The sequence below is a fragment of the Leptosomus discolor genome, chromosome 3 (assembly GCF_034619465.1).
Source record: "Leptosomus discolor isolate bLepDis1 chromosome 3, bLepDis1.hap2, whole genome shotgun sequence".
NCBI classification, from domain to species: Eukaryota; Metazoa; Chordata; class Aves; order Leptosomiformes; family Leptosomidae; genus Leptosomus; species Leptosomus discolor.
The window spans coordinates 25,326,957-25,468,237 of NC_141393.1; the positions used below are offsets into that span (position 1 = coordinate 25,326,957).

The 141,281-nt window shown below is 44.6% G+C and overlaps 4 protein-coding genes across 4 annotated transcripts in view; 3 read left to right on the forward strand and 1 right to left on the reverse strand.

Moving 5' to 3' along the window:
- Positions 1–10,148: 10,148 nt before the first annotated feature.
- Positions 10,149–86,682, forward strand: SPTLC2 (serine palmitoyltransferase long chain base subunit 2). The gene is made up of 12 exons (XM_086462413.1): positions 10,149–10,274; positions 22,569–22,763; positions 30,956–31,110; positions 32,141–32,289; positions 33,640–33,764; positions 38,308–38,401; positions 41,084–41,189; positions 41,994–42,213; positions 44,012–44,138; positions 78,573–78,708; positions 80,789–80,918; positions 85,870–86,682. The coding sequence occupies exons 1-12, from the start codon at positions 10,149–10,151 to the stop codon at positions 85,987–85,989; spliced, it is 1,683 nt and encodes a 560-aa protein (XP_086318539.1). The 3' UTR covers positions 85,990–86,682.
- A 7,667-nt stretch (positions 86,683–94,349) lies between these two features.
- On the forward strand, positions 94,350–112,665 carry ISM2 (isthmin 2). The gene is made up of 6 exons (XM_086463305.1): positions 94,350–94,487; positions 109,000–109,260; positions 109,751–110,111; positions 110,959–111,099; positions 111,592–111,669; positions 112,148–112,665. Exons 1-6 carry the CDS (start codon positions 94,350–94,352, stop codon positions 112,663–112,665), a joined length of 1,497 nt encoding a protein of 498 aa, XP_086319431.1.
- A 12,776-nt stretch (positions 112,666–125,441) lies between these two features.
- Positions 125,442–131,746, reverse strand: AHSA1 (activator of HSP90 ATPase activity 1). The gene is made up of 9 exons (XM_086462039.1): positions 131,627–131,746; positions 131,006–131,196; positions 130,729–130,811; positions 129,945–130,062; positions 128,256–128,344; positions 127,797–127,931; positions 126,903–127,004; positions 126,287–126,338; positions 125,442–125,851 (listed from the first exon to the last, which is right to left on the reverse strand). The coding sequence occupies exons 1-9, from the start codon at positions 131,704–131,706 to the stop codon at positions 125,679–125,681; spliced, it is 1,023 nt and encodes a 340-aa protein (XP_086318165.1). The 5' UTR covers positions 131,707–131,746; the 3' UTR covers positions 125,442–125,678.
- A 460-nt stretch (positions 131,747–132,206) lies between these two features.
- The window catches only part of VIPAS39 (VPS33B interacting protein, apical-basolateral polarity regulator, spe-39 homolog), a 13,832-nt gene continuing 4,757 nt past the window's right edge, over positions 132,207–141,281 (forward strand). The window contains exons 1-12 of the mRNA XM_086463641.1: positions 132,207–132,220; positions 132,341–132,433; positions 132,921–133,032; positions 134,315–134,458; positions 135,461–135,499; positions 135,841–135,905; positions 138,483–138,539; positions 139,457–139,549; positions 140,223–140,256; positions 140,683–140,785; positions 140,874–140,901; positions 141,087–141,160. Coding sequence (XP_086319767.1) covers positions 132,341–132,433; positions 132,921–133,032; positions 134,315–134,458; positions 135,461–135,499; positions 135,841–135,905; positions 138,483–138,539; positions 139,457–139,549; positions 140,223–140,256; positions 140,683–140,785; positions 140,874–140,901; positions 141,087–141,160 — 842 coding nt within the window. The 5' untranslated portion in view covers positions 132,207–132,220. The remainder of the gene's footprint in view (positions 132,221–132,340; positions 132,434–132,920; positions 133,033–134,314; positions 134,459–135,460; positions 135,500–135,840; positions 135,906–138,482; positions 138,540–139,456; positions 139,550–140,222; positions 140,257–140,682; positions 140,786–140,873; positions 140,902–141,086; positions 141,161–141,281) is intronic.

Below are 141,281 nucleotides of genomic sequence, written 5' to 3' on the forward strand. Positions count from 1 at the left end.
CACATCTGCCCTGCACAGAGCACAGCAGCATGCTGCCCACATCCCCTGCTGTGCAACACCCTTGCCCATATACGATACACAACATGTATGTGCTGAGCAATATACATTCCTTCAGCTCTCTCCCACTTCTATCACCTATACCTCTAGGTAACCAGCCCGGCTTACAGTCCCTGCTCCCACAACTACAGGTCCCTCTGCTGCACAGGCATAAGATGCTTCAGAAGTACAAGATCAACACACGCTCAGCCAGCCACCAAAAGATGCACCCGCCCTATCCCTCCCAGCCTTGCCACAACACCTGCCTACAGCTCTTGCATAGTTTATTCTTGGATGTGTTTTGTTTTCACGCTGTGGCATGAACAAGGAATAAATTCAGCTCTGTCTCACTTGTTTTCCTCTGTTTCTGCCTCTGAGGGAAAAATGTCCCTGAGAAGCAGCTCTACAACGCGAAGACTGTGTGCCTGTCTGCAGTGCCAACTCACGGGAAGCTGGTGGTCAGATCATTTGGTGCTCCTGACTGGACCCTGCTACTCACATTTCATGGCAGGTAACTATAGGAAATCAATCTCCGTTCCATTTCTCCTCAAAGCACCCTGTGGGTCCCTGCAGGAGGGCTCAGTTCCCTGCTGATAGCAGGGAAACAGAAGTCCAGAATAGCAGCATCTGATTTTATAGCATAGCAGGAGCATGGTAGATAAGAGCCATAAGCTGAGTCCCTAACTTTGCTACACAGCAGCCAGGTATCACCCCATATCAAAAGATGAAACTCAGCTCCCACTTACACCACCAGACACAGCCTGGGGATCTCTCCCAAGCTACCACTGTCACATCAGGCCCCCTCAGTTTTTCCAGAAGGTGCTGGTGTGATTAGAGCTTGGGCAGTGTTTCTAGGGTGGGCAGAGACCTGCCCTCAGCCAGGCCAGGTGGCAAGTAGAAACTCCTCAGCCATATGTGCGTGGCAACTCCAGCTAGCAAGGCCCACAGGAGCCAACAGGCACAGATTTGGTGGAGCCTCAAGCTCCCATATTGCACGGTGCAAGCGTCCTTTTCTGCCTTGTGCTGTGGTGAGTTTCAACAAGCACGTAACAAAGGCAGACCGTTGGAGATGGCCCATATCATGAGTGTGATGGTCACCTGAGTCTGACAGGGTTGCTAACAACCAAGTCCCACTCGTTACTGATATATAGCTTGTGTGCTCTATACATGTGGCCTACAAAATGCTCTGAGAAGTGCTTCAGGCAAAAGAGAGCTGGCAGGGATGCCTGCCCATATCTTTTTGGACCCACCCTCCTCTTTGTAAACCTTTCAAGCTCACCCTGCTGACTTCACCTCTCTTTCTCTTGAGGTCCCCTACCCCTCCTAAAAGAACCTCAACATCATCATCCTTGAGCCTGAATGCCCTAGCCTGAGTATGATCCAGCTAATACAACTAGTGATCTTATGTACATGTGTGAAGACCCAACTGAAATGACATTTCCCCACCTGGCTGCCCAGCATCTCTGTTCAAGGCAGCCCCAGTTTTCCCAGGACTGGTCAGGGTTGCACATCTCATCCTCCCCCACCTCCACGAAGTGACAGGCACCTGCACATGACAATTCACCTTCCGGCCCCTGGTCCCCTCTCTCCCCATCCTCATCATCGCTACCTGGACGCCTGGCTGTGGCTGAGCTCAGGTGCCTCCGGAAGCACCGGCCCTGCTTGTAGCCCCGCACAGCAGGTGGGACCCAGGCAGAGTCCACGCTGCTTGCAGAGCCCACAACCAACCCAGATGGGATTGCTCCAGCCCGGAGAAAGACACCTAATGCCTGAGCACACACTTCCCTCTTATGGCCATGCCCGACACAGCAGCCACTCAGGCTTGCAGCATCTTCACTGGAGATGGGATTTTCCTGTGAATATTGGCATTCCCCACAGTTGCCTCTTACGCTTGTCAGACACAGACGTGTCTCCTCTGCACTTGGGGGCAAGCGCAGAGCCAGCCTTGCCGCCCTGTTTGGCTGATGCTGATCAACACACACACTTGGGCGGTGCGAGCAGGAAAGACACCTCGAGTGCTCAGTGCGTGTCCTGCCTGCAGCATCACACTCTCCCTAATTGAAGCCCATGTACCCATCCCTGGTCCCGCGGCAGATTTCCCCTATGATAGGGAACAGCCTCCAACATTTTTCCTTTCCTCAAGTTAAGCATAGCTTTTATTTACTTTGATTTTGAAGGGAAAGTTTTTAAATACTTAGTTATAGGTAGTTAAGGATTCTGTTCAATTTCTCCCTTACCCCACTGCACTGTTTGGCAAAGCCTCTCTCTCCTCTATCTGAATAATAATACCCTTGCCAAAAGGAGAGGCAGCAGCCTTCTGTTGTCCTGTACTGGCCTTTTTCTCTGGACTGAGCTTCAGGTACCTGGTTCTTTCTGTGCTCCCATCACCCCTAATACCCGATTTGTAATTCAAGAGCGATTGGCTGCACAGAAGGGGTTGTTTCCCCTTGCATCTAATCTGTGGCCACCTTCCCCCAGCCATCAAGTCCGTTCAGCTCACTGACCTGAAGGAAAAATAGTCAATTTTCCATGGGATAATTTTCTGTTGGATCAGCGAGTTGAACTTATTCACCCTGCAGGTAGAAAGCCGAGCATTAAAGAAAGCTCCTTTAGCCATGTCTTTTATCAAGTTCTCTAGCTCCCTTCATCCAGTTTTTCTAAAAAGGAGAGGTGGGAGAATGAGAACCTGCAAACCGTGCTTGGTACCTGAAAGGGGACAAACACTCCTTCCTTCCTTCTCCAAGCTAAGGTTTGGTCACTGCTCAGGTGCTGGAGTACTGTCCTCACCATCTCTCCTCTTCTCTACAGTATGCTGCCTTCTCATGTGCCACCTTTGTAATAACATCAGCGAGGGATGGAACAAAAACTATCAACAAAGACACATTTTCAGCGGAACACTGTTTTCAGCGGAACACTGTCTTCAGCTCTGTTCTTCACACAGGACCAGGTGAATAAGGAAGAACCTGTCCAGTCTCCTCCACTACCAAGAATGTTGTCAGAAGCAGCAGCAGCAGAAGCAGTTGTGGTCCTCCCTGAAGTTAGCCATTGCAGCCTGATTGCGCTCTGTTGGGCTCAGTGCCCTTTACCAGAGTTTCTCAGAGCAGTCTGCAGCCATTGATAACGTGAGACCACGTGTGCTCTGAACCTGTTCACCAGGGTACTGATGGGAGGGGAGCTTGGGGTCACTTCCATGGTGCCAAAAGTGGTAGGCCTAGATCCTCAAAAGTATTTAAGCACCTAAAAAGAAGTTACGAATTAAAATATCATGGGGCTCTGGGTCCTAATGAGGATGCAGTTATATCGGTATTCAATGTTTTTGCTGATACAGCTGATAGCACTTGGAAAAGTTCTGCTCAAAAAAGAGCCCTATTCCGCTGACATAAGCTGCCTGCACACAAGGAGGGCTTCACTGGTACAACTCTGCTGCTACAGCGATATCACATGCATTTACATGTAAATTAGGGCTTTGTTTATACCACACAGATGCAGCCTTTCACTTCATCCTGGATTGGGGGGGGGGGAGAGAGGGTAATGGTCTCACTACTCTCATTTTATGGATTAAGAAAGCAAGGCACAAACAAAATTAACTCATTGGCTCAATAATACCCAGCAGGGGTGGCAGAAAAGGCAGAGACCTTGGTTATAGGTTACAGCCACATGACTGTCTTCACTGCTAGAAACAGGGAGACGGATGAGCGAGTCATTAAATAGGGGCCCCATCACATCAGCTACGCGAGGTCAAATCCCAATGTGTTTGAGATAGAGGAGCTAGTAATGAATGCACTAGGGAGCCCTGAACCTCGGGGACCGAGGCCTGTTTACATGCACGGAGCACTGTCAGAGTTCAGTAACTGAACCTGAGACCTAAAGAAAGCTTCTACTATGCTGCTCTGCCACTCGCCAACCTGAGTGGCAACCGGCATGACTGACAACAAATGTCCACGGAGGGTGGACATGAAAGCTGAAGCAGTATGGGTGACTAACAACATGTCACAGGAACCAAATAGAAGATCAGAAGCTACTGAGATTACCTTGCTTCTGACCACTGCTGCCCAAGTAAATATGCACTGAATGCACCTCCATGCTGCTAACACTCCTGTATCTTGACCACAGATTCTGCCAGGCCATATTTCCATTTACAAAAGCCAACATGAGCCAAGAATAATAAAATAACTGATGCCATCTCAGTCATTCATTCCCAAATCTGCCTCTCCTGCTCTGCTAAACCACATAACTAACACAGATACAAGGTGAATTGCATGGTAGGACCAAACTCATCATTTTTGTTAGAAAAGTTTTAACCCCTATCAGCTTCTCTCAGTGGCAAGTACCAGTGTTCCTGGGGCTACAGCCTTTGTTGGTCCCACAGTGCTAGTAAGTGACCTGTGAACACACATCACCACACAGTTCCACTGCAATGGCATAAAGAAAGATCCAAAACTCAGGCTCCAGAAACAGCTGGTGTTGCTGTGGGTTGCGTGAAACATAGGATACAGTCTCACTCCATTGCAGAGAAACAGCAGTCTCCATTCCAAAACACTGTGCAAATCACTGTCCAAAGGAGAGGTAAATGTCCAGAAATTCGAACTGGGAGGGGGATGGGGATGGACAGAGACGTGACTTTCTGAGTTCTGTTTTGCACAGGAGTCTTGGGGACAGGAGGAAAAGCAGATAAAATATAGAGAAGGTGGCTCCTAATGAAGCTAGGATAACCTTGGTAGTCAGCCCTGACTGAAACCTAGAGAAAGACAGCTCTTCAGTACTGGCTGAAAGAAGCCTGGAGCCATGAGCAAGGAGATAGTGTCCTGCTGCTTGGTTCCCTCACACCCTTGGAAACACAACCTTATACATACTTTGTAACTTGAAAAAAAGGAAAAAAAAGGTAAATAGAGTTATCTGCTTCCCTCCTAACTGAAGGATTAAACTTGGCTAGATGTATCAAAAGGAGTAACAACTGCAGGGGGTTAAGTCAGTCTGTCGTTAATCCCCTCTGCCACACTGGATTCCTTTCCATGTCCTGCTCTGCTGGCCAACACTCTGATCCTACACATATCATCCCACCCCCTCTTACATCTCTGTTTTCTTGTGGCTCATCAGACCCGTATTAATACATATCTTCCAGTCCCTGGTATAGCCTCTCAGGCCTCTTGCATCTCTGATCACAAATCTCCTGTCCTGACTCCTTTCCCATTTCACCACAAAAGAGTTATCCAAGCCTGGCTGGTTTCAGGCAAACATGCTGAGCAGCAAACAGTTCATCACGTTTACAAATTCTGTCCCAAATCAGTGCCTAGAGATAGGTTCAGTCAACGTTTCATTGCAAAAAAAAGAGGGAGAAATAGTCTGAACAGAGATTTTTAGCATTGTATAGCTTTAGAGGTTAAGTTATTTCCAGAATAATATTATTCTCTGAGACAGCAAAACAGAAACTGTGATGAGCCTAGAACTGTAGCATTCACAGCACAAAGTGTTAAGGACAAGGAGGGTCTCTCCTGGAGCAGAAACACAGTTCTCAGCTAAATTTAAACCAACCCACTCCATTGTTTAGAAAGGTGTACCTGCCTCCCCTTGCCTCCACCAGAAGGAAGCAATCTGCGGTGGGCATTCACAGTTTACCTACTTATCAAGATACGCTGAGGACAAATGATGGTCATTCCTATACCAGGCTAGCCAACCTTCCAAGCATCGCTTCCTCTTACAAGCTACACCAAGGCCTCTCCAGCTTTCCATGAAGTTTAGCTCATGGCTTGACAAATTCTCCTGGGGCACCCTCATAGCTATCAGCTTTCCCTGAGGGGTACGAGCAAGAGCTTCCCACACTTCTGCTAATTCTTCTCCTATGCTTCAGGCAGGCATTCTGCCATTCAGACCCAAGCTAAAAACCAAGGTTCACTGCTCCCCTGGAGCAATTTCCCAGCACAGTCCCTGCAGTTTCAGTGCTAGCTTGCTGTAACTGTGAAAGAAAACCAGGAAACAGAATATTAATCTCAGCACTGCATTGGTCTGCCCAAATTGCAGCCTTTTCAATTGCACCTTCAGCACTCATTTCGTGCTTGCTTCAGCCTGCACCTGGAGACTGAAGATGAAAAGGCACCTGAAAAACATAGACTGTTCTCTCTCAGAGCAGCCTGCCTGCTAGCAACTGCCTTGAATGCAATGGCTGAGCCACTGCTTATTCTGTCTCTGCATTGCAGACATAAAAGTCAAAGGCTCAGGTTTATTTCTGACTACAGCCACCCTGAGACCTTCCATCAAGACTCTCTGCATAGCTGGCATCATTCACGTACCCAATTTTGTCTCAGTTATCAACTCACTCCTTTCTCAAAGGAAATTCTTCTCCCCAGTCACATTTCAGTGACGAGTTCTGATTACCTCTTATCAGTGGAGAAGGCCCTTGTTCTCTCTAGGATGTTGAAAGTGGAAATTTTTTCTGCTATTTTTCCCTGTCCCAGTGGTTACTGAATTGTTCCTTCATGAATTTGCCCTTCTGCTGTCTCCAAACTTCACAACTCTATGCTGTGATCCCCAAACCTACAGAGGGTTAGGAACAGCACCCATTGACTCACATCAGTGATGTAAGCTCTCTGTTGGTATGAGCCTGCTGCACAGCAATCCCTGCCTGTCTGACTTGTTACTTATGGTCCACTCTTCCTTTTGACTCATTACAAATTTTTGATACGGTCCTTTGCTTCACTCAGTCGGCTGAGTAAGGCTGTTTGCTCTGCCAGCTCACAGGAACAGTATCCTTCAGACCTAAAAGGAAACTTAGAACTGGAATTTGCTGTTCCGAGTTTTATTTGCCTCCTCTGTTTTGCAACTGTGCAGTCCAGAGGCACAAGCTGCAGCCAGCTGTGTACCTGGGTGTCTCGCCTGTCACACGGAGCCATACCAGAGCTGCTCCAAGGTATGACTCCAGGAGCTCTGCACGACGTGATGGGTGCTGCCTGTGGCAGCAGCTGTGCCCTGGGAGGGCACCCCTACGCTGGGACTTGTCTCCATGGATATCCTGGACTCTTCTGTCCCTGCAGCCCTCCCCTGCCCCCTGCGCTGTGCCAGAATGATGCCCTTCAAACACCCAGTTATGCCGGCCCCATGCTAAGGGCAGGGTGGGTCCTGACAGCACAATGAGGTCCCATGTGCAGGGCAGTATTGCAGCCACTACGTGAGACTGCCCAGTCCTGCGCAAGTTAACCGCTAGGTCCCTTAATGGTTTTTCTTGCTCTGTTTCTAAACCAAAACTGAAACCACTGCCTTGTAAGGGTTTGGGCTAGTTGGGTTTAAGGACAGGTGAAGTAACCAGTCTGCCAGGTACCTCCATGTGGAAGGGGTTTGGGCTCTAACTGAACACATAACAGGGCAGTGAGGCCCAGCGCCTGGTGGGTGAGGCAGCTTATCCTCTCTAGAAATAAGGCATTAGCAGATGAAACTCCTCCGTACGCAGGTGGGCAGGAGGTGGAGGGCGCTGCCCCACACATGCCCTGTGAGCGTAGGCTGGTGGACCATCTGCACCGCATGGCACAAACTGGTCAGTAAAATTCAATCCATTCTGTTCAAAGGGAGAGGAGACAGGAGGAAAATGACAACAGGCAACTATGGCAATGCGGGAAAAGTTCCTACAAAAAAAAGTTCCACAGTGTGGGCCTCTAGTACACTTCTCTCTCACTTGCTCACTCATTTACTCTTTTCATTATAATATTTGTTCATTTCCTCATAGATCACTTCAACTCTGCAAAAGCCCTCCCCTCCTTGTCCAGAAAAAGCTCAGCAGCAAGAGGAGTCGCTGTGCCTCTTCCCCACCAGCACTCCTAACTGCACCTACACTGAACCAAATCCACTTGCACAAGCACCCGAATGCTCAACAGGGGTGTTTGCTGCTTTGATCACTGGGTCCTTCCTAAGAAGACCAGTCTCTCCCGTGCTCCCATCCTGCAACACAAGAGAGGGGACACAGCCCAGCCCATCTGAGCTGAGGGCTCTGTCTCACTGCATACCGAAACCAGGTGAAGAAAGAATCCTCCTTGGGCAAGTCCATACCTGTTTTCGTGGCAGTCAAGATACGGGAGTGGCCACAGCAAGAAAAGGAACAAGGTCTCACACCCAGCCTGTGCTTGTTCTCCTCATTACAAAAAGCCCTCTTGTCCAAAGGTGACCCAGCGATACAAAGTGTGCTGGGCACACACTGCTGCCTACCAACGCACTGAAATCAGGCCGTGAAGCTTTCCCAAGTCTTCTTGAGGGAAGAGAAATGACCATCTTTCACAAGAGCTAATTCACTTTTGTTAGGAACTCCATGTTCATTTGCAACGAGATCCATGACAGAGGCACCAAGATGTGGCTGTAATACAGAAAAATAAGTCTCAACAGTAGCAAATCAGAAAGAAAAGGATGAGACCATTCTCTCAAATTCATCTGCTTAAACCTGTTCACTTTCCATTGTGTCAACTGAGATTTGTTCTGATTGTTTCAAGTTACACTCTAAGAAACATCACAGCCCTTCCCTTTCAATTACACTGGAGAAATCAAAGGTCACACTCTTCCATCTCTTCAGTATGTGATTCAACATGTTAGGCTGTTTCCTTTCTACCAGTTAACACTCCTGCAACTCAGAAACGTCTGGACGCCTTCCCACCCCCTCACCAAGATGTACACAAATTGTGTAATAGTGCACAAATACAGGTGTCTTGTGGTTTGCAGAGCACCTTTCCTCTGGTGTTGTCTGTGTGATGTTTGGTAACCCAAACTTTACTAAGGTTGGTAATGCCTACCCTTGACCTAAATACAGGGTTTAGTTTACCTGGTCTTTGACTGCAGTATGCATTTCCAAATCCTGTCAGAAAATACTCAAATTCATAGCCAAATACATGTCGGTTTTTAAACACAGCCGCAGGCAGCGCTAACAGACTGGCAACTCCAGCTGTCAGGGATACAAGATCAGGAAGGCAGCCAAGCATACACCTATCTTTAAGCCCAAATTTAAATCGTATTGACTTAAGCTCTGTCTGGAACTTGTCTGCAGGGTTTCCTATCAGGTCCTTCATTACCCAGGTGGACGTGAGCCAAGATAAGCCTCTCGAAGTCGATTCTAGGCAGGAAAGGACATTCCAGTAACTCAGCCTGACCTCCTGAAAAGCCATTCAAAGCGTTTCACCCGGGGCTTCTCCCGCCGGGCTTGCGACGGGTTCCCTCAGCCCGGCTCGGCCCGGCCCGAGGCCTGTGTGTCCCGGGACAACCCCCCCGGGCTTGAAGGAACCGCTTCGCTCATCGGCTCCCTCGATTCAGAGCAGCCAGTACAGGTGAGGGGCTCCCCGGCTGCCTCTTCCCACCCTGGCCCTCTCCCCCCTCCGGCGCCCGGGGTGCCCCGAGGGAAGGGCCGCCGCCGGTAACGGAAGCGGTACCGGCGCGCGCACCCCGCGGCGCTGCCCCCTTCGCGCCAGGGAAAGCGCTGACGCCGCAGCGGGTCCCTCCCCGAGAGCAGGGCAGGGCAGGGCAGGGCAGGGCAGGGCAGGGCAGGGCAGGGCAGGGCAGCCCCCCTCGGGCCGGCGCCCCCACGGCCGCGCCTCCAGCCACCAGCTCTGGGCCCGCCCCGCGGCGCGGCCCTCGGCGAACCCCGCGCGCCGCCGCCTCACACCCTGCCCCGCCAGCCAGCTCCGGCGCCCGCCCATTGGCTGCTGCCTCAGCCACCGCCCTGCTCTTCCCTCCTGTCATTGGACGGACACCGATGTTCGCTCGTGCTCCTCCCTCCACCTCGCGCTGTGATTGGCTAGCTCATCTCCTTCTCTTCGTTCCCGGTTTCATCTCTGCCAAGTGATTGGACAACTTTCACGTTCTGACTCCACCTCCCTCCGAACTTTCGGCTTTGCGATTGGGCAGACTCCTTCCTTCGCCTCGCTCCCCTCCCACCTGATTGGCATGCGGGGCTCTCATTGGGCCCCATCGCTGGCCTTCGCCGATAGCGTCGTACGCGCGCTGATGTGTCGTTGCGGAGTCCCTCCCCGTGTGTGACGTTTCTGCCGGCGATTGGGGGAAGCGGCGGCTCGCGCTTCCGGTGCGGCGCGGCGCGACCGGGCGGGGGCGGCGGAGCGGGCGCGGCGCAGCGCAGCGGAGCCGGCGGGATGGAGGGACCCGAGCGGGCTGCGGCGGCGCCGGGTGCCCAGCTCCGCGCCAACGGCTGCAGCGGCGTGGCCCACGGCGAGCTCCGCAACGGCTACGTGCGCGGCCTGCCCGCGCCCGACACCCAGGTGTGCGCTGGGCGCCCTCCGCCGCCCGGGCGGGGCCGGCGCCGGGCCGGGGGGTGGCCAGTGATGGCCCGTCTCGGGGTCTTCGGTGGCGGGTGGGGCTGGCGGGGCTGCGAGAGGGCTGTCCTCGGCGATCTCCTGCAGGCGAGCGGTTCTGCGGGGCGCTGCCGGCCCCTCCGTGCGAGCCGCCGGTGCCCCCCGGGTGGGCTGGGGAGCCGGGGGAGCCTGCGGCCGCCCCCCACGCCGCGGCGGCAGGCGGGCTCCGGGAAGCCACCGAGGTGTGGCTGTTGGGGAGTTCGGCAAAACTCCGCCGGCCGGCGGGGTTCGGGTTTGTGCCCGCCGGCCCTCGCCTGGCGAGGGGGGAAGAGTGCCCCGGTCCGGGGCCTGCCTCGGAGGGCCGCGCCTGGCGGGCGTCTGTTCGCCAGGCTGGTGACGCCACGGGGCACAGCGGGCCCTCGAGTCATTGCCGTCGGTACCGCGAGGCTTTCGTGAGCAGCAGCGCTTTAAACTTAAACTTCGCTTTAACGTAATGGGTCTGTGCGTCAGAAGGAAAGACTTCAGCGCTGGTCTTCACCGCTGTTTTATTGTTACAGGTGTGATGCACAGGGCCACAGGTACAAGTAGCCTCGCGTAGGGACTTTCCTCTACGGAAGAGTTAAAGGTTGATGCAGCACTTCCCGTCTAGCTGTTTTAACGCCCTGTGATGCGAGCCTGTATTTGTGCTTTCAGACTTCCAGTTGTTTCTCTGCGAAACACTAAACTTTTGTGGTACAGTGTAAGGTACTTAATGTTTCCCTTTGAAGGCAGTCCCAGCAGTATGGAAAGCTGCTTGAGAAGTGGTGCAGGATAAAACAAAACTTTTATTTTTTTCCTGAGTTAACTTTAACCAAGGATACTTACTGTGTTTCTGTCCATGGATGGATACTCATAGTCTTGCCCTGTCACCTGGGAAGTGATAGCACAGTATTGGGAATGAACAAATGGAGGAAGAGGGTACAATACTTTTGGTTGTCACCGGTGTCAGCTTTTACTGGTTTGGGGAGCTGTGGCACTGGTGATCTTGCCTTGCAAACACCAAGCACTGCCGACTATAAAACTATAGGTGTACATTTTTGCACTAAGACCAAGCATGGTGGTGGTTCTTCTGTGAGCGGTTTTTTCCCCTCTCTGTGCTTTTTAAAGAAGAAGCTCTGATTACAACTATGTTCTGCTTCAGAAGAACAGAAAAGTCGGGTAAGGAGGGTTTTTCCTCAAGGATTTTGTTCAGCTGCGTATCTGGAAAACACAGGAGATGCAGCATGTGAATGGAAAAACCCTCAGTGTCAAACTGAGGAAGCTTAAAAACCTTGCTGTTTTATGAGGCGTTCTATTCAGTTAGTAGCCTACGTGTGATACTGTGTTCAAATATGCCTTGGAAGCCTCAGGCATTTGAGACAACAGTTTCTAAAGCGGGGTGGGGGGATGGCTTGCTGGAGGAGTGGTCATGAGAAATCTTAGCAAAAAGTCAAAGTGTAGCATCATTGTCAGAGGATGTAAGAAGAGTATAAGGAAGTTTTATATCTTTCTGGCAGCTGCTTGCTGGTCAAACAGAGATTTATAATGAGGAGTTTTGCATTCTTTTCTCTGTAATTTTATGTGGGCCAGATTGCTAACTTTCAAAATGAGGGTTTAAGTGTTAGAACCTGACTGGAAGGAGTGACCGTTTAGGGGTACTAGCCGTGTACAGCTTTCTCCAGTAGCATCAGTGATGGAAGTTCAGAGCCGCGAAAGGTATGGTCACTGATGTATCACAGATTTGGCTACCTGATTGTCCTTTTGGCTTTTGACTTTTGGTTGTTGGGCCTTTACACAGGAGAAGGGAAGCATGTTTTAATGCTTACCATGTGTTGAATATATTTGTCTCTGTATGTATATTTCTATACTATGTACGTACCACATGGAACACTTGAGAATCTGCAAGTGACAGAGATCTATGGAATGCAAAGTAATCAAGTACCAGAAAGGAGGCAGTTTACACGAGAGTGCAATTCCTACTTAGTAGAAAAACCAGAAAAGTAAGGATGAGATAAAAAAGGTGCTTTTGCAAGAAAGCCTATGACAGGGTCCTTGAGAGAAGTAAAAGGCAAGAAGGGATAGATAAAATTAATATATTGATGAGAAGAAGAGTGGGAAGGAAAGCCTTTGGTATAAAGAAGTGCATTGCTGGCAACTTGCCTGGAAAAACCTAGAGCTTGTGAGAGGAGAGCTTAGAGACAGGGTAGTACAGCACCATGCCCTCCTGTAGGGCGTGGTAGTGCAGGAAAGCCTTACCCATTTTTAATGATGTGAAAAAAGGAGTCTGCCCCTACCTAGGATATTTCTGCTGTGGTTACCTGAGTAAGTTTTGGGGTTGGTTTGGTTGGTTTTGTTGTGGGGTTTTTTTTCTTTTTTCCCCTAAAAAAAAAAAAGTTTAGATTCAATGGTATTATGACACAGATTTCAGGCTTTCCTTACAAGTCCCTTCACAGAGAGAGACTGGTACTTAACATAGTGTGGGCTCTTTACTGTTATTCCAGCATAAGCAGAAAAGGGTGAAATTGTTCACCTTAATTTTTAAATAGGTTGCATTACTTTGTCTCCTGCTGGGATCTGAACTGCTAATCCTTCCCCTTGGTAAGAGGAGAGAGGAACTTGCTGCCTGCTAAGACTGTGCAGTAACTGACTGTGGCTGCCTTGGAGATTAGTGAAATGTCATCAGTTTCAGCATATTAAAAAAAAACCCAAAACATTCAGTTGAAATACTAAGACAAATAACAGCTCTTTCTTTGGCTTTCCTGGGAAGTCCCGTGTTTAAATTACTTTGATTCTACTAACAGTTAATCTGTTTAGAGATTCAAATTCAATGCATGCGACAGTCTCTTTATAAGCACCTTGATTAAAAGAGACTGAAAAAATATCTAGCAATTGAAAATTGTGGGATATCAGAGAAAAGTAACTTAACTTATTTCTCACTGTGTGCTGTTAAGGGAGTGCATGGTTAGGAAGAACAGTAATCTACAGAAGGGTTCAAAACTGATTTAGATGCTTCAGTGTAATACTGCACTACGTAAGATGAAAGCCTGACATCTCGAAGGCTATGGTCATGATGTGAGGACAGGAACACAGCCAGGAGAAAGAAAGCAAGTCTAAATAAAAGAATAGTGAAGTTACCTCTTCAGGTTGTGCATGATTCTGCTTTTTATGTCCTTCTGATCTATTGGAGAGGGTATTAAGTGAGTGCAGTAGAAAAATGGTGTTTGGGAGCTATCAAGACACTTGTGGGAATAATAAACAGTGCAGGGAAAATTGCTTTTTCTTTGTGCGATGCAGTTTGAAACTGGAATGTATTTCTCCATTGCAGTGTTTTGCTTTGAAGCAAGTGGCTAATGGTTTTCTAATACTGCATCTGAAGAAAATTTTCTTGCTTAAAATAGGGAGATTGGGACATACTTAATGGGACGAGATGGCCTTTTTTTCCATAATAACTTACTAGAATCTACCTACTACTGTGATCAGATTTTTAGTAATGTATTTTTTTGGACTCTTTTATTGAGCTTCTCACCTTAGAATGGTTCCGTTATGCTGATGTTGAAGAAGAAATAATCTCAAACTAAAAAAATTAATTAGAATGTAGGTTTTAGATATCTAATTTCTAAATTTCTGTTGTGTGTGGTATCTCCAAGTCAGTTAGATAGGAGCTGGAATGATACAACCAAGTTTTAATTGCCCTGATGTTTCTAGAAGGTCTTCAAATGCCATACTCCAGCAATCTCCGGATAGCTTATTGCATACCTCCTTTTGTAAACAAGGTCTCGTACTACTTCCTCAGGAAGACGAGGAGTAGTTTGGTTGAAGAGAGTGGGAGGACTGTGGGATATGCATTCCTTTAAAACTATCAAAAGTCCTGAGTTCTTACAGCTATTAAAATGGGCAGCACAGATATTTTTTTTTTTTTTTTTCTAAAAGCTTTGGTGTGTACATGCTTAAAAACAGCTTCTGTGGTCCTGTGATTTGTGTTCGTTTTTTTTTAGAGAGACCAGTCATACTGCTTTTAGGCTTATCTCGTGAGATGCTTCAGGATGCAGGGGAATGATGGCTTCATCTTGATTTTATAGATATCTTTTCTGGAATTCAGGTTAGTGTAACTTCTCTGGGAGAAGACAGTACAAAGAGGAGTGCAAGAAATACTCCAAGTTTTTCTTGTTACAGTGAGTTAGTGGTGTCAGCGATGTGACTAAGGCCTTGTTTCGGATGAAGGTTACAATAACATAAAGATGTTAAATAGTTGCCTTATCCACTGGTATAAAAAGGAATTTGAGTACAGAATTGTGGTTTTTTTCACATCTGTGTGCAAATTTAAAATGCAAGTATTTCTGATTAAAAAAAAAAAAAAAAATCCTAAATAACTAAATCTCATTAACTTATTCACGAAGAAGTGATTGTTCCCACTTACCCAGCATTTGTGAGACTGCATCTTGAGTACTGTGTCCAGTTTTGAGCTCCCCAGAAAGATGCTGACATAGTCATGTGAATCTGTGAATCCAGCGGAGGGCCTCCAAGAAGCAGAAGAGGCTGGAGCACGTGAGGTACGAGGAGAGGCTGAGAGCTGGGTTTGCTCAGCCTTAGGAGAAGGCTCAACTAGCTGGCTGGAGGATATAGAGAAAAAGGAGCTAGACTCTTGGAAGTGTGTCACAATAGGATGAGAGGCAACTGATGTAATGTGGAAGAATGGGAAATTTTGATTACATATAAGGAAAATGATTTTTCCATTGGAGTGGTAAAATACTGGAAAAGTTGCTCAGAGAGGTTGTGGAACCTCCATCCTTGGAGGTGTTTAAGATGGGATTGGACATGCCCTTAGCAACCTGCTGTAATTAGACCTGCTTTGAGCTGGGGGTTGGACATGATAACCACTGGAGGTCCCTTCCATCTTTGGTTATTTCATGGTTACAGAGATAAACTCATGGATTGCAGGAGAGTTTGCCCAGGTTTAGATATTAGTGTTTAATCCTTGAACCCTTGTAAAAATGTGTCCCTTGGGGCTTGTAGCGTGTACTCTGAGGCTTGCCTCAGACCTTAGGAAAGAAATTACTTTCTGCCTCTTGCTTGGCTTTTTTAATTGACTGCATTTATTGTGTCAGTAATGTAAAACTGAAGTGAGGAGAAAATCGTCTGACCTAGAAAAGAGTGTGATCTCCTTCAGATCTTTTAATTGATAAGACTTTATTTCTGAAAAAGCATACCTGTGCGTGAGGATACTTTTCTAATACCAAATTCAGTTATAAAAGACTATAAGGCTTTGTGGAAGGAATAGCTACACAACATTTTTATGTGGCTAAATGAATATTTGAGGCTATCATATTAAATTAGTAGATGTAGTGCCAGTGTTGTACTTGTTGAGTATTTGTGTATCTGTACTAGTATGAAAACAAACGCCTATGGTAGCCGTTGATGTGACTGGCTCCTCTTAGGTTTGGGTATATATCCAAACTGAAGTCAGTTTGGATGAAATGTTAAAATCTTCCAGTTATATTGGGACTGCCATTTCAAATTTAGCTTGTGATAAGCACTAAATGGTATAATAAATTGTTACAAATGTATGCAAGTTCATTTTTTGTTATTGTAACTACTTGAGTGATATGTCGTGTTGTATTTTCCTGTCTTAATTGTACAGCAGAAACGTTGTTTTCCTGAATGTCATGCTTTCAATTTGTTGGGGAAAAAAAAGCTTTATCTTAATTATCTGTTGACTTCAGTTTCTCTAGGAGGAACATAAAACATTGGCCCAGCTTCAACAAGGCTTCCAATTTTTTTTGCCTTCATTAAGAAATCACTCCTAGAAAAACAACGATTTTTGACTGAGAAGTATAGTCTTGAAGATTACTTACAGTTGAGAAAGCAGGAGCTAAAATGTTGAAGTAATGGGGCTTAAGGTCTGTAAAAATAAATGAGAGCGAATTCTAGAGTACGTTAGGAATGTTTTCAGAGGTGCCAGAGAGCCTAGAGATTGATTGACTTGTTAGTGAACCACTACAGACTTGCCCTGTCTGGAAATCTTTATTGTAAAACACATTTAGAAATTAAGTGTGCAGTTAAGGAATTTTCTGTCAAAATGTTGTACACCCAAAATCTACTGAACATACTAGATAAAGTAATATATTAGGTTTAAGGTAATTTAAGGTAAACTGTTAGAAAAAATTCTCAGTGGGATTCAAGTTGTGCGACATATGTAGCCAGTAAAAAACCCTCAAACTTAATTGCATCATTCAATTGCTAAAAGGAAAAGAACCCTAACAACACTTAACAACATGAAGTTTGTGTAGATGTGGCGACTGCATCTTAACAAAGGAATGCCAAATTTGTTGGGAGTAACTGGTTGCAAATCAAAATATTTTGTAATATCTGCCAATGAGAACAAATATTTAACTTAACTTAAAGTCTCTTTTGTAAAACAAGTTTCCCTCCTGTGATTTTTTTTTTTTTTTAAGTTTAAAGTGTGATTCAAATCAATTAATTCTCATTTTGGTAGTAAATATTTGGTCTTTCTATTTATGCAACAATCTGAGATCTGAAGTCTAAAAACCAAAGCAGTGCAAGGAAAAGAGCTGGAGGTGACAGTAAAATTGCCACAGAATACCCTAACAGCTTAGAACAGAGTTCTTGCTTACTGCTGTAGTTTCTGTAGTGCTGATTCCCTTGATCCTTTATTTTAAATGTGACTGCATTTGAGACTGGAGGCACATCCTAGAGCAGAGGTGCATCCTCTATCTTTCCATTTTATTCCTTATAGTTGGCAGGAATCTTTGACAAAAAAGCAAGCAGCTCATAGAAGCAGTCTTCCGCATTATGAAAGAAGCTGCAAAGCTGCTAGTAAAGTTTCTGCAGTATGTGTGGTGTGTGGCAGTGAGAAGCTTCTGAATTCTAAGAATTTAGCCAAGTTGTGTTCCAGCTTAAATAATCCTTTTAAGGTGTTTACATAAAGGCTGCCAGGTTCATCTGGCTTTGTTCTTCCTGGCAGCATGAAGTGAAACAACCTCTTTAATACACAGTGTTAAGGTTTTCCTGGGGTAGCAGCATAACCAGTTATTGTGTAGTTCTCTTACTGTGTGCTGTGCCTGTTGCACTTGTAGCATATTCGCTCTCTAAAGTATATACCTGCCATGCATGCTATGTACCCAGATTCCTGTGATAAACACCGTGTGTTGTCTACAGTAGTGTCTACAAATGTTCCTCTCTTTAAGCATGGCTTTGTCTTCTTGCAAAACTTCTCTATAGCTTTTGCAAGTTAAGCGTGGTACTCTTCAGCTGAGGGTGTTTGGCTTCTTGTGTGCTCTGTTGCATCTACTGTTTTCTACCTTGCTGACTTTGTTTAGGCTGAGTTCTTACCCATGTTGTCTGCTGACAACAGGTATAGTCAATATACTGAAAACCCTTTTTCTATTGGTTTTGAGAAAGACGTTTTTAATGAAAAGACAGTCAGGCTCAGAATTATGCGTCTCGTACGCGACTTGTTTTGGGTGCTGGCAGTGAAAGCATAATTAACACTAAAATCTGTATCTATTTGCTAGTTTCATTTCTTCGTCTTTGTAAATCCATGACAGTGAGGTATGATGGTCTTTCTCTGAAGATCTGACTGTCCAAATTTAGAAAATGAAAAATGGTGAAGGATAGTAGTAAAAGCAAGTTTACTGCTGACTGCTGTTTATGAATTGCAGTTTTTTAGTTACTCTGATAAAGGAGTTATCTTCACATGTAGTAGGATAGTGGAGGTTGTAATCAATAAAACATGCAATTGGATACATTCTAGTGTGAATTTATGCTCAGTGGGGTGGCTTAAATGAGAACTACTTTTGTGTAGATTACACTATTCTGTCCCTAATGCCAGATGACCTGTAGTCATGCTGAGGAACTGCAAAAAGGGTATTATGTGAGATGTTTTCCATATATGTCACTAAAGAATCTGAGTAACTCAGGATAGGCAGAAATATCTTTTCTGTCTGTGGAGCTGGAGTCTCATTCTGATGGTATGTGACCTTAAGGCACTGCAAGATCTGATGCTATCTGGAGGCCAACATGATCTTTAAAGGATAACTTTGTGGTGTAGTTAGGTAAGAATATCAGCTTGGGTATGCTTGTGCTGCATGTGCATACATCCACAATCCCATCCTCTGCCTGTACTAGACATGCTATCGTGCTGCTTATAATGCTTCTAATTTGCAAGATGAACTAAATCCGAAGTCCATTTTGTAACGTAACATCTTGTGAATTGGAACTATTTGTTACCAGGTTGGGAGATGATTATAATCAGGCTCCCTGATGTGTTCTGCTTAGACCAATCAGTCCTTTCTAGCTGTAGCTGTATGATGATGCTGCACAGTAACTGTTAACAGTACTGTTTTATGTGATTTGTTTCCCCAAGAGCTTGGCCCAACACAGGCATTACCTGTGGCTGATTCGGAATGCCATCTCTTTGCTGCCCTCTGTAACCAGCTGGGTGCTGCTCTCTGATTTTTCTCCTGCAGTTGAGTTTCTTAATGCGATCGTGCTCTTCTGTGTACATGTGGCCTGGGCAGTACAGGAAAGAGAGGTGTAGGTGAGCATACACCTGCTTTTCTGAACCACACGCTTAGGTGAACCCTGACTTTTCTTTGTAGTTTTCACTTAGATATGCAGTATATTCTAGTTCAAAGGTCATGGCTCACTTTGTTATCATAGGACTTGTTGGAACCATAAAAGTCTTAATCTTGCACACTTTTTTTTTCTTCCCAGAAAAGGAAATGAATCACTAAGCTGTACCCACCTTCTTTCTTGGTCTCTGGAACTGAATTTACTGCTCTTTGGCAGCAGGCTTGGAGCTCGCAGCATGTCAGCCTTCATTTTAAGGCTAATGTGCAGATTCATAAGGCCTTCTTGGAAAAATGAATAGGCTTGTACCGAAAATGTAACTACAAATGTCTCTTCTATAGGCAGTTCTAGACTATTTAGAGTCATCATGTGCTTCATGAAAAGTCTGTGGAATTGCATTCAGAGTATTTCTTTAATGTTTAATTCAGATAGGATAGCATAGAAGCTTCTCAGCTTATGTGGTAGCTAACATGAGAGTGTAAGGATGTATGTATGAAGAACACTGGGAGGTGAAATTGATAGGTGTATGTGTTCGTTCAGTACAGGTATTCCCAAAAGGGCCTTTCTCAGTGAAATGTTTGGTTTGGTCATGTGGAATAACTGGTTAGTTTTAGCATTTGTCACAAGCAGAGGCACCTCAGAAGACCTGGAAAAAAAATGGTATGCCTTTATTCTGATTAAAATTGTGTATAGGTTTGGGTTAGTTGTTTGTTTGGTGTTTTCAATAGCTATTTTTTGGTATTAGGTAACCTCAGATATGTACCCTTAGGATGTAGCCTTTCATTTCTTCCAGATAAACTTCCAGTTACCTGGGAAAGACATTAAAAGCTTTGATGTGATCTCTATTTATTAGATGCTAGGTAATTTGCAAAGTAGTCGCTACCAGTTTTCTGTCTGCTTATCCAGAAATCAGCTACTGTAGACAGCTACAGGTAGAAGGTATGTTATGTGCATGCTCCTGAATAGCTGCTGTTGACAGCCTGATCTATCAGTATGAGGACACAAAATTCAACTTTAATTCATGAAGCTGTGAAACTGTAGTAGTTGGAGCTTTGGCACATGATCTTTCTCAGATCTGGATACAATAAGATTTTATGTTTTCATTAATTGAAGCTATAGTGATACAGTTAAGCAACCTTGAGAGTAAAATCATGAAAGCTTTCTCTTCTCTATTTCCGCTGCAGCGTTGGCTTACCGAGCCTGTTGATGGTTACGGTGCTGCTGGCCCTCCTCTCTCCCTGACAGCTGCTGGTTCTTGTTTGCTGAGATCTATCAGACGAGTTTGTGGAGTGGTGCTGTAAAGACTATTCAGGTCTAATAATCTCCTGCAAAACATCGTATTTCCAACCTGGATCAGTTCAGTGTTGGAAGGACACTGTGCTGAAAATCAGATTAACCTTAGTTGTGCAGGCTAGAGGGTGATGCAGATGGCTCAGAGTGGGAGTGAGTGGGGTAGGGGCAGTTCCCTTGGCTAGACTGTTCCTGAAAAAAACAGTGTATGAACCAATATCCTGTGTTAAAGCTTTAAATTGCCATCGTCTGAGCTGCAGTGTGGTAAGCAGATGTTCCTACACCTGTTCCAAAGCATGGTAATTTTCTAACTTAAGCCACCACTGTATGCAATATGTTTTTAAAACTATTTCAGTATTAAACCTGGCCTCAAAGTGCTGCAAGTTGGTTATCTGCATCTGGGGTAAGAGCTGCTGCTAAAAGACATCTACTGTGTCTTTGCTGTTTTATTTCCACACTTGTGCCAGTTCTAAAGTCCCCGCAGCTATTGTGACCGAATTGAGGATTTGCTCTGGTTAAAACTGTTCTGGATGTCCAAGTTGGCGAAAGGGAAGAGGTGGAAATGAGTATCGGGAGGAAGCTGCTGGTGCAGTTCATACTCAGTGACTGCATAGTTGTGTCCTAAGGGCAGACCCTTGCTTCTGAAAAATTTGCTTTCAAGATATTAATGCCAGGCTTGAAATACAGTCTTGCTCCAGCACCTGAGATGAGCAGGTGTTGCTTTCCAAATAATGCAGTGGCTGGTGAGGCCAGTGTGTATGTGCACCTTTATTGATTCAGCAGCTGTTACAGAGGTTAGGACAACTCTGACTTCCTTTCCCATGTGATAGTATGAGTGTCATGGGTGAATAACTGGTTTTATTCTGTCTGCTGGCCCCCATGCCTCATTAATTATTTGCTATTGTCCTTTTTTGATGTATTTAGGATCAACTTCTTTCCTCAGTGTTGATGTTTCTTTGATTAGAGTATTTTCTAAAATACATTTATTTTTATATCTGGCTGTCAGCTGGAATTTGAGTACAGTCCAGAGAAATGTGAGCAACATCCTTGATACATCCTTGTCTTATTATTATTAATATAGGCATTTATTGAAAGGTATTGCTTGTCTTCTAGCTGCTCCCATGCACATCTGGCAATGTTCTTCATAATATATTTGGATACCAGAGTGTTACAGAATTGTATGCCAATCTTAATCTGTTTAGATGACCTAATAGGTTGTAATTCTCCTAAGGCTAGGAGTACTGGCAAAAACAAATCTGTTCTGCAAGGCGTAAGACTTGTCACCTTTGATGCTACAGATAGGGGATTTATGTCCCTGAGAGTATTCTTTCACATGTAGCTATTCTATTATAGGGTAGATATTCCACAGCTTTTAGGAATACAGATGGCAATTTGCATCTAGTGGCTGGATTTCTATGTTTTGATACATTGACCTTTGAGATCTGATCTTAACTTAATTCTTTGAACAAGTAGTCTAGTTAAAACCATGATGGTTTTCCCCATAGTGTGGAGTGAGCCCTTGCCTTGTAGCTGTGAAGTTTTTCTGTAATAGTCACAAATGTTATGTATTAGAGTAATTGTACTTGAGGTGGACATACACATGTATTATACAACTAGTCAAGCTTTTATCTTCAGGAGATGGTATGTAAGTAGCCAGATGACTTTTAGTTTGGATTTTATGCAGAAAGCCTTGCTTTGTTCTGTGTGCTGACATATATGCGATGTTGAGACTGTGTATACAATGACTTTTTTTGTCTGTTGTGTCATGTCCACCTCATGGATGAGTACAGTGTTTATGTCACCATCTTTAGGCTAACAGCTATGGAGACACATAGATTATGCTTGTTTTGTTACAATAATATAGGCTTCCAAAGTTGAGTCTATGTTGATGTTTTCCAGTTACTTTTTAGTTCTCACAATCTTGAGAATACATTGTTTAGATTGATAAAACTATTCACTTCTATTTTGTTTTTGCCTGTAATGAGCCTGGGAATCCTCACTGTTCTATTATTTGTGCCTACCTAGTTCTTGGTGAAGGGGAAAGGCAGGTTTTTCATTTTGGTTGGTCTGGATGTAAGCAATGCTCTCTAACTTCTCAAGCTAAAGAGCTTTAATGAGATGTTAAACTGCACTAAATTGGTGACTGTGACTTTGGTTCTATCAGCAACTTAGCAACCTCCTATATGGAGACTGACAGTATTTATCAGTAACGGCTGAACCTAGCTGGAAGTGCTTTGAGCTGGGGGGAGGGAGGGGATGCAGAGGTTATATCTGATTAGAGGGCCAGAGACTACTCTGAAATGCCTATCTGTCATTTCTTGAATGAATATCTCACAACTACCTCTCTTGAAATTTTTGCTATAGATAAATCATATTGTGCACAATGGAGGATTATACAAAAGGCCTTTCAATGAAGCTTTTGAAGAAACACCGATGCTGGTTGCTGTGCTGACCTACGTAGGCTATGGTGTTCTCACTCTCTTTGGATATCTGCGAGATTTCATGCGGCAGTGGAAGATTGAGAAGTGTCAAAATGCAACAGAAAGAGAAGAACAAAAGGTAACCACTGGGAGGTAATGGTCAGTGGGAAATGACGTGGCTGAGGCTATAGCTTGGGCATTTCTTTAGGGAGCAGTGTTGTTCAGTTTTCTGCTGTTTTCCTTGTCTTCTGAGTGCCCCAAATACTGTGCTAGTACTATGTTGTTCTTAAATAAAATAATGTTTCCTTTAGTTGAGTTATTTTTGGGCAGAGCAGTTCCCTCGTCTGGTTCACTGCAAAGCTTCATCAACAGTTATATCAACGTGCTAAGAAATGTCTCTGCAGAAACAGGGGTTTGGGGGAGAGAGACTGCATATGCGAGCAGCTAAAGAAATGCTTATCAAAGGGTCTGGTTTGAGTTTAACAGCAGTGGGAGGCTTTCCGATGCTGCTCTGGTGGCTGTGTTTTGATTTGGAAGCACACTGTTAATTCTCTTTAGCCTAAGCAGTTACAAAGAAAAGCTTGTGGGTGAGAACTAGAGCGCAAGCTGGGTGACTTTAACTTCATCCGGAGTCCAGAACACTAGCAGGTTAGTGTTAATCTGAGGTGCTGACTCCTGACTCACTGATAGCAATTAAAAAGAATTAATTCGTCATAAGACCTACTCACAAAAGCTTCTGTTACTAGGTGGAAAGTCTGCCTGCTTCAGCAGTTAGTATGGAATAGATAATCCTGATCTTGAGTAGTTGTAAAATATTTTTACAGTCCTTTATTCGCCACAGGAATTAATTACTGTTAAGAAAGCTGCTATTTAAACTTGCAGTTCTCAAGCTATTTCCTGTTAACTGTTAGTGTGAGCCCTCTTAGTGCAGTGTGAATACCAGTGAGCTTTGCTCCAAAGGTGGAAGGAATTGGTTTACTCTTGCTGATTGAGGTTCTGTTTTTCTCAACTGCTTTGGGGAGCCAGTCTGGTTTACCACATGTTAAGGGAGTTTGTTTTCCAGTTGCTGGTTTCTGGTTCTCTGTGCAGCCACAGAAGCAGTCAGCCAGCAGAAAGTAGCAGGGGTGGGAAGGACATCTCACTAATGCAGACAAATAATCAAGGGTGGGAGGGAAGGGAAAAAAAAAAAGGAAGTCTTCTTTGGAGGCTTTTTTTTTTTTTTTTTGGAGACAGCACTGGAGTAAAATGCATGTCACCTTACCGTAGCTTAGCAAAAATGCAATAAACTAACTGGTGCCTAAAACTACTTCACAGTAGTTTCTTTGTGTGAGCATTGTGAGGTAGAATTAAGCTGATTCGTAGTAAGGCACTTAATTCCAAAATAGAAACATTCTCATGGGAGTTTAATGAGTAATAGCTCTTTCATGTTGATTAAAAGTACAGGAGTTTAAATTTACACTATTTCCAAAACTGACTTCTCGAATCTAGAAGTATAAAAATCTTGGATCCCTTTTAACAGTTACAATATTGGAATAAGGATTGTTGGCTAAATCTCAGCTTGAAACTGAATGTATTCATTGTCGTTTGAGCTACTCTGGTTTATGTCACCTGAGAACATGACAACCTTGTATTTTTCTGTGTATAAACTAGAAATTGATACTGAAGGGAACAGTCAAACAGTTGCAGAAATCTATCATGTCATTAGAATACAGGTTTAAATATTGGTCTGCACTCGTGGCACTTGATTATAAGGGGTAAGTGAAGTGTTGGTGCATTTATTCTATACTGTAGTTATATTTGTTGTATGGTTTCTGTGAAACTCTTGTTCTGTTACAAGTAAGGTGTGAGACTGCTTTTAGTAGTCACTTTCTGTGGAAGCAGTGATGACTCTTACATGAGAGTGTACAAAAGGAGGACCTCGGGCAGTAGGCCTGATTTGGGCATATTTATTGATACTAGGTTCTTGGTAAAGATTGTCATAGGGGATGCTGAAGCACAGAGTTTGTTAGCAAACAAACTGGATTATTCTAGTTCTAAAATAAATTTAGCCTTGAATTTTTTTATAAATTAACTTAGCATTGCATCTTACCCTGAAAGACATTTGCGTAACAAGTATACCTCCCAGACAGCTGAATTACTTGAAACCCTTTGAGTCTGTGTATTGGTCATGGCTTGCAGGGAAGAGAAGCATGTATTCTGGCTTTGTTTTGTACATAGGATGTCTGTGGGTGGAGCTGGTGAGAAGTGCCAATGAATATTGTGTAAGAATGAAAAATAGGAAATCCCGTTTGAAGAAGTTTTAGTGCTGAAGAAATCTCAGCCTGCTGTACTTCCCCAAATCACATTTCTAGTGCTTAGGTTGGAATAGCCGTTTCAGATATTGGACAAATAGAGAAGTGGTCATGTGAGGTCTAGAACGTACAGTACTTACCCTCACGCTTTGCTGCTTTACGCTTTGTTTGCCTGCAAATGAATTGATGAGAGCACATTGCAGCGTATCTAGTGTGGGAGCCAGGTTTTATTTTGATGGGGGGGGGAGGTGCTCAATGACTTGTTTTGAAATAGTTTCTCATGATTTTCAAATATTTTGAATCTCTCAAGCTGCTGGCTGACAGCCCAATCATCTTTTGGCATGGAAATGTAGATACTAGTGCACAGAAAAGGCTCAAAACTTGCGCTTTTTTATTAATGCATGCAAATTGGAGGAGCCCTACAGTAACCTGGGGTAGTCTGACACATTTGTGACCTCTGTGTAGGAGGCAATGCTTTTATTATTTAAGTTCTAAAGAGCCGACTAGATGATGATGATTTTCTTAAGTATCAAGCTTTAGCTTTTTGAAATAGTTCATAACTGCTTAGGTGAAAAGCTCAAAGCAAAGGCAGTGGGAGTAGCTGTGTAGCTGAACAGTCTGTGACAACCTGCTTTGTGAGCAAAACAAAATTATGTAGTGTGAGGAAGTATTTCATAAAGGGCTGAATGAACTTGGCCTGAAAGTCATGGAATTGAAGTATGTGTGTTTCCTGTGGTGTGTTTCTGAAGGTGATCACAGTTAAAAGCATAATGTAAACTTAGGTCTAAAAGGTAGTATTAAAAACAAACGCACAAAAAAGCCACTGTCAGTTCTTGTGTGTTTTGGGGGTCGATTTATTTCAGTAGAGCAAATCCTTCCTTAAATTGTCACTTAAGACTGTAATCTTAGTTTGTGAATCAGAACTAGAAACTGAAAGTAACCAAACTAATTTCAAGAGCAGGTTTTCCAACAGGTTTATATTGGGACTGTCTCTGACAGTGGTAGATTCCTGGGAATATATTAGAGCCTTGCACTGAAGTTAGTGATTCCGGGAAAACCTAATATTCCTTCACTGTTGCAACACAAAAGGGTGTAAGAGGGATGGGCTTTGCTAGTACTGATTTCCAGGAAATAGCCTGATGAGTTTTGGCTTTGTTTAAAATAGATCCAGCTGGGCCTTTCCTGGAAACCAGTGTTGTGTAGCACATCCTCTCTGAAGCATTATCAGTCTGTTTTAAGTATGGGTAAGCAGCAAGATTAACAATTTTCAATTACCCTGGAATCAGTGTATGCATACCCAATTTAATATAACGCCTGGTCATACAATGTAGTTAAGTCGCAAAATGCTTGTAGGATTCTATAGGCAGGATGAAATAACTTTTACCTTTCTTTTGTCTGAATTGCCTGTTGGATTACCTTGTATGTTTTGTGTACAGCAGCAACTGTACAAATGGGGCTGGTAACTCTCACATACCTCTTCATGCTCACTAGCTTGCCCAGTTAGAACATGTTTCTAGCATCTGGGCTTTTCAAACACTTGTTCACAGGAATCCAGCTGTAGAACTGTCTCAGGGGCAGTAAACTGGAATCTTGCTCAGTATTGTCTTAGCATCTTTATAGCTCATCAGAGGCCTCCTGATGGTATGAAGGCTACCCACAGTTATTGCTCCACTTTTTGTTGACTCATGTAGCATTGAGATGGAACTAGTCTTTCTGCTTCATTTTAGAAGCCTGAAATTTGATGCAATTGTCTACTTGATTTCCACTTGGAGTCAGTTTTGTATTATCAGGGAACAAATTATGTGAGTTGCAGATAAGCCTGGCTGGTGCTCATGGCACCATTTGTTAGCTTAACTGCAACACTGTGAAAACTTGGATCTGAAAGCAGCATAATCGCTGCATTTGCATGGCACTGTGCCCCAAGCTAATGGTTACAAAGCTGTTATTATGACCTTCACTTGTTGTAGTATTAATTGACAGTATGATGAAATCTTGGATTCCCAAATCACCTATGCTAAGGTGCTGCACTCCCAAGGGAGAGTTTTACTCTTCCCTTATTTCACTCCTTGAAATTGCTATGCCTTTCAGACTTCTGGGAGAGCACTAGTACTTAGGTTTCTTCATCAGGTATCACCTTACTAATAGAGGATGTGTTTGAGGCTTAAATTGACAGGAACGGAGCTGTTTAGGATTTCTCAGCTCCTTGTTCATATGAGTTCAAGTGGAAGAACATGCTGCTTTTGCTCCTTCCTTTGGAAACAGTATAACCTTTGTGGTTGTTTGACTGCTTACTCTGAAGATTGCTCAAAGAATCAACTACTCCTAGAACATTTTTCCTCCAAAAGAAGCTGTTCCATCTCAGGCTGATATTCTTAGTCTGTTATGGCTAGAAAGAGTGTTGGATCGGAAATAGGATGAGAACTTGATGGAAAAATAACAATAACCTCTGAAGACCATTTAAAGATGTCGGCGATTGCTTCCAGCAGTAGGACACTATCACAGCACAGCTCCGTGGCTGCATGTGCCAAAAATCTGAAATAGTATGGATTGGTAATTTTTGTGTCCCCTCCCTCCCCAAATGTTTTTTCTTGGTTCAAAGATTGAAAATGTTTCATTTCCATGAAGAATTCAAGTGGTCTTTTTGCTGCACTGTCCTCTCTACTCTCTATTTGAAATGCTACACTGTAGAAAGTGCAGGGGGGTGGGGAACAAACAAACAGAAAACCAACCCCCAAACCATCTGGTCCTGTATGCCAGCACCAAAAGAGGGCTCTCAAACTCCAAAAGACAGTACTAGTTTATAAAGGCGTGATATCCCTATCATTTCTCTTTTTTTTTTTTTTTTTTTATGTTCTCGGGTGATTGAGAACCTCTTGGTGGGGCTAGGATTACTGAAGAAGTAGACAGTCCTGTTTGAATTTATGCCAAAATAACACTTCTACCTCTCCTATTCCAAGGATTTTTTATTTTTTTTTTTTTGGTAGGGGGTGTGGGACAGACAACAAAGGGGCTGGCGTTAAGCTGATGCCTCACTTGAAGCCCTTTGCTATAACCTTACAGCTTGGTATCCCCAAAAACTAAGGTTAATGTCCTGTATTAGACCTTAATTGCCTTACCTGCAACTTGTTCCTTGAATTCTTGTTGGCTTTTAAGACACCTTTTTTTCTTCTTATAATCCATTAGGTTCAGAGACCTTCTCTACTTCACAATTAAATCACTTAATTGGCTTGTAAGAGCATACTTAAATTGTATGTATCTTGGTGGTGTCAATGAATTGTGGGTGATTGTCCTTATCTTAGCAGTTGCGCTTATTACTCCTGCTTTGTCATCTTGGGTTTAAAATAAAACATGCTCTAGCTGATCAGTAATCTGAGATGAGATAGGACTGTATGAGGCCAGGCATAGCTGCCTGAGTTGGTATACTGCCTCATTTCCAGCCTCTGCTCCTGGCCAAGAACCTTGGCTAGAATCTTAATTGTTTCCTAGGTCACATAGTGTGCTTGAATAATTACTGCAAAGCTGAATTCTCATGCAAAGATGGTTAAGAGGAGTTGCAAATGCTTAAAAGGATCTCAGTAGATTATAATTAGACATAACAAGTCCCTCAAGTATTGATCTTCTAATGTGCCAGAGTTTCTTTTTGATCTTCTCACTTCACCACACACCTCTACAAATGGTGTAGCAATGGGTTTCAGACATTTGTAGATAATTATTTTGATTTTGTCATGAATCACAGTCGTAGTATATTGCTACAGGTACTCTCATGCATATTGCCACTCTGTAATAGAGTACAGGAGCTGTGTAATTGTTCATATATGAAGGAAGTTCTTGAACACGTTTGTCAAGGTTAAGATGGTTTTCTCCATTGTAAAAGTGAGTAGTTTGTTAGTGATTCAGCCTTGAAAAACCCACTTTCTGCCTGGAACAGACACTAAAGTCAAGGAAGGATAGAGCTGTGTAGCTGCTTCAGAAAACTAATGATTTTCTAGGGGATTACAGCTTTGCATTAGCTGTCCCGCTACCCCAGTTAACATCGCTTGACAAAGAACCTTCAGAGAAGACCTGGCACATGTGAAATAATGCGAAACTATACTTAAATAGAGGAATGTGGAAGAAATAATTGCCCTTCCGAGCATCTTGGCTTGTGGAAATCTTGTTCCCGCTGTCTGTCTTTGCTGAGGAAGGACATTCTTGTGATTCAGTGGACGAGTGATCACTGGCTAAATTTGGTTTGTTTTTCCACAGTTGCAATGACAAAAACTAGTATCTTTAGGCCTTCCGAGCATGTCATGATGCACAGGTGAATCAGACAGGCTTAGGTGTAACTATGACTGCTTAGCAGTTGGCGCTTTTGGGATCTGTCTTTCCTGTGCAGCTGCTGGTAGGAGGATGCAAAGAGATGGACCTAGATGGTTCCTTTACTCCAAACTGAAAGGACAAAGTTGTTAAATCATTAAAATAGAAATGTAAAGAAAAAAGTACACTTCCTGCAGTTGAGCATTGTAAGTAAAAGCTTGTCAGTGCCCATTTGTTTGAGTTGTTATTAAAAAGCTGGCATAAATGTTCCCAGTTTTGCTCCAGTGATAGAAATGTCAGGCACCATAATATTTGGTCAAACAGATATTCTGTCTTGTCGTATCACTGAAAATAAAATGCCCCTTACCATGCTTGCATTTCCCTTGTGAAAAACAGGAAGAAATGCTGTGCTGGCTCTTAACTTTGTCATAAAGTCTACTTTTTCTGTTTGTACATTATTAAAAAGGCTTCTTTTTTTTTCTTTCAACACTAGCAAATGAATTATACATTCTTATAACTACTGAATGTCGAAATTCCTTTTAATTGAATAGTAATAAGGAAGTCCGTGACTTTGGAGCATTTTAAGTAGGCCAGAAATAAAATGCACTGGAGTGCTCGGATGTCCTTGCTGTCACAGTTAGTTTGACATTCTTGTGTGTTATCCATTCAACACAATGACTTACTTTTCCTGAAGAATGTTGGAAGGGAAGCTAGAATTCAGGAAATGCTAACGCAAAGAAATCCTGTAGGACTTAACTGCCGATAAACTGTGCAGAAGAGAGGTGCCCTAATGTAGCTTACCAGCTTGGATTCAGAATAAAAAATGGTGAAGAGTTCCAATGGTAACCTCTATAATAATGCTAGCACTGCTATATTAAATGCATTTCTTATGTACAGAATAAAATATGGCAGAGTATCTCAGTCTTCAAATTCTTCATGTATTCAGTAGAGCCATGCATACTGGTTGGTGCCAAAAAGCACCTGCATGTTCCCTTGCTCTGCTTAACTCTGCACAGTTGATCGGCACTTAGGTCGCATGTGTGCATTTGCATGCCCATGCAGTGCAATGCCCATGCATTTCACCAAGGGGGTTATTGTGTGTTTTGAGAGGGACACTCTCCTCAACTACTCAGCAAGAGCTGGAAAGAGCCAAGGTATTTCAAGTCCCATGTGAGTTCAGAGAACAAGACCTCAGTGTCATTAGGAGCTCCCGATTCAGCTTTTGTGTTGCTTTCAGCGCTCCCTCTCCTATACATTAGAATTCTTTGAGGCTTTCTAACCTGAAGCGTGACCATGATTGATTGTTTTGGGTTTTTTTTTTTCTGGTTGTGGTTGATGGCTTTTAGATTCTATGAGCTACTTAAGTTATATACAAATAAGCATCTACTGTTGAGGAAATCTTGAGGGCATGGTAGATTTGCAGGTTGAAAAAGTTTGGAAATCACACCTAGTAGATGGATTTTGCATTAGCAGATGAATCTCTTCAGTTTTGCTGCTCTCTTGCCTTCAAATAATTTTGCACTGGCATGGATTTCCAGAATTAAAACCACTCTGGGTAGAATTGGTTTCAGGGCTTGTGATGAAGAACTCTTTTTTTTTTTTTTTTTTTTTTTTTTCCTCTTGCATTTTCTTAATTTTTTTTTCATTTATAAATTGCCTCTGAATGACAAACATTTTATTTCTTTTCCTAGTTTGCTGTAATATATATTTTCCTTTTACTTTGAGTGCTTTTGATGCGTTTCAGGACTTTGTCCCATTGTACCAGGACTTTGAAAATTTCTACAACAGAAACCTCTACATGCGCATCCGGGACAGCTGGAACCGTCCAATCTGCAGTGTGCCAGGGGCTAAAGTGGACATGATGGAGAGAGTTTCCCATGACTACAACTGGACGTTCACGTGAGTCAAAATTGAAGAAAAGGCTTCCAACAGCTATTTTGAGTTAGAGGGTCTATAAAAGCAAGTTTGAGGTGGTGAGGTTAAAGGAGCACTGAATCGTGTTTGTTTTGAGCTTTCCAGCAGCTCAAATTGATGAATTTGCTCTTTTGAAACACATCTGGCCACCAAGGTAATTATTGCGTATAGTCTTTTTGCTACTTAATAAGGCTCCTGACTGTGTTAAGATTTCATGGGCATACGCCTGTAACAAAACCAATACTTTCGTGTGTGATGGCCACAACCCAGAGTAGACACTTTGAATCGCACTGCTACTTGTGTCTTTGTGTTGATTTAGAATCAGTCCTGACACTTGAAGTAAACATCTGAAACTGAATTTAACACAATTGTTTTGAGTCAGAACCATAGTCTGTAGAAACAAAATCAGAAATGCGAGGACAAGGATTTTTACAAATTGGAAATGACATATCACAAGTTTGATATGAAGATGTTTGCAGCAGAATACTTGGTAAAAGTAGTCATGTCTCCCCTTGGCTTTCAAGGGCAAAATAATTAAAACTTTTTTTTCCACTAAACTTCTTCCTTAATCTCCTTGTCACGTATTGTTAGTACCGCAGTGCCAGATGTGTTTCCTTTCTGTAGTTAGAGGATATCCTGCTGAGGGGCTGCCAAGTTAATTGATCTGGAGATCTTATTTTGTAATTGAAAAGAAAGTTGTGTGTTTCAGGGGTGGAAGGAGGACATGTCAGAAACAGCAAACTGTTTGAGAAGCCTCAAGCAATTTTAGATTCGATAGCAAATTCCCCTTTTAGTGTAAAATCTTTTGGAACTGGTTTGAGACAGTAAGATAGGGAAGGCGTCTTTTTCACTGATAATTTCAGTTTGATGATGAGGGGCAGTATTAAAATAATGGTTGGTTCTGCTGATTTTTAACATTTCAGTGTATGTTCTAGGAAATTGAAATAAGAATCTCCTGGTGTAGCTAATTTTTTTTTAATTGTGGGTGTCCTAACTCGTGGTGTTTTTAAAACAGGTACACGGGGAGAGTGATAAAGGACATTATTAATATGGGTTCCTACAACTACCTTGGATTTGCACAGAAGGCTGGGGCTTGCCAAGAAGCAGCCGCTAAAGTTCTGTCAGAGTATGGAGCTGGGGTGTGCAGTACGAGGCAGGAGATGGGTAAGTTGGAGCAAGATAGGATGTTCCCCGAACGCATGTTTCAAAGTCTATAATCTGATCGTAGGGGTTGGAAACATTACTTTTTCCAGCTTTTGGACTTAAGACTAATCAATAAAGAAGCTTTTACTTTACTGAAGATGAATTGGCTTACTGGGTTTAGTTTACATGGCACAGCAGTTGACTCACTTATGTTTTCATATGTATCTTTTTTCAGTGTTCTCTTATGGGCCTTTAAGAAAAACTGGTTGGATGGCTGAGTCCAGAGAGTTGTGGTCAATGGAGTTAAATCCAGTTGGTGGCCAGTCACAAATGGTGTCCCCCAGGGCTCAGTACTGGGGCCACTCCTGTTTAATGTCTTTATCAATGATTTGGACAAGGGGACGGAGCGCAGCCTTAGTAAGTTTGCAGATGACACCAAGCTGGATGGAAGTGTCGATCTGCTTGAGGGTAGGGAAGCTCTACAGAGGGATCTGGACAGGCCGGATCGCTGGGTCAAGGCCAATTCCATGAGTTTCAATAAAGCCAAGTGCTGGGTCCTGCACTTTGGCCACAAAACAACCCCCAGCAGCACTACATGCTTGGGGAGGAGTGGCTGGAGAGCTGCCAGGCAGAGAGGGACCTGGGAGTGTTGACTGACAGCCGGCTGAACATGAGCCAGCGGGGTGCTCAGGTGGCCGAGAAGGCCAATGGCATCATGTATCAGGAATACTGTTGTCAACAGGAGCAGGGAGGTGATCACTCCCCTGTACTTGACTTTGGTGAGGCCACCTCTCGAGTACTGTGTCCAGTTTTGGGCACCTCTGTACAAGAAGGACGGTGAGGTGCTGGAGAGGGTACAGAGGCGAGCTACCAAGCTAGTAAAGGATTTGGACCATGTCTCATAAGAGGAATGGCTGAGGGATCTGGGGCTGTTTAGCCTGGGGAAGAGAAGGCTGAGGGGAGACCTTATTGTGCTCTACAACTACCTGAAAGGAGGTTGTAGCAAGGCAGGGGTCGGTCTGTTCTCCCTCATAACAAGTGATAGAACAAGGGGAAATGGCCTTAAGTTGCACCAGGGGAGGTTCAGGCTGGATATTAGGAAGAATTTCTTTACTGAAAGGGTTGTCAGGCGTTGGAACAGCCTGCCCAGGGAGGTGGTGGAGTCACCATCCCTGGAGGTGTTTAAGAGATGGGTAGATGTTGTACTTAGGGACATGGTTTAGTGGCGTTGGTAGAGCTAGGACAAAGGTTGGACTCAAATCTTGAAGGTCTCTTCCAACCAAAACTGTTCTATGATTCTAAATTCTTCTCATAGAATATAGCAATATGGAAGGCTGCTCACTCTGAATTTCTCATCTGTTTTGTGTGCAGGAAACTTGGACAAACATGAGGAGCTGGAAAAGCTAGTTGCCAGGTTCCTAGGTGTGGAATCTGCGATGGCATATGGAATGGGGTTTGCAACCAATTCTATGAACATTCCTGCTTTAGTTGGCAAGGTATGGCTTAAGTCACTGACAGAAGCTCATCTAACAGATTTGTCTGGTTGGGTTTTCTAAAAGCTACTTGTTTGGTTTTGTTTTTCTTCAGTGTCAACCGCTACTGATAATTCTGTATGGAAACTGTAGGTCATGGGATGCATCTCTAACCTTTGCAGAAGTCTTTTTGGGAAACAGCATCCATGGGACCAGTAGCAAGGAGCAAAATCCTAGTAGAAAAGCTATTTAAGGGAAACAAGTTCAAATATAAAGACTGATGATGTCTACTGTGTGCCCCATAAAACAATACACAATGCAGCTTGAGTGTCCTGCATCTCAAACTTACATTTTTTTAGTTACTGGAAAATACGATGGAAGAGAGCAAAAATATATATTCTGTTAGCTCCTACTTAGAGTAAAATAGTGGAAGTACTGGAACTGTTTCCTCTTTTTGAAAGTGATTCACTATTAGCCTAGCACTACTAACCTATTGGAATTATTCGTCCCTGTGTGGTGAATTATTGTCCCTTTATTCCATTTATTGGTTTTCCTACTTCTTGAGATCACTTTGTGGTAGAATTTTGTAAATTCTTCCACTTGTGACATCTACAGAGTATAAAATTGCTGTCTTGTTCTTCCTGGCCCTGATGAATCTCTTCTTGACTAGCTGTAGTGTCTTCCTGCATGCTACTTTCATTTGTAACAGTGAAGCAGCACTGTCTACATAATGCCTCTTTTCTTCTGGTCTCTTAGGTTTTGCATATCAGATGCTTTCCACAATGAAAGATTTTTTTTTTTTTGAGTCTGGTGCCAGAGAGAAATGCAGTGCTTCAAATCTAGTCTTTCTGGAGTCAAAATACCTCTGCAGTGCTGTGATTTTTGAACAACATTTATTACTCTGAACATATCTTTTACTTCTGTTTTTCTGCTCTTTGTCTTCCCGCATCTCCCCAATTTTTCTTTTCAAAAGAAAAATGATTCATGATTTTTGAGACCTTTCGGATTCAGAACACACATGGTCAGATACATTTAAGTAGACTTCTGTCTGTTATGAGTCATTATGAATTGCCTATTACTGCAAAGTTACTCAATCTTTTTTCTGTGTATGTGGATCCCACTGTATATCTTTATCTTATACAAATACCCTTGAGACACCTTACTCAGCTCCTTAGTTTTCACATTTGAACTTTTAAGTTTTTGCAACCATTGAGAGCATCTGAACAGTAAATTTCAAGGCATGTAACATTCCTGTTTTCATGCACATAACTTGCACGGTTACTAAACAAACACTTTTCATAAATGGATACAGCAATGTGTACTGTCAGCAATGAGCACACTTAGGTTTTGTGCACTTTAAATAAATTGGTAAGAAGCTTATGCCTTACAGCACTAGAAGTGCCCTTATACTCAGGTGAATACTCGAAACAAACCTCTTCTGAAGAGAAGAGTTCTTGTCAGCTGAACCATTTCATAGTTCAGAACGTTCACTGAATGCTTTTTTTGGCTGCCTGAAGTTGCTTCTCACTGCACTGTCGATTTCTTCATTGTCTGCAAATAAGGACTCACATAAATCCTGAGTTCTGGCACCACCCACAATTGGCTGTGTGTGCACAGCCTGTCTGACAATGCTTTGACAGTCCTCTCTAAAGCCCAGAGAATCTCATGCTTGATTAAACTCTTGGGCTCTTGTTTTTTACTATTGTTTGTGTGTCTCTGCATGTCCTATGTACATTTTCAGATGCAGAGCTGCTTGGAACACAAATTTTTGGAGGTTTGGCAAATACAATCAGTAATGGCATCTACATTTGACCAGAAGGGGTTTCTTTGACAGTCACTGATAAGATTTGAAGCTAATAATTATTTACATTCTATTACAGTATCTGGGCATTAGCTTAAAACACAATCCACTGCAATAAAGTTACTCACGTATATGTAATACTGGACCACCTGTTATGTTTTTGCTCTGTGGAATCCTTAAGCACTTGGTTTATTTTGCTACTGAATCCCTTTTTAGTAGCAACAAATAGACTTGACTATCCTAGGGATCCAACTCTACCCCATAACCTGATCAGCAGTGGTCAGCAAAAGGAATTCGAAAGCTTCATTAATATTACCTAGTTAACATTTATTCACATGCCTTTTTAACATTTATTACTCTGAACATATCTTTTACTTCTGTTTTTCTGCTCTTTGAGCACGTTTCTTTCTCTAAGCAGGTACTTAAAACAGGTCTAGTTGGTGTACTCTGAAAGTTGTATTTCAGCACTGTTAAAACATAGCTTAAAAACAGGTCTTTCTGCACCTGGCAGTTTTCAGCAGGAGAGACCTGCTGTTGACAGCCAAGTTGTTGACTGCCTAGTACACTCACTGACAAGTATGCTGACTCTAGACCACAGGTACTGTGTGAGATTTGAGGATTACATAGTCAGAAATTGTTAGACCATTTGAGGCTAAGCTAGACTCTGAAAGTTGACTGTTTTGGAATAAGTGTTGTTAGTGTAGTTACTGTAACTAGCTAATAACAGTGCTCTCTATTGCCTTTAGTACAGAGTTTTTCATAGTAGCTCTGGACTAACAGAGGCTAAATAATGGAGTTAGAGCAATGGTGCTTGGAGGATCTTCTTTCGGTTGTAAGAGAACAGATTAATTTCCATGTATAGTTAGTTGGTGAAATTAAGTGCTCAGGACTGAATTACACAACTCATGTATGCAGCACTTTGTGGTAAAAATGTGGCATTTGCTTCAGTTTCTATATATGACTTGTAGGATGCATTGGTAAGTAATCTTCATTGGCATATGTTTTTCTTGAAACCGGTAGTATGATCTCCAATTAGTGTTAGTCTTCTCCTGGATACTCTCTCAAATGTAAGTTTGCTGATAAATGTGACTGGAAGTTTTATCATTGTAGTAGCAGCACTCAGTTTTACATATGGTCGTCAGTGATTGGTGTACTGTACCACTGGCTTCTTTGATCCTTTGCCCTCTCTCAGACAATACTAGACTCTTTACTTCACTTTCAGTTTTAATTTATTTTGTGTAATTGAATGTCCCCTACTGTTACAGGTGGGGGTGAAAAGAGGTTGCTCGTAGATTTGTTAAACCTTCTTTCTCTACCAAAAGTTCGTGCTTGTTTTTATGGAGAAGCTCCTTCTAGACAATTAATCTCTCCTTCCTCTTATTAATCTATCACTTTTCCTACTATCTGCCATTTAAGAAGGATTATTATATTCAGTTTTTGATACAGCAGTGTTTAACAGCAATGCTCTCTGACATAGTATACGTAGTATATGTACTCTTTCTCTGGTATAGTAGTTGCAAAGAGCAAACACTAATTGGAGATTTCCATGCTTCTTGTGCCAAAGTCTCTGAAATATGCATCGTGAATCCTTGTAGCAGCAATTTGAACACTGCTGGTTTAGTGCAGTTTCTGGGGAAAACCAGTCTCAAGCTTTCCCAGGATGTAGAATATTTCTAGGTACATTGCAGTTCTAGTGCAAAAGTTCCTTTATTGTGGAGAAAATACTCCTACTGCCTGTGACACCTTGTGTAACTGTAGGCAATGCTTTTCACAGTTCTAGTCTCTCTCATTGCAGAGAATAAATGTTCTTGGTTCTTCCCTCCATCAATCGTTACTAGAGAAACGTAGAGTGAGCACGTTTCGTATCAAATCTTCAGCATCTTGACACGCTTTCTGGATTTTTAACTTAAAGTCACTTCTAGAGTTGCAGCAGATTTACGTAGTAATTGGAGTGGGCCAAGATTCTGTAGAAATATTACTGTTCTTTTACAAACTAATCCCCCAATATGCATTCCTGTAGTCCACAGTGATCACACTGTGACTGAATGTTCACAGCATATATCAGCTGTTGACCTGTAATCATTGCTGCTCTCAAAACAGACATATCCTGTCTTGATATTTGTCCAAGGATTTATCTTCCGTTTTTTTGAAAAAGCAAGTGTAATGTTTAATGGCTTCAGAAGACTTTTCAATTTCACTCTCTAATTTTGTTTTCCACTTTCTGTCTCTTGTATGTTATCTTCATCTACAAAATACTTAATAGTTCTGTTCATTAAAGAAAATTAGCCGCTTTGGTACCACTGAGCACACATGGGTTTAGTCAGTGGTTACCTCCTAATGTAAGAAATAGTGCAACTTCAATAAAGTCTTCAATCTGGGACTTCAGTGGCCTGTTTCCTAGCACCACTGTAGGCTTGCTGAGTGAAGTGCAACAAGCTGCCAAGCTGCTCTGCTCTCTGGCTGCATAGGAGGATGAGTACTAATCATCATGAGATATTCAGGCAGGTTCCGCTGCAGGACTTCTGGGAAAAGGGAAACTTAAGTCGTTCTTTCAGTTAACAGCAGTTGTGTATTTGTAGTTGCCATACTAAGGCTGCAAATTGTTTCTTAGCAAGTCTTGCCTGGACTAGCTGCACTTAAGTTGGAAATTTTTTATTTTTTTTTTTCCTTAAATGGTTTCTAAGCAGTTCAGAGCTGGAAGGTGTTATATGCTTGGCTGTGAAACATAACCTTTTCAATATCTTCCTCTTTCCCCTTCTAATTCAGGGCTGTCTGATTTTGAGTGATGAACTGAATCATGCATCATTAGTGCTCGGAGCAAGACTATCAGGAGCAACTATTCGAATCTTTAAGCACAACAGTAAGTATCAGATGGTGGCCTCTGCTTTTCTGCAGATAGATCTGCTATAGATCAGATACAATCTCTTCTATCTTCTAATAGTTGGAAATCCAATTTCATGCAAGGAAATCAACTGCTGGTTACCTGAAAGGTCAGAAGAATGCTGCTACTGAGAATTTAATCATCCTGAATTGGATATTTTATTTTTTCTCATATGTTCAGTCTCAACTAATAACATTTTTATCCTGAAGCTGTTCTTGCTTAAACCTTCTGCATGTGAAGAGGAACATGCTGCCCTTCAGCATGTCTAGGGGCACTAGTGTTTTAACATGGCTTCTTGTTACTTGGATAGCTCAGCACGGTCAGACTATTCTAACAGTCTGTCACATAGTAGTGCTATCTTGTAGTGGTCTAGGTTACAATTTGGGGGATAAGAAAGTTTAATTTTAGGACCAGATGCTGACATGATCCTACAGTAACAAAAGCTTACTAATGCAGATGTCCTAGCTAAACTAGCCATGCATTGGTACAAAGTAGTACAAAAGGAATTTTTGAGATGTGAAGCATAGTTAATTTCATTGAGTTACTTGCTTTAAGTATCTGTTTCCAAAATACACAGAATTGTCACTTTGCTAGTTTCAGCTTCCTCCAAAGGAGGTGTTTAGAATAACTTTCAGATTAAAAATACTTAGGATTTCCTTCTCTTTTTCTCAGTGAAAGAGGTACCTGGTTGTCCTTGATTGGTAAAGCCACTATCTTCATTCTTCAGCTGCTCCTAATACTCTTTATAGTATTGATCTCTGAGATCACAACAGCTCTTACTCTCTTTGAAGTGTGTGGTGGTGACAGCAAAGCTTGGGTGACTGCAATTATTTTCCTTTCTTTGTCCTGCTTGATTTGATAGTGGATCCTCTGCTGTACGTATTGTTTCTTGTGTTCTCTCTTTCTTATTCTTTATCATTGGAATGATTTTCTTTACAGAAGTGTAAAGCTTACTGTAACATTCAGTGATGATTTTTTTTTTTTTTTTTTTTATTCTTGATAAATCTTGATTGCTGGGCAAGATCACAAAAGCTTTGCATTCAACTTGTGCATTTGTTTAGACATACTTCGGAACATGGCAACCAGCTCCAGAATTTCAGAGAATGCTGGTGACAAACATAGTTCTGGGTATGAGGAAAAGGACTTGGAAGCTCTGGTGTGATGAGGAAGAATAGATGATCTGTGGGAATGGGGTACAAACTAGCAGTGGTGAGACTAGGGATATTCTGGAAACCTTATAGGTGGTGGGGATCTGCAAAAGAGAATGGAGTGGCGATTTAGAATCAGAAGGCAAAATGCAAGTAATGATCTTGGCCTGTCAAGATAATGTTCAATTCATGGTTATGTTTGTGTTCTCAGTCCTGCTCTTGTTATATTCTGTGCTGCCTTAGTTAACTTCATTTTCTTGATGTTAATGGCTTCATTCATACTCTGCTTTTTAGAAATTATAGGAAAAAAATTTAAAATCTCCCTTAAAAAAATGAAACCCTTGAACAAGGATTTTATACCCTATTCTGTGGTTTGTCCTTTTCATTAAGGTCAGACCTAGTTCCCAGTCTTTCCCTCTTCCTTGAGAGATCAGAGCAGAAGCTTATGTTCCATTGTTCTCCCTAACTGAGCTAAACTAATCCTTTCTTCCTTGAGAGATTTGTTGGAGGCAGAGACTCCACTGTTGACTACTTCATCTTTGTCTTTTTCTGAACGTCAGCTATCTCTTAACAGTGTGTTAACTGACCTATTTTGCTGTATGAGTTCTAGTCTAGTTCAAGTTCACAAGCTCCTCTTACTGCTACAACTGCCTTACAACCATTCCCCTCTTCATGATTGCTGAGCTCTTTTTCATGCCTTAGTGTTTTATATTTGTGTTTTTCTCAGCACTTTAGCTTTTATTATTTGATTACTCCCACCTCCACGCCTTTGCTCAGTTGTTTGTTAGTTTGTTTTTCAGGACCAATTTCGTATGTATTTATTTGCTCACATTGGTCAGGTCTCCTAGGATCATGTCAAGTGTTAGTAGCGAAAGCTAGTAAGGTTACAGAATACATTGCTACTAACAGCTTCATCTGTCTAGTTCCTGATATGCTGGGCGCTGTCCTCTTTCCTGCGCTGGTAGTTCCTTTTTCTTCATTTTCTGTTTTTGATTTAGTAGCTTCCTTGTCCACACCTCCAGACTCTTCAATTTTAAACAAAGTAATAAAAAACTACACTTGCTCCCCTTCTTATCCTGCACTTTGGTCTATCTTCTGCTTATCTTTAGTTGATTATCCTTGAGCTTCCTTGTTCTTTTTTGAGTTATCTCTGTCCGCAAGGACAAGCTTACTACCTAAATTGCTTTCACTTTTTTTCCTTGCAATAAGATGCGTTCCTTTTTTTCTTTTTTTACACCCACACCCCCCACCTTCCTTGTTTACTGTTTATGCCTAATGCTTTAACTTGTGCTTTTAGCTTAGGATGATGAAATTCTTCCTTGGACTTCATGGTCACCCTTGAATCTCATCTGTGGGCCCATAGCTAGATAAAGCCCATGCTTGTTGACTTATGTATGGTCTGTCCTCCGCACTGGAGTAATTTGTGCATTTCTGGAGTATTGATATCTTTAGTCATGTCAAAGCTCAAGCTAGTAGCTGTTTTGGTACCATTTAACGGTAATTTCTGGTGCAGATATGCAAAGCCTGGAGAAGCTGCTCAAAGATGCTATTGTGCATGGGCAACCTCGTACACGGAGGCCCTGGAAAAAAATTCTTATCTTGGTGGAAGGAATATACAGGTACAAACTCTTCTTTATATTCCTAAGACCCTCCACATGAGATCTAGCTGCTTAGTATTTGGGTTCCTTTGCCAAATCAAACTGTGAATATTGTCACTTTGTAGTTGTTTCATTCATCTCATCTGTGAATTAAATTGAGCTATATATGTCTCACATCCTGGACTTTCTGTTGCTAATACTGTAGCTGCACCTAGTGTTCACACGATGCTTCCCACATCCTGATTAGATTGTAGAAATTAATTAGTCTAAACTGATAATTTACATCAGAGCTGAGGTCTTAAATTGTTCGTCCATTCCATTCTTTTCTGTACTCACTAGATGATGCTAGTGTGAATGGAATTGTGCAAATTGAATGTTTTGCTGAGAGTGAGGAGTGTGTAGTAGACTTGGCCGTGTTAGGCATTTAAAGCGTAGTGACTTTCGGTACAAGATGGGGTATTTTGGAGTGCTACTAATGAGACACCAGTCAGTTCTTAAACTTAAAAACAACCGGTAAGTAGATGTCAGATCAGAATACTGACATTAAGGTGGAAGTAAAAATGAGAATTCATTTATAGAAACTTAACTGTTGCTGCTACCACTTAGTCTGAGCATCACAGAGATGTTCAACGGGTAGAAAGTAGACACCTGGGCCCCAGGTGCAAGGAGGAGTTTTCTTTCATCTCTCTGCAGAACTCGATGTGTCTAGCAAATTTTATGTTCATAATTACTAAAAGTGAAGAAAAGAAAGCTTAGTGATCTTAAGCTCTGTAAGGAGGCCCCAACCATTAAGTCCACTTACACTGAATTTCTGTTTCTCGACAGTATGGAGGGATCCATAGTCCGTTTGCCTGAAGTGATTGCCCTTAAGAAGAAGTACAAATCCTATCTGTACCTTGATGAGGCTCATAGTATAGGTGCCCTGGGTCCCAGTGGCCGGGGTGTAGTGGAGTATTTTGGACTCAGTCCTGAAGATGTGGATGTTATGATGGGAACATTCACCAAAAGCTTTGGAGCTGCTGGAGGATACATTGGGGGCAAGAAGGTAAAAAGCTGGGAATATCATGTTGTTTCAGGCTGGTGTGGAGTCTACGACGCATTTCAAAGTTGGTCTGTTTCTCAAGTACCCTGACTGTCCATCTATTTCATAATTTTACATACTGTCTAGTACAGTGAAAGTCTGTGCAATGCAGAATAGTCTAGTAAAATACCTCGTAATTGTATAGTTCTCACATGGTCAGCAATGATCTCAGTTTGCAGAATGTACAGTAGTGGTGTAATATCTTTTTAGGAACTGCTAGGAGCCAGGAAGCAGGCATTTCTTAATACTACTTTTAATGAGACTTGCAGGAAAAATGCCAAAAGCTGAAGTTTTTCAGCCTGTTGGAAAGAAAATCCCCTTGGGTTAGTCTGGTAGAATTGATTGCCTCTGGACTCAAACAGTTTCCCTTTTTGGTAGTTGGTTGTTGTTTTGGTTTTTTGGCTACTGTCTGTCTTTTGTTGGACAGTACTGCTAGAAAGTGCTGCCCTTGCCAAACCCTTCCTTTTGGGAGGGATGGTGTGGGCAATTGCATGTGTCCCCTTTCTCATGTCCTCAAGTGTATCTCTCAGATCAGGCTTCTAAGCTTTATTTGAGAGTAAAATTCTGCCATTTTCCTACCAGGACAATAATTTTTTTAGCTACTAATAGTGACAATTACTTCAGCCCATCTAAATGTACATGGGACTTGCAGATGTGCCTCTTTGGGAGTTTACTGTGGTTGGATTGAAATTACTCTGACATCTTTCCCAGAAGAAAGCACCGTATTAATCTTTTTTTCCAAAGGTAGTGAGCTAGTGGAATTAACTCCCTTGGTATAAGGTGAAGCAGCTAAGAGTCCTTAACAACTGTGTTCTAGCTGCTGTTTGAGGGATTGCTTCAGATGATTTAAGGCCTCTTACCTAATTTGTTTCAAAGTCCCTTTACGACTTCCTTTCATTTAACTGACTACGGGCAGACAGCAACACAAAATTGAACACATCCACCTGTTTCTGTAATATGTTCCCACTTGTGCTATCTACATGGCCATCGTTATCGATTTTATGGTAGCAGAAGACAGAATCTGTCCTGGCATTCATGCTGGTCTTTATAATATTTTGCTGGAGTGGTCTGGGTATTTTAGAGTGGTTTTGTTACAGTTAACAAAAGCAGCCTAGATCTAGGATGTGTTGGTCCTTTGTTTCTATATGACCTGCTTTTGCCCTTTAACAACTGTAGCAGATATGTTCAACTGGGAAATGCAGGAGGGCTAGGTTGAAGTTCTTGCACTCTTAAATTACACCTGCTGCTTTATTTATATTGTGCTGATAAATGAGAGAAAATATTTTGTGACCTGTTCCCCTGTTTGGTGACTCTTGTGGGGAAACAGTTATATTGAGCATGATACATAAGCTCCTATGGATCCTGCTTCCCACTATTTCATTTGTTTTCTACTCCCACTGTTACAATAAATGCTTCTGAAACACAGCCTGTGCTCAGCTTGAGTAATGCAAACACCTTGTTGCAGTACAATGCTGGTGGTGTTGGCTGAACAAGTCTGTTGTAAGCATTTGGTTTTGATCAACACGCATTCTTGCCCTGTGACAGGCATATTTATGGGTTATAATGTCCCAAAAGCTGTTTGCTTTTCAACTGTCTATTAGTTGTACCATGAAACTAATCCTTGAGATACCTGTTCTCTTCCAGGACATTCTGAAAGAGGTTTCTTATGGTGGCCTGTTTTATTGTGTGATTAAGACACGACAATAAAGCATTTTTCTGAGTGCTGGCAAGGCAATGTCTGATGCCTCTTGTCTTTCGCTAGGAACTGATTGATTATCTCAGGACATCCTCTCACAGTGCTGTGTATGCAACATCACTGTCACCTCCTGTTGTGGAGCAAATCATCACCTCCATGAAGTGCATTATGGGTGAAGATGGTACAACTGTTGGTGAGTCCTAACAGTAAGCATGTAGAAGGGGGAGAAGCCAAGCAGAGCCTCTTTGTCACTTTGGCCAATAACTCATTCAGTGGGCACATTTGTAATTATCTGTCAGCACATGTAGACTTGGAATTTCTGGAGCAATAAATCAATTTACTGTCCTGCTTGGCAGATCAGCCTAATAACAGCATAAAGAATTTCCACCTGGAGGTAAGTCATCTTAGTCTTATCTAAGACACAGTATTGTCTTCTGTTGATTTTTTTGTTGTTGTTGTTCTGTGTCTAGCTTTTCTAGCCTCCTTTTTCTTCCCCATTGTCTGTCCTTTATTATTTTCCCACTTTGCTTTCAGAGTATTTTTGCTGTGTATCTTATACAGTCTTGTGTGCTGGTTACTGCAGGGACAATGGTTTTGATTTTAATCTCTAAGGTAATTTGATGTTTGCACCTCAGTTAAAGTAAATATGGGAATGTTTCCGAAATCCCTTTTCACTTGGGGAGCTAGAGGCAGTTTCCAAGAGCCATAGGCTTAATGTATCAGGAGAAGAAATTCAGCATATCTGTTTTTATGGTCTTAGTTTTCCTTTTTCATCATGAAAGTAAGAAAGGGGAAATTTGTACTTGTTTTGGTGCATTCAAAGTTGAAACCACAAATTCTTGTGTCTCATTTGCCTAGTAAGTAGCAGCTTCCTTGAGTTATAGCATGAAGTAAGTAGCTTGCACTTGTGTAAGCTGCCTTGAAAACTCAAATGGTACAGCACTTCACACGTAGGGTACTTTTTCCCACTTCACAGGTAGTTAAAAAGTTGTGAGCAGCTCGCACAGGATGACAGTGTCGTTAGCTGAGGGTCTGTCAGTGGTGTTCAGTTCAGAGGCACTTAGCATTCGAACTGTAGAATATATTCAGTTATGGGAGTTCCGGCATCTGGCCACGAGGTGGTGGTGTATGCTGAAGAACTGTATTTGCTTTTGAACACGGGTCATCTGACCAACTAACCTGACAGTTAACTTCTGCAGTGAAAAAGCTCGCTGAAGAAATGACTTGAGATTTTTTTCTGTTATAACAGGTTTATTTGGTTTGCTTACAGTATCTGAGAACAGAGTTAAGTGCCAGCAATTGGTGCTGGTGGTTGTTCAATAGAGAAGTCATCACTGAGGCAAGTACAGCCCAGCACCAGCCTCTATCTGTGCTAGCGTTGAGTGCTTCCAGGTGGTCCATGTGAGATACCTGTACCAGCCAAGAGTTATCCCCCATGCTGTTCTCTACAGGTATTAACGAAGCTTCAAACTGCATGAAAAGTTATGCAAAAGGACTGGGTCTTGCTGTCATCTTAAAGTGACTGAGCTATTTCTAGCTGATGATTTGCCAGCAGTCTGTGGTCTGCTCAGGCGTTGCTTGTTTTGGGTTTCTTCCAGTATCTGTTTTACTTAATGAAATGGAAAGCAAGGAATGTGTAACTGATTTCTGTTTGCAGTATTCAAACTGAGGCTTTCTTGACCCGTTCTAAGGCTACAGTGTGATATTCATTCAAGCCAGGAGACTGGAAGCAACTTCTACTCCAGACTGTTCTCCTGCCTTATACCAGTAAGATCCATCAGAGCTGAAAGGTGAACCAGATCAGGAACTAATTTGGTAAAAAAATAAACTCAAAAGGCTTTTTTTGTTGTTGCGTTGCTTAAAATGCATGTCAGGCTACATCCTGCTAATTTGGTGCTAAGGAGTACCAGAATTCCTAACTGCTCTTTCTGTTGAGAAAAGAAGCAGTTTTGGTGCTCGAAAGCTGTGTCATTTCAAAGAAGCCTCTGAATGTGTGATTTCTATGCTAAGTGCAGCACTCTTCAGAAGTGCTGGATACAACAGCTGGATAGCTAAAGTCCTGTCTGCTCATACTTGGAAAGAATTTCTCAGCTACAGGTCCCGTGAAAGTGTTACTAGCTTTCTAAGCATCTAAGTCAGCCTTCAGCCAGGATAAGCACCTCATAGGATGATCCCTGTATGAAAGTGCTTCTCTGTTCACTTTCTGCACGGTGCTTTTTCCTAGTTATGCATTTTTTTTTTTAATTACCTTAAGGCTTTAGAGATATTACTTTGTAGGCATTTTCTGTGGATGAAATTGGCAAAAGTTCGGTTAGGTGACCTGAGATGCTGCTTAATGATAGCATAGCAAAGTCTTTTCCTTGTTTAAGGGCTTTGGCTGAAAAACTTATGTTTGGATTCTGTAGAATTATGGGTGAGGCTCTGGAGGACAACTGCCTGCAGTTGGTTTGACTATGATGAGTAAATGTGGAGTAGAGTGGTGCTGGTAAGAGTTGTTAACTGTGGAAGACAAGTAGAGAAATAGTGTTAAACTGGGTTCCTGGAAAGTGCCTCTGAATTGACTGTGTATTACAAACATTTCACTGCTTTTAAATTAGAGAAAGCTGAACTAATGAATGAAGGACAACTGAGATAGGGCAGTGGTTTCACAAGGGCATAGGAGTTGGAGCTGGAATCAGAACAGTAGACGACTAGCTCCCAACCCTGGTTTTAGGGCCACATCTAAATCTTTTAATGGTTTCCAGAATGCTTTCTTGAAAAGAGCTTTTGCGGCTTCTTTGTCTGTCTGCTTCTGTTCACCACACATTATTTGTAAAAGCTGCTGTCCTCCACGGCATCAAACCTTTGTGGAAATTGTGATGTCAGATTGAGGTGGTCTGTAGCTGAGGAATAAGTAGTAGGAAACAACTAGTTCTTGAGGATGAAAGGGTTTTTTTATGTATTATTTTGCAAGAATAAGTTCATTCTTTCAAACTTCAGGTTGTTTCTAAATCTAATTAAACATCTGGAGGCTCTGAACTTACAATGTAAGGCATTGTAGTTAAAATATTTGAACTAAAACTTTATATAACCAAAAAAAAAAAAGTATTTCCTTTTATATCTTTCCAGCAAGCTGTCAGTGACTAAATAGGATATTAGTAGGAGGCAGCATAGACAAAATACAGATGCTATGAAAATTTGTATGGCTGCTTATAGAGAACATAAGATGGATGGCGTGCAAATGTGCTGCCTGAATTGGGACAGTAGTTTCTTGTGTCTTGATTTCTGTTCAAACTAATCTGTTAATTCCTTGTACTGTTTATGCATGTAAGTGACTAGCAAGCCTCAATCTCTCTGAAGACAGATATGGGAATATAATTATGTATGAATACTAGTATGTTACTTGCCCATTCATCCAGACTGCAAAAAATACTCCCAACAGCCAAAGCAATGGCAGAGCCATCTTATGGATTCTTGATAGTGGCACTTCCAGTACTGCATCTGAAACTCCTCTACATTATTACCTCAGTGCTGTATGTTGGTCCTGTTTTACTTTGCGTTACTTGTCTTGCACGTAATTGGCTAGAAGACCATCATGCAGTCTTAAACAAAACATACTTGATTTGTGATCACTTTGAGAATTTCTTCAAAGGAACAGTCGTCCTCGAGTGGTGAACATCTTGGGCACATAGAATGTCTTCAGAGAACTCCAGTGACAATGTACATGGGTATCTTGCATGTCATCATATTTGGCTTGATATGTAGTAGAGCAAGGTGAGTAAGAGAGATGGAGAAGACTTCTTTTCTGCAAAAGCAGATTTTTGGAGCAGGTTTTCCAATTCAGAGTCACTATGGTCAAAATCATTAATGAGCAAGTGTTGCAGATGCTTGTCAGCAGTTCAGTGGATGCTGCTCTTTCTCTCTGTTCAGCCACAAAGATGAATTAACTTCAGATAGTTTTGTAGATAAAGGGGCTTTTTAAAACAATAAAAAGACACAATAAACAGACTTTTTGGGGTCAGAGATGACAAATTGATTGCTGGAATGGAGTTCTGGAAACTTGTAGTGTAGAGCCACTTGATTCTTGTTGTTCATGTGGGTTTTGGGTTATTTAAATTGACTGTATGGAAAATGAGACTGCTTGGCGCTTGTCCTGGTAAATGAGACATCGTTGAGATTTGTAATGTTAAGTACTTCACCTGTCTTGGTGAATTTTTTCAGTGTCAATGGTTTAGTTTGAGTTGATAGCTGGATTTTTAGCCGTTACAATCTTGCTAGGACTGGGAATCCAGTCAGCTCCTTCCTGCCATTTACATAAGAGCCATGCATCTGGAGTTCTGTTAGCGCTGTTGGTGTTCAGGATGCAGCCTGTTTGTTGCCTTGATGACATCGCTGGGGGCAAGTGGGAAAAAGTAATTAAGTAACCTGACTGAGATGTGCGCAAATCAAAACATGCAAGGTGAAACCAGTCTAGGAACTGGTTAACCTCCTTCAAAGATGAAACTTAGTTTGCTCTCCTGTGTATTAAAAATGGAAGGTGAGCCTTATGTCCAGGAGTGTTTTTAAGTTTGAACTAAAGCTGGCCGTTTAATGGCTTGTAAAAGCGGTGAACTACTTCCTTCTATGGAGATTAATTCAATAATAGTAATTATACATATTGATGTTTATAACAAGTTTACTGTCTTCCATCTCAGTTTCAGGACACAAATATCCCACACCCAATCACAGCGTCATATGTAGCATGTATGAGAAGTTGTGAGTAGACCTTGCCCAAGATGGCACTTAAGTTTGGAATGAATGTTGTTTTGAGAACTGTATAGAAACCAAATATCATGGGTTAGTGCTGGGCTGGCCACTAACAAATGCCAGACACTCTCTATAACACCTCTCTCATCCCAGAAGGGGAAGAGAGAGAGAATAAGGGAGAGACACTTTCGGGTTTGGGAAAGAAAACTAGAACAGCCTTAATGAAACAGTAACAATAAAAATAAAAGATAATACTAATAAGAGAATAATGAAATGCATACAAATATGTACAAAACCAGTATTGAAACCAACCCCCCTGATGATATGTCACCTGTGACACTGCAGGGCTGGCACTGGGGAAATCTCAGGCTGGACTCAGCAGCAGTTGGGAACCAGGTTCAGGATCCAGATTTGGGAACTGGATTCAGAAATGTACAGATTGGTATTGCAGACAGAAGAATAGACTTGAAGAGGGCTTAACCCTTGTGATCCCTCAGCTTTATACTGAATATGATGTATATGGAATGGAATACTTTGGTCAGTTTTGGGTTACCTGTCCTGTCCACTCCTCCCTGCAGGTGTGACCTTTTTACTTCATTCTGACCTTTGTACTTTATGGCACTCTAACTTGTGGTACGCAATTTAGCTCTGTAGGAGTAAGTATAAGCAAGAGCCTTTCTGCCCAGCATTCCTTGGTAGTAACTATAAACATCAAACGCTGTCACTACTAGAAGGAGATGCTGTCTGGGAAAATATGCCATTAATATCAGAAAGTGCAGTTACTTAGAAGAGACTTAGCTGAAAAGTAAAATCATTGAAGAGAATTGGTTCTGTTCTAGCTCAAAGCAGGACAACAAGGATTGTTATCCTACATAGCTCTGATGTTGCAAGCAGTGGAGGTAGCAGTTGCGTAGGCTATCCTGGCTGCTAAACTATTGAAATGAGTAACCTTTGGAGGCTAGACAGCTAGCTGGGTGTAGTTTGGTATTTGTCTCATCTGAGCACCTCGGTTGTGAAGAGCTAGTAGTTGATTACATCTAGTCAAAGGAAACCTTAAAAAAAAAAAAAGGTATTTCTAGTCTTGCCGTTGCTGTGTGCAACAAACTTGACTGGGTTCAATGAGAAAAGGTAGTTAAACCAATTGCAGCCAAAGGGAATAAGAATGTACAGCTGTGTTGGCAGAGAACTGAGCCTAACTGAGCTGTTGAGAAGACAGGACCACTGCTATAATACTGTTAATATGAACAGGAAGAAGCATGCTGGAAACAAAACGATGCCTGGTCTGCTTCAATTTTGGGGGAGAAAAGATTGCAATTAGTGTTTTAACCTCCATGTGGTTAATTAGGCCCTCAAGTGAAGACGTGACCTCAGTAGTTCATTCAGCTGCCTGATCAGTAGGTTTCTTCAAGTGGGATGTTTTGTAAAATTCCTCTTTTCTTTCCAAAGACAAACCAGAAATATATGCAAATATAAAGTGTAAGCAGTAATGAAGGAATAGGCCACGTTAATCACTTGGAATGGAATTTTAAGTGGCTAATAGTATATTTATAAATGAAGTTTGTACCTTGCCGTTGCTAGCAGTAGATCCACAAATGGAGTCAGTGGTTGCTGTTATACTCTAAAGAGGAAATACACACTCCTTGTGCAGGCTGAGGTTGAAAACATTCAATTAGCATTAAAATCGGTTCATTTGAATTTCTTCCAATAATGCACTTGTTAATGAGGTGTTAAATTATCACCTTGGGAACCCGAGGACCAGTCAAAACTAATTTGAGCAAAGTGAAAACTTTTTTTGTTGTTGCCCTTGAGAGTCTCAAGCTGAGCTGGGAAACTGTTGAAAAAACAAATACTCTGGGGGTCATAAAGAGTTTCCTGCTTCTCTCCAGGGGACTAACAGTTTTAAACATCACTCTCTGTATTTGTGCTTCCAGCTGGGGATCTTTTAAATCCAGCTTGTTGCTGCATCCCTACCTCCGTCCCACAGAGCGTGGCAAGCCTCCAGAAAAATTGCTTTAACCTGGGCTGGACAGGAGAAGTCTTCCAGCCTTCAGTGCTTTGAAGAGTATTTACAGACATTAGTAGAGCTGTACCTTTTGTGTTGTGCATTGGAATGTGAGGACTCTTCAGTGCCTCTTCTTTTAGACTTTAATCCACGCTGTGGTGTGTGTACAAGAGCTCATAAACCTTCATAACTAACCGTACATCTGCTTTGTTCTCATAGCATTTTGGTTCTTGCTGTTTCTGTTCAGGTGTGAGCTATCACCCTATGTCTTTGTAGCCTAAACACTGATCTATCCTAGCAGAAATACAACTAGGAATGTGGCTTTGTTAAGTAATTTCATTTTTCTTCATTTCCTACACTACATTTGATTAAAACGTGTGGCTTGCTGTTTACTCTCAGTAGCACTTGGGGTGCCACATTTCTACCCAACGCTGGTGTGCTGCTCATACAGGGAAAGAAGAAAATACTGGGTAGCAGCTCACTAGTGTATATTGTTAGCAATAGTGAGACTAAAATGCTTGTAAGTCAGTACAGATGTTAAGGTGAAGCATTTGAACAGGAGTAATCACAAATGAGGTAATATGCCCTCTGTCTTTGGATTAGTGTGAAATAGACTTCATGGTTCCTGGTGTGATGCATGATTTACTAGAGTAGAGGGGTTTTTTTAAAATGTCTGAATGACCCACATGAGCACCACTTCCTATCATCAGCCCTCGCAACTGCAGCAATTTTCAACATAGAAAAATTACTGTTAGTACTACTATAGTGTCTGCAGTGTACAGACACATGGCAAAATTTCATTCTATGAAGTGCATATAATGTAAATGTTTCTGGCTTCTTTGGAAACAAGCAACAGCCTGTAACTGAAGCCCTTTCTGTGGGCTGTATGCAGGTGCATTAGGCTGTGTTGGACTCGCACACCAGTTGAGCCGCTGTCCTTGCGTAGTGTAGCAGGTTCTGATGTAAAATGTGATTGGCACCAGGTCAACTCATGTCATTTCACATCAGTACAGGAGATTGACCACAAATTACCAAGTGTGGACAATCTCGACAATCTACAGTGTGTACTTTAGTCCTACTAGTGTGCAGATGTTTGGTAATGTCCCAGAAGTAATAAACTTCCTTAGGTAGTGCAGATTTAATCTTTGAAGGAAGAAGCTGTCTGGAAAAACCTGCATGCCAATTAATGTGTTTTGTGTATGGCCAGTGGAGAGATTTGAGACAACTTTAAATGAGATTGTGCAGATTCTGTCACAGTCCAGTTTCAACAGCGGAGTTTAGCTCAAGTCAAATTGGCCTGTCAAGGACAGGATAAATCAACCTGTAGAGCTGCTTGCTGCCTTGGGTAAGCTTCTGTTAATGCTCAGGTTATCCCTTAATTGTTACGTAGCGGGAACATTGTGGTTACAAGGTTGTCTTTGTGGGGGAAAATGTATTTACAGAGTATGCACGCTTCTCAAGTTCACGTTGGCTAGCAGCTCCTAAGATTCCTTAATGGTTTGTCTATGGACATTGGGTTGTTTTGGTTTGGTTTGGTTTTTTTAAAAAAAGGAGATGGGGGCAAAAGCAAGCCAGTAAAATACTTCTGAAGCTTTTTAAGACTTTCAAGCTTGCCTTCCTACTGGTCTTTGTATTGTCTAAGTGTGTTGGCAAACTCTGGCCCTAAACAGGCAGTGGAGAACTCATTTGCTCTTCAACTAGCATCTCTAGAACTAAGTATTCTGCACAAACAGATGTGGTACTCCTACAGGATAACTGCCTGTACCAAGAGCTGGAAGCAGAATGTTTAGGACCTCCAATCTTTGCTGAAAATAGCTTGTCTTTTCAAGGGTTATTGCTATATTCCTGACAAGTAACTTTTTGTTCAGGACCTGGCATTGTAGAGACAATTGTGGGGTTTATATGCACAGCTTTGGTGTTTACAGGATCCTTGGAAAATAGAGCTGTGCAATAAAAACAAGTCTATAAAAGTCACAACAGAGACAAGGTCTCCAGGGTTTGGACCTTTTCAGTCACAAAGCCTCCTTTTCCACCTCACTGCAGTTCCAGGTGGCAGGCTACCAGGAGCTGCTTGCCAAATACAGCTTACTAACATGGGAAAGCTCAACACCTTTCGTGTTGAAATTCTTGCAGTTTTAGGGTAAATCTGAGAGCACGCTGGAGAAGGACAAGTATGGCTGCTGTAACAGATGTACAGGCAGATGTGGGTAGCTCTGACATGGTAGCAAGCTTGCAGGCTATAGCTTTTATCATGAGATGAACTTCTTGTCTATAAGCATCTTTGATGTCAGAGGAGAAACTTGAGATCTTGTACAGGACCTCTTGTGGGAATGGATCAAGGTCTTCACAAAAAGATGTATGAAGACTGCATTCTGTGAAAGATTCAGGTGCTTTCTCAGTGACTTCATACATAAACTTCCTAGTTAAAAAAAATCAAAACTAACAAAACCTAACCAGCTCCTCCAGAGTGGAAATTCTTAATTTTAGGACACATTAGTAAAGAGCACGCATGCACTTGCAGCATCCTGTCTGTCCCATTGCTCCTTGTGTTAGGTAGGTGAAATATCTAGTAATATTGGGAGGTATACCAAAGCCATGTTGAGGGACAAAAAGATCTTTGGAAACTACTGTGCTCCATTCCATAAGTCCCATTTAGTACCACTGAGGAAAAGTGGGTATTTAGGACTATTCTGTTCACTCTCCTTATCCCTTAAGGGGATCTTCCTACCAACAGACCGTTAGTAGAAGGTAGTCTATCTGCCAAGATTTTTTTCTGGATTTTCAGAGTAAATGCTAACACAAAGATGAAATACTTCTCATAGGACCTTACAGTATCAGTTGCTGGTCAAAGCTTACTTCTGTGTAGGATCTCTTTATTATCTCAAGCTCATGGAGCCTGCTTCGTAGTGGTCCTAGCATCGCTTCTCTATGGAGCTGACTTATCTTCAGCTTGGCCAGAAGATGGTACTCCAGTGTTTATGGCTGCTGTCTCTCAAAGTTTGCCAAAGAATAGGATAGCCAAACACATCCCACCCCTCAGTTTTGCTCACTATCCGGGTAAGAGAATGGATGGCCTAGCTCTGTTTGTCTATTTTCAGCCTAAGGTGATTACTGGCCACTTCTAACCAAAGGCAGACACTTCATAGCTGACTGGTATATCTCTTCCATTGAATATCAAGCCTTGCTGTGCTAGGACTTGCGCATTAGTGTAACTGCTTCAGGAGCAATGCTGTTAGAAACTTTTAATGTGTTGACATGGAGTGTGACCAGCCACCTGACTTTTGCTGAATTCTGATTCTTGCACTTATACACTTTCCATCTGATTTTGTAGTTAAGAACAGCACTTCAGTGGCTGATGCAGCTGTAGGGAATGCAGCTGTAGGGAATGAGGGTGAAGATCATTGCTAGTGCTCTGCAGTTAATCTGTGCTGTTTCTTATGGCTACTTCATTGCCTGTGGTGTCTGTGACCTACAAGCCCCTCTATTTGACTGAACTGGCTTTGAGTTTCAGAAGAATAGATTAAGGCCTGTGGATGTTGTATAACCTTGTACTTCTATAATGGTTCGATGTGAAATTCAAAAAACAATGCAGTCAAAATCTAATTTTGGCTAACAAGGGATCCCCAGGGAAGCTAGTATCTCAAAGACCAGTTCGCAGAGTTACTGAACGACTACTCTGAAGTTGAGTACTTGGATGTCTTGTCCAGTCTATGAATTGCAGCACGTGCTCCTAAGATGTGCCTAATGGCAGGATAAATATACTGACAGACTAAATGTTAATATTGGTGATAAACAATAACCTTTCCATAAAACTGCACGAACTATACTCCCCTATGAGTATTTCCTTGAAGACTATCCCCATGTTTGAGAATTTAAGATGGGAAAAGTTGCTTCACTTCTTCTCTGGACACAGCAGAGCTTAATTCTTCTTTTCCAAGTTTGATTTTGTGAGGGATTTCCTAGAGTTGTCAAAGGTAGCTCTTACACAGCTAAAATTGTCTTGGATCTTCTCTGATTTATAAAGATTTCCATTCTGCATGTGTAGCTAGAGGTGTTTCCACAGATGGGATTATTTAAGGAGGTCAAAACTGTGTTCAGGATTGTCTATTGCTGTTAAATCTTGGCAAAGAAAACAGTCATTGGTGGCTGCTTGGTACAAGGAATGCTTACTATGCGCCTTTGCTCCTACGCTGTTACACAAAACAAAAAGACTTTGAGTCATTAATTTGTTCATTTTGCAATGTCACTGCATCTCTTCCTGTTTTTTTCATTTTCTCAAGTATTACAAAGTCTTAGCTCAACAGAACCACCTGAGATGCCCGTAGTGTTCAGCTATGGTCATACTGCTTACAGAGGGGAAAAAAGTGTGTTTGAAAGATGGGAGGTACTGAAACTGTTTGCAAAAGAACAGTTTAGATTGGATTTGTAACTGGATAGGTGTAATAGATGAGCCACTTCAGTTACCTGTGTAAGTCCTTTCTAGTGTAATGTTGGAATTATCTTGTAGAAGCATCACACAGGTATTCCTGGAATAGCAAAGTTAATGTGTTGAATGGTGGCCAGCTCTTTCAGATGAAGCAACACTTGCAGTTTCTGTCCTGCAGGTCTTGAAAAGGTCGGAAGTTGATGAGTAACTGGTTTCTGTCCCAGCATCAACAGAGGCACTGTGAAGAATGTGTCTAAAAGGGGAAACAGATAGCAGCTGCTGAGAGGGAGGAGATTAGAGGGGAGAAACATATAGATAAAAAATTTTTTCGTATGTAAATCAACATACATAGAAACAGCAGACCTTGCAAATCATAATCAGTCTTACTTCTGCTTAAATATAAATTCTCCAGTTCATTTCCAGACAAACTTCAGACTGTTACAGTGGGTAATTGAATTATTTATTTATTTAAAAAAACCCGCCACCCCCATCCCTAAAACACACACACACAAACCAAGCTGCAAATAAAGACTAGTGGTTTTAAAGTTTAGAAATTGGTTTTGAATGCCTTTGCATTTAATATACTTTAGTGTAATTAAAAGTCCTCCTTAAGCATTATTTATTAGTTATCCTTGCCTTAGTTACAACTTTATGTAACAGGTTTTGTGTAATTCAGGCATGGAAAAGTGGTGAAAGATGATAAATAATACACCTGTAGTGGTACTATTGTAAGTTTAGGTATGTACATTCCCTATGGAAAAGTTTACTTTTGCCTTGACTAACTTGAACTGAAGTAGTATTCATTTTCACAGTCCTGAGGTTATTGGAACATCTGGAGTTAAATGTTGAGGGATTTTTTTAAAATTTAGAACATAGGAGTGGGTTTTTTCCAGACTCTTCATGGAAGCTCTGTAGATACCTCAAACTGGGGAATTACACTGTGTTCTGGGAAGTGTGTTTGTAGGATCCAGGGGTTCTGATAGTTCTGTTGTAACGGTATTTATTGGAGTGGTAGGAGAAACTAATGCTGCTCAGGCACAGTCTTAGATCCATATGGTCATGTACGTAAGATTGCTTGAGTTTTGGTTTTGATGTATTCAGTTAGATTGAAGGGTTGTTTGAAAGCTCGTATGGGGGACTTTGGGAAGATTTTTCATAGGAGGATTTTTTCCTAATACAGGTTGTAAATGTTCAGTGACTTCCCTTCAGGTTTGAGGGTAGTCTAGCATGTGGCCATGAGGGTTGTACAATCCATACGCATTTGGGTTTTTATAGTAATAATGTCTTGTGGAGTGTTTCAAGTGCATTTTTCTTTAAAGTGTTGGCTGTGTAGGTCAGACCTATTAAACTTGAGCATTGTGCTTTTTCTTGGAAAAGCTGGTGTGCACTGTAGCTTTTTTATATTCTGGGGAAAAAAATGTGGCTTACTACGCTATTTCTAGTGGTCTATATACGTAGAGAGCATCTATGCCATATAGTGTAGGGTGAACTCCAGCCTAGCAGCAGCAGCATGGCAGAACGTGTGCTAATGATATATAATAGTACAGTAGATGCTATTTGTTGTTTATCTCTTTTTGAGGTGGGAAGCTTCAGAAAAGATTTTGCAACCACTGTAAATGAACTTTGGAGATGGAAGGAGTTCTTACAATGCTGGCGTTTTTGTTCTTCTCATGCTAAAACTGAAGCCGAATTCCTTTTTATACTGACTATATCCTTCCTATTTTGGCTATAGTTGTCTTAAAATGTGGGAGTGGGCTGGTTTGCTGTTCTTACAGGAGATGTTCAACTGAAGGTGATAATTTATCTGGTTCTGTAAGGTATTATACCTGTGTGGTATTTTACAATGAGTAAAGGCAGTTAGTAATCCTAGCTGAGACTAGGTGACTACTAAGTTATTTGTAACAGTCCTGGTTGAAACATATGAAGAGGCCAAATCCTTGATCATCTTGTCTTGTAGTACAAAGGCAAAGAGCATTTCTCTACCCTCTTGTGTTGCTGTTTAAAATCCAAAAAAATAGTTAGCTTTGATACTGCCTTCCGTTGTAGAAAAACAGTCTGCACAAAACAGATGGAAAATATAGTTCACACTCTTTGTTGCTAAGTTGTAAAGCTACTGAACTGTCTCCATGGAAGTAGATTATAAACATCCTTTATATAATATGCTTTGTCAAAGCTTGCACATTCCTTAGCTTGTAAAGAAATGTGGTGTTTGTATGTGTTCCTGATGTTTTTTCTCTTTGTGGCTTCAATCTGCCATAAAGGCTTGCCAACCTATTTGTGTTGTACAAAGGTTTGAGTCTGTTCCTTTTGTCTCCTTCACTGATGCTTTGTCTTATTCTTGAGATTCTTAAGAGCAAAGATGTGCTTTTGAAGTTCCAATGTCCAAAGTATCATAACAAAAAGAAAATACAAGTTGTAAAATGCTTGCTTTTCTCTAAAATTCTGTTAACTTGACAATTTTTTTATTGAAACTGTATAAAGTTTTTGTGTGTTTTTGAATTCTTAATGGTGGAGGCGGCATAACTAGTTCAGAATAATAGTCTGACCAGCACATATTTCTTTTCTTTCTTCTCAGCAAGGCAGAAGAATAGCTGTCTTTGCAATGATTATGAATGTTACTATCATGACTGTGCATTTGTGGTAATACACAATTTGTATGAGCTAATGTGTAAGTAGTGTTAATACAATCCCACAAATCCTCCCAGTAATTAATATGCAGTTAGATAATACATGTACCCAGGCAACACAAACTTAATTTCTTTGCTCTGGAGGGGTAGCCCTAATATCATTCTTTGAAATTATTGATTCATCTGAACCAATGCTTTTTCCATTCAATTTCAAAATAAAGATGACTGTAAATTGTAACTTTTAGGATGCAATGAATTCCAGCCATGTGACAGCGGTGTAACCAGATATAGTGAACAAAGTATAAACAAACATGCACAGCTAAACATAAAAACTAAATTATCATTAAAAAGTATTGCTCTTGTGAATTATGTTTCAGAAGTTGCTTTCTGAATTCCCCTGGTGGGGGGCAATTACTTGTTGCAGGAAATACTGCTGTTCCTCAGCAGATCCTTCAGCTAGTGTCGGAGTGAAGTTGAACTTGTAGTGTGCTTTTGTTCTCATTTTCTCTCTCAGGACAGTTACTTGGTACTGTCTGTATAGTTATTCTATTTAGCTATGATACTCTAGAGAGAACTTAAGCTGCTTTCAGTAGAAATTCAGCCTCTGGAAAAGTTCTGTGTGGAAGAATACTGTGGTTGCTCGTGGGATTGGAGTTAGGGTGCTCTTCTGGACCTCTTCATGAGCCTAGTCTTTAACTGCAGCATTGTTATACAGGGCTTGAAACAGCAGAATAGAAAAGTATAATGCGACCATGAAATGGAGTTGTTGTTCCTATGAAATCCTTTGCATATGAAATAATTTTGTGTTCAGTCTTACTGATTTTTAGGTGCACAGACACATCCTCTCACTTTCTCACTCTTTTTTTTTTTTAATGGTAAAATAGAATTCATGGATAATTTTTTATCAGCGTTACCAGACCAGGCATTATCTTGAATTCTACTTTTAGTAGAAAGAGCTTGTGTGCTTCTGACAGCTGTTCACAATGTTTTGGTTTGATTTTGTTTGTTGTTGGGGTAGGTTTTTTGCCTTGGACAAGGTCAATTCTTCACCGAAGACATCAAATCCTCCTACTTCTCCCTAGGTGGAGTTCCTTTGAAGAGTCACACTGAATATAAATGGAGGGCATAGGTTCTTTTGTTCTCCATTGTGCAAACTTTAAAGTAGAGAGAGTTGCTATTTCTGCAGTGTCTGAGTTGGATCTGGTATACCATTTCAGTTAATGCTGGAAAAAAGTTTTTAAAAGTGTATTACTAGCTAAATGGTTATTCTGGTAGTAATTAAGGAATCTGATTGTACTGGCAACCAGCAATCTTTTTAAAGACTTAGTTCTGAGTCTTGAAAAAGCAGGTTTCTGTAATCACAGAATCACAGAATGTCAGGGGTTGGAAGGGACCTTGAAAGATCATCTAGTCCAACCCACCTGCCAGAGCAGGACTGCCTAGAGTAGATGACACAGGAACGCATCCAGGTGGGTTTTGAGTGTCTCCAGAGAAGGAGACTCCACAACCTCTCTGGGCAGCCTGTTCCAGTGCTCTGTCACCCCCACAGTGAAAAAGTTTTTCGTTATGTTAATGTGGAACCTCCTGTGCTCCAGCTTGCACCCACTGCCCCTTGTCCTGTCATTGGCCATCACCGAGAAGAGCCCGGCTCCATCCTCCTGACACTCACCCTTTACGTATTTATAAACATTGATGAGGTCACCCCTCAGTCTCCTCTCCTCCAAGCTAAAGAGACCCAGCTCCCTCAGCCTTTCATCCTAAGGGAGATGTTCCACCCCCTTAATCATCTCTGTGGCTCTGCACTGGACTCTTCCAAGCAGTTCCCTGTCCTTGAACTGAAGGGCCCAGAACTGGACACACCATTCCAGATGCGGTCTCACCAGGGCAGAGCAGAGGGGGAGGAGAACCTCTCTCTTCCTACTGACCACATCCCTTCTCATACGCCCCAGGATGCCATTGGCTGCCTTGGCCATGAAGGCACAGTGCATTTTCAGTATGAAGAGAAATGGCAAGAGACACTTTCCTATCTCTTGAAACTGAGTTCTTGGAATAAATTACAAGTTGTTGGCATTGTGTTTGAGGATGTGGTTCTCTTTTACATGGGTAACTCAAATAGATTATCTATGCAATATGGATCTACTATTTGGTGATTTCTGTATCTTTAAAATCAGGGCCCTGCTGACAATAAACAATGTGAACAGTTCGTTTTAGTTGGTGTGCTGTCTTACGTAAGATAAAGCCTGTGTAAATGTGAATGGGAATTGTGACTAGCTTTCTATACAAAGAGATATATAGGTTTTGGGGCTGAGTTTTTTTTGTGTTTTCCCCAATGCTAACTGATTAATAATTCAGACTTCTGCAAAGCAGTGCTTGCCTCATGACAAGCTTTTGTATGTTAGGCTTAAATAGGACACTGATATGCAAAGTCTGTTTCACAGCAGCCCTTGTACGTTATCTATAACCACAGGTTTTTGGGCAGCCTAGGTGTTTCCAGGTTTTGAGAGAAGAATCAGTCCAGCAGAATTTTTTGCAGAGGCAAGCCTAAGGGAATGATGTGCTGCTGAGCAGTCCTTCCCTCTTCTCTACATACTGCTTGTGCAGACTTCAAAGACTGCTTGAGGTCAGCAAGTAATTTCCTCTAACTGTCACACAGGGAGCCCAAGATGCTAATGGCTACGCATCCCTGTTGTGTGTCACTTTCTTATCTATACAGAGGGAAAGGGCAGCTTTTAAAATCAGAGTGGGGAAAAAGCACTGCAGCTCAAGTGTTAAACCTTGTGAATGTTACTGGTACAAACCCAGTGGTTCTTAAGATCTCTTTTAAAGGCTGACAAATGTAAACACATGCATTTTGCTGGATTGCTTACAGACAGATTAGGCTGTTGGTATCCCTTTAGATGTGAACTCCTGAGGACTATATGGTGCCTTGTAGAACAAAGAAATGATCCGATGAAAAAGCTGTAGGTTAAGAGGGCAAATAATCTCTTCAGCAACTTGAGAGCGAATGTGCAGGAGGGGTTACTGTTATGGGCAACGCATCGACTGATGGACCATGCATGAGGGCACAAAAATGCACCCACTTCACTGACGAATATGTGGCATGTCTCAAATGCCAGACTTGCATAGGAATTATCCTGGTATTAAGACAGCTGAAATGTTTCCATATTAAATTACAAATAATCCTGTCTTTTGGATGTACCAAAGGGTTGTGTGTTGTTCCTGTTGTGGAGCAATATTTTAAACAAGAGATTTGAAAGAATACGTAGTCTATTTCTGAGGATGAGCTATTGGCTCTATTTTTATCACAATGCTGAAAATACCTGGTATTTTTAAAAATGCTAGTTAGTGTACCCATGATGTTGTGTACCAGTGGAGCCTTTAAAAATCTGTATTCCCCAGGACTGCACTAAAGTTCACTTTACAAAGCTCAGTAAAATTGACTGTTGGTGCCTTGCGTGGTTTTTGTAGGGATTTCCCCTCCTTGTTTCGTTTAATTACATCTCAATGCAGATACCAATCCATCTGTGTGGCAAGAGGGATTAAGGTGTTTCAGTTAATAGAATAGGTTAATTCTGTTGCTGGCTTTAGAAATTTCAGATTAGGAAATCTAAAATGCAAATTAGAAGGAAAAGTCATAGTAAAGCCTACAGCAAAACTGTTCAGACATGTTCATCCTTAGAGTTGTATTACATGACTTAATATGGTGTTAATTAGAAACTGATATCAGTTCTTCTGTCACTTACTGGAGAAGGAGGTTGATAGAGGAAGGTTGTGAACATGCTACATTCTGATTCTGCCCTGGTGTAAGTGCTGACATAATTAGTAGCTGATTATCTGTGCTGTGGGTGTAGCCTATGTTCTTTGCCTTTGTTTTTCCAAATACCATGTACCAGTTAATATGGGTAGTTATGACTGTGTTTTCTTTGTGTAAGGACAAATGGCTTCAGTTACCTTTAGCTTGATTGATTGGCTCGACTGGTTTCTGACAACACGATATGTACTCGATTTTCATTGTTTTCTCATTAAAGTAGCTTTGATAGTGGCAACACTAGTGCTTCATAGCTGGCAGGGATCTCAAAGATTATTTTGCAGGCTTTTCCAAGGCTACTGCATAGGTGTAAGAAATGCTCAAACTCTGAGAAGAATTTTAAGTGTTAAGTAAAAATAGATCTGTACCCCTGTCTCTATGGAAGTTTGTTAACTTGCAGTATCCATTGTGTTATGTCCCTACTGTATGCTTACTTGCTATATCCATTGTGATCTTGTGTGCTTTATCTTTTACCCTTTTTTAATTAGTTGTGGTCTTCTGGGTGGTAAGCCATCATTACTGACTGCAGCTCCTGGACATGATGAGCAGAAATGTACTTCAGTTGAGATTTGTGCAAAATCTTGAATCCTTTTCAATTCTTGTGAGTTTTTTCTCTTCTTTCATGCTTTACTGGAATATCTTTTTTTTTCTAAGGCTGTAAACCACATGTAAAATAGAATCTGAGTAGCATCGTTTGGGCAACTGCTGCATGAATAAAAGTATGTGCTGATTTGATCTTAGATGGTCAATCAAGAGTAAACTGGGGTAAAAAAATCTTTTAATAATGTTAGTTATGATCCTGGAACTAAAACTACGTGAACATTTCCATTTTATTGTTACATGTAATTCCTGGAAATGGTCACACTTGGGCTTGCAGCTCACCTTTAATTTCCCAGGCTTGATAGTTACTGTAGCTTTTCAAGATGATCAAAGTGTTCTGCTGTTGTGAAAAGAAGATGTGTTTCTTAACCACTTCATTAAATACACACTGTTGAAAGACGGGGAAGCTGAAAGTGGCTTGGAAGCACGCTGAGAAAATGCTTTGAGTGTTCCAAAAAGTACTGCTTTTTATTTGGCAGAGTTTGAAGCTCTAGGGTAAACTTAGCATGTAGCAAAATTCATCCAGTCTATTGCATTGCTCAAAATGAAGGTACCGTTTGATTGTACTGTAACTTGTTTAATTACATTGAGAGGTCCAGTTATGCAAATTACTCCAGTATAATTGGGATGTGTTTCCAGATTTTAATCTGGAATGTCAGCCTTGTGGTGTTTTGGTCTGGAAGAGACGACTTTCAGTTCTTCTTTAGCTTCATTTACTAGCTAACCTTTAATTCTCTGTGCTTCACAACCCTTACCTATTAGTCTTCCTCCCAGAATAAATGTCACTACTGCTGCTTTTGAGATGCAAAAATGCAGAGCAGAAGAGGTGCATACCAGAGCTCAGATCTACCATAGTTTACTTAAAAGGTCTAGGACATAGGTGGAGTTTTAATGCAATACAGCTACTTTCCCACTAAAACTTGTGATGGAAAAAGTCCATGCAAAAAGCTTTTAAAGAAGATTCAAAATGCCTCTTTTTTTTTTTCTTTTTTTTAAATGGTATATTACCGATGTCCTCTCTGAGAGACTTGTGCTATGTTTTTAACAAATGGTCTCCTTCACTTCTTTGAGTCTAATGAATCCTGGAGCTGCACAGTGGGAGTCTGACAGACTGGAAGTTGCATTAACCAGCTTTGGGTTTTTATTGAAAACATTGTCCTTGGTTCAAAGCGAAGGTAATTATTCTCCCCTGGAATGATAGCAGCCCCTCCTTTATTGACAGCACACCATCTGGTTGTGATAAATTACATGGCCCTGGCAAGGCTGCATTTTTTTGGTAGCAATGGATGGCTTAGAGGCCTCATGTCCAGATGGGTAGAAAATAAGAAATATATATTGTTTATGGAAGTTACATACTTCTCTGTCACTGGTCACAAAGATTTTGCTGCTTTTTATGTCCAGTAGATATACCTCTAAAAGAAAATTTCAGAAAGCAAGATAGTGCATGGGATTTTTCAGGAGGTAATTTGTGCTGCAAGTTCAGTTTCACTAATCTGTTGAGGGAGAGCTTGAGAAAGTGATGGTAGAAATCTTGAGTATTTCAAGTGTAACTGGAACCATTTATTGTACTTGACCACCCAAGGATTCTTACTGTAGTTCTCACCTAGCAGTAAGAACGGTGTAGATTATTAAAGGGTTTTTCTCAAGGAGTGGTTCTACTTAAACTTGTTGGTTGCTGTAGCTTCTGGGAGGTAGGTTGCTTTTCTGAAAACTTGCCAAGTAGTCAGTTTGCATCTATAAGTAAAAGTTCAGAGTGTGTTAGGGAGTTTGCTAGCTGATTGGTCCTCCTGGCAACTACTTCTTTTCCTTGCTGTTCCAGCCAAAGAATTGTTACTTCTTCTAATGTGCCTAATTATATGATATGTTCGGGCTAAAAAACCAAAAAAAAAAAAAAAGACAAAAAAAACCCACACACAAAAAAACCAAACCCCACACAATGATTGTTAAGCAAAAATGTCTACAAGAGTCTTAGAGGACAGAGGCAGCTTTGGTTCTTATAATTAATTTGTAACTCCATTCTAAAACAGGTTTAAATGCTTGTGAGTAGAACATACTGAATATGACTTACTATAGTGTCTGATTTGTTGAGAAAGTTGGCTGGTCTCTGCTTCCAGTTTTTCCTTTATTTCAGAACACCGTTTAAATTCTCTTGCCACACCACTGCTTTTGCTTTAGAAATTTACTCAATTTGTTGTTGTTGTTTGGTTTTAAAAAAATAATTACAGCAACAGCATGATGAAGTTTATTCTTGTCAAGTTCTTTCGATACCTTTTGTGAGGCTAATTGCTGCAGAGGGAAGTGTCATCAACTAACTCTGCAAAGCATTTTAGTCCTCCTTACTTGGGCAGAGGTAGCAGTAACACTACTGATTACTAATTCTGACTTTCCTACCACTTCTATTTTTAGAGCTGGAGTCCTTGCAGTTATATTTGCACGGTGTGGCATGAATAACATTTATCTTAGATTTAGATGTAAAGAGAAAAGACTTTGAACCTGGGTTTGCTATGCTGGTTATTTCTGTGGCTAGGCAGTTTGAACATTCGTGTGAGGATTGGCCACAGGTTAAAATAACTCTGAAGCCATTTTGAGCTGTTACTAAAATTCAGTCAAGCGTTTTATGTATAATGAGCAAAGTGCCCTGGCGAGTTTGACTCACTCTTTGGCTGCCAGGGTACATAAGAAGCGGATGTGTATTCTTCTGGGGTTTGGCAGCTTGGGCCTTCACCTTTTGCAGGCAAAATACCTCAGCAGCTTCAAGCCATTTAGGCAAGATGCCTCATATGTATGATGTGCAGCACATTGATGAGCAAAAGTTGCGAAGTGCTCATTATTAGTTTCTCAAACTGATAGACTTGAAATTTCATCCTCTATTGTGGGAGGCAGCTGGAAGTACAAGGTAGAACTGAATTAATGTAGGTAATTTTAAGTGTTTTCTGCATGTAGTAAATGATAACTTTTTGTAAACTTAGTATTTATTGAAGAGGAAGGAGTTTCTGAAAAGTGCAACTGTGAGGGTGCTCAAACGTTGGAACAGGCTGCCCATAGAGGTTGTAGAGTCTCCATCTGTGGAGACAGTCAAAACCCAACTGGACGCAGTTCTGGGCAACCTGCTATAGCTGACCCTTCTCATGCAGGTGGATTGGACTGGCTGATTCCAAGACATCTTTTCCAGCCTAAAGGATTTTATGAAAAGTGAAGTTAGTACCTTCCACAGCAGTAGCACCCTATTTTCAGCATCTTGGGACACTTTATATTTTTACACAGAGAACAATAAACCTGTAGAGCTTCTTTTATGTCCCACAGATGCTTTTTCCAGTGCTGTTGGACCATAGTGAAGGGCGCAGAGTGGATGTTTATAGAGTCATTATCCATGCAAGATACATCCTAGAATGACCTCATTCCACTTCCTAATGATATCAATTCCTGCTGCTTCATAGCTGATTTGTCTGTTTGCTTGTGTGCATTTCCAATCTCTGGTCAGGGAAGCTGACTTGTCCTCTGATGAGATTCCTTCTAATCGTTATGACAAGCCAATACAACATGGCCACCCTACTAGACCTGGGCTGGCGAGAGTAATTCTGGCACCCCATTTCTTGAACAGACCGTAGATATATTAAGTATTCCCAGATCTGATTGTGCAGAACTCAAGAGGTCTTCATCAAAGCCTTGGGAACCTCTGTCTGGAGTTGAATGATGCTCATGTCTAGAACACCTCTGTTACAAAGGATGTGCTAATTGGTTAAGAGGGCAGGATTCAAAGGGACATTCTTATCTTGCTGAGTAGGCTGTTTTGTGCCATGTACAAACTGTTATATGTCCCTGGCTCAGCAGTTCTGGACTAGCTGTTTAGTTACTGTCTTCAAATCTGCCCGTTGGCTAGATAGGTTTCTTGGGTCTGCCTTGGCCACTTAGATTTTCGAGATGCCATTCTCTATGTTCAGTCACCCTGTAGCCATGAAGTACCAAAGCAGTCCAATAAAGGTGTTTCCCTTAGGAAAAAAGCTACTTTTCTAAGGCAAGTTCTAATTTTCATTCCCACTGTACTTACATGCCTCATCAGGGCAACAGTTAGTTTCTCCTTCCTTCTATGAGGATTACTTTTCTGGTGATCTTCCTACAGAGGAATGACTAACAGCTTTTAGTAGTAATTTCTTTCTTCCAGGTGATGTTTGACTTTCACCTGAGTCAGGATATTATCTTGCATTTTTGTTTTAAGCTTTGTACTTCAGGGCTGAAACTTTACTTGCCACTATGGAGAGCAATCAAGTCTGGTCCAAGACCTCAGTTTATCAGTGGCTGCAGTCCCTGCACGGACTATTGGGATTGGTTACAGAAGAATATTCTCTAGTAGTGGAAGCACACTCTGCTAAAATATTGTAACATAGCCTGAACTAACTTAATGTTTTTCACAGATCTTCAGGTCAGTCATCTCATGTTTCAGTCATGGCTTCATCAAAATCTCTGCCATTGGTACAGTATCTGGTAGTGATGCTACATTTGATAAAGCAGCCCTTCATTCATGTACATTTTGAAGACTTGGACCCACTGTGGCTAATTGGAATGACAGGATGTGCTTAGAGTCTTCTATCCTGTGGATTTGTAGATGTACCCTTCTTAAGAAATGTAAATTTTTGGTGCGTTATTCTTATGCATAATAAACTCCCTCTGAGTCCTTAGTAGGTTGAGAGAGTCAAAGGACACTTATAAGGCTGAACATTAGCCTGTTTTCAGTCATGCTGGGGAAGATGCAGGTTGCTATACAATTGTGTCAGCTACAAAGGCAGAAAGTATAAAAGCTGATTACTGCTGAAGTATGTGCATCCAGAAGATTAAATGTGTGTGTGGACAATATAATTAAAGAATTATTAAAAAGTCATTTTCCTTCTTATAATCTTAACAAGTTTCACCATAAAAAACGCTTTCAGCCATTCTTGCTCTGGACTGAACTCTGGCATATTAGGTACTCCCCACTGCTGCCTCCATGGATAGGAGCTGTAGGGTAGTTTGGATATGCTTTTAAGCACTGAGATATCTGGTTCAACTGTACACAGAAATGGGTAAGTGGTGGTAGACAGCCCTTAAGTTCTGAATGGTCTGGCTGGTATGTGTGTGAATCCTGATCTGCCACGCGGTAGCTCAGTAAAAATTCATAGCTGGAGGTATGCCAGTGTGTTACCTTTCTGCTTCCAGAGCTCTGCTATTAGCCATTGCTGCTTTGTTAGCTATTTGTACAAAAATGGCACTGAGTCTGGGCAAAATTATGTTTGTCATCTCACTATAATGACTAAATATTAATAATTGCTAAGTTCTAGCGTTTATAAACATCTCTAATGGAATTTACTCGTTTTATGAATTTGCAACTATTAGTAAATGTTTGGTTTACATTGGGTTTGGGAGGCAACATTGACTGGATTTGAGGCAGGATGGTCAGTTAACCTCTTTTTTCTTTCCTGTGGTGTCAGTAGCATTGTACTGGTTTAGTCTCTCTCTCTCTCTAAAGCTTGAGTTTTCAGGATCTTATAAAAGGCATTTTGCTGTAGAAAAGCTGTCTCCTGTAGTTTCATAAACATTGGCTTGATTTAAATCAATTGGTTTTAATACTGCTTTTACTAACTCCTTAAAACGTTTGTTCATGCTGGTCTCCTTTACACATGTATCTTATTTCAAAGTCTCTCTGCTCACATGATGAAGCCTGCTGTTTAAGGCAAAAGATGACTAATCAAATAATTGTAATACCGTCATGGCTGTGCGTGAGAAAGTGGCCATCTTAGCTGACTTAATTACCATGTCATTTTGTAACATCTTTGTGTCACCATATCACAGAAAACATTTGTCATGGGCTAAGGCTGTTGTTCTCACTACTGTACAGGGATCATGACTGCTTTAGAGAATTTGCAGTTTAAATGATACACAGATCAGGAGAGCATGAAGAAATCGGACTTACCCTGTTAATACAAGTACTGTCTTATTGGCTACAACAAGGTTGGGCAATAATACCACTGTGATGTTTAGAGTGCGTGTGCAGCCTGATCATTCAAGTTATTTTCTGGTCACCAACATAGAGTTTCTATTAATAGAATAATAAACTGTGGAACATGTGTTATTTTGAACAATTAGTAAGATCATCTGGGAAAGTGCCTCCATTGCAACCTTTCAGTACTTAAAGGGGGCTTATAAGAAAGATGGGGACAAACTTTTTGGCAGGGCCTGTTGCAATAGGACAAGGGTAACGGCTTTAAACTAGAAGAGGATAGATTCAGACTAGATGTAAGGAAGAATTTTTACGGTGAGGGTAGTGAACCACTGGAACAAGTTGCCCAGAGAGGTGGTAGAAGTCCCATCCCTGGAAACATTCAAGGTCAGGTTGGACGGGGCTCTGAGCAACCTGATCTAGCTGAAGATGTCCTTGCTCACTGCAGGGGGGTTGGACTAAATGACCTTTAAAGGTTCCTTCCAACCCAAACTGTTCTATGATTACACACTTGACCAAGGTCTTTTAAAACTTCTTTCAGTCAATGTATTTTAAATGGTAGTTCTTTAACAGATCATATCTTTCCAGTCACATCAAGAGACATGATCTCTTCATGATGAGAGCTGCGTCTCTTTATGATGAAGTTTATCGTGCAAGCAGACTGCCTTGGAGTTCTCTAAATGCAGCTGGTAGTTGCAAAGTCAGAAAGTGCAAATATAAAAATACTCCTCTGAGCTTTGGAATATGTCAAAGGCTTCAATCTCACCAGTATATATAAACTCAATAAGTACACAATACATGCATCCAGCTGTTTTTTGGCATGCCTTTAGACTCCACTGGAACTGTTTAGCTTGGTAGCAAATGCAAGGACAGATACTTAATATTAGCATAAATTTTGTTTCTCTGAGACCTTTCAGTGCCAAGAACATTAGCCATAATTTTTCTTTTCCATTTTCTGTTTCTGAATCTCCTTGGCTTTACCATGGCCAATTTTTAAAATCAAATTTAACCTTTTCCCTCTTTCCTTTAAAGCACTGAGCGTTTTTACCATCATCTCTGCAGTGGCTCCATACTCAGTACCCATGTAATCCAGGTAAATCCCCTGCATACAGTCTTGTTAAAGAGCCATAGGCATGGGGTTAACTCAGAATGGTCATGAGCCGAGCCCTTCACCGCTTCTCCTAAAATAAATCATTGCTAATGCTGCTGCCATATGGCCAACGAACATGAGCTCTCAACGGTCTTTTGATTTCCTAATTCATACTTTCAAGTGTGCTGGCTCTTAAACCAGGCTCCTTCTCCCACATTATTTGTAGTTTATCTCCTGAGTGGTGAACTCTGGAAGGACGCAAGTGTGTCAGAAGAATAAATAACTTGACTCAGCTGTCCGGTGAGCGGTTCTTTAGCGTCTCCTGGCTGAATTAAGCATGGCTCTACCATGATGCAGTATAGGCTTTTTGGGGGGGAGCGCATCCTGGCAGCAGGTCGCTGCTGCTTGGGTACCACAGAGGGGGGCTGTAAACTCCCCCTCTGCAGCAGTGGCCCCTAGTGAAAGATGCTCAGTCCTTTTGGTGACCCCAGACTTTAGACGTAAAGCCTAAAGACTCTTCCCATTTCCAAGCTTGTTTTAAACGTGGGTCCCCAATGAGTCGCTTCTCCCTTCTGACAGGTTTGCTAAATACTAGAGTTTGAGCTATTAAACAGTAATATAATAGCACTGAGTTAGGAATTATTCTAATTAAGTTTCTCATTGTTTTATAAGGTTCTCTAGGCATTTGCCCGAGTGAGCTGGTGCTTTATAATGTAAAACTGGGGGAATATAGTATTCTGACCCATAGTTTTTAATGTGTCTTTGCAATCTCAGGTTAGGTTGTATGAATGTATATAATACTTTTCTGAAGACCTGTAATGAAAATCTGCAGATGGCATCTGAAGGGAAGGATGTAAAATTCTTACTGCAGATGTTGGCAGCAGTGAAGTGCTCACATGTGCAGACCTAGAGGACGCAGGTTGGTACATGTGGAGCCACCTTGTCCCTGGAACTTAACAAACAAGATATGAAAAGTATTCTGAAAGATAAGAAATCTGCATGTAATTTATAATAATATGATCTGTCAGAATAACCTAGTGAAAACTTTGCTTTAACATCACTTTTTTTTTTTGAGGCTGAAGTAGGTTGCTGTAGGAGGTGACCTTTCCATTATGTGTGAGTGAGCGCTGCCTTTGGCAGCATTGTGCATGTGAGTTGGTTTTGATCCCTCTTTCTGCCTTGGGATGTGAATTCGTGTTATGAGTCTTCTTTCTGACTGATAATGTTACAAGCCTCTTAAAATCAGCTCTGGCAGATATTACCATCCCAGATCCTTAAACATCTATTACAGCATTTTTGACAACATCATGCTCTCCCTGTCTCTTAGTACAACTTTTCCATAAAAGGTAAAAGCGTTGGCATTTAATCGGTGTTGAACTGGTATTTTGTTTAGTATTCCAGTGTCTTTTAGTTCAAAATCTCACTCTACTTTCTCTAGTTTTCAGTTCACTCACTATAGCCCTTAAATAGGTACTGCTTTGTTTTGAATCTGACCTTTGCTTCCAGTCAGATATTCTGAAGTCGTCCTTGTCCTTTCTGCTACTTGACACATCTAAAAACATTTTGCTATTTTTTTTTTAATATTGTGCAAATGTTGATAGAAGTCATGCTTGACTTGTGCTTTTCAGGAGAAGCCTTAAAGAGGGAATTTTCTTTATCTTATATGAAAAACATGTTCGTGGCAGTGAAAGAGTAGTAGTGCTTTTACATCTTCTCAAAAAAATGAATTGGCTGCTGTGTTGTTGTAATGAAGAGGTATTTACAAGTATAGTGTCCAGAAAACAACTTGACTTACTATGTTAAGATTGCGAAAGATCTTCATAAGCCCTCAGGAGGCAACTTAGCTTCTGAAAGCTTAGTGGAGAATCTGTTAAATCAGCAGAAGAATATCGAATTCCTGGTTGAGATTTGAAAAATGCTTGTTTCCAAAACAGAGTATGCTGAATTATGTCTTCTACCGAAACAGCCAACCAAAAGACGAAATGCAGGAATAATAAACAGAATGGAAGTATAAGTCTTTGCAAAACCAAGAGAATTTTAATATGGAAAAACTTACAAGCTTGAATATATTATAGCATCACTCTGACTTGAAGAAACAAACTTCTAGAGAATGATACATGTCACCAAGTTTTCATCACCAGTTTACTTTGATTGAAACACTTCCAAATATCTGAAAATGTGGGCTTTTTGAAGTAGAAATTATCTCTCATTTTCTTCTGTTTGGCCCATTGGTAGCAAGGTATATGCAGAAAAAGCTCTATCCGTGCTAATGAAATAGTGCTTTAGCTGTCATAGATGCTGGTGCTCTCAGAAAAGCAGCCATGAAATGTTGCAGCCTGGTCCATAACCTTGTCATGTAGGATTTATTTAGCCATCTTGTTCTCTGTTTGGGGAGCAGGACAGGATAGCATCACTGTGTTCTGTGTACCTTCACAGTGGATTGTGGTTTGTCTTTTTTTTTCCCTTCCTGTTTTCAGTGATGGTTGGCTTTTAGTTATGTACATGTCTGATAAAAATCTTAGTAAGCTTGTGTGTTCAAGGATTTCCATAAAATTGGGTTGTAGGTTGGTCATGCCATTTGGCAATGATGGTAGAGGCTACAGGACATACCCTTTCCACAAGCTCTTCTTATTCCACTCAAGAATATGGAGGCTCATTTATTACTTAAGTAACAAGCAACAGTCAGTAAACATTACTGCTCAGGTTATAAAATGCCTTTCGGCATTGTTTCCTGAAAAAGTAGGTTGAGATCTGCCGCTTTGATTTCCTTTCACACATATGCGTGCACGTGTACACACACAGAGCTACCATAATCCACATGAGCACTTAGTTGACCAAGTACCTTCTTTGAGTTAGCTTGGTTTTTATTTTTTCTTCTGGACAGACCAGAAATTAATTAATTTCCCTGGATTGTGGCTGTAAGGAGAAAAGAGGACAAGAAACCTGCCCATGTAAGCAGTCCTACAAAATTAATGGCCCTCCTAGCAAAGTATTCCTGCTGAGGTCATGCTAACATCAGTAAAGCTGTGGTATTTGTCAGGGTAAAATTACTGCCGGATAAATCCCTTCCTTGACTGAAGTAAGCTACACCAAGAGAAATGATTCTGCCACAAATTAAGCATGGTGCATCTGTCAATAGGTGATGTAATGCTTCTCAGCTCCAACACCTCTGCACTAGCAAGAGTTTATAAGATGGGACAAGCTTGAAAAAATGCAAAACGAATTAGAGACTGAAAGTAACTCTTGTGCAAAGAATTAATAGAGTGTTTTCATCTCAAAAATGCCTTATGATTAATTTGCCCTCATCTTCTTTACTTCTTGCAGCGATTTAAAAGATGTCTAATATGCTCCAGCCAATGTTCTTAACAAAACCTACTTCTTTTTAGATACATACTGAGTCTTATAAGAGGCAGTGCGCTACTATCGGAGTACATCTTCACAAGTTCTCACAGAATTCTTACAAATCTCTGCTAGTAAATGTTTAATTTCATTGATTGCATAATGAAAACTGGAACTGAGGGGGTTCCATTATGTTACAGTGTGAACTGTTATTGAGAGACTGAGTAATTGGGGCAATAAGTATGTATCATAAGTGGAATGATTCTGCATGTACTGAATAGCAATCTATTCATATCAAGAGTTTTCTTTTATTCAGGATTTTTCATTTAATCATTAAAACCAAAGGTGCTAGCCTTCAACTGGTATGTAAGATAAAGGTGTGAAATTGCTCATTTTAGCATAGTTGTCCATAATGGCAGCAAAAAACCCCAGGTTAAACTAAGACCACAAGATTAAAACTCTGTGTCAAACAGCTACAAGATTAGTTAATGAAAGAATATATAGTAACTTCATCATAGCTATCTAACGTGAACTGCTATTTGTTGACCAACAAGAGCTGTGTTGTAGCTTGTGCATACGGTTAACAGCTTCACTGCTCAGGAACCATTTTTAAATGTGTGTCCTACTATGTTGCTTTGAAGTCTTTATAATAATGAATTTAAAATGTAAATATATAGCTTCCTTGTATTGTGTCTAGTATCTTTGTTTTAGATCTAGGTGACAGTGATCCCTAGTGTGACAAGCAGATAAAATCCTGCTTATGTTTTTTTGCCCATCTGAAGTTGGTTTGCCCCTCTGGAGTTCGGCGTGAGTCAGTAGTCTGTTTTTGTACAATGCAACATGCTTCTTATTTCTCAAGAAGCCTTGCTGATGAAGTGTTTAGAAAGACAGATTTGTGATTGCTCTCCAGTTACTGCCTAGACATCACAAGAGGCGGGGGAAAACAAATACATCCTGACTGAACTGAATTTTCTTTTGAGTCTAATACTATCAATGATAGCTTATTCATCAGCCTTGATAGATAACAGGAACATTACAAATATTAGATCTTTGTGGCAGAGTAACTTCCACAAATTCTGGGTCATCTTTGTAGAGATTTTTTTTTAACATGGAGTAGAGAAGTTGCACAGATCTCGGCTCTAAAGTGTCAGGTTTTCGATTTTTTTTTTTTTTTTTTTTTTTTTTTTTTCTCTCCCCAAAGACTAAGTTCATCTTGGCCTTGCAAAAGTTTTTAGCTACTTAGCAATTGCTGTGTAATTATTAAACTGCCTTTTGCAAATAAGGGCTGTCTAAGAATCCTTGCAGTATTTGGACTGTTAGCTTAAGCATTAACTTCTGTGATATAAAGAGCCGTGAGGCTAAATACAGGTGAGTTTCTCTGTTTATGTGCCTCATCGATAAACCCATCTCAAGAGGAGTTTAGATTTGATGTGGTGGAACGTACAGCCCCCTTTTTTTCCTGCAGATAACTAGGGTAAGTATCAACTTAATTTCTGCTTCAAGAAGAAATTTCCTTACGTATCACCTAGATAATGTTTTCACTGTAACTTCTGTCTTTCTGAGCAACATGACCTCTAAAGCAGAGGCCTTAAAGTGATGAAGTACCATTCTTTTAGCCTGTGGGAAATTTACTTTCCACTAGAGTTGTGGGAAATGTGCATCTTATGTGCCTTTAGATTCATAACAGAGTGCTTTCTCTAGGGTGTTAGAATATTATTTTTTTTCAGGGAGATGCTGGTTGCATTTTTTAAAGAATATTGCCTGCATTATATGTTTGTAAGACTTGATATGCCATATAGTAAAATGTTTGAGAAGAGAAATACTCTCAGCACAAATCTAGAAACACTCTCTTTTGAAGCTTGTTTAGAAGTGGGCAAAAGTTTACTGTTTGTATTGGAAGGTATGTGCTAAGTATTGGAAGAATGGTAAAAATACTGCAGTCACTCAGACATTACTGTATTGGTTTGGCTGATGGTACTGAATGCTTCTGCTGCAGAAACTCTAAGCCTGACTTGTCTGTTCTGTTAAGACTAGAGTTCAGTTGCTTAGGGTTTGTAAGTGCAAAAGCATATATCTGGCTTTCTTGGCCATATAGAGTAGATAACAACCATACAGAGTAGATAACTGGGATGTTGTGGGCAATGCCTTAGAGCAAAGGGTTGAGAGGAGCTCTGAGTGACTTCTTCAGCAAAGCTAGAGCTCATCTGGGAGTTCACACTTGATTATTAGCACCTGGGGTAGGAGCGCTGCAACTGTACCAGGTATTCTGCACTTAGTGTACAATAAAATACATGTTGGTATGAAAAATGAGCAATGTTAATTTAAAGTGACTGCCTGTTATCTTGGGCTGGTGTAAGGTTATTTTGGGTAAAAGCACGTTCCTCTTACGAAACTGTCAGCTATAAATATTCCGCCCATGTTAGCTAACCAAGCAGAGGTAATTCTTACGTTTCTTTTCTCTGTTCTTTTTTCTTTCTCTGCTGAGTCCACACAGCTACACCTCCAAGTTGAGGGTGGTAAAGGTTTCTCCCCTTTAGGTGGCAAGTGACCTTTATTTCTGATACAATGGCAGCGAGTTCTTTAGAGGATACATGTGGGCTTTAGACTGAACGATGCCAGGCTGGTACAAGCAAGGAAGTGTTTTACTAAATTGCAAGAGCAGTCTTGTTATGATTGTAGTAAAATTGCAGAAGGGGAGAAGTTAATAGTTAATTCTCTAATTCCAGTGTAGGTCTGTCAGTAGCTAGTTTAAGCCATTTACAGGACCCATAAGAGACTTCAGATCAGTTGCTGATAAGTGATTCTAGTTTTCCAGCCTTTTGAAGAACTCAGTTCCAGTAATCCTTCCTTTCTTCCCCCTTTCCTCCCCTCCCCGAAGGTCATCACATTCCAGTATCCTAGATGAAAGGATGTTACCAGAATCATTGCACAACTCCTATGTGAGAACAATTGGCAGGGTGGTGTCTGAGCTGGCTTTTTTTGCGAGGTCTTAAAAATGAAGCTGCATACTGCCAAGAAAGCCAGCTGCTGGAGGATTGCTGCAGTCCTGGCAGTCTTTCTAGCCCTACAGTTGAATAGATGTGGACAGAGCTTTTGAGTTTCGGATGACGTTAGGGTTGGAAAGGGATTTTGAGGTTATGTCTGAATGCTCAAGTACTGCTTAGGTACAAGTGGGATTAGCAGTGGTACCTAGTCACTGCGGTCTCCATGCACTGCTTGTTTTGTCTTCGTGGTCCCAGGAACATGGTAAAACTGTAGTAGCAGTTAACAGCCTGTTACACTAGTGTGGACCAGCGGGGCTGAACCAGCAAATGTTAACAGAGCTGAACACTGTGTGTATGCTTGTTGCGTAGTATTGCAAATGGTATTAAATTAGCATGTGGCATCACTCTTCAAGTACAGGATTTTGTAGTTAATAGGAGACTAAATATGTTGAAGTGCAGAGGAGAGTAGTTGAACAGGATGCAGGGAGAAAGTAAAGTGGAGGACAAGGAACCTGCACCCAGTTCTTGTTCAATTCCTGGTGCTTTACTTCACCTCGACTTTACTTCACCTCGACTTCTCTTCAGATGGTAGTGACATGTGGGTAGTGAGAAGACACCACTGAATATGTTTTCAAGTTCTTGATAATATTTCTGTAGCCATGGTGACAAGCTTTTAGAGAGGTAATAACGTCATTAAATTGACTGATGGTTCTGGAGCAAAGTAAAGGCTATTAGGCTTTTGAGACCCACAAACCTGAAGGAGGCAAGTGTCTTCCAAATCTGTCAGTTGCTGTAGTAGGTGATTATGTCTCTGTAGAGGACTGAAAGACTGGCAAATAAAATTTGTTTACATCTCAAAGCACTCTTCTATCTATAAGGACAAATCTTTTTATGGGAAAGAGTTTAAGGAAGACTGTGAAGCGGCTGCCAACTACAAATTAAGGTTGCTCTTTAATCTTTAGCCTAGAAGGCTCCCAACAACTTGGAAAAGGATGTAAAAGTGTATAGGGGAAAACTATAAAGGTGCTGAAATTCCTGCTGCTTGAAGCGCTGTAAATTCCATGCTTTATGAGAGCATGGAGAGAATGTATGTATGGAAGAAGCTGCGTTGCTGATTGTGGGAGAGAGGCTGATCACAGCAGTTGTATTGAGCTGCGTACATTACCTTACTACTCTTAGTGGTGAAATCTCATGCTTATTTTGATGGGTTTGTAGATCACTGATTTGAAACTTTGTCAGAAGTTGTGTGTTTCTGTATAGGAGACATGTGGATGCAGCTTTCTCAAAAGACATCATAGGAGCGCTTTTCTGCATGTAGGTTGCTCTGGACACGTGTTTTTACTGATTGTCTCAATGTTAGAAATGCAAATAGGGGCTTTTAGCCCATTATCTGTATTATCTTGCAGTAGGCCTGTTTCTTTTTATTTTGTTGGGGGTTTTTTTTTTTTTTTTTTTCAACTCCACTTTGCAGTCTGGACTATTTAAAATAATCAAATGATTGGTCTGAAAATGTAAAAGAAAGCTGGGCCTCCACCAGAGGATCTCATCTGAGCCAATTAAAAATGAGTTTCATAAGCACAAGATGCCTTTGTGTTTTACTGAAATCTTACTGCTTTTGGGGGAAGAGGAATTAAGCTTCTGCTTCTCTGGGAGAGAAAAGATTAAGAAATAATGCTGTTAATGGAGGAGAAGAGATGTCTTAAATAGCAATGAATGCTGTTAAAAATACCAGCTTCTACCCACTAATGATTGGCCAAATTTTGCAAACTTAACAGGTTTCATATTTTTTTATCTTGCATTGCCTTTGATGGGAATTTGTGTTTGATTGCATGGTTGTGGGTGTAATATCTGATACTCTTGGCTACAAAAAGTATGTAGGTTCTTAAAATTACATTTGTTCTGGCCTAGGGCAGAGCTGTGTGGGTGTTGGATGTTTCTTTGAGACCTGACATTCCTTTAGGTTAATCACCTTCTGGTATCTACAACTTTAAAGGAGGACGATTAATATCTAGCAGCTGACTTCACTACATGGCATAGATCTGCACTGCTGTAGATTTAATGCTCCAGTATATGACCCACCCGTCTCGTGAAGGCAGTGTTTAGATAATCAGTTATCCAGAAATATACTCTGTGGATCAGAGACAAGGAATTATGAATGTTACTTAGTCTCATCAATGGCATAGTGTTTAATCTATTCAGCATATTAGAGTATTAGTTGATCAGAAGTGCATTAGCATCTGCTTAGGTGAGATGGTGTGGATCTTTTTCTGGCCAATACAGAAATGTAGCCTAGCACAGTGTACTAGAATTTTACTAACTGATAAATAGTTGTCCTATGTGTATCTGAATAGCTGGAATATTTAAATTATACTAGCTGTGTAATGTCCTGCGTACTAATTTTGACAAATGTAAAAAAAAAAAAAAAAACAAACCACCCACCACACAGAATTTGCTGAATACGTGATAAACTGGCTGCTGCTGCTTATGCAAAGTGAGCTGGATTGTCAGAAGTAATTGGTTTAATTTAAACCCAGCTCATTTTAAACGAAAAAGGTTAGGGAGCAGCCACATGATCAGTTCAGCAAGCAGATCTAAGGAGGAAAGTAATAATTTCCATTAATACAGACAAGCAGGATAAAACATGGTGAACAGCCCCAGCCAATTCAGCAGTTTCCATTAATGATTCAAAGCGTAAGCAAACACTTACCAGCAAATTTTGAGCAACTTCTGAATCTTGTTTAAAAGCAGGTAACTACCTTGTTTTGCCAGGTACCTCTTGATTAAAACCTGATAAGGAGAAACTAGGGAGTGCTTGGACTTGATGGTTGTGCCTGTCTTAGTCCATTCAGCTACAGCCTTATCAGAAAAAGTGTGATTAATCTTGATTACATGAGGGAGTAGAAACTGTGAATTTTAGTTTGCATTTCATTTTAACACTTCCATAAGCACAAGTGGTACCTTCATAGTTTGTCCTTTAGCTAGAGGTCTTTTGTTGCAGTTATGCATGTGATTTATGACTATTGTGTTCATGGTCTTCTCTTAATTTCTTCTCTAGGGAAAGCGCGTGTGCAGCAGCTAGCAGAGAACACAAGATATTTCAGGAGGCGACTGAAAGAGATGGGCTTTATCATCTATGGAAATGAAGATTCCCCTGTTGTGCCTCTAATGCTGTACATGCCAGCAAAAATTGGGTAGGTTTGACAGGATAACTTGTCATCAACCTCCTTTAAAGCTAGGGTGGTACAAAAGTGTTAAGACTTGTTTAAATATAAGAAAAGACTGGTTTGATTTTTGTGTTTTATGATCATTACTGAGTCTTATAAAACATGGAAACTTCCTGTAAGTGATCTTGAGAAAATTGAGGCTTGAAGCTTGAGGCAGGGAGAAAGCACTTCAGGGAAGTGATTTTGCCACTACATGCTTTGTTTTAAAAGTTGGCGCTTTTTTTTAAAAAAAAATTATTTATATGTAAAGTGTATATATGTGCTAAAGAGAAGCTGAAATTGAAGGGAAATTAACATTAAAAGTCACTGGAAGAATCTTTCAACGAGCTACTGGATCAGAAGCCACCAACGTTTCCACAGATGAACTCTGAAAATTTAAAAGAAGAAAAAACAGGGGGGGCAGGACATGATGGGACACAACAACCTGTATTTGATGGATCCCAACTTTTTTTAAGAGGTCTAGATTTAATAGCTTTGATATTGTTATTATAAATACTAATAGAACTGTAACATATAGCTTTATAAATGCTTATGGACTTGTGGGCTGCTGTGTGGATAATTAAGGCTAAAATTCTGCAAGCAGGATATAAAGTATATATTTCAAATTTTGTGCAACATAACCAAAACCCTGATTTCAAGGACGACTTCGCTTTGGTAGCCACTTTTCAATGTCCGTGCATAATGCAGTGCCCAACCACCACTTTCAAATTTGGAAAGGGATAGCTTTATTCTAAGTCATTCTGAATATCTCTAGTGCTCTTCTAGCTCAGTTAGGCTTCAGTCTGGATAAACAGTCTGGTTCTGAGAGGGAACAAGCATCTTCTCGGACTCTGCATGAAGCTAGATACAGTCTTCTTCCACCCTTCTTAGTACAATGAAATTTAAAGGGGCTGTGACCTTTATGGGTGTGCCATCCAGCACACAGATACGTGCTGTTTCTACTGCCCAGCTGCTCTACTAGTCAGTACAATCTTTTTTCTGAAAATGTTGGTGGAAGTGTTTGTTACCTGAGCAGCTGGGCCAATAACTTACTTAAAAATGAGCAAGAACACAGAGCTCTGATGAGAGTTGCCCCTTAGGATCTGCATCGGGTCTACTTCATCCTTTCTTTTTCTCTTGTAGTCTGTTTTTAAAATAGTTTGAGAGTACTAAATGGATACAAAATGAAGTGTATCAGGGTGCACCTATTTAAGAGGAAAATCGATGTAGCAGAAGTAGAAGGCAGACAATTTAAACATAGTAAAAGGATGTTATCTTTATACATCCTTACAAGCCTCTTAAGTTCATTGCTACTTCTCAAGACAAGGTCAGATCAAAAACGATTAACCATTTCCTGTAGAAACACCCACAATTGCACTGCCATTATGGAAAGGATGGAGATCTTCATGACTCTTATCACATAAATTACAGCCACTAATTTCTTAAATCCCCATAAAAATTTGTTTTGTTGAAGATACTGTGTGACAGTTGTATGAGATTTTTGCACCTTCCTTAAAAATATTTGGTATCAGGTTAGATGTTCTCAATTTACTGTGGCAATTCAATGGTTCCCATGATAGGCACTTAAAAAGCAGTACATTCTGTGACACCGTAATGTACTTTAATTGGATTAAACTGGTGAAAACAAACCATCTTGAAACTGCAGAAGCATCTGCTTGGGGGGGGTTGCAGCATGGGGGATTCCTTTTATAGTAGAACTTCTGAGCCAAAATCCCTGTTTCCTGTCGGAAAGATTTCCAAGCTTAGGTTACAAATCCATTTAGAAACAGCCTGCTAAAAGACCAGCGTCTGCCACATACAATCTTTCAGCTTTGTTAGAACTTAATACAGTGAAATCTTTTCTGGAAGACCACCTTGGGAATGAATTAAAAAAAGGCTTTTATGAGCAGGCATTCTGCCTCTAAAAGAAAGCACTGGAGGCTCCAAATTGTGATCTTACAGGATTGCTTCAACAAAGGCCTGTATGGGTTAGCATAGTGAGACCTTCGTGCTGCTGCTTTGCCTCCACTGGTATCATTCTGATGATCTTCATTGTTCTCTCTGGCAGTGCGTTTGGGCGTGAGATGCTGAAGCGGAACATCGGTGTTGTGGTTGTGGGCTTCCCTGCCACCCCCATCATTGAATCCAGAGCTAGATTCTGTTTGTCTGCAGCTCATACCAAAGAGATGCTTGATATGGTAAGTGTCTCATCTTGTCTTCCTTCTGCTCGTGCCTGTTATAAACAGATACAATTGTCTATTTTTGTAGATTGGTTCAATGTTTGGTACACAAACTAGTTGAACCTAATGTTCAAAGCTGTATGTAGTAGAGCTAGCAGTGATTCCATCTTTCCTTGTGTCAACAATGCAGAATGGCTGCCTGCAGTAAATCTCAGAGACTTTCTTTTCCTATTTTAGATTATGTGAGAGAGTCTCATTCCTTTGAAACAATGCTTTTTCCCCTCTTAAGGGGCTCTAACTTCTACCAAGTCTTTTAGAAGGAAAAAATTATTCTTCTGACCCTAGATGCAGAAGGTAAGGGGGAAAAAAAAAAGCCTGACAATCTCCAAAACATCTATGTTCTTCTCAAAAGCAAGTGCAAACCTTAGCACGCGATTACCTCTGAGAACTTTTATTCCAAAGGTTACTATTCGAGTTCTTGCCTACAGCTTCAGAACACTATCTTAAATGATCCTGTCCAAAATGAGTCTGTGCCATGTGCAATGCCTTACTGACCTCTGCCTGCACTAAGCCTGTTCCAGCAGGGATGGAGGTTCCCTCTTAAGGAGGCCTGCATCGCAATTAGGAGATACTGCCTTAAAATTGAGGATGGAAGTTACTGTCTGACTATTATAGTTGAAAGGGGATTATATGAATAAGCCTGATCATCCTTATGTTTTAGTGTGGTAACTACATTCATTTTTGAGTCTTTGGAATAATCTTCTTTGATGGACATGTACATGAGTTGTCTTAGATTCTGTCAAAGTTCTCCGTTGTATTTTTTTCCCCCACTTTGCTGTTCTGTGACTCGGAACCTAAGCTAGGTTGAGTCATGACCTTGGATTTCAGTGTCCTGTTCAGAGACCTGCTTGAAAGAATCCCACAGGACATGGTCCCAAAGAGAGGATGTGTCCAGGACAGCTGGTTGATTTTTCACCACACACCCCCCCCCGCTGAAGAATGGTCCATCCTGACTTACAGGAGAGCAGCTGTAGTGGGAATCCTGCACGGACATGAAATGCAGCAGCAGGCAGGGCTTTTAGGGGAATATTAGTAGCAAAAGGAAGAGCAGAGAAAATGTGGGACTGCTGTTGAATGGCAGAGGGATCAGGTGACAAATGACAGGCAAGAGGCCAGGGTACTTTGTGACTTTGTTGCCTCAGTCTTTACTGATGAGACTTGCCTTCACGAATCCTGGTCCCATGAAGTCAGTGGAAAAATATGGAGCAATGAAGACTTACCCTCGGTGTGAAGGAGTGTTCAACTAAGGGAGCATTTATTTAAAGAAACTGAACATACACAAGTCCATGGGACCTGATGGGATGCACCCACAAGTGTTGAGGGAGCTGGCTGTCACTGCAAGGCTATTCTTGATTATCATCTTTGGAAGGTCGTGGTGATTAGGAGAGGTTCCTGAGGACTGGAAGAAAGCAAGTGTCACCACTGACTTCAAGAAGTCAAGAAGCGTGATCTGAGGAACTGCATGTTAAGAAGCCTCACCTTGATCCTTGGGAGGATGATGGAGCAAAAAAAATCCTTGAAAGTATTTTCAAACACTTTATGGACAAGAAGGTGATTGGGAGTAGTCGTTATGGAGTTATGAAGGGGAAATCATGCCCAGTGTCCAGATATGGTCACGTGGTAGCACTTCAATATGTGAACAGCAAATGGGACATGTAAACAAATACTTACTAATGTCTTGTCAAAAAAAAAAGCTTCAAACTTTTCACACTTCACTGCAATAGAACATTCAAATCAATAGCTGAAAGTGGCTCTTTTTTATATCAGTTATGTTAAGAAAATAGTAAGGCAGTGGTGTGTGCAGATTGGTGTATATTTAGTGTCATTTTGTGTCAGTTAATCTGCCATGTATCTGTGGTGCTATACTTGCTGCTTCTGAGTTGTTTTTGCCTTGTAAGACCTGAGAGATTCTGCCCTGACACTCCAACAGCAGACTGCTTAAGGAGTTCCTTCGCAGCTACTTGTCTTTCTACTCTTCCCATAATTATCTCAAATCAGTTGTTTCTGATCCAAATAAAAGTTCTAAAACAGTGTGTTTGGAGAAGGTCCTCTCCTTCACTTCCTTTCTCCCCATATAAAATAAATAGTGTCACAGTCTTGGCTCAGAGCATGGTAATAGAACTGAGTGCACTGACACAAATGAGGGAGCAGTAACTTCTGGCCAGGTGGACATGGGGGGATGAATTGGAAGAAGGGGGAGGAAGGAAAAGAAAGAAGACTGAAGTCTCTGAAATCATACTGCTGCAAACTGAGCTACAACTGAAACTGCGAACTTGATGTGCTGGCACTACCTGAGCAGTCTTGCTGATGGTCAGATTTTTGGTTTTCTCTTAGTGACTACCATAACAAGCTGATCTTACTTGCTCTCTTTCAAAACCAATCTGTAACTTTTATTACTCTGCTTAAGAAAGCTCTCTTCCTGTCAATTCACTTACAAGTCTTTCTGCTTTCCAGAAAATGTTTCAAGTTTTGTGCATTTAACTGTAAAGACTTATTTCTGGAGTACCTCTGTAGGTGCTAAGTGCTCTAAATAGAGGAAATGCTTCTTCACTATATTAAGGCTTGTCTGCCTAAGAAAATTAATCCAGGACAAAATGAGGTGTGAATTTTGAAGCAAATGAAGAAATCCTGATTTAGCTTAGTATGTGGAGGCTTTGTTCCAACTTAGTGTAATCCACTTTAAGGTTCAAAACAGCTGCATGCTCTGAACCCAGAGCATTGGCAAGAGGAGTTAATAAGGAGCAAGCCTTTGTGTCAGTGACTTTGTGTTGTGTTTTGTGATGCAGTGAAAGGGAATTGATTTCAGGCAGCTAATCATTAAGGCAGCCCTCAGATCTTATCCCTCTGCTGAACTGTGGCAACAATATCCAGGAGGAAAAAAATGAATACACTTGGAGAGCTGGCAGAGAGCTTCTTCAAGTCAGTGACAGAGAGGAGAACTTGGTAGCCCATCCATGTGTGCGTGGATGCTAACTAGGGCTGTTACAGCATTTTTTTCTAAACAAAATTTATCCAGGTTTGGAGCACGGGGAAGAAAAGCTTGTCTTGTAAATGCTGATATTTGTAATGCTTCCTCGTTCTCATTAAATAAACCCACATGATGAGGAATAGTTCTCAGTTACCGTTTTATGTAAATAGAACTTCCTTGCCTGAAAATATTTGGCTCAGGATCAGAGTGAAGTCCTTCATAACCTGCATCCCTGTGGGCTGGTGCTTTCTTTTCAGTGATGAAAAATATATTACACTCTCCTGAAGTCAGAGTTCACCAATGCCATTTCCGTTGTAGTCTTTGCTGGTCACATGGTCCTTTTTGTTTTAAATTAATAAAATCCTAAATCTGCATTCAAGAATAACAGTTAACAGACTCTTTCAACAGAAATTCAACCTTAAATTGTTTCCATATGGGATCTTTACTTAAAGCTCTGGCAAACTGTGCCCACGCTTTTGTATTGTTTTTTGTTTTTACTGAGGTCCAACTTTGGGTTTGTCGTTCCCCCAGATTTTAGAGTGGAGACATTTTTGCTGCCAGATATAACAAGCACGAGGGGCCATTGTTTAAAGAAAACAAAAACTTGAACTATCCATCCAGGAAGGAAAAGCATGTAGGGGTATTAACCCCCGTCTGCCAACTATTCTCAAGAGACAGGCATTTGACCCAGAACATGTTAAAATCGGAGCATTAATGTTGAATTAGTGCCATTCTAAAGGAATGCTGAAATTACCCATCTGAATAAATTTACAATTCAAAGGAGTACAGAATGCCACCTTTGAGTTTAAAAAATCACATTGGACTTGAAGTCATCTTCTGAACTCATTTCTTTGTCACTTGCCTGTATAAGATAATTAGCATCGTGTACTGTTGCAGATTTGACTGCAGCAACAGATTTATTTTGTACCTTGCTCCACTAATGTTCTGTGGAGAAATTAATTGAAGTTTAGGGTTTGACTTTTAACAAATCCTATTGTGAACCAGTGTCTTATCAAAGAAACCGCAACATAAAGAAAGTATGGTTAACTGAGCCGGGAGTTTCCTCATTTCTTATGCTAGCAGATGTTTGATCTCTAGTAAACTTCGTAACATTTGCATTCATGTCAAAATGGTGAAAGGTTGGGTTAGATCACCAGCAGTGTTCTGCGCCATCAGTAGCCCAAGTGTTGCCTTTGTGGCAGCCTCAGTCAATGGGACTTGCCTGCTAGGGAGAAAATGCTTGGGATGATACCCAGAATAACTTTTTTCTTTTATTTCATTCCTTGGATAGGCTGGCAAAAATCTCCCATGCAATGTTGTTTACGATACAGAACTTGCACCTCTAGTTGTATGTGGACAATGCAGATTAACCCGATGTAGATACAACAAAGGCATCAGTAGAACTTGTTAGCACAATATTGCAATTTGCCTTTCGCTATCTTGCAATTTAAAAAATTCAGTAGGTCAGAGATGGTATACTGACACGCATACTGTTTTCATGCTGAATGGTACATAAAGAGGAGTCAAACCTCCACATACTTTTTTTTTTTCCTGCTTCAGTGTTATTGCTTCTAGGAAGCGAGGAACATTGTTCTCAGTTTTTTCTGTCTATGAATAGTCATGGCTTTTGGGGGGGATGACTGTGAAATTTGAGTTAGTATTGCTGGATATTATGATCCTGATTTGGAGGTGGAGTAGTCAGGTGGGTGCAGAGTCACTTTCAGTTTAGTGACCAGTGCTGCTCACTTGTCTCGAGACTTCTGAATGCTAAAATCAAACCCAAATCATACGCACCTCTGAAACTACAGACTTCTAGCACAGTAAAATTTCACTTAAGTAAAATGACTGTCAGAGTAGTCTGCAGGTATGCAAAAAGGACCATGTGCTAATAACTTGCTTGTGTCTGTCTCTTCTGCTGATCTACTGTGGTCTCTTTCTCAGGCTTTAAAAGAAATCAATGAAGTTGGGGATCTTTTGCAACTGAAATATTCCCGTCACCGTTTGGTACCTCTCTTGGACCGGCCATTTGACGAGACAACATATGAAGAAACAGAAGACTGAACTCCCTCCGTGTGCCTTGGTGGGAGGGACACACCCCATGGGACCTCCGTGGCACACAGGCCACAGTGTCCATGAACAACACACTTATGACTGCTTAGTATAAAAGACATTTCCTCACAATACTGAAGTGGCCACATCAGCTCAAAATGGCATTTTGTAAATAGGGAGACGAGAAAAAAAAGCTTTGATTCCTGTGTCTTCAGGGTCTGGCCCTAGAGGTGCTTGGCTTTATTTTTTTTCTCGTTGCTTTTTTTATTTATTTGTCTCAATGAGTTCACAGCAACCCGAGCTGGCTGTGGCTGACCAGCTCAGACTTTGTATGCACCATTAGCCTCCTAAATGCTGGCTGAGATGTTGTGAGCATGTGTGACGCTGGCATGGCAGCATTTCCAGTGTCACTGCTAGGTGTCTGACCTTCCCAATAACAAGTGAGCTGACCTGTCTGTTCTTGGAGACTTCCTAGAGAAACTGTTGATTGCTAACTTTGACATATTTAACAAGATGGATAATCAACCGAAGTTGGTGGTTTGTTTGTTGGGTTTTTTTTTCTTTTGCAGTTACTTGGGTTTAAAACTTGAACTTATCCTTTTTAAAATAAATGTGTTGTTGACATGTCACTGACAGGACCATTGTTCCCAAACATTATTTAGTTTTGTAAGCCACAGGCAGAAGGACTTTTGGGACTCTAGCCTCTTTTCCTTCCCAGTATGCATAGCAGCTTGTCTCCTGGTTTTGACATTAATTGTCCTCTTGATACAGGGTAAGTGATGGAGAGGGTTTTTTTTCATTACTTTTTTTAATGGACTGTGTTTTCCTTCTGACATACTACCATTTTAAAAAGGTGGGTTTATTGTGTGTTGCTTTCTCATCTTCAGGTTAATTTCTCTTGCTTTAGAATTACTGTGAACAAATCGCTGCTAAGTTCTAGAAGGGTGTTCTTGGGGTTAAGTAAACCATAGCAAGCCTTGTGCTCCTTGTTAGGACCAGAACCCCTCGATAAGCAGGCCTACACAATGGATGACTGTTAGGAGAACCACTTATTTCATGCAGATCTGTGAAAGACTGATTGCTACCCTTTGCCACACTAATTCACTGTTTCTTGTCATATATGAGGTGTTCTTCATTGGTCTTGATGCACGAGGCTTTTACGCAAAGAGTATAGACAGCTTGGATCTTGTATCATACGTTATATTTCAGCTGGCCAGCAAAGCCTGAGTTGGCAGCTGCGTGTCTGTGTAGGCCTTCCCTGAAAAGAATATGTCCTCACAATTGTGTTGAGTTTGAGATCTTTATTCTTTTTACTGTTCTGTTACTGTGAGATCAAATTAATGTTCACTGAGCCAGTTGCGGTTTGGAATCTTTCTTTGCAAGTTCCACACTTTTACAGTGATTGAAGTTTAAAATAGACACCTTTGCTCTAGCACACCTTAGAGGCAGTCTGCTACTTAGTCATTGTATCTTGAATTCTTTCAGTGAACAGAATGGATCATTGAAGAGGTGCCAAAAATTTTGTAACAGGAGTCAGTTGCAATATAGTTTGTTTCTGTATTTTATACCTTTGACACCTCTCAAAGATAGTAAAGCTTCAACATTGTGTCAGTTGGGTTGGACCAGCTCTTCAGTTTGGTTTAGCATGATGTTTTTTGCAGGTGACTGGAGTTGTCTAAAGCAGAGGGCAGCTCAAACCTCTTTGCCTGGTGCTGCAAAAAAATTAATGATTTTTTTGAAGTTCTTTTATGTTCACTCTACAACTAACAGGGATGAGCACTTTGGTCACTAGAATCAAGCAATTCTGCAGATACATCTGGTGATTTAAAGCAGAATTGGATTCTATTTTATAGAATATCTACATGTGTTTATAGATCTTACTCCATTTTAATGTAACAGAACTTCAAAACACTGATTCAGTTTTTTACCATTGCATTTCAGAAATTTAGTTAGATGAGAACTAAAATTTACCATTTCAGAATAGTTCCAAGTAACTTTCTATCTTAGTCCACTAATGTTGATTTGCTCACCTTCTGGAGCAAAGTGTGTGCACAGTCCAAGAAGTCTGTAACCTGTATGCGCAACTTTTGATAGCTGTGGAGCAGTCTTGTTTGTTCAGCCACAGAGTGAGTAAACTGCAATTACATGAGCTTACTTTCTCGCCTGCATTTTGCCTAGGCCTAGCTCTAACACTCCAGCAGATGACCTGCTTTCTGACTTCAAGAAGCTTTACCTCAAAGAATTATTGCCTTTTTTTTTTTTCTCTGGATTGTAGTAGGGAACAAGAGGAGGTTAGTGCAGGAAGCCCAGACTCCAGCCCTGGTCCTTTTGACTTGATCGTGGAACGGTTTAAGATCAGACAAAACCGACCAACTTGAAGGCATAGGCATGGGTCAGTAGGGAGCTGTTTTGAGCATTCCCAGAGGTACAGCGTGCTTGTGTCTGCTGTGTAGTCAAGTCGGTTTGAAAACTGTGACTCATTAAGTTAGAAGTGGGTTATCATAGATTCTACGAGTCTTGAGTCTTAATTTTGTCTCTGATTCAGTTTTAGGGCAGCTTTTCTTTTAGAAGGGAGAAAAACATTGGCTAAATTGCAGTAATTCATATAACTCCTGTGGAACACTTCTGAAATTGTGAGTGTTTGAAAATAACTGGTCCCCGTTGGGATTCCAGTTGCACTTGTTGAGGAAATTGTGTTCATGCTAAACTTCTGCCATTTCATATCTTTGCTGTGTCATGCTGTCTGCATATGACTTTGAATTCTGGGTTGGAAAGACATTTCAGAAATCATTCAGGCAGTTAGTAGCATTTGCAAACTGCTTGGTTACATTTCAGCCCTGACACATCCTTTTTGGGGAACAACTTCCCAAGGGTTCAAGGCAACCTCTTTTGCCAAAGTCTGGTACCTGTTGAAACTGCCTCTGGAAAAGTAATAAGTCCAAGATTTCACACTTTTAAGTCAGTAGTTCACTGGGCACAAAAGGAAGGAAAATCTTTTCGCATCTACTAAAAACCTCCATTCCCACAACCGAAGGCGCAGACCACTTCTGGTTTGTACTAGGCAGACCTACAGCACGTGTGCTGTCAGGGTCTGTTGAGGATGGATTGCTGCTTGGATATCTATGTACTGACCAGAAATCTGTCTCCTTTGTGTCCTGGCAGTAGAAGTGAATGAAAGAATCTTGAGAGATCACAAAGGAAGAAAAGCTGCTTAAGAAATAGACTTCAGTCCCTGCCAACTTTTCTGAGACGTTCTAATTGAAAATGACTCCTGGTATTTCTTGAGATGCAAAATTCAAAAGGAAATGAAGGCTGCTTTTGAACAAAGGGGTTTGCCCTGTACTGTACATAGGCTAAACTTACTCATAAATATACAATAGCTACCTTCCCAGTACCTCTCTGAAGAACTTAGCAAGCAAGATTTTTGCCTCTGCTGAGCAGAGTGAAGAGTTTAGAACCATTATAGTTTTCAAGGCTGATGGCCATATTCTTTTATTCTTAAGGCAACTGAGAAGCTCCTATTACCAAGCATCAGCGAAGAGTGAGAGATCTGCTTCTTGTTAGAAACTGGCCTTCCCAAGTAGACCTTTGTCTTAAGGAGCCTGATTGATATTTTTTCTTTAGTTCTTTGGCAGGGAAACCACCAAGGTTTTCTGTGTCCAAATATTCAGGGCTCTTTTTTATTTCTTCCCTTCCTCCCCCCCCATACACAAACTTTTGTATAGTCTCTGTGTATATGGTGTATTTAACTCTGTTTAGTGTCTATGTTTTTTTTCCCTTCTAAGTAGCATAATCCTTAAAGAGCTATTCTGGTTCTTGGATTACTGCTGTAGCACGCTCTGCTTTAGGCAAAGTCTCGGGAGTGAATTGACCGAACATCTTACTGTGATGAAGTCATTCAGTGAAGGTATTACATCATCCATCCTACTCTTGCTGTTTCCCCTAAGAGTGTAGAAGTGGTACCCACTGTCAGAGCTGCACCTTCACCCAGAGCAGGAAAGGGAAGTGTACCTGTGAAATCAGTGACCCAGCCCTGTGCTGTGTGGATGAAGGGCTGATACAGCAGAGATGGAGAAAAGGGGGCAGTCAGTCATCGCTTATTCTCAGCTGTATGGGGATCTTGTGTACTTGAACAAGCATCCCTAAGACAGGAATGCGACTTTCAGTGCTCAAAGGGACACTCCTCTAAAACTTTTCCACACCAAGTAAATACTTCCTCTCCTTCTGTGCAAATTTTAATTTCTTTACCTCTGGAAAGTATTTGGCTTACAGCGGTTTGCTCATCCAGAAGCCATATTATCCATTCAGGCAGATCATAGGAAAGGTTGGAGGAAAGCCATGAGCACAGGTGCTGCATTTCATCTAAGAGAACACCTTGCAGCATTGGATCTGGAGTGCTATGCATGAGCTGCCTTGCTGCATCACAGAGAAGGAAACTTGTGGAGACTTACCCCAATATACAATGTGCAGTCAACATTTTTACAGTTTATATGTACAGTTTATATATATTATTTGTACAGTTTATACTCAGCCTGTGAAAGTGTAGAGCTTGCTGGGATCTATGTGGGTGGCACCTTCTGCACAGAGATCTGAGGTACCTGCAGTCTGTTCTGCTTTAACCCTAGTGAAGCACTGAGCTGCCTGGGAGTGCCTGGTGTGACCTCTCAGCAGGTGCCTCGCTGGCTTTGGTGCTGGACCTGCCATGCAAGTAGCATTGGACCACTGTTTGGGAAAAGCACCAGTCATTCAACCTCAATAACTTGAACATGGTTTTAAAAGAAAGGAGTGGGGAGAAAAAAAAAAAAAGAGGGGGGAAAAAAAAAAAAACACGAACAACCACCAAAACCCGAACAAAAAAAACTACTCAGATGCCATTGTGATGGCTTGTATTCCTGTAAACATTCCAGCCTTGCAGTTGTATACCTGTTCAAGGATTTGGACATAAAGCCAGAGCACAGCCGTGAAGTGTTTGAAGTATTGTGCTTTATCTTTCACTTAAAAGAGAAGCGTTTGGTGCAGACTTTGGAGCTGTTGTGTTTACATTCCCCAAAAGGGGCTGGGTGAAGGAGATGACGACTGTGGTGTGTGGTGAAGGCCTTAAACTGTGACTCTTGGTATGAAGAATTGAAATTAAAACTGACCTTGAAGAATGCAGTGGATTTTAACCCATGGAGGAATACTGTGTGCTTAGTTAAGCAGTATGTTCTGCTGTTTTCTTGGGAGGGAGAGAGGGGTTCAACTCAATTTGCATTTCACCCTGGCTAGCAGCTGTTCAAGGAGCAGAAGAGGTGTCTGTATGTGAAGGCCAAAAATAGTGCAGTTCCCTACACTGATGTTCCTATGTAGGAAGCGTTGGTAACTTGTTCCTAGGCTGCCGAAAGCGGGAGAATTGCTGTGGGGGTCAGGGACTTCAGAAGCAGTGGCAGCTAGCAAATTAATTTCCTCAACAGTAGGTGAACAGGTCTTGCTTGAATATGCCAGGGGTTGGTGCTGTTCCAAAAATACCCATGGCGAAGTGAAACACGCACCGAACCATCTGACTGCTTTAAAGCGTTAGGTTTTTTTGCCAAATCTCATCCTGTTCAGACAGTATTTCTGCTACCCCCTAACGGTATAGTAAGCTAAATGCATCCTCCAGCTTTCCAATATTATTAACTTCGGACTAGTTTGAGAGAGATCAGAGGAACGTTGGAGCCTGAGGCTTTAGGCTAGCAGCCCCAAAGCCAATGGTGGCCCACATTTCCACAGTCCCTGGGCAGAATTACCAAGTCACAGCACTTCGTCTTAAATTGCACTGTATTCTTATGCCTCTGTGTTGCTATAATGTACATATATATTGGATTTTTTGTAGATAAGACATTTTAGATAAAATTTTTAAATGGGCTCCCCCCCAAAATATTTTATGCCAGATGTCTAATTTTTTTTACATTCGCGATTAACCTGAAGTTGGATGTTCTGTGGGCAGGGAAAAGAAAAATGGATGGTACATTGGCTTTAAAAAGGTAACAATGCATGTTTTAAAAAAAAAAAAAAAAAAAACACTGGAGAAAAAACTGCTTGGGAAAAAAATCCATTCAAATATATTCTATGTTCTGCATAATAAAGACTTTAAAAAAATGCTATATTGTGATTTTTTTTTTCTTCATGCTAACGAGGCTTTTCCCATGTTAGTGAGACCAAACCCTCTTCCCCTTTCTTCTCAATCCCTCTGTCACCTCTCCCCATTGCCCCCAAAAAACAAAAACATGTGAATTTTGTACTGGCATGGCTTGATAAAACCATAGCCTGTTCAAGAGCTCAAATGTATCAGTGTCCCCCTCTAGCCTTGGACTCCAGAGCCAGGAAACCGTGCCTGTGAGATGGATGCTGAGCTGTTTCTGATCAGCCTTGGGTCCCTTGTACAGCAACAGCCCTGAGGCACAGTCCAGGGAACCTTCCCTTGCGGAGACACAGGTCTGCAGAGGTTACTGCTGTGCCTGCCGTGCCCACTGTTAGCTCTGTGCTAGCCCCGTAAAGCTGGCTCTGCGCAGCACTCGGGCTGCTGCTACCCGTGGGTGCTGTCAGTGTCAGGCTGATAAGGAGATGTTTGAAAGGGCTTCTTGATCCATCTCGTGTGGGATTCTTGACCTCATATCTGTCTTGCAGTCTGTGCCTTGTTTTAAACATTTCCTTCCATTCATCTCAGCCCTAAGTTTGCATAAACCAGATGTTGGTATTTGAAAAGGAGGTGCAGTCGTGTTTTCAGCTGTGGGTGCACAAACGGGCCCAGGTGATTTGCAGGGTTGTGCTAAGGCTGCTGTTGAAATGCTGGGCTGTGTTTTTCCCTGCTAGGTGTCCCCTTCTGGGGTCTGTGCCAGCGCTGGCACTTTTCCTCAGTGGGCTGCAAAACCACCTTCCCGCGTCTTTCCCTAACAGTTCCTTTGTAACAATTTCCTAGTAAGTTCCTTCACGGGGTGGTGAATGCCTGGGGAGAGCCTGGGAAAGGTGCTCTCTAGACCCCAAGTAATCAGCCACGCCGTGTTTCCAGCGGGCTTCGGGGGCTAGAAAAGATGCTGCTGGCGCAGGAGAGAGCAGATCAAAGAGTAAAGACTTTTTTTGAGGGGTGGAAACTTCCTCCCGCAGCTCGGGAACAGCCGAGGGGGAGCACAGAGCCCCGTTTCTGCCGGCCGCGGGCTGGTGCGAGTGGGGGGCGGCCCCAGCCCCGCTCTCCAGCGGAGCGGCCCCAGCCCCGGCGCCGCAGCCGCGGCCCCGCTCGGGAAAGGGGAGGGGGCGGCCTTTGCAAGCGGAACCCGGCTCCGCGCACGAAAGCTTTTCTCCCCGGGGGCGAGGCAGGAGGCTCTGAAGCCCCGATGCGGCTGAGCCGGCCACGGCTCGGCTCCGTCCAGGGCGACTCCGTCCTCCCCGCCTCATGCGGCCGGGCCGGGCCGGAGCCGCCGGAGCCCGCGGCCGCCCCGCCTCGCCTCGCCTGGCCGGGAGGGCGCTGCCCCGGCGCTGCGGCGGGGCTTCTCCGGAGGGAAGCGCCCGGTGCCGCGGGGCTTGTGCAAGGCTGGCGCCGCCGAGGCGAGCCGCCGCCCGGGGGCGGAACAAAGAGCCCCGGGCCGGGCCGGGCCGGCCCCGCCGGAGGGGGAGCGCCCCGCGGGGCACCGCCGGGCAGAGGGGGTCGCGGCCGGCCGGGCCATGCAGCTGCCGGGAGGGGAGGGGAGGAGCGGCCGGCGGCGGCCCGGCGGGGGCAGCGCCCGGAGGGAGCGGGGGGGAGGTCTGGCAGCGCCGGCAGCCCCCGAGCGGGGCCGTGCCCGGGGCCGGCTGCCGCGCCGCTCGCCCGGGAGGGGCTTGACCGCGCTTCGTGCGAGCAGGAGCCTCTGCCGGGGAGCGCCCGCCCGCCCTCCGGTGCCCGGCGTTGCCTGAAGAGCCGCGGCAGCACCGGGGAGTGACTCGGCGGGGGGAGGAGAAGAGGAGGAAAAGACATCAGATTGCCGAAGGGATTAGGAAAGGGGGTGGGGAGGTGAAGCCCGCTCCCCCCCCCCCCACCTCGCCGCACACACTTGTGAAGCTTTTCAGAGTTACCCTTCAGCATCAGTGGCACCGGCAGGCGAGCCCGGGGAGCAGCGACACCGAAACGTGCTCGGCAAACTGCAAGAGAGATCAGAGGGAGCGGAGCGGCCGGGAGCGGCCCGGGCCGGCGGACCCTGCCCGCACCCGCGGGGGGCTGCACCTCCCGGCTGCTGTATTTTATATAGTGTTCTTTTTTTCTTCCTTTCTTTTTAATTTTCCCCGCTGCTATCGCTTTCTGGAGGAAAGACGGGTTTTTCAGCATTGCGGGCGGCCGGGCCGCCTGCCCTGGGCGTGCGAGGTGGGGCGAGAGGGAGGGAGAGATGCCTCTGATTAGAGGGAAAGTCGTGCTCATCCTCGCCTTCGTCTTTCTGACAACTTTCCTGGCTGTGGTGAGAGGGCTTCCCGTGAGGAAACAGCGCAGCAACAGCCCGAAGGAGAGGAGCTCCAAGCTGGCGGAGGTAAGGCAGCCTGTGGGGAAGGATGGAGAGCCTTGAGGGTGCTGGGGCGAGCCCTCCTCCGCCTCGCAGCCTCTCCCGTGCCCGGGAAGGCTGGGGAGGGCAGCCGGCCGCCTAGGCGGTCGTCGGGGCTCCCTCGGAGGCGGTTGTGCACCTCTGAAGGGAGCAGCATCCAACACGTGTCGCCGCAGCCAGGCCGCCCGCAGCCCCGGGTGGAAAAGCAGCAGCGGGGAGAAGCGGAGTTTCGTGCCTCCCCTCTCCGCGGCTGTTTCTTCTCTCGCTGAGGGGCAGAGCCCTTCCTGGCCTCCGGGGTTTTCGGGCAGCCTCAGGTCTTTGCATTGCACAGAGGCTGGAGGAAAGGGGCTGGTTCAGGTGCTTTGAGATTGGGGGAAGATCCGTTGCCTCCGGGGCACAACATCGCTCGTGGGACAGAGGAGTCCGGCTACAACCCGACCTGCAGTAAAATTAGCAAGGTCGGTGGCTTGCCAGGAACTCCAGAACTCCACTACTACAAAAATAAGACAGGACAGATTTCAGCCACCATCTCTCCTTCCCGCTAGGACGACCCTGGGGCAGATTCCAGAGTGGTCATGTTCTGTTCTCATCCCAGCAGCCCGCACCCCGTCCAGCATCGCCCGGGCAGGCCTTCGGGAGCCCCCACAGGCTGTGGGGGCAGGTCCTGCACCTCTTGCTCCTCCGAGAGCCAGACCCTGGCCAGCACTGGCTTCGGAGTGCAGATCACAGAAGGGGAAATGGCAGCAAGCAGTGACTGGTCAGACTGGGAATTAACTGGTAGGACCTGATGGAGATGACAAGAAGGGGATGGGGAAGAAACAAACTACCAGAAGGGCAGGGAGAAAGGTTTGAATAAGACAGAGGACTGAACAGTTAAAACAAGCTGTTTCCATCTTGAAGCTGTTCTCTGGAGAAAAGATGGTTCAGGCAGCAGAGCTGTGTTTAAAAAGTATCCTCCTGAAGAGTGCTACAGCTGAAAGTGGGTGAAAGGAATAAGTGGGGAAAGTGGCAATAGGAGGGGTAAGAACAGCTCAGCCCTTGCTGGTCATACACAGCAGTCTGGGAAGCAGCAGGTTTGATCTTCAGTGTCAGACTGGCAGAGGAGGTGCCAAGTGATGGGAATATACCTTACTGCTAGTTATTGCCAAAACACGGCGCTGATCTATGGAGGAGTCATGCTGGCAGCTCCTGTTGGATGCACTAAACTCCATTCCAGCATGAAATCCAGGGAACAACTGTGAAGAAGGAATCTGCCGCATGGAAAATCTGGCCAACAGGCAAGATTCTGTGTCCAGCCAAATACCACCAGTTGAGCCTGGTAATGGTTTTGATTGGAGTGTGGACCAAGCAGATGCAAACAGGACTGCTGGGGCTGTTTCATGCTGGTAATACCACGTTGGTGCTGTACTTTGCTTGTGAAACTTCAAGCACAGATGTAGATGCCTGTTCACTTGCCAGACAAACGCCAGGCAGACTGTGCTCAGACTCTGGCTGCATAGGGAGTAGGGTTTATGCTTGAAATCCAGGGAAGTATTGCAGCCCTGTGACAGGGGACATAGGACAGGGACAAACTACATGTTAGGAAGCTGTGCAAGTCCCCACCATGGAACCCTGCAGTACAATCTCGGGCTCCTTTTTATCTGACATCTAAAATACGTCGGGAAGCGGGGCGAGCTGCTGTCAGTCCCAGTTTGTGAATGGCTGTGAATGGGGAGCGTTGTGCGGCCAGCCAAAGATCACATACAGCACTTACACAGCACAGCCTCTGTCCCCGGGACCTTCGCTTCTCACAGAAACACAAACATACAAGAAGTTTATAGGCAAAGGTTTGAGGGTGGAGGTGAGGAGCAAAGAGGACTAACGGATTCCTCTGGGGGTGTGTTGCTGCTGCTGCCGTGCACACCCTGCATCCCTCACGGTACTGGCTGCACAGTCCACATGGCAGGGAGAAAGCGGTAGGTATTGGCATAGGTCTTCTAACTGTGTTTTGGGAGGAAATCCTCTGTTTCTGGTGCATGCGGGAGAGAATTTGGAGTAGTCATGCCCGGCTGTTTAAACTAAAGCAGAGCATACAAGCGCAGCAATATGGTGGTTAAAGAAAAAAATCGAGTGATTTTGGGTCATACGCACAGATGGTTCCTGTTGCAGCGCTGATAGGTCCTGTCTCTATGGCAGCAGGGCAGCCACAGCTGGAGTATTGGTTACACTATGGGTAATGCCCTACAGATGTGGGTAGCATGAAAGGGGCCGGGAGGAGAAAAACAGAAATGATGGAGCAGAGCTGATAGACAATCAAAACCATTAAACAGTTACATATCTTGGACTTCTTTTAATTTAACATCTTTATTTAAAGGGAATATTTTTCCTCAGTTTAGAATTGAATGGGAATTTTTATACTATGTGCTGAGCCTGAGTTGCACTTCTATACTAAAATAAAAAAATTAAAACCATTAAGGTTTTCAGTAAATTTTTGAGTTAGAAAGTCTTCTAATTGCAGGAAGGATGGAGGGAACATGTGCTTTATCTCTGGGCGATAGTGTTATTGGTATGTCCTGAAGTCCTGTACCTCTGTCAGGATCCGTTACTTTCAGCCATTACCAAAGGAGCAAGCATGTGCATTTACATTTTCTCAGCTGTGATACTGTGCAGAAAAGCTTTGCCTGAGTTACTGAGCCCAGCATGAGCAACAGATGCAGAGAGAATACTTTCTGTTTCTTCAGTCTGTTTCACTGGCAGACTACTTTCTTTCCAAACTGTGACTTAAATCTAACAAGAGAAGATACCTGCTCATTCAGAGGCCTTTCGGCGATGTTTGGGAAGGCAGGTGGGCTCTGCAGCAGCAGGCAGGTGTACAGCAGGGTTTTTAGAAATGCTTTTGCAGGTTGGATGCATCACACCCTGACATGCAGGTCCAAGCACTGACCCACACCAGCAGCTTTTCAAATTAGGGTAACAGAATACTTGGGAAAGCTTGTGTCCCTTGTGAAGACAAGGGACAGCTCATCACATTGCTTAATTGTTTGTTTATTCATGAAGTCAGGGGGTTTAAATGGAAAATATGTTTTGATAAACTCGATGGATTTCAAAATATTAGCTTTGAGCATTGTTAATAGATGTTTGGATTCTTTCTGACTGATACCAATCGGTTCTAGTGCTCTTCTAGTAAACAGAAAATACTTAATGTTCTAACACACTAGAAATGTAAACGTTAAAAGTGAGTAGATCTGTGTGAACCTACATAACCGCTTCAATACCTGTGTATAGAAATAATATACCAGCAGTAACAGTGATGGTAGTGAGCATCCCAGCAGTGACAGGGTGCAGCAGAGCGAGCCAGCAGTGTTTCATGGAGGGTCCAAGCCACCCAGCGCAGCTCCAGTGGGCTTGGTGGGTGCTCCTTCATATGAGGGAACTGCTCTGAGAGAGGGAGCCCATGAGCAATGGCAGTGAGCTCCTCGAGGCACATGGGGGTGTTACTGAGGGGCTGGGACAGGGGCAGGGTGAGAATCCAGGCTGGAGCTTGCTGTTGGAGTTCCCCTGGTCTGGGGCTGTGAGCAAAGCAAATCTGGTGTCTGCGATAAGAGATAACAGAGGGTATTTACCAAGGGTAGCATAAGGGCTGTAGTTGGCTGCAAATCAGTGGGTTTGTAGGGCACCTGGTATGACTGGCTCCTGGCCCCTGAGAAGTAAGGAAATGAGTAACAAGAGTACGTATTATTTACTGGTTACATCAGGCAGCAAGAGTAGCGATGGGAAACTATATTTAAAACTGAAGGTCTACACCAAGATGTTTTGTTTGCTGATTAAAAATCATCAGTAGAAGTCTTGATTTAAATTGACCTGTCCTGTGCATAGGGAGGCTGAGTGCAGAGAAGTGCTTAAGAATTAACTGCATAGCAGTGATGTGATGCCTGGCTGGAGATGCCAGCAAGCACAGAGTAAAGGAGCTCTAGGGTGACGTGGCCTGGCTGTACCAGATAAAAAGGGTTAAAGGGAAATACCAGCTGGGCTTGAGTGGAGTTTGTCAGGAGACTGTGAGTTGGTCTAGCCCTGCCATTTGGGAGCCCTAACGTAGCCTAGACAGACTGCCTGGGGAGACTGCTGGAGCGAAGGGCCAGCAGGAGCCCGGGGTTGGCTCCTGCTAGCGCAGGCAGAGAGATCTGCCGGAGCCTCCCGTGTGCCTTCCCCCAGCTCTTGGTCCCTCTTGACTTCCCCAGGGCTGTCTGGCCAAGAAGAGGATGTCGCTTTCCCCAGAGCCATCGTGCCCTGCTGTGGATCTCCAGCTCACGTTGTCACCCATGCCTGCCCTGCGTGGGGACAACTGGCTGCGCTGCTGCCCTGTCGGGAGGGCTCAGCTGGGTGCGAGTGGGAGGCCGGGTTGGTGCTGGCTGCCTGCACAGCCAGATCCTGCAGAGCCAGATCCCCGCGGCCACTGTGGGCTGTGTCAGTAGCAGAGTCATTTTGCCTGCGGATGTGCTTTTTACCTTTTCATTTCTTCAGCAATTAAGCGTTCTTGTCCCCGTCTTTGTCCTTGGCGGAGGTCGGATTTGTGGGTACAAAACGTGCACTGAAGCATCCTTCCGCTCTGAAAGGGGCTCTTTGTGCGCAGGGAGGTACTTCGCCCTTTGTAGCAAATTTCCTTTTGAGAAGTGCCAAATTATCTTAGTCAACACAGTTGAAAACCCTCCCGCCCTGGGGCTGAGGCAGGAGCAGAAACAAAGGGGAGCCGGGTGTAGGGAAGCTGCCCAACAAGGGGGCTTCTTCCCTTTTCACTGCACAAATAGGTCTGCTGCGTTCCCATTGTTACAATCAAAGGGGTTCCTGTAAAAGGCACATGTAAGGGGAAGAGATTAGTCATAAATCGCTCCACAGGGCTTTGCCCGTCCCTCTCTCTGGATTCCCAAAAGTGTCCAGCTCTTGTGGACCTTCTCCTTGAAGACAGACAGACTGGGGGGCTCATCCTGCCTCCAGCCATGGTCCCTCCAAGGCCAGCAAGTGATGGAGGGAGTGTGCTGGGGATTAATTCCTGCTTTCCTCTTGTCAGTGTCTTAGGGGTAGGGAGTGCAAACCAGGGATCTTCTGTTTTCCATGGTATCAATAAATAATTCCCAAAAGAAGATGCCTGGACACTTCCCATAGGGAAGCCTGAGGAAGGTCTGAGCTACAGTCATGACAGCAAGGTAGCCCGTGCTGTCCGGCTCATCCATAGCAAATGCAGTCAGCCAGAGGCTTGGTTTTCATATAAAATACCGAAATACCAGAGCTTGTAGCCAAGAAGCAGGGAAGAGATTGCAGCCATGTTTCAGTGTGAAAACATTTCCATTTCAGACAGAAGGACTTTTTTTTAAAAAAAAAAAGAAAAAGTCAGCCCACATGGTGTTGCTTTCAGGCAGTTTAGTTTTTGCACACTCTCTGTGTGTAGGGAATCCTGGGCCTTGTCTGAGAAGCTGTTATGAGATATAGTTCATGTCATTACATATGAGATGAAGACACCAGAAAGACGGTGACCTACCTGCCTCTGAGTCCCGGGTGGCTCTTGGTGTGAAGGGCACTTCCTGGGCTACAGGTTGGTTTAGTTTCCAGGGGAAGGGTACAGCTTCAAAGGGAACAAAATGCAGTAAATTGCTGCCTTCTGCTGGTCCCTGGTGCCACTGGATGAGCATGAGGTGGGGACCCAGCTGCAGATGGCCAGAAAGTGCCCGTGCATGCAGGGAAGAGGTGGGGAGGCATGGGTTGATCTTGGATTAGGAGCTGTTGGTTGGCCTGGTCTGCTGGGGCCTTATCTAGTGCACAGGACTTAGGGTGCAAGGCAGGGCTGGGAACGTGTCCCCAGCCAAGCAGGCTTCCATCACGTAGGGTGCGGTGGGTGGCTGGCACATGGCATGGGTACTGTCCCTTTCAGGTGAGTTGTCCTCTGTCCCAGCCTGAGCCTGGGGGCGAGCAAGCCAGCTCGGGCTCTTTCCTGGCAGCTGAGCCCTGAGGAGCTTGCAGAATGTCCGGGAGGTGCTGTAGGAGGTGCCCCACCAGTGGAGGGCTGGCACCTTTTCGCCTCCCTGGGATGTCCTCTCTTCCCCACCGCTTCAGCACTCCCTGCTGCTGCCCTCCTCTTCACCTGCAGCCGCTCCCGCAGCAGCCAAAATCTCAAGGGAGGCCAGCTGTGCCATGCCATGCAGCACCTCTGTCGAGACAAGGTGTTGTACAGATGTCTTCATGTCTGCTGTTCATCCCCGCCCCTTCCCCTCCAGGGACACTGTGGTTGTATTACATGGTTAAGCTGGCTGCTCCTTGAAAATCGAAGATCCTCCTTAGGGGAGCATCTAGTTCTTCTCTCCTGGGGAACATCTGCAGGGCGATCCCCTCGTGCCTCCAGGGGAGGAGATGTGAGGCTGCCCAGAGGTGCTGTGGGCATCTCAGGGTCAGCTCGGCTTCCCCCAGACCCGGGATTACAGCTCGGCTGTTGCACATCTGTGCCCACCCTGGGGACGGGTCCTGGGGTTACAGCTGAGGTCCTGCTGGGAAGTGACCTGCCAAAGGGAAGAGGAGGGGTCAACTGGGGGCTGAGATGCTGGGGAAGTGGGGGTCCCCCCTAGCTTTCCTCTGACTTTGGACTTGCCTCTGCAGCCCTGCAAGCCTCAGGCTCCCATCTGGTGGGAAAAAAAAAAAAAAAAAAAAAAAAAAAAAAGTATTTTTTGGTGAGGCACTTAGAAGTAGCAGGGACTGTCCTGGAAAAGCTTATGAACAAGTGAGTTATGAGTGACACAGACTGGAGCTAGAGAGGAAGGTTTCCCTACCCTGAGACCGTTTCTCCACCCCATGCTGACGTGTGGCAGTCATTAAATCCTGCCACTGTGCTGGGGAGGGGAGTCAAGCTCGCCCCTGGGCTGGGGAGCTGCAGCCAGGCACCTGGGGCGCTGCAGCCAAGCACCTGGGGCAGGGGCTGCTTCTGACTTTGCCCCTTTGGGAAGCTGGTATGCAGCGTCCCTGCCTGGATCCTTTCCCGTGCAGGGCGTGGAGGTGGTCCACCCAGTTCAGGTGCCATTTTGTCTGTTGTTGAAGGGATCCCTGATGGATTTGCATCTGTTTGGTTGGCTGCATTCCGTGCCCTGCTACCTGCCTGTTGAGACAGCCTGTGCACCCTGCGTGGGACAAGGGGAGTGGATGCCCCCTGTGCTCCTGCCTGCCCTGTGTCCCCCCCAGTGCTGCAACCTCTTCTAGCAGGGGGGCAGGAGGAGGCTGGTGTTGTTCTGGTCCCTCCTGTTTCTGCACTTGCTATATTTGGGGTTTTTTCATTTTGCAGCTTTGCTTGGGCTGTGGCAGGGAAGGAAGCAGCAGCTGGAGCAGTCGGAGGGTTACAGTGTGCAGGCTAACAAATGTGGATCATTAGCTGGAACAAGTTAATGGTTACTGAAGCACATGGGGTTTAGAGCTGGAACAAGTTAACAGCAACTCAGTCTGATGCATTAAGAGCTTATGTGTATTACAGCTCAACTATGTTAACAGAAAACATGTGCCTGAGCAGGAGTGTTTGCCAGAGAGCACCAGAGGGTATGGATGTATGTCTGCTCGCCTCTCCAGGGGACCTCTCTCTGCAGTCCCTGTGGGGGCCCTGCTCCCATACCCACTGCTGTGCTCTATCTGAGCAGCTCCCAGTTGGCCTGGCTGCAGCAGAGGTCTCAGGGGTACCTTTCTCCTCAGGGAAGTGTGCCTTGCCACCGACTGGACTCCTTGCAGCAGGCACCACCTGTCAAGGGTCGGCCCTTTGACCTGTGCACTTGGGCAGAGTCTCCAGTGTGAGGACAGCCCCGGCTGCCGTACTGGTACATGTCAGTGGTGCTAATCAGATGCCCCAGCTTCTCCACTGCAAGACCTGTGGGAGGCAGGGCAGTCCCTCCTGGGGCGTGGGTGGGGAGGAGAAGCTGAGCTGCGGTAGACCTTCCTGAGAGCTTTCTTCAAATATGATGTGGGAGACCTGCATCTATTCCTGGCTTTGCCGCAGGTTACCTGAGCGACCTGGTGCAAGTCGTTTTCTTTGTGTAAAAAATGGGGGTCTCAGTGTTAAAGCAGGAGAAGATACTTATGGAGGAAAGCACCTGTGTGTGACACTGAGGAGGGTAACAGCCAGGCACGGCAAGAGGTGAAAAGCTAACGGGCTCCTACTTGTCCTTCCTGTGTCACAAGTGACCTGGGGAGTTGGCTGAGGATGCCACAGGCAAGTTACTCATTGCCATGCCTGCAGGAGAGCTGGCTGCAGTGAGAAGGGCCAGGCTGTGCTGATGGGGACGCGCAGTGAGAAGCACTGACAGCAGCCTGGGCAACTGCCCCGTTTTCGGTCTTGTACAAAGTCAACTATGCTGTGTCCTTGCTCCTTGTGGTGCTGCATCCTGCTGCTTCTCTGTGCTGTGGTGTCTTCTGCTCCAGGGCTGTCTCTGCCTTGAGGGCAACCAAGTCACCGACCTTGGAAAGAGTTTTGAGATTACAGTTGTCACAGTTCTGAGACATGAAAATAACTGAGCCATGAGGAAGCCTTTGATGCTGCCTCCTGCAGCTCCCTGCTCAAGACAGTTGGGATGAAGCTAGTTAGAAAAGTGATTCCATATGATCTAAAGTATTTTGATAACTGCGTGAAAATTATAATCATGAGGGCATAATCATTATCTGCACAGCCCACAGTTTGCTGCCAGCTCCTGCTGATCTGTCATGCACAGGATCTGCCCACTCAGGCGTGATAACTGAGTGCCTTGTCTGTTCCATGAGCACTTTCAGAGTTCTCCCAAAATCTAAAGGGAGATGCTTGTGTCTTTATTTTTAAAAAAAAAAAAAAAAAGAAAAGAAAAGAAAAACAGAAACAGCACTCAAGGGCGAATTGATCCTGAGGTGGACTAGAGCAGTTGGGAGATCATGGTCCTGCTCTTTACTTGTACCTCTGCCCTAACCCAGGGCAGAGGAAGAGGGAGGCAGCTGGAGGTGTCCACTGCCTTAAATTACCTCTGGCAGATCTTCCAGAACTCACCTGTCAAAACCCTGAGTGGTGGCTCCTGCTAAACCACCTACCTAAAGGTCTAAAAGTGTTGTGTCTGATTGTTGGGACTGTGGCTCAAGAGGTCTTACAGACAGTAACAGGGACTGGGTGGCATCTTAACCTTCCCCATTTTCTCATAGGTACCCACCCAGCTTTTGACACCTCCAGAAGCATGCTGTGCTTTGGCACAGTTCTGGGAAATCCGTTATGTGGGTGATGAGCTGATGGGTAGCAGAGGTCACTTGCCTGATGTGCGTCCAGTGGATTTTCCATCTGTCTGGAAGACTGTCCCCATAGATGGGTTATGTGCTTGTGGATGGGTTGTGAGCTGGGAGAATCAGACTACAGCCCTCAGGAGGCTAAGGCAGTCTCAGCCAGCTGGGCTAAAAAAAGGCCTTTCTTTGAGCAGTGTCTGTGGTGGGGTCATCAAGGAGAGAGCATGACCAGCACTATGGGAGGGAGGCAGTGTGGCACACTGCATTTGTTCCTGTTTATTACCCTGCTGTTCAACCTTCCTTTATTTTGAAGAGACTTAACAGTGTTACTTGTTAGCACTGGAAAAACCTCCTGTTTCTTCCACTCCCACCAGCGAAAACTGTCCTGAGCCTTTCTGCAAACTGCAGCCCGAGAGCTGCCTCCAGAGAGGCTGGGCTTCCTTCTGAAGCAAAGAACCAGCATCCATCCCTCTGCTTCCATAGCTTTATAATAAAACCCTGCTCTGGAGCTGTTCCTGCCTGATTTCAGTCCAAAGATAAATTTTTTTGAAAGCTTTCTCCAGGTCTTTGTAGCTCCTTTAGGTGAATATGGAAGGAAAATGTTTACGATTAAAAAAAAAAAAATGGAAAAAGATGTTCTGATTTCTGTTTTGTACTTGACTGATTCATAAGAGGGCAAGTTTGCAATAAACTGCAGGACAGTTTTTAAAATAAAGTTGGAGAGAGCTTGAGGAAAAGAATAGGAAGATACTTGTATAGACTCAGCTCTATTCAGGAAAAGATCAATAGTTCTTCTGGCGGGTTCTTGTTTCAGTACAGCCTGTTAAAACTGTTCAAAGGAAAGCTAACACAACCAATAGTGATTAAGCAACAAAACCCCCCATTCCTTATAATTACAGCTCAGTGCGATACCGGCCTTTCGCAAATACGTCATTTTCTTCACTGCAGTGTTAACAAGCCCAAAGCACAGCCTGAACGTTGCCTCTGATCTCACTCCTGTGCGCACAGGTTTCTTTGGTTCAAGCTGAGCAAGTTTATGTGCTCGCCAGTTGGCTGGGGATAGGTGTGGGTGGAAGCTGCATCCCCTGAGCTTGTCCTATACCAGGACTGGCTTGCTCCCCACCGATGAGGCACAGGGTCAAGCAGTGCTTTGCTCCCCAGGGAGTTATTTCAAGTGTACTTGGCTTGGGTTTAACCCCGTGATGAGGAGCAGCGCTGCTCAGCAGTGTCTGTAGTTACAAAGAGTGCTGCTGGTGGGTTCACTGGCAACTTGCAGTGCCTACGGAGATGCTGAGGAAAGTGCTGGAGGGGTAAGGACCTGTGGTTGTGGTGGCAGCATAGTGGTGTCCCTGGATGCCAAAGGGCAGTATAGCACAGGGACTAATCTGTTTATGTTTTCAGGTTTTAAACTGCTGTAGGATCTGAGATGTCACATCTCTAATCATTTTTGATTAGATGTAAGAGCTGCAGCATGTGAGCATTGGTCGTTTGCTTTCTTAATCTAGGTTTAGTTCAGAGTCTTAGAGAAGTTTATAGCAAAATTGCAGATTTTAAGACCAGAAGAAAACATTAGATCCTTGAATTTCTTCCCTAGCACAGATGCGGTACATATGCGTTGAGCCCAGTGTCATGGGTTTGACTGTCTCCACAAGAGATATTGCCACTTCCCTTGTTAGCTTGTTCCTGTGGTTGATCACCTACGGCGTTATAAGCATGATCCTTATTCCTCAGTTGAATTTGACTGGCTTTGACTTGGACACATTGGTTCCTATTATGTGTTTCTGTTTTAGATTAAAGTCTTTGGTGCCTGATGGATTATTGCCTTAAAGAACTGGGAAATCAAGTCATTTCTTTCTCTTTTTAACATGACGAACAAATTGAATTGTACAAGTCTTTCACTGGAAGTCTTTCCATCCCTTGAAATGGTTTTGTGGCTGCTCTCTTTGCCATCTTCAGATTTCCAAGCAATTTTAATAGAGTTGTATCTACTAGAAACGGGAAAATACCAGCCTTAGTCTCTAGAGAAATTATGTGTGACCTTTCTGCACACCTTCTCCATACCCTGTCACCTGTATTATGTACAAAGTAGGCACGACATGGGTGAATTGCTGACAAGTTCCTTCCCCTTCCTAACATCTTTGCTGAGCTTGTGCCCTAAGATGTTTAGATGGTCAGTCCTACACAAGGGAGAACCCGGACTATATGGGAAGGACTCCTGGGCTGCTAGGGAGGCAAGTGTGATCCTGCTTATAGCCTTCAGTCTAAACATGGTCTTCACAAAGAGGGCACACTTTTTCCTGAGTGCTGCCCCAGTTTTTCTTAGGTTCCTGCCCAGGAAACCCTTATTCCCAGCCAGGCAGGATATCCCAAGCAGCAGCTGCAACAATATACCCTTTGGCTTTTTACTTTGCTTTGTGCTGGCTGGTTGCAGGAGAAGGCTGGAGCTCAGCTGCGAGATATCAATGGCTTCCCGGCACTGCACTCAGCTTCTGCAGTGTGGCGGCAAGCGTCCTTCCCTGGCAGCAGAAGGAGAAGGGAGCTGCTGACAACCAGCTCTGTGACAGTTTGCAGCCTTTCTTCCGCACATCATGGAGAGCAGGGGAGTAGAGTTTTCACTCTGGACAGGCCAGCTCTTCTCTTCCCTTAGCTGATGCACTGCAGTGGCTTAGCTCCAGGCTTGACAGCTTTATCCAGCTGTTTCCTAGGCCGGGCAGAGGAGAGGGTGAGTGTCACACAGCAGGAGTGCAACCCTCCAGGGCAGCTGCCTTCCTGGCTGGGAGGAGCCCCTTGGTGACATGGAGAAGACACATCTGCCTGTCAGAATCGTGGTGCCATGGATGCTCTGAGCCAGAAGGAGCACTGGGCCTCATAGGATCTAGCTAAAATCCATGGCTTTGTCAGCTGGGGCAGGGCACTGAGAAGGACCTTGCTCAGGAGTGACATCTCCTGATGTAGGGACAAATTTTAACCCAGTGAAGCCTCAGAGCCATGCAGATGTTAGCAAGAGGGAAAGGTTGGGTGGTATGGTGCAGTGACCGTTGCTGAAGGACTCTGGGCCATCCAGGGCAGACACCCCCGGGGTCTTTGTGCCTCTGGAGGATTTGGGAACCAAGGGAGCTCTCTTTGCCCTGCTCGTAGCCATTTCCTCTGGGGCAGTTTTACGTTTTCCCTGTGGGAACAGTAATCTGAATTTCTTGAGCTTGTTTGGGCGTAAAATCTGAATTAGGCACTGAGTGTAAGTTTGGAAACTTGGAGTCTGTTCCTGGCTCGCTTGTTCTGATGTCCTTGGGTGAGCTTGGATCTTGTTGCTAGAGGAGACCTCGCTTTCCGTGTGTATTAAATTTGGGTTGTCTGTGAAACAAGCTTACCCAGCCCTGATAAGCTTATTACAAATTAGGCAGGCGCGCCAGCCTCGCAGGGCTGTTGGCAGCCCCTTGGGCAGGGGTTGTGTTGGGCACGCGCAGCTGGCAGCAAACCCAGCACCAGCGGGCGGTGTCGTGCAGCCAGCACTGGACACGGCCAGGTTTGCCTGCTTGGGCCCCCTTGCCGTTTCTGCTCTGCCTGGGCTCCTCTTTGCACCCTGCCAGGGAGACCCTGGGTGCAAAAGGAAACCTGGCAAGGGGCTGAGGCACCAGGAGACAGGCTGGGGCAGAGCTGGCTGTCCTTCCCATGGGTCCTTCCGAAAACCGTTGTGGTTTTGGACAGAGGCAGAGGGGTCTGTCTGCACCCGCGTTTGCTGCCAGCAGTGCTACAGGAGCCCTCCCAGCCAGGGAGAGGGGTGAGCCCCAAATGCTCTTGCCGGGCAGCACAGGCTCCCTCCTCCCTGTGGCCGTCTCTCCTCTGTGCCCATCTGGTGAAGTCTGTCACCAGCCCTTCCCCATGTCCAGCCTGCTTTGGGCAGCAGCCAAGGGTCCAGCAGCGTCCCTGCTGCTCTCTTCCCTCCCCCGGGGATGGGGGGGAGGTCGTGGGCTTTGATGTGTGGGCACAGGACTGGGGACAGGCTGTGTGTGCTCATGAGAGCCTGGCCAGGCTCCAGCTGCCTTTGAAGTGCTCCAGTGATCAGGATGAAAGGGAGGGGAGTCCTTCCCCAAACCATCTGGCTCTAATTGCAGGTAGAAATGCCTCTCTGCATCCCCCCTGTGGGGAGGGGGCATGCCGCTCTCTTCGTTAATCCCGCGGCTCTTGGCTGGGCTGGCGCAAAGGGCGAGAGCTTGGGAACAAAAGGAGGTTTCAGCTGGGCAGCCGCTGGCAGAGATGCTGAGGGTTCGGGCACCTCCGCTCCCAGCCTCGAGCTGCGGGGCCCCGCCGACCTTCCTGGGGACAGCCCGTGACACAGGGGGGGCTTTGCCAGTTGTTCCCATCTCCGATTTCTCGGGCGCACTGGAGCCTGCTGGCCCTTTGACTCGCGCTCTTTCATGCCAGCGTGCGCTGAGCGCAGGGACGAGGAACGTGGGAACTCGGCGCGAGCCCGGACGTTTGGCAGGGTTCACTGGCCACCTCCCTGCACACCAGCCGGCTCCCTGCCCGCTCCCCTTGTGCCTCTTGGGCAGGGCTGGCCACAAAGCACCGTGTGCCACCGCAGCGGCAGCAGCAGTTACAGCCATTGGCAGCACTGGCAAGTAAATTTTGTTGTCCTGTTCACCTGGGCATCTTCCCTTTCCAAGGAGCTAAAGGTAGCTGGGTTGTATCTACCTTCCCTCCTTGTGGTAGCCTTTGGGCAGCATCTGAAATCTCAGTTAAACCTGTGTTGCTTGAAGTCATCTGCCTGAATACCGACACCACAGAACAATTTATTTAGGTGAGGTTTTCCGCCTCGTCATAAAGCCCTTGTTATAAATTTTTAATATAAATATATAAAATTATTAAACATGAGCTCTGGTAACTCTGTGACCAGAAGCAGCCCTTGCTGTTACCCATCTCCAGGGACCAAGCAATGGCCAAAACCAGAGAGTGACAAGCAGAAAGCCAGGTGAGATGGGCAACAGGACGGCAGAGGGGTGCAGAGAGGGGGGTTGTGGGGGTTGGAAGCACCAGCCTGAGTAGATCTGTAGGTTGTTCAGGTGCAGTGGGGCTGAGCCCTGGCACAGCACAGGCCACTGGGTATTAACTTGATTAATTAACATGTTAATTGCTGCCCTGATGCTGCAATAAGGTGTGGTGGAGGAACTGTTCAGTGCAGGAGACCAGACCCCTCTTCGCTGGGCAGCGGTTTGCTGCCTGCACAGCCAACCCTGGGAGACGTCCTCACTGCCTCTTCTGTTCCCAGGTCTCTGCCTCATCCAACCCCCGTTCGGCGGGGGACGAGGAGCTGCCGCCATCAGGCAAGGCGCGGGGGCTGAGGCGGAGCGGGCAGGCTGGCCCACGGCGGCACAGGCGCCGAGGGCTGGCTCAGCAGGCTGCCAGGAGCCCGGCGGTTCCCCGGCTTGCCAGCACTGGCCAGGAGGAGAGCCTCCCATTCGTGCTCGACCTGCAGAGCTTGCCAGGGCTGGCCAACGTGGACCTGAGTGCCCAGAACCCCAATATCCAGGTGAGGACCAGGTCTGGGTGGGCTGCAGGGGGATGCAGGCGAGCGCTGCATGTGCTCCCCAGCTTCATTTGGTTCCTTAAGAGGAAAGATCTCTCGATTGGCGTCAGCATGGCCACTGCCTTCTGTCATCTTGGTGACTACCAGATGTAAGTAGCTGGCATGGACAAGCTCCTTGCTAGAGGAATTTGCTTATGGCCTTTTCCCTGCCCCACCCCCCGCCCCTCTCCATAAAGCTGGAGCAAATGCTTCTATGGGGGTGACCTCTCCGTTTCTGAGGGTGGTGTTGGTCCCTGTGGGTGACCACTAGCCCCCCTGCACCTCCCACTCTGCCCCTGCTCAGTCCCTCAGATGAGGCAGGACCTCTTGCGCTTATCATGTAGTCCTGTAGCCCCATCTCTGGCCTCTTGGGCTGGGAACCAGTGCATGGGCTGGTAGGTCTGTGCCAGGGCTGTGGCCCATCTCACTGCCCTACCTTATACCTGGCCTCCAGGTGACTATCGAAGTGGTGGATGATCCTCAGGCTGAGATGGAGATGGACTTGTTGAAGGAGACAAGCAATGACTGGTCCCTGATGTCCTCTGAGTGGTTGTCCCACAAGGACCTCTTCTGGCCCCTCTTCTGGGAATACACCGACCCTGCGGAGGAGGAGGAGGAGGAAGAGGAGGAGGAGGAGGAAGAGGATGACAACCTGGATGCAGGGGACAGGGAGGAGGAGGAAGAGGAGGAGGAGGAGGAAGATTACACAGCAGAGTATGAGGAGGAGGAGTCCATGCTTAGTGGAGTGGGAGGTGACTGGGACCAGCGGTGGCCTGAGCAGAAGAACTGGATCTTTAAGGAAAAATATAATTACGGTGAGTCCCCTTAGGCACGCACAGCTGCCCTGCAGACCAGCACTGCCCTCCCCTGCCCTGCCTGACCCACAGCTCTGTCTCGCTGCAGGGGAGCAACCCTGCACCAGGTATCACAGCATACTGGTGCTCAGCTGCTACTTAAAAAACAAGCGAGCATGCCAAGGAGCAAGGTCAGCCTTCAGCTGGGGCTGCCAGCAGTCAGACATGCCAGCATCCCAGCGGGACTTGCCTTTGAATATAATCAGACTGGAGCATGGACTCTAGCAAAGGCAAGCGCAGAAGATAAATACGGTGTAAATATTTAATGACAAATGCTGCTGCCATTGACTCAGGTCCCTATGGTGACACCAATGCCAGAAGGCCTTGCCACAGACCTGGGCACCCCCCAGAAGAGGAGCTGCAGAGGGCTAGATGGCAGGTGTCAGTGGGTGCACAGGCCAGGGCACCACAGCAGCTCCCTCCTGCAGCTTCCCAGCCACAAGCCCAAAACCAGTCAACCTTTGCTAACATGTGATGCTTCAGCATCGTGGCCAGTGCATCGAGCAGGTTCACTGAGGATGGGCAGCGATGTCTGTCTGGGTTGGCACGACCATAAGCAAAGCTGTGAGAATGAGAGCCTTTACTCAGGGGCTGCTTCCCTGGGATTGCTAGCAAGGACAGGGTTGGCCCTTGGCATCATGTAGCCAGGCACCTCTGTGTGCCTTGGCCAGCGTGGGCCCTGTGTCCCTGTAAAGGGCATCCCAGGGATAGGGCAGAGCTGAAAGAGGTCCCGGATGGCTGCTGGCTCCCCTTCTGCTGAGGCTTTGCTGTGGCCCACCACTCTCTGCCTCTCACCTGTCATGCACAGACTATGAAGATGAGGAGGAGTGGAGCCCGTGGTCCCCTTGTAGCATCACCTGTGGCAGTGGCAACCAGAAGAGGACCCGGTCCTGTGGCTACGCCTGCACAGCAACAGAGTCAAGGACATGTGATCTGCTGCGCTGCCCTGGTGAGCCCTCGGCCATACTAGTGCTTGGGCACTGTCTGACCCCACTGCGGGCTGGGCATTGCTCATGCTTCAAGAACTAGTTATGTTTAATGTGTTCTGGGCTAATGACCGCAGGGGTTTGTTTCCACGAAGAAGCTCTGATGGGGCTTCATGGCTCCCCAGGCAGTTATGTGGTGCCCGAGGGTGGTAGAGCTGGCATCCAGTTTGGTGTGTGATTCCTTGCACCTCTCACACTAGGAGCTTGAAATCCTCTCCTGAGGCACACTGAGAGCTGGCTCCATTCACAGGGCTTGGCATAACCCACAGCCTTGGGCGGGTCTGTCCTGCCTGTCTTGCTGCTGGCCCTTCCTTCCAGGAACAAGGCCATGTCGTCAAAGCAGCGATGGGAGAGGGGTTGGAAGATGGATGGTGTCTGGTGCCCTTATGGAGGAAAATCCCCACCACTCCTCCTGGTGTTCAACCTGGCTCTTTGATGTTTTTTTTTCTCTCAAGGAGCAGAGGGAGAAATGGTCTTTCCCACAGAGGAGACGCCTTTCAAAAGTGACAACACCACAGAGCTGTTCAACTCAGGTCAGCCTCTCCCTCTGCCTTGCACTGGGGGCTTCGGTGCCAGACCCCTCAGGGGGTGTAGCTGGCTGGTGGGGAGGGCTCTGCCAAGGGCTCCCAGATCTGGTGTCCAGACCTAAGTCACTGCAGACTTCAGCAGTCATGGTACAACACAGTCCTGCTTTACGGTGCAGTGGCTGAGGCCAGGCTGCCACATGCCCTCTCCCATGGGGGGATGCTGCCAGCCCGGCCCGTGGAGCAATGGGTGCCCCAGGCAGAGCCGCTGTGAGGGGCAATTCCATCCCAGCCCAAAGCCTCTTCCCTCAGTCGTTGCCCTGGGGATGGAGCCTGGCTCCAGCTCATCCCAGGAGCCTGGCTGCTCCTGCCTGGTGGTGGCAGGCTCCTCTGGTGGTGCATTGGTGAGGCCACGGGCAAATAGCAGCTGGGTAAAGCAGGGTGCAGGCTGCACGTGCCCTCACCCTTTTGGTGCCCTCCCCCCCAGAGGTGGACAGCTGTGAGAAGTGGCTGAACTGCAAGAGCGACTTCCTCACCAAGTACCTGAGCAAGGTGCTGACAGACCTGCCCAGCTGCCCCTGCTCCTACCCGCTGGAGGCCGTCTACAGCGCCGTCAACCTGCGGGATGAGCAGCAGGGCAAGAGCTTCCGATGGCGGGACGCCAGTGGCCCCAAGGAGCGCCTGGACATCTACAAGCCGACAGCGCGCTTCTGTCTGCGCTCCATGCTCTCCCTCGACAGCACCACCCTGGCTGCCCAGCACTGCTGCTACGACGAGCACACCCGCCTCATCACCCGTGGCAAGGGGGCCGGCGTCCCCAACCTCATCAGCACCGAGTTCTCCCCGGAGCTGCACTACAAGGTGGACATGCTGCCCTGGATCCTCTGCAAGGGCGACTGGAGCCGCTACCACGCTGTCCGGCCCCCTAACAATGGACAACACTGTGCTGACAACCCCACCGAGGAGGAGTACCTCTCCCAGCTGCAGGAGGCCAAGGAGTACTAGCCACAGCCATGCTCAGAGGAGCCGTGGCCACTGCTGGCTCCCACCCCAGCCCAGCCTGGCAAAGCCCTGGCCGTGCTCATGGGCTCCTTACTGCCGCTGGGCAGAGTGGGGAGGATGTGCCATCCGTCTCATCCCCTCAGAAGGGCGTCTTGGCCCCCCTCAGATTTCCAAGGGCACTGGAGGTTATCACAGTGCAATCCTTGCCCTGCCACCTGGGGTGGTCCTGCACCCCGGGGTGCCTGTGCTAGTGTGCAGGGAGCTGCAGGGGATGGGAGGCGTGAAGGGAACAGGGGCTGCTCCCAACTGCTTTTATTCTCTACGATCTTTCAGTGCAGCCTGAAAGCTGAGCGTCTGCAGGGTGAAATGGCCTCAGCTCCTTCTGGCTTCACACCAATCTGAGGAGCTGGCCTGCTGCAGGCAGAGCTGCCTGCTGTTGCCTGTACACCTGCCCTGGCCCACACTGGTCTACTTCTGAAACTGGAAGTGGGTCCTCCTAGGGAGGGGCAGGGCTGTCCCAGCCATGTGTACAGAGCGGGGCCTCCTCTCTCCTTGGGTTTTTGCATGCATGGCTGGGAGGGAGCAGGGTGAGGCTTAGCAAGGTTTCATGGGTCCGGGGGGTGTGTGGGGCAGGAGGAGACTGGCTGCCTGGGATCCCTTGGCAAGATTGCCTTGCCACCATGATTTTGGCTGCAAGAGGGAACACTGGGTGCCAAAGCCAGACATAGGTGGACCTCAGAGGAGGTCAGCACTGGGGGGACACCACCTGTGTGCATTTCAGCCCCTCTGCCTTGGTGCTTGGGGGAGTGGGGTGGCAGCACCCATGCAAGTCCCACCATCTGCATGCCTGAGCTTCCTGGCAGCCCCCCAGTGGGTTTCAGTGCTTGGGAGCACCTGTGACACAGCACAGCAGAAGGTCCTGCATTTCCCACCCACAGCCCTGCTGAGGGCAGGAGGCAGCTCAGCTACCACTCGAGTCACTGCTGGAAAGGAGCAAAAAGCGCCAAGCCAAGTTCTCCATGGGCAGGGGAACAAGTTAGGCACTGCCAGGAGCACCCAGCGTTGCCCCTCTCTGATCGGCTGCTGGCCTCAGGCCCTCTCCATGCTGTGTCTGCCCAAGTCCCCAGCAAGAGGCAGCCCAGAGAAAGCAAGTTGTGGGTGCACCCTGAGCTCAGGCTCACTGCCTGGCCAGCCAAGCAAGTGTGGCTCCAAAGGAGGAAGACACACATGTGCTAGTAATGTCAATACCTGGTGTCTGCAGGTCACGGATCACAATGCTCTCCATTGGTGCTTTGGTCTTGCCTAAGTTTTATTCAGCTTTTCACAGGTCCATGGCAGTTTCTCCCAGCATATTTTGGGAACTTATAAGTTTCCCACAGGGAAACTATCTTTAGTTTACCACTATCTTTATCCTTGGGCATTCGGTCACTGAACCTGGCAGAAACTGTTCATAGCTTTTATTTAGTAAATTTTATGCATCAGAGGAAATAAAAGAGCAAGTCAAGCACACATAAAGAAGAATGGAGTAATTTCTAGGCTAGAGGTTTCACCCAAGGCTGTTGGCTACTCTATGTTTTTCTGCAGGACACTGTTGGCCAAAAAAAATCTGTCTGGGTCCAGAGGTCCTTGGTTGGCTGTCCTGTGCTAGGTCTGTCCTTGCAGGAGCTTTCTCCAGGGTCAGTGAATATCCACAGTCTGATAGCTCTTTGGGGAGTCTTTCTGGGAGTATCTTGTATATGTTGAATGTATATTGGTCCTTTTGCCTTGGTTACTGGTAGAATATTACATCCTTGGTCATCAGTACCTAAGACTTCATTGCTGGTAAAACAAAAATATTAATGAAGTTATCACTGAATTATTCTTATTTAACTATTATTCCACGCTTGTATCCCCAGACTCCAGTTAGGGGTGCTATCAAAACATAGGCAGACATGGTCCATTTCCCAACAGGCATGCAGTCTGAGATGACCAGTGTTACGTAAAGAGTGAGAAGGAAGACACAACCAAACGAGCATGGATGGAGACCCACACCCTGGTAAATTTTCATGACCATTACATGTTCCCTAGCCCAAACGGTCATTTGCTCACTCGTTTCTGGTAAAGACGTAGGTCATAAAGCGGTGGTCAAGAGCGGGTGGCAGTGATCTAGTGGCTTGATTCTGGGAGCCTGGGACATGTGTGGGGAGGCTCAGCAACAAACATGGAGGTGATTGTACAGGAAGAGGACAGACTGAGCGGCTGAGGCCATGGAAGGATGAGCTTGTTATCTTCTGTCATACAGCAGAGTATCTTCATATTTGCTCTCCCTAACATCAGCAGACTCTCAGAAGAGCTTATTTACCATCAGTGAACAGACTGCTTTAAAACAACCTCCTGTTAAATGTGCATAGTGTCCAGTACTGAACCCACACATGGGAGCAGGACCTCTGCAAACAGCCTTTCTTGAAAGAGACTTTCAATACCTAAGCCAGTTTGTTTGACTGGCTGCTTTCTGAGGAAGTGCTCTTATAATAAGGACTGTTACCCAGAATTTGCACCCTCCTCCTTTCTTACACTGGATATGTCAACCAGTCTAACCCCCCCAAAAACCCTGTAATTTCTGTAATAAACGGAATCCCCATCCAAGGGCAAGTAGAAAAATTTCTTGCATTCAGCCACTCCCCCCAAAAAGCTGTTTGGCCAAGTGGCTGTTCTGCTCACTGCCTCTATGGTTTGGATGATACAGGCATGAACTGGAGCATGGGAAACAAGAAGCAGTGTTGTTCGTCACACAAGCACCTTATACATTGGGAGGCTTTGCGAGGCACCAGGAGAAAAGTAGGCATTAAGCAAGCGTTTATTTTTATATCCCATCAAAGATCCTGTTCAGCCCACTGCTATTTAAGTGATGAATCTCCAAGCTTCCACTCCTTAAGTTTATTGTGGTTTTTATATATAATATATATAAAATGTCTTTTATTGCTCCAAAATTTCATAGAGAAAAATTCTTTATTCTGATGCTGCAATAAAGCACTTTATATATGTATGTGTTGTTGATGTCATCATCATTGTCAACTTCATTGGGAAGCATATGTTGTGATTTGTTCTGGTTGAGAGGGATGACACTACATTGAATGCTACATGTCTTGGGTCCCCAGCCCCAGCTGTACGGCAAAGGCCCTGGTGGCTTTGCTTCTTTCCCTTAGCATTTGTGTTTGATGGTGTCTGGATGCAAGAATCACAGCTAACAGAGACTATCTGGAGCCCACAGTCACTGGATATGTGAAGTTCTGCTCACAAGGGAAGGAAGCCTCCTACAAGAAGACCATCAGGGTCAGTGTTGAGAAGCAAATGCATTGCCTGTGCCTCAGCCCTGACCCCAGGCTTTATTCAATACTCTGCCTGGCCAGAGCTGGGTCCTGGCCAACCTTACACCAGCACACCGCTTTAAGCAGGTGTTGAGCATGGGAGCAGGTGAAAAAGAAAGACCAACCTCATCCCAGCTGGAAAACTGGTTTGGCAAACCACCCCCAGAGCCAACAGCTAATGATAGCAGGGGGATTTGCAAAGCTTTCCAGGGATCACAACTTTTTGTTGCCATTAATTTGCTGCATAAATTGTGACCACTTCCAAGCTCTTGCTGTTTCCAGCTGTTTTCCCTCCTTCTCTCTTGCTTCTTTTGCTTTGTGCTGGCTGCATATTTGTCAAGGGTTATCTGCTACTCCAGCACAGGCCTCTGCTCCACAGCTGCCTGGCATTATTGCTGGCCCCTGCCTGGGGGGAGCAGACAGCTCCTCTTGGTGAAGGATGCTCTGAGCTTCCCACTGGTCTTCTGAAACATCAAAAGCATTGTCGCATGGAGCCCAACCCAGGGGGAGCAGGCTGAGCTCTGCTCTGCAGGAAAAGCAGCACAGAGAAAATCACTTTCCCTGGAGGGGCAGTCAGCAGTTACTACTGTGTATATAATATGCCTGACATGTCTTTGTCCTCTGCAATAAGGTCCTTGCTGGATGCTCCTGGGCTATAGAAATCCCACAGCCAGAGGATGGAAACAGGAAGAACTGCTGTCCTAATTCTGCAGGTGCTCAAGACTTGGACATGTCACCTGAAATCACGGAGTGAGTCTGTGGCAGAGTCTCAAGCTGCACCTTTGCCTGCTGCTTTGAACACAAGATTTCTTGACCAGTTGAGCTGTCTTAGTTTGCCAGCCTGGACTGGACCTTCATGTGGCTCAGCTGTACCAGTTCCCTGGCATCTGACTTGCAGCTGAGTTAGTTTGTACACAGAAGAAGTCATGCCCAGATTTTGCTAGGCACAACAGCCAGCATGTGCTTGTCCCTGCTGACCTCCCCTCTTGGCCCCAGACAAGCCAGAAGCAAACTGTGCAAAAGCCTTTTGAATGACACCTTGAAGGCAAGCGTGCATGGTCAACTGCCTGGGGGACAGGTGGGATGAGTGCAGCCCATCTCTCAGGGGTGAACACGAGATTTCATAGAAACATGTTTACAGCAACAGAGATCCCATTAGCTGCTTTTTTTCAGGGTTCTTGCTCCAAGTATCTGCTTCTTCGAAAGCACACAAAAAGCCCAGCTGGGCCTGGGAGGAGCTGCTTCGGGAGGAGAAGACAGAGGATAGTAATGCCAAGAGAGTTTGGCCAAGGCCAGTGATGCAGACCTGAACTGCGAGGCCTGACCTTAGCCTAGGAAAAAGCAAAGTGTGGCTGTGATGTCTGTGGACCTTGAGTTAAAACTGAAGCTCTCTCGAGAGGAAAAAGAAAAAACTTTTCAGGCACCACTGTTGCTGGTCTGTAAAGGGACCCACACTGCTGTTCCTGGTCTGTAAAGGGACCCACCGCACTGTGGGGCCACATTACCCCTCTGGGCTGGGTGTGCTTGTGGCACAGTGTGGCACGAAGCCACCAGCTTCTCTGTAGAAGAGTAAAAAAAAAAAAAAATCATACTAGCTGCTTTTTTCCAGCAGTAGCCCTACTGACCATAGCATGAACACTGGACAAACAGGAGCTTGTGGCAAGACCTGGTCTCCTGGGCTTTGCCTTCACCCTGAGTGCAGACAATCACCCCCAGCTGGTCCCCAGCACCAGGCAGAGCCCATCCTCTGCTCCACTTTCAGTGATGCCATGCGGAGCGATGCCAAAATCACACTGCGGTAGCCCTGCCTGACGTGTCCGCAGGATGGGATTTAGTCTCTCTGTCTCCACAGCGGATGGACCCACATGTTTGCAGTCGGGAAAGGAATGTCTCACCCTCCTTCCCTGCCATGCAGCGGCCAGCTGCCCCTCGGAAATGCCTGAGAGGAGCCCAGCTGCTGGGGCCGGCCCCTGCTTTGTTCCAGGTCCTTGCAAGCATGTCAGCTATTCTTCTCTCATCACATGGGAGCCCGGCAGTAGGGATCACAGCCCCACACAGCTTGACCGTCATGCACGGGCCAGGGGCTGCCGCAGAGCCCATGCATCCCTCGCCATGCCAGCCTCTGCCAGCCCCAACCCCGGCCGGGCTTGTCTGTGCTGTGGGAGCTGCGCGGCAGCGTGGCTGTGAGGTTTCTGAAGAGCCAGGAGAAATTCCCCCTGCATCAGGCATCACGGCCCTTGCACATGGGGATGTACCACAGAAAATGGATTTAGACAGGGTCTCAAGAAACTACATAGCCCCACCATGGGGATGTGGGCAAATCATTCCTCACCGATGGGTCCTGCTCTCTCCTGGGCTTCAGGCTCTCCAGTGATGGAGATGCCACAGTAACCCTCAGCTTTACTGTTCGTGCAGGGAGAAATATTTTCCAAGCGGCCAATCTAAATCCTTCCTGCATTATTTTAAGCCTACTGCATCTTATCTGCAGTGGTCGCAGAGAGCATATTATTGCCTTATTTGCTTTTACCTCTCACATATTTCAGAATTTTATCACTGCATTCCAGATTTCCCTCCTTCTCCACTGTCTTCTCTTCTCTAGACTAAACAAATGCAATTCTTCAGGCTTTCCTTAGAAGTTGTACTTGTAGACCTCTGGTCAGTCTCATTGCTCCACTGGGCTTGCTCCAAGAAATTAATATCTTTCTTGAAGTGTGGAGCCCAGCACTGAAGCCACAGGGTCTTATCTGGGGCTTTCTTAATGCTACATGGAAAGATTTCTTCACAAGACCTACAACCCCAGCCTGCCCAGGCAGCTTTTGTTGTCTCACATGATGTTTTAAATTTATGTTCATTTGAAAATTCACCTTAACCTGCCCTGCTTAAACATCTTTTACAGATGTGCTGCCAAGCCTGTTGCTTCTCCTCTTGTACACATTACTGGTGGTTTCTGCCTCAGTGTAAAACTGCAATTCAGTGAGGTCAAATACTTTTTTTTTTTCTCCTGGATCACTTTTCCACTTGGTCAAGATCTTTTCAATCCTAAACTTGTCTTCTAAGGGTTTTACAGCATCAACGGTAAATTATTTTGGACTTTTAAGTAATCAATTATATTACCTTCTATACTGAAACATACTAGATTCATTACAGCTTTATTAGACCTTCCCTTATATACTAATAAAAATATATAAAGCATTGCCTAAAGTCTTAAAAAAGCCAAAGAAAGGCGTTAGGTTGACTCGATATGAGTGGTACTCGATGTGAGTAGCTGTGATATAGGTGTGCTGGTCGTTACTTTTTACCTGATTAACTGGGTATTTACAGGTTACTGACTGCATTTTTCAGTATTTTTTAATGAATTGATGTTACAGACTGATCTAATTCCTTTGGCCCTCACCTCTCTCTCTTCCTTCCACCCTCTCTCCAGCCCCATTCTTCATGGAATTCTGAAAGATTGCCCCACTTCCCCAAGTAAGTCTTCTAGAATAAACTGTGTCAGGCCCTGTCATGCTGGAAACATCCAACTACTTTCACTTCGGCTTTTTTAAAAAAAATTTATTTAAGTTCTTCCTGTTTTGCCATTGAAGTAGGGTTGGGATGACATTTCAAAGCAGTTTTAATAGTTACTAAGGCTAGGGGCTTTCAGTCTCTTTGATTTGTGGCCTGATTTTCCTGTATAAGTTGCACATACACAAATGATCAAAACACAAGAGAAAGGGACAAGTAAGTCATAACACAGGTCCACCTAAACCAGCATCCAATCTCTGACAGCGGTCAACAGCAGGTGACTAGGAAGGAAGAGTAAAGAGGACAAGCACACACCGCTATTTCCCTAAAGCACTTTCCTTGTTGCCAGCAGCTGATGGCCAAGAGGCTTCTTGAGCCAGATGTGATGGTCATTCTGTTTAATAGTGCTTGGTTAGTTTATTCTTCCATGAGTTTTTCCACTCCTGTTATGAATCCATGTAAACTTCTAGTGGTATCGAATCACCATCTGCAAGAAATTCCACAGTAAATGTGTTCAGAGACCACTTTGGTTGGGACCCCATATTCTGTTGTTTGATGGTTGCTCCTTACTCATCTTCTCCATGTGCCTTATAAGCACGTAGCCAGTTAGCATCCACTTCGGACCTCTCATCACTGTGAAAAATGCACTGTTTACTTCTGTCTCTGTGTTCTGTTATTTTAACCTTTGTTTTCTTTAATTCACAAGACTTTCCCTCTTATCCTGTGTCAGTTCAGATTCTTGAAGAGCCTTTGGGCAGGAGTGTACTGGACCTTGCTTTTCTTCCTCATCTTGTTTAGCCCTCCCTCCCTCAAACAGCTGAAGGACTGCAAGTTGCGCCTGTCTCTCCTGGCACTTCCAAGTAAAGCAAAGGTCTGGAGTTTCTCATTAGCATCTGTATAGCTGCACCAGATGTCAGCTGTACCTGAAGGAGTGGGTCTCTTTGCTGAGAGCAGGTGTCTGTAGCGCAGGGACCTTTGCTAGCATGCAGAGACTTAAGGCTCAGATCGCCTTTGCCAAGTAAATGGCTGAAGGGTGTGAGGCATTACCACCGCTGTGCCTCGTTACAGTTAGCAGATCCTGACACGCTCTGTGCCTCAGGCTAAGCACTAGCTCACAGCCTGGCCTTTTAGCAGGAGCTTTCCTTCACCGGTGGGTTAGGACAATAGACTCAGCTGTGAACAGCAGCCAAGGCATGGCTACTTGGCTACACACCCTGTTCTGCTGCTGTGGGGATGGTGATTTCCAACCTGAGGGACAGGGAGCCAGCTGGGCCAGCACCAGCATAACTCAGGGCAGTCAGTTTTGCTGGAAGAGCCCTCAAACAGCCTCCGAGCAAAGCCCTGAGACCATGAGCCCCATGAATGTGGATTGTTGGCTGAGGCCAAAGCGTGTCTTATTAGAGTAGCAGCAGGATGCCCGAAGTAAACCCTGTTTGTGATGAAAGGAAGGCAATTAAAATTCCACTTGAGCTGCCTTCCTGTCCCACTTCCTAACCTTCCAGCAGCAGGTGATTAGTGGGGCCTGCCTTCTGCTGCCCCGGCTCAGCTGTGCCAGCGGAGCCCCACTGCAGGCGAGCACTGCTGCTGCGGCACAGCCAGCTGCCGGCACTGATGCCAGAGCATGGCCAGGACACCGTGATTCAGCTGTCAAGTTGTTTCTTTTAGAATGAGATCATTTTTTCAGTTTTCAAATAATTTTGGTCTCCTCTTACCAAAGCTCTTGCCTTGGCTGTGAACACACTTGCTAGCCCTGCTGTTTAAGTTTTCCCGAGTTTCTGTCCAGAAAACACAAAACCAACCATGCACGCTGCAGTGACATCAGTGTGCTTACATCATGTTACACTCCCACAGCCGACCAGATGTGTACAGTTGTTCATCTGTGCATAATCTGTCCATAATCTGGCAAAATACCTGCAGCCCCTTTCCCAGCCAAATGGTGCTTTAAGGATGACAACCCTGCAGAACATAGGGAAGCCCTACCACATCCACACGTGTCCAGTTGTCCTGGTTTGTCAGGGACAGAATCCTAGGCCAGCCACGCTAGGCAGGCCATTAGCAGTTTCAAGTCAGCCAGGGCAGCTGAGCTCAGTTACCTACAGGTGTAGCCCATCCCATAATGTCAGGGTCATTAGAAAGGGGGGAGGTTCGCTGAGGAGAGGGAGCTCCTCTGGGGTTTCTGCTGAGATTCCTCCTGCTTCTCCTCTGGCTTCTCCTGAGGACTACTCTCCTGTTGATTGTGATGATTGGATACTCCTTTGGCTGAGTAAATCTCTACATATCCCTGTTGGTATTGGTGGTGTTTCATTAAATCTGCTTCACTTCTACCCATGGGTCTGCTCTGCTTTTTCCCTGATTCTCCTCCCTGGCTGGTGAGGGGTTGTTGGGTGACAGAGTGACTGTTACAGTGTAGTCCCAGGTACAGGCTAAATGTAGACAGTCTATTTGGCACCCAGCATTTGTTTGGGACTTAACTTGAATAGCTCACCTAGGAGAGTTGTAAATCTTTCATTTAAGAGCCTCTAAGGGCTGAAGTTCCAGCAGATTTTGATGGAGTCAGTCACTGTGGTGGTGTTTGCACTTGGAATTTTTGGCTATTTGGTTATAGAGTTGCTTTTGCAGCTATGTGCAGCTTTACTGCTGCTTGTTATTGGGTTTCTGTGACTGATCACTTTTGGGCATATGGGTAGAGGTGCTGCTTTGCTAGGCTCCCTGGGGTTCTTCTTGCGGAACTGTGGGGAAGATATGAGAAGGTGGGATGGAAGATCTACCGCAATCCTACAGGCATGAGCTAAAGGTAAAATCACTACAAAAAGGTGCCCTGTCAGCATAAGTGCTGTGCCAGTTTCCAGAGAGCAGCTCTGCAGATAGTATAGATGGGCCTTGGATCTTGATTTTAAGACATGTGAGTAATGGTGATGAGAGTAGTTCACACAGGCTGCTCACATGCAAATGTTAATGATGGATTCTCTGCTCAAAAGTAGAGAGGCCCTACGTCCAGCCAGGGGGAGGACAGTGACAACTGTGTGTATTCCTGTGTGGGTTCCATGGCCTGGCTCATCAGAACTACAAAAACATAAGGCATTAGTTGATACTGGTGCACAATGCACCTTGATACCATCAAATTACAAAGGAATAGACTCCACTTACATCTCTGGAGTAACTGCAGGATCACAGGAATTGACGATAGTAGCGGCAGAGGTAAGTCTGACTGAATGTGACTGGAAAAGGCACCCTATTGTAACTGGCCCAGATGTCCCATGTATTCTGAGAGTAGGTTATCTCCAGAGAGGGTATTTCAAGGACCTGGGAGGGTACTGATGGGCATTTGGTGTAGCAGCAGTGGAGACAGAGGAAATTACACCACTGTCTACTTTGCCTGGTTTATCGGAGGACCCTTCTGTCATAGGTTGCTGAGGGTCAGGGAACAAAAGGTGTCCATTGCCACTGCAACAGTTCACCAGCAAAAATATTGTACCAATAGAGACTCCCTGATCCCTATCCACGGCCTGATCCATCAACTGGAGAACCAAGGGGTGATCAGCAAAGCATGACAGTCTTGTATGGCCAGTGCAGAAGTCCAATGGCAAGTGGAGACAGACAGTGGACTATTGTAGCCTGAACGAAGTACTGCCACTGTTGAGTGCTACCGTGCCAGACGTGTTAGAACTTCAGTATGAGCTGAAGTCAAAGGCAGTGAAGTGGTACACCACTATCGATATTGCTGATGCATTTTTCCCTATTCTTGTGGCAGTGGAGCACAGCCTGCAGTTCGCTTTCCCCTGGAAGGGTGTCCAGTACACCTGGAACCGATTGCCCCAGGGGTGGAAACACAGTGCCGTGCTTTGCTATGGACTGATACAGTCTGCACTGGAAAAGGGTGGAGCTCCTGAACACCTGCAATATATTGATGACAGCATTGTCTGGTGTAATTCAGCAGAAGAAGTTTTTGAGAAAGGGGAGAAAATAATTCATCTTCTTCTCAAAGCTGATTGTGTCATCAAAAGAGGCAAGGTCAAGAGATTTGCACAGGAAATCCAATTTTTGGGAGTTAAATGGCAAGATTGGCGTTGCCAGATCTCAATGGATGCGTTCAACAAAATAACAGCTATGCTTCCACCAAAGAACAAGGAGGAGACACAAGTGTTCAGTAACCGTTTTTCAGTATGATGTAGTGGTGATGGCTGGAGCTAGCCTTGCAACTTGTGAGCCTGAACCGCAATGTAATCCTTACCATCTTTCCTGCCCCGAGAGACTGCTGTGATAGATGGAATCCATGGTTCTGGACTGGACAAATTCAATGAACATTTTGGACAAATGAACAGAGGACTAGTAATTGTCTGGATATATGTATATGAAAAACTGGAAGAATGTTAGTGATGTGGGCATGATGTAAATGCTATGGGCTAAGGGGTGGAATGCTGTCCTGGTTTGTCTGCGACAGAATCCTAGGCCAGCCATACCATTAGCAGTTTTGAGTCAGCCAGGGCAGCTGACCTGAGTTAGCTACAGGTGTAGCCCATACCAGAATGTCATGGTCATTGGAAAGGGGGAAGGTTTGCTGAGGAGAGGGAGCTCCTGTGGGTTTCCTCCTGCTCTTCCTCTGGCTTCTCCTGAGGACTGCTCTCCTGTTGATTGTGACAACTGGATATTGCTTTGGCTGAGTAAATCTCTGTATATCTCCATTGGTATTGGTGGTGTTTCATTAAATCTGCTTCACTTCTACCCATGGGTCTGCTCTCCTTTCCCAGATTCCTCTCCCTTGCTGGTGAGGCATTGTTGGGTGACAGAGTGGCTGTTATAGTGTAGCCCTAGGTACAGGGTAAACATAGACACTGATCTTCAAACAACTTTGTGGTCATAGGTCAGCACAGGGGCAAGTGCATGATACAGGACTTGGTGGCATACAGCACTCCTGATGTCTGTGTACACTTCACCATGAATAGTCACTTTGGAATAGTGATCAGAAAAGGCTAGAAATGCTCTCCATAGTTTAAAAGGCAACTCAAACAATTACATTTGTGTTGTTTTTTTAAACAGGCACTAGGGTGTTTTTTCCTAGGGGATAGCTACATCATGCCATTCAGATTTAAAAAAAAAAAAAAAAATCCCCAAAAGAATAATTCTCACCCAGTAACATTACTTACTTCTAGCTTACCACAGGTGCTCGGCAGAAAACAAAGTATGCAGGAAAAGCTCATGCCTGACAGGGAAAACAGAGCACTGCAGTCATCCTTGAGATTGTACAGACTGACACTTCTGACCAGAACTAAGGTTTCCCTCCATCCTATAAACAAGCTCATTGCTTTAGAAGACATCTCTGGGAACTAACTGCATTAGCAGGAGAGAACAAGCAAGTGGGTTTCCCTTCCTCACCAGTCAAAGCAACAGCTGAAGTGGGGTCAGCCAAAAGTACGGCACCTTGTTTATTTTACAGGAATAAATCCCACCTCCCTTGAGTCTACAGTTTCCTTTGGCTTGAAGCTCTTTGGAGGTAGTTGACCCTGGGCCTCACAACCTGCTACAACCCTTTCGTAGGTGGGAGTTTTCCTAGCATTGTCTTGGACATCAGATGAGTAGATGATCATCATTATTGTAGAGCAGGCTAGTGTAAGTGTAAGGAAGGATTGTGTTGAAGAAGGGGATGTGCAAGGGAAGAGAGGAATAGCTTGAGCAGGATCTCTGATCCCTTCAGAAATGGGAAGGGTTTGAAACATTTACTAGCTGTAGATCAAAAGCAGAGAAAATGAGCAGCTGCTCAAACTAAAAGCTGCATCATACTCATGATCTCTGCTCCCCCAGAAGTGAGGAGTAAATCACACTGGGATCAGAACTCCTCATTGATCAGTGTTTTTCCAGACAGATCCCTCCCTCGGCTTATCGACAGGCCCTTTGAACTCAAGCCAATCTGAGCACACAAGTTCCACAGTGGTTTTTTTTAAGTTAGGTTTATTTAGCAATAGAAGTATGTACATGTAAGAGAATCCCCTGCAGCATGAGACATGCACAAAGCAGTGAGGGACTGAAAGTGGTGCTGCTCAATGGCCTTCCTCATCACCTGTCATCCCACTTTACTCAGCAGCAGGGCCAAGATTAGAAAAGGACAGGTGAGAAATTTATCAGTCCACGTGGCAGAGTCTTCAGGCAGAGCCTTCCCAGCAACCGGTATTAAAACAAGCGGGCACCATAGCCAAATGTCTGTTTAATGCCCTCGAAGTAGTAGCGCTGCCAGCCTTGCTTTGTTCTTTCCTCCTCACTGGCAGGAACGCCCTTGCCTTCCAAGCACACCTCCGTCTCACCACCTTTGTCAGTGAAGTTCAAGGTAATTGTTGCGAAGTGCCCTAGAGGAACCAAAGCAAACCTATCAGCAGAGTGTAGTACAGCATACGCTGCCCCGAGGAGCTGCTGTGCTCCTCCTCTCACACGGCACCACTTAAAAGACTCCTCAGGATCCTTCCCAGGGGATCTATTTATGACAGCTGCAGGCCTTCCACAGAAACAGAGGAAGGAGAGGGCTCCCTCTTCACGGGGTTTGAAGCAGTTGCAGCCACAGCTGAGCAAGCTGCTACTTCATCACTCCTAATCCCTGCTCTAAGCAGTGGCTGATGATTCTGACCTGATTGTGTGGGATATGAAGCTGGGATAAGGCTGGTGCAGCTCCCAGAACACTGAGTGCTCCCCAGTCATGAGCCAGAGTGCAGTACAGCAAATGGGGCTGGAATTCTTCAAATGCAGGCAAGGGCTGTATTACCATAGCCCATTTTTTGACTACTTACCAGCTGGCCAAGACTTAAATCTCCATTTCATAACAAGTTGCTTCTCAGGGACCTTTTTTTAAAAAAAAAAAAAAAAAAAAAAAGGAGAAATACTGAGTAGTAATTTTTTGCAAATCCTGCAGTCTAATAGAAAACAACCAGAACTGTGTTGATCTGAAGCCTTAAGAGACCCCTTGAGAAGCATACGCGCACGCACACACGGAGAGAAAAGTTTTTAAGGGTCATTTTCTTTCCACTCCTTTTGTAGGAAGGTAGGCCCTAGCACAGCCCCAAACACTGAGACAGAGTCCCTGTCCAGAAGACTTTAGTGGCAGGAGGGCTGAAGAGGAAAAGGGTCAGTTACTATATTTAACACCCCTCCAATCCTAATAAATAATAAAATCACACAAAGACAGGGCAGATGCATGACTGGAAGACAGACTTTCTCCCCAGACTGAAGTCCCACACTATAAGGTCATGCTATAAGGAACTTCAAGAGTCACAGTGATTACAGATAACTATTGGGCACCAGGTAGAACTCCACAATCAGTGAACCGAAGCATTGTTACAGAATTGATACCTCAAAAATAAAAAGGCTGTCCCTGAGCAAGGCACACCTGCACTAGTTAGTACTTACTAGGTCAACAAACTCTCCTGTGACACTGCCATCCAGCAACTGAAACTTGCCTCCTTTATCAGCCTCCAGGGCAGCTTGTGCATGGGTGAAAGCTTGGACCATCTGAAAGGAATTCAGCAGGAGACCTGTATTACTTGATGTTATCTGCTTGCGAAGTTGTTGCCTAATGCCTCCCACCCAGCTACAAAAGCTCTGGAAGAGGAGGTAAGTCAATAGTGCTAGGTGTTCATCAAGAAAAGACAAAAACCCTGCCCTGGCCAGAAAAGTGAGGTTATAGCCACTACAGCAGCATTCTACCTGCCAAGGGAAAAGAACCCCTGGCTTTCATATTCTATGCAGCATTCTGTGTTCTGTAAGCCACACTTAGATTTGCTCTGTTGATTCCTTAATGAAATCTAGTTCTAAGAAAAGGTTGTATTTTTTTCCCTTTCTTTTTTTTTTTTAAAAAAAAAAAAAAGGAACAAAAGACTAAGACCATGTTTAAATAATAATATAATGTTGCTCCTTCTTCTTAAACTACATAACAGGGTGCAGGAGGAGAGGGGAAGCTATTCCTGAAGTACGCTTTGATACCACCTAGCCTTAAAAGGAAAAAAAAACAAACCAAAACCAAAATGCACACAACTAAATCCCAAGAGATCTGACCACATGCAGTAAGGGTTACGCCTACAGATAGGTGCTGACAGCAGTCTGGTACTGGCTTCTGGCTGGCATTAATCTGCTCTGTCAACTGTGTGAAAAGATGCACGCGCGAGCTTTAAGCAACTGTTCTGCAAACCAGCTTTCTCATTCCCTTCTCATGGACTGTGAGTCTCCTACAGAATGCCTTAAAAAGCTTCATAGGAACAACCTTGCATGTGCAAAGAGCAGCTCTCAGAACCAGCCTGGCAGTACCTCCTGAGTAACGAATACTCGGTAGAGCTCCTCAGGAGATGTTAAGAAGGTGTCCTTCAAGCTGATCTTACACGTAGGGATCTTGACTCCTATGGATTTGGACTGCGATGTGGCAGTACTGCTGCTAGCGGCCGTCTAACAAAGCAAGCAAAACAGACACAAACATATTTTTTTCATTAAAAAAAACCTCAACAAGTGGTTCACATATCCAAGACGAAAAAACAAAGGCCTTCAGTAAAGATGTAATTAGGTACAACCATACTTGAGTGTAAAAAGCAGGTCCATCGCTATGTTTGAATTAAGTAATATCACTGCAAATGGAAACAGTCAGGCCCACACCACAGATTCCCAATTCCTGAATATATATTTAACCTATACACAGCATAGGTTGCTCCTGTAAGCCCCAAATTCTAGTACAGTGTACCTTTCTTCACAGACCCAAAAGCATGATTTATTTACCTTGCGGTCTTCTGCTTTAGGAGCCACCTGAGGTGTTGTTTCCATAGGTTCACCATTCACTGTGGGCAAAATCATGCCCTGGGTGAATTCTGGAAAGACAGGAATACGCCCATGAAACTAATAAAGGATCAAGTAAACCTTTTAACTGTTCTTTGAAATACCCAATTAAAAAGCGCTTCCTGGTTTCTCCCCTGCTCTTGCTACCATCCACAACTTGAAACAGTTTTTTAAAAAGTAAACAGTCCTCTTTTTACAAGCAATTAATTCTTCTTGCCCTCACTACTCTCCACTGAAGGCCAAATCAGAACCTGCCTACACTAACAATCAGGAACTTATCTCCTCTTCCTAGCCTAGACACACTATCTTCCACATGCTGCTCTCATCATACTAATGTTAGCCTTACACTTATGTAGCTTTTTTTTCCTCTCCCATATGAATAGCAATCACATCTCAAATACTTTGTCTAGACCAGCAAGATAAAACCAAAGCAAGCTTTTCCATTCCTTTTCAGACCAGCTTTCCATTTCTCGTATCATTGTAGTACAGAATAAAGTTACTTCGAACTCCATCTTTCCCATATCTTTTATGACGCCGGATGCCAGGACTACACACAGAAACCCAAGGGAGGTCTCACCAATGCCCTTTCCAGCAACAGTAGCACTTCCCTAACTTCACCAGAAGCTTCAGCATCATGTTTGCTTTTTCTCCAGCTCTATCACTTCTGCCTTTACCACTTATAAAACAGTTTGCTCCTTCTCCTTCCTCTTCATCTGGCAAAATTCCATTATATAGCAGAATTTGACGTATATGATCTGTATCCCACAATACTTACTTCCCACCTATTCTTACTTATTCCAGCCCACAAAGATCATACAGTTCTTCCTGAATAACATTTTCAACCTCCGCTGGATGACTGCATCTCCCACCCTAAAGAGTAAAACGCCTGAAAAAAAACCCAGATCCTGGAAAAACAGCAACGACTGGTAGTTTGTACTCAGCAAAATTTGAATAGCCAGCACATTTAGTGTAATATAGGTAAATGGATATAAAAAGCAACTGTAGTGTTCCTAGCCTGTACTACAGAGCCAAGCTGAACTCAATCAAAGCACACTGATTTAATTCCAACTGCTGGAATCAGATTTATCTTCTAAAAAAATTATTTTTGGTTCAATGCTGAGATAACTCATTCAATGATACCAAAAAAACCTGCAAAGCAATTTCTAGTTGTCAGTTATTCTCAAATCCAAATAACCCTAAATGTCTTTACTAGAGTGGGAAAAGAGAAAAAACCAACAAGATACCACCTTCCAAGGGAGTAAGCAAACTAAAGGCCAGATTGTGTCACTGGGGTAACAAACACATTTTACTGGCTTTATTTTCTCTATAGCTGAGCTTCAGCACGTGAAGGACAGCCTCAGTTTCAAAACATAAATCCAAAAATGCTGTCTACTATTAGGTTATGACCAAAATCAATCTTTCTGGGCTGTGCTACAGTGTCTAGACAAAGAAGTGCTTCTTGCCAAATTCTAACCATTTTCAAAAGAAACTGAAAAGTGACTGTTGTTGCCCTGACACCTTCGTGTTGAGGCAGGGTGAGGAACTTATATTCACTCCTCTCATTACCCCCAACCCTTCTTTAGAATTAGTCCATAGGGGTTCCCATAACACTTCTCCCTCTCAGTTACAAACCTGTTTTGAGAGTGCTGATGTAAGTTTTCATTGCATCTCTAATTTTTTTTGCACCCTCTTGCTTCATCAGGGTCTTCAAGTTAGTGTCAGGCTCATCTTTAGCAAGGCTGACAAGGATCTAAACAAGGACAACTGCTGATTAACAAAGTCATACTTGCACACTTCTTTTATTACTCAATTCAACATCACAGTTAGACTTTGGCTAAACTTTCACAAGCAGTTTTGTTAATCTTCCACTTCAACTCTCTCAGCCTACAGCAATGTATGCACGTACCTAAATACCTTCACGTGCTATAGAGCCCATATCTAGAAGCCAGGAATTAATTTTATAAAGACACAATGTGATGGAGAGGGACTCTTTATCAGGGAGTGATAGGATGAGGGGTAACAGTTTCAAACCTAGAGAGGACACATTTAGGTTAGATATAAAGAAGAAATTCTTCACTGTGAGGGTGGTGAGACACTGGAACAGGTTGCCCAGAGAAGCTGTGGCTGCCCCCTCCCTGGCAGTGTTGAAGACCAGGCTGGATGGGGCTTGGAGCAACCTGGTCTAATGGAAGGTGTCCCTGCCCATGGCAGGGGGGTTGGAACTAGATGATCTTTAAGGTCCCTTCCCACCCAAACCACTCTGTGATTCCATTAACCTAAGCAGTCTCCAAAACTAAAAAAGTTCTACATCAATGTTCTAAAAAATGTAACATGGGAGGAAGGAAATTTTAATGCTGTGAGGATTCCTGTTACAACAGCCATATAGCCAGCAGTATTACCCTTTAGCTGTACTTACCTCAACTTCTTCAATGTCATTTTCATCTGAGAGATTAGGGATCTCCACATAACCTTTGTATTTCACTCCTGTCTTTGAGGTGCCTGCAATTACAATTATGTTGTTCAGATCAATAATTCTTACACTGATTGTTGTAAAAGCAAACTTGTATTGTATCACAATACAATTCTGCATCACAAAACAATAATATAATTATTTCCCAAATCAGGTAAGTATCTTTTTCCTTAATCTTATACTTGAATCTGGCTTTGAAACAGAAGGGGAGAGCATCACTCACCAGTCCATGCCAGCTTGATAGCCCACTCATAGAAGAAGATAAGTTTCCCTTTGCGGTTGTTAATGGAGGCCTCTCCATCCAGTTTGCTCACTTCTGTCACCTCACATGCCCCTTCCTCACCCTCCACCCTGACAGGCAGGAGGAGAGTTTTCAGCCGCTCTGTGGACCAGTTGGAGGCATCCCGCTCCGTCCTGCGGGAAAACCGGGTGGTGTGAGAATCTGGGACAGGCCACACCACCAGCACACGCTGGGACTGTGTAGCCTTCCCCCAGTCCTTCCTTCCCTTCCTGCCCCGCTCCAACACATACACACACCGGGCCCTTCCCCAGGGCACCTCCCCGGGCATTCCCCGGGCACCCCCAACACACGGGCTCGGGCACTCACACACACACACACGGCGGCGGGGGGGCCTTCCTGGGGCATCGGCCCTGACACCCCCACCTCGGCACCAACACGCACGTCGGGGAGGGAGGGAAAAGCCCCCCCAACGGGACACCGGCCGGGCAGCCCCCCCCGCCCCGGGACACCGGCCGGGCAGCCCCCCCCGCCCCGGGGCAGCGGGCTTCCCGCGGGGCCTCCCCGGCGGGTCTCGGCGCCGGCCGGACGGGCCGCCCCGCTCACCAGTGCCAGTTGTTGACGTTGGTGGCGTCCGCCCGCTGCTCGACGATCCAGCGCGGGTCTCCCTCCCCCCACTTGGCCATCGGGACCGCCGCCTCCTCCTCCGCACCGGCCGCCCGTGGAAACTGCTAGAACCGCCGACCGCCGCGCCACCACCCGGCTTCCGCCACCGGCACGGTCCCTTCCGGCCCCCTTCCCCCGCCTCCCCCGCGGCCCGGCTCCTTGGTTCCGCCGCGCCGCCTCCAGCCGGCGCCCCCGCCCCGTCCCCGCCAGCCGCCAGCTCCCGGAGCCGCCCAGGGGCCGCTCCGGCCCCGGCTGCCCGCGACCCAGCGCTTAGCGGCCCGACGGACGGGGCGCCGCCGCGCGCGGCCCGCTGGGAGTTGTGGTCCGGCTCCGGCGGCCGGCGGCGCGCGGGGCACGCCGGTACTGTTGGTGCGCCGGCGGGGAAACGCCGGGCCGGGCTGCGGCGGGGGGAACTACCCGTGCCGGCGTGCCCTGCGCGGCAGCCGCCCTTCCTCCCCTCCCCTGCTGTGCCGTGCCGTGCCCTGCCCTGCCCTGCCCTGCCGGTGCCTGGCGCGGGAGAGGAGGCTTGGAGAGGTGAGCAGGACCGAGGGGTGGCGGGACCGGGACCGGGACCGGGACCGGGACCGGGGGGGCAGGGGCGGCGATCGCCGTCAGGCAGCCGCTCCCCTGATCAGCCGCGCGGTGCCGTTGCAGATGAGCAGGGCGAGGGCGGACGAGGAGGAGTACTGGCACAGCTCCAAGTTCCGCGCCTTCACCTTCGACGACGAGGATGACGAGCTCTCGCAGGTAGGGTCCGACCCCGCGTCTGCCGGGGCGCCGCCGCCCGGCGGGAGATCCGCCCCCCCGTCTCCGGACAGCCCCGTGGCCGTCTCGGCCCAGGCCTCGGCCCCGCGCTTCGCTGAGGGTCTGTGCTTCGCGGGTGGGGTGGGTGCTTGCCTCCTGCCCTGTGTGGAGGCCACCGAGGGCTCCCGTCTCGCCCCCCACGGCAGCCAGTCCGACATCTGGTTAGGACCGTGGTTCTTCGCCCGTGCGCCAAACCGAATCGCCTGCTGGTTGAGCTGCAAAGGTCGGTGGCCTTTGGATTCCCAGTGGTGAGGAAGGGCTGCTCTGTCTGTTGAACACCTACAGGTGTAAAAACCTCCTCCAGAAAAGGCAGTGGAAGCTGAAGAAGCTGTTTTCAGAGCTCTGAGGGAGGTTGTTTGGAGGTAATAGGAAATAAAGCTCACCCTGCAACGCTGGTGGCCTTTATACAAGCTCTTTCTTTTGTCCATAGCTAAAGGAATCCAAACGGGCAGTGAATAGCCTTCGGGATATCGTTGATGATGATGATGATGATGATGATGACGACCTTGAGAGGGTCAGCTGGAGTGGAGAACCAGTGGGAAGTAAGTGCAGAAGTACTGCAAGTTATCCTTGAGACAGAGGGAGTTTAAAATTACCGCTTAAGTCATGTCGTTTGGTTGAGGTCAGGAGTACTACTTGCTATCTAATCCTGCGTATCTAATCTAATTCCAGTCTCCTCAGGTCACGTTGTGAGCCTCTTGATTTACCTGTGTGGATTCGCTGAAACGAGAGCGAGCAGAAACCCAAACTACATAAAGGAGTGCAGACAAGTGGAGGGAATTCACTGTGGTTTTCCCAATATGTAGCCCAGCTTAGAGCAGATATTTTAGAGGTTGTTCCTTGATATTCTTGGCTGGCTGGCCTGCAGGATTCTAGGTGATAATTTCCTTCACACTGCTGCTTGAAATGGCACCATTTAAAGTTCCTTGTGGTTTGTCCCCACAGCATTTTAAGGAGATATTCTAAGGTTTAGTGTGTATTTATGGACCGACTCTTACGCTTGGAGTTCAAAAGGGAATTGTAAGCATTAAGAAAATGTGTTTCTAGTGATGATGGGAGCGAGCTATCTGCTGCGCTTTGGAGTCCATGACCCACAGAACATGTGGCACTTGCTAGCCAGTGCCAAACAGTGAAAATTTACATTTGGATCACCCAGAGGACCTTTGAAGAGTCTGTTCTTGTCCTGTGGTCTAGCTCCTCCCTCTGATTCAGGCCATGTCTATTCCCACCCAAGGTCTCTACCTATTGGCATTTTTGCTCTGTCACCCTGTCCTAAAATGTGTGTGTGTTGTACAGCTGCATGAAAGAAGGCAACACTGTCTCAAACAAGCAGGAGGGAGACGTATGCATTGTTAGCAGCAGCATATGCACATTGACAGCTGTTTCACCTGTGTGGGGAGGAAAGCTGTCTTAGTTTTCCAGTGTTCAGGAAGGTATACTCTTACGCTTCTGTGATTTGAAGTGAGCCAGGGATTCTCTGTCTTGCTCTGTGCCTTTAGAGTAAGGATTATGCCTTGCCCCGTGGAACAACATATAAATTGGGTGGTCTATGCATTTTTGTTATATAAGCCATAACCCAGTGTACAACATCGCTGAAATCAACCATTTCTGGACGACAATGTGCAACTGTTTAACAAGCAGTATTACATGAGATTGGGATTTTGTGCACTGCATCTACCTAGTGCTGAGGGTCAAAGCTGTCGGGATGTACTAGTGCAGAACTGACCAGTACACACTTGGTAATGTTCCTGCCATGCCATAAGATCATTCTTTACAGACTGGTTTTCTCTTTCTCTGTTATAAATGACCTCTGTCTGCAAATAGGTATCTCCTGGTCAATCAAAGAGACAGCCTCCAGCAGCACTAGCTCACTGGAGGGCCGAGACTCCAGCCTACCGAAGGGCTCTTCCTCCTATGCTGCTTTTCCCAAACAAGTTTCCTCCTACTCCCTAAGCAGCCTATTCAAAGGTGAGGTTCCTCATATACAATATGGACAAATGGGTTTTCCCTCAAGAGTGTCAAGGGGTAACTGTGTTATCTTGTGTGAATCGTTTTCTCTTAAGTGTATTGCAAAACAGGGAGGCTCTGATCTCTCCTCGGTGTGGGAGTGTATCTCTCACTGGTCAAAAATCAGAGACTGTCTTGTGCAGAAGATTGCATGCTCTTGTGGTGTGGGAGAGGGCGTTGGAGATTATGGCTTCTTAAAAGCCAGGTTCTGCAGAACGGCAAGGTAGAGCACAGCACTGTACAGCAATCCATTTGCATGGGGGAAAAGAGCAGGCTACAAAGGGACTGGCTGGACCCATGTGGCCCTCATTCAATCTTCAGTACTGTAGAAGAAGGGTTGATTATCCTTTATTTGGAGCTCAGCTGGCTGCTGTTGGTGTTATACTTGGTTCAGCAAACACATGGCAGCAGCAGTAGTAGCATAGCTGGTTATAGGGCAACTGTGCAGCAGGCCACGGGGACACTTGCACAGCTTGCAAGAGTTCAGCTCTGTTGTCTCACAGCCAGACAACAAACCAGCTTTTAGTTTGTCTTTCTTTGTCTGGGGTGTTTTTTTATTCTCAACTTTGATAACACAGTGATAAGGAAAGGCATCTAAACTACAGCCCCAGGGAATGAAGCTGTCCATGTTGCCACGGCCTAAGGAGTAGCGTGTGCTGGAGCCTCTGCTCTGCAGGTAGACAGTGAATTCAGGCTCTCTAACCCCTCCTGGCCTCAGCAACAAGAGGGCAGATAGGGCTGGGGTGCGATACGGTTGGTGATGCCACAGACAACTTCAAACCCTTAGACTGCAAGCAGCTGAGCCCCAGCTATGCTGGTGTAGTGTGAATCACTGTACAGAGTGGCTTGTTCTACAGTGGCATAGCTGCAGCACGCTGGCGTGCAGTCTAGGCTTGTGTTCCCTCTGCCAGAGATGTTCCTGGTGAAGAGACAGTCTCTCATGAGTGTTTGTTTTGATTTCAGGACGAAACAAACTTCCAAGTTTCCAGTCCCTTTCAGATGGTAAGTTTTGAATCCTTGCCTCGTTTTGGGAGGGGTACAGATTTACGTAAACCAAAGCATGTCCAAAAAAAGGGAAGTGTCGTCTTCCTTATCTTGTAGAAAGGGAAACTGAATCATGGATTGTCTGGAAGTCATTCAGCAAAGAAGCGAAAGAGTTGGCATGATGGTTTGGGTAATCTGCTTAGGTACAACTGGCGACTGTTTGGTTTAGAGCAACTTTGTGTTGCAATTTGGTGCTTGGGTTTGTGTCTTCTACCACAAAAACTAAGGAAAGGGCAGTTTTGGAAGCAGGTGTGAATCAGGATTTTGATGTGTTACTCAGCTTTGCCTTTCCCTCTTAGCCCTCTCTGACACAGGAGTTAAAAACTACGCCCCGGAGCTGCGCAGACCAAAAGCTGAGTACAAGGTGAGCAGCCTGTGTTTGTAGTGTGCTGAGATCAGAATACTGCCAGGAGAACTTCCTACTCTATTGGTTTCATGGGAAGTGATTAATCGCTATCTCAGACAGCAGAGGGCAATGCTGGGAATAGGACAGGGAGCTGCAAAATGCAGCCTCACAGTAATTTAGATGTTCTCTGCTTTTGCTCGGAAGTAGGGAGCTTTGCTGGGGGTCTTAGTTACTCCTTCTCTTAATGAATGGCCCAGCAGTCTTTGTGAAAAGAAATTCTAAATAGTGCTTTGCCTGTAAGCTGCTTTCATGCTGGGTCAGATGAATTGGCATCACGTGTGCTTTTTAATTTTTTTAAATCTGTTTCTAAATTTCTTGTTCAAGAATCACTGGAACAGCACAGAGGTGGAGCTCCAGTTGGCAGGAATGCTCTTCTTCCAGATAGGCAGTGTTAGGTGTTGCAGAATCTAGTGGATTTTGGGACTGGCTGGATTCCTCCTACTCGGTGTGAGATTGTGGTTCCATGTCCCCAGGTCCAGCCAGTAACAGGACTGAGCACATATTCCCAACAGACATGCACAATACTAACACAGCTACCCACACGGATTAACGCAGGCAGAAACCAATGCCTTTACCAACAGACACATAAACACAGAACACTCAAGCCTGATTCTGAGCCTCCTTTCTGTCTGACCAGGTTGAATTCCACTGTGGAACATACACACGCTCTGTGGGTCTCTCCAGTAGCTGGTCTCAGACATCCAGTTTGTTTTGTAGCTGAATGCCAGCCCCCAGTCTCCTCTAGTTGCTGGCACCTGGACCCTTGAGCCCTTAGGGTTCATGGCACCATTCCAGTTGCTGGTACTCAGACTGCTTATTCTACTCACTGCCTGGTTGAGCTTGAAGCTCAGTAGCATTCGTACGAGCACTAGGAATAGAGAGCCCACCCACACAGAAGGTGGTTAAATATAGAATTTAATGAGAATATAAGACAGACTGCATTGCAGGGCTCAGTCAGACAGGCACGCTAACTAGCCACTTGTTTAAACTTGGATGGCACCCTATGGCCCCTTTTCCCTCCATTTTCCTAGGCTTGTTCCTGTCCAATGCATTTTGATCCCTCCCTTTTCCTGCTTTTTGTCTTTGCCATAAAATTCTGTCACAAGCCTCACACATTTACACAACCCTCTTAAAACATTCCAGGATTCAATTTCCTCCACATCTCATACTAAGTGCTGTGCCTCTTTAGAGTTGCATAGTGTTTGGGGAAAGTTTCTTTGGTTTCCTTATCTCCGAGGGTTTTACACAGCGGTTAATGGCTTAATATGTCTCATTTGATGCTGGCAAGGAGTGGCCAAGTCAGTGTGCTCAGATTGCACTGATTAGGTTACTGGGTTTTCTTCACCTGTCCTTGGCCATCTGATCCTCACCAGGTTGGTGTGCTTATGTTTATTAGCCATTAATCGCATAACCTAACAGGCAGCACTTCCTGAAAGCACAGCAGGAGAAATAAGTGTGCCCTATTGTGTTCTGTTCTGTGCCTGCAGAGGCAGTGAAGCAGGAAGGAAAAGGGTTGTACAGCCCCTTAAAAACAGGCAGAAGTTTTGTAAGTGGGGTGGAACAAAGAAGGGAAAGTTAGTGGCAGCTTTGAACCGGTTTCCTGACAGTGACAGGCTGAGGAGCTGCCTCTGACCAGAGGTGCTGGAGGAAACCCTGGTGCTTAGAACATTTGACACTCAGCTATATATTGACTTGAGAGATTCGTGTGCAGCGGACACCTAAAAGGACTGGGTCAGCCCTTTTTTTCCTTTAGATTTGGGCTTTCAATGAATTTAAAATTCAGAGCTTTCCGTTTCTCTGGCTCTTCTGAGGCAAAAGGCTGAATTCCAACTGTTGGCTTGAGTGCCTCACAAAGGTTTAGATGCCTTTTTGGAGTCTGAGTCCAGGAGTAGCTCAGGCCACTTTTGTCCAGTGCTTCCAGATCGTAGTGGCTGCAGGGGAAGAATGTTGGTCATTGCAGCAGCAGTAGCGTGTTACCTTAAGATGGTTTCGCTAAAGGCTTCAGTGCTTTTGTCACACTGTGCTAGTCCCGTGCAACTCTCCAGGCACTTGCCTGAGGCTGTTGTCCCTGTGTTCTCCACACTGCTGTGGAAGGCTCACCAGCAGAAGTTCACCTGAATTGTAACAAGAAATTGACTCCTTCCCCCTCAGTTTTGTGTTTGTCAGTTTTGCATGTATTTGTCCTTCTGAAAGCCACATTGGAGCTTTAATTTGCAAGGAGGGCAACCTGTTGAAATGCACTTCTTATAAAGGGTATGATGACAGACCTTACTGAGGCAATAGAAAGACTCTGTTAACATCTGAGCCTCTAGCTTCCCTCCCCACCAGCATGCAGAGTCTGAGGGCCCAGCATCTGCACCTGAACGCTGTAGGGACATGCCCTACTAACAACCTCCCTCGAGCAGCTGAGTGATAAGTCTGAGAAGCTACACATGGGCCATCACTCTGACCCAGCACAAGTGGAAAGCAGCTTGGGGACTGCTGGTGTGATCTGGCCTCTTGAGGCTCAAGAGCTCTTTGTTTTTCTTGTGGCAGGATTACAGCAGTGATTGGAGCCCCAAAGATACAGTCAGGCGAATGCAGAGGGGAAAGGTAAGGACTTTCCACTCCCACCCGCTTGCAAGAGATGGAGGGTGGGTGGTCCTAAACTGCTTTACTCTTCCCTATGCTCCTGCTACTCCGGGAGCAGGGAGGGGATCTGTGTTGCTTGCAGTATCTAGCAGGGACAGTGCTCTACCTGTCTGCTGCTTTGCCAGGTGTCAGTGCTGGGATCACGCTAGCTCAGGAGCAGCAGGAGACCTTCAGGGTTTTGTTACACTTTTTACTTGAGTCACGCCCTCAGCTAGGCTCTGACAGGAGGTACCTGTGCTGCTGTGTCCCTCTCTACCCTTTCTGCTCCCTGGGACTGGGTTTATGTAAGAAATCCAAGACCGTGGGGCTTAGTTGGTGGCAAAGGGAGGGAGGAAGACAGAGGCAATCTTGGTTATGCTTGGTTCCAGAAGTGGAGCTGGAATCTTAGTCTCAGCTGCCTCAGTGAGTACACAAGGAGCTTCTGGTTTTACTCTGCATGTCTCCTCAAAGGCAGAGGTGAACTAAAGGCTGAGAGGTCACAATTGTGGGGTAAGAAGAAGGGAGGAAGACAACTCTACTCTTCTGGTCTCCTCTGTGGAAGGGGCCCTACAGAGTTCCCTCCTCCTGTCAGGGCTGGTGATTGGTGGTGGGCAGGGAAGTTTTGCCTTGTTACAAGGGTGTTTGTGCTGAATGTACAATGTCTGCTGGCCTGGCCTGGGCAGTAATGAGGCCTAGCTCTGCAGACCCTGTGGACAGATTCCCAGGGATCCTGCGGCACGTGGTTTCAGCTAAATGAGTAGTTCTCTGTTGGTTGGGAGAGCAATTATTTATGTTGCTGAAGGGCTTATGGGGGAAGAATAGGTAGTACCTTGGAGGTTGGTTCAGCCTGGGGATTGTGTGACGTCCCATATGCCTACTTATACCTCTTCTGTCTCCAGGTCTGCTCTCTAGAGAGATTTCGCTCTCTGCAGGACAAGCTGGTGCTCTTGGATGAAGCTGTAGCAGGGCATGATGGGAATGTCATTACAACTGTGAGTGTGGCTGGGGCCATGTAGGGCTGGGACTTCCTGGGTGACCCCACAGAGGGTGCTTGTGTGAATGCAGTCAGTTGGCCACCTAATCTTGCAAGATGGGGGTTGTTCTTTACTTAAAACCAGGACTGAAAAGTGTCAGAGCTTAAGACTGGGAAGTTTCATATCCCTGCTGGCATTCCTGCCACTTAGCAGAATTCATGTCAGGTTAATATCAAGGAATCTCATCCTTCAGCCTTACAGATCTTTGTTGCAGCTTCTTGAAGGCTGAAGTTTAATCTGCTCATTGTGGCACAGAAGATTTGAGGGGCCTCTCCAGTTTATCTGGCTGCCAAAGCATCAGGCATCAAATGGGACTGTGTCAGAGCTTCCCTCATCCAGGTCTTTTAAGCCCTTGGATCTTTCATGGAAAGTTTTTTCTTCATAAATCTTAGTCTCACTTATCTAAGCTCCAGACTAGGAGCTTAGGCAGTCATCTAGGCAGCTGTGGCCCTGGCTGACTGCTTGTCCTGTGTCTAATGGCTAGCAGAATTCAGTTCAGTGCTGTAAGAGCTGTGTCTTCAGTGGCCCTTTGCAAAAGCTTCCCCAGGCCTTGACCAGTTTTCTGTCTGTCTGTCTGAACTCTGGTGAAGACTGATCTGGTCAGCTGAGAGCTGCCTGTCTGTGCACACAGGTCCTGATATTCCTGAAGCGGACGCTAAGGAGAGGTAGGTGGGTTTCCGTAGTGTGTTTCGATTAAGGGCAGCGGGGCTGGTTGTTTCACTGGCTGCAAGTCACAAAGAGAATTTCTGGGCTATTGCTGCTTTACTGAGCATGAAATATTTTTGCAGCAAGTGTAACATGGGAGGGGGGATGGTGATGCCCACGAAGGCCCCCGAGCAGTAGTAGGTGGTAGTCGTGATGGGGTGAATAAAAAAGAATCTATAAGGGTAGCACACTGCTGTGAATTCAGCTGTCAGCCTAGTGAATGGGCTCTTCTCCTGTACTCTAGCCTCCAAGACTGTGCTTTGAGATGTGTTAACGTTGTTGAATACTGCCAATGGCTTGCAACTCCATGCATTGTGCTCAGCCCCCCTCTGGCTTGGTAGTGCTAACTTAATTTACCCACCTGTAAATATCTCTCTTTCCTGTAGAGATCTTTTTTCGGGAGCTGGAGGTGCGGCAGGTGGCCTTGTGTCACCTGATCCATTTCCTCAAAGAGATGGGTGAGCAGAAGTTGCTTCTGGATCTGCTCAGGTGAGGCTCTTGCCCAGCCTTGTGGCAGGGCTGAGCACGCTGCTAGGAACCTGCCTCCAAGTTAATGCTTGCTCGTTCCCTTTTGCAGGTTCCTAGACAGGACTGAGGAAGTTGCTGTGAGTATTCCCAGGAGCAGCCACTCCCTTTCCTCGGTGAAGAGGGAGTGTAGTGGGCAGAGGGAGGCTGGCTGCAGGGTGTCTGGTAGTCAGGCAAGAGCTTTGCATCCCGATTTTGCCCTCTGGAGTCCTGTATCTCCCAAATCCTTGAGAACGGACTGTGCTTCTTTTCCCTCTCCCTCCAGCTGTCCCAGTACCGGGAGCATTTGAACATCCAGGATGTAGAAAAAAGGAGGGAATTTCTGAAAGGCTGCATTGGGTAAGAAAAAAATGCAAGAGCATGGGAGGGATGTGAGCGCTTCACAGAAGGCAGTAGTAAAGAAAATTAGACCTCTGTCCCAGTGCCGCAGCTTATGTAGAGTCAGAGGTGATGTTGGTTT

Bases quoted from the DNA above. Each gene is read 5' to 3' on its own strand.
- SPTLC2 (XM_086462413.1), top strand. From the start codon at position 10,149: ATGGAGGGACCCGAGCGGGCTGCGGCGGCGCCGGGTGCCCAGCTCCGC. The intron at 22,764-30,955 runs GTAACCACTGGG...GATGCGTTTCAG, and splicing joins CAGAAAGAGAAGAACAAAAG to GACTTTGTCCCATTGTACCA. The intron at 33,765-38,307 runs GTATGGCTTAAG...CTTCTAATTCAG, and splicing joins TTCCTGCTTTAGTTGGCAAG to GGCTGTCTGATTTTGAGTGA.
- ISM2 (XM_086463305.1), top strand. From the start codon at position 94,350: ATGCCTCTGATTAGAGGGAAAGTCGTGCTCATCCTCGCCTTCGTCTTT. The intron at 110,112-110,958 runs GTGAGTCCCCTT...TGTCATGCACAG, and splicing joins TAAGGAAAAATATAATTACG to ACTATGAAGATGAGGAGGAG. The intron at 111,100-111,591 runs GTGAGCCCTCGG...TTTTCTCTCAAG, and splicing joins TGATCTGCTGCGCTGCCCTG to GAGCAGAGGGAGAAATGGTC.
- AHSA1 (XM_086462039.1), bottom strand. From the start codon at position 131,706: ATGGCCAAGTGGGGGGAGGGAGACCCGCGCTGGATCGTCGAGCAGCGG. The intron at 130,812-131,005 runs GTGAGTGATGCT...TTGTAATTGCAG, and splicing joins TATCAAGCTGGCATGGACTG to GCACCTCAAAGACAGGAGTG. The intron at 125,852-126,286 runs GTAAGTAGTCAA...TGGTTCCTCTAG, and splicing joins ATTTAAGTCTTGGCCAGCTG to GGCACTTCGCAACAATTACC.